The sequence below is a fragment of the Corella eumyota genome, chromosome 4, assembly GCF_963082875.1.
Source record: "Corella eumyota chromosome 4, kaCorEumy4.1, whole genome shotgun sequence".
Lineage (NCBI taxonomy): Eukaryota > Metazoa > Chordata > Ascidiacea > Phlebobranchia > Corellidae > Corella > Corella eumyota.
The window spans coordinates 15,231,312-15,351,381 of record NC_137493.1 but is presented as its reverse complement, the minus strand read 5'-3'; the positions used below and the strand labels follow the sequence as shown (position 1 = coordinate 15,351,381).

At 31.7% G+C, this 120,070-nt stretch overlaps 16 protein-coding genes across 18 annotated transcripts in view; 5 read left to right on the top strand and 11 right to left on the bottom strand.

Annotated features, from left to right (window-relative positions):
- Positions 1-9,143: 9,143 nt before the first annotated feature.
- On the bottom strand, positions 9,144-36,004 carry LOC145749648 (bridge-like lipid transfer protein family member 2). 2 transcript variants are annotated; one of them, XM_082565472.1, is made up of 46 exons: positions 35,908-36,004; positions 35,301-35,424; positions 34,998-35,047; positions 34,644-34,809; positions 34,145-34,339; positions 33,551-33,767; positions 32,631-32,852; positions 31,973-32,133; positions 31,519-31,625; positions 31,246-31,331; positions 30,682-30,871; positions 30,012-30,111; positions 29,856-29,917; positions 29,303-29,549; positions 28,762-28,941; positions 28,439-28,702; positions 27,369-27,799; positions 26,842-26,976; positions 26,310-26,480; positions 25,618-25,822; positions 25,087-25,282; positions 24,097-24,195; positions 22,491-22,664; positions 21,850-21,992; positions 21,336-21,451; positions 20,956-21,067; positions 20,416-20,581; positions 19,901-20,042; positions 19,124-19,283; positions 18,540-18,713; positions 18,022-18,172; positions 17,530-17,635; positions 17,070-17,224; positions 16,643-16,760; positions 15,446-15,575; positions 14,824-14,995; positions 14,201-14,341; positions 13,638-13,840; positions 12,925-13,152; positions 12,257-12,378; positions 11,711-11,909; positions 11,146-11,373; positions 10,851-11,083; positions 10,644-10,776; positions 10,105-10,245; positions 9,144-9,516 (listed from the first exon to the last, which is right to left on the bottom strand). In XM_082565472.1, the coding sequence occupies exons 1-46, from the start codon at positions 35,964-35,966 to the stop codon at positions 9,343-9,345; spliced, it is 7,488 nt and encodes a 2,495-aa protein (XP_082421598.1). In that variant the 5' UTR covers positions 35,967-36,004; the 3' UTR covers positions 9,144-9,342. The 2 variants fall into 2 exon arrangements, with proteins under 2 accessions (XP_082421598.1, XP_082421599.1); XM_082565473.1 differs by lacking the exon at positions 25,087-25,282 and adding an exon at positions 24,782-24,911.
- A 2,088-nt stretch (positions 36,005-38,092) lies between these two features.
- On the top strand, positions 38,093-46,518 carry LOC145749649 (uncharacterized). Its single transcript, XM_082565474.1, has 19 exons — positions 38,093-38,229; positions 38,636-38,773; positions 38,997-39,227; positions 39,628-39,828; positions 40,092-40,270; positions 40,564-40,680; positions 40,822-40,894; positions 41,064-41,213; positions 41,532-41,699; positions 41,955-42,030; positions 42,269-42,430; positions 42,692-42,809; positions 43,201-43,407; positions 43,754-43,993; positions 44,150-44,251; positions 44,628-44,737; positions 45,170-45,419; positions 45,711-45,811; positions 45,886-46,518. The coding sequence occupies exons 1-19, from the start codon at positions 38,133-38,135 to the stop codon at positions 46,007-46,009; spliced, it is 2,844 nt and encodes a 947-aa protein (XP_082421600.1). The 5' UTR covers positions 38,093-38,132; the 3' UTR covers positions 46,010-46,518.
- Positions 45,877-51,307, bottom strand: LOC145749652 (uncharacterized). The gene is made up of 11 exons (XM_082565477.1): positions 51,095-51,307; positions 50,552-50,673; positions 50,142-50,271; positions 49,532-49,587; positions 49,359-49,454; positions 48,732-48,899; positions 48,212-48,298; positions 47,932-48,012; positions 47,479-47,565; positions 47,329-47,397; positions 45,877-46,506 (listed from the first exon to the last, which is right to left on the bottom strand). Exons 1-11 carry the CDS (start codon positions 51,198-51,200, stop codon positions 46,330-46,332), a joined length of 1,179 nt encoding a protein of 392 aa, XP_082421603.1. The 5' UTR covers positions 51,201-51,307; the 3' UTR covers positions 45,877-46,329.
- A 347-nt stretch (positions 51,308-51,654) lies between these two features.
- Positions 51,655-55,736, bottom strand: LOC145750940 (adhesion G protein-coupled receptor E5-like). Its single transcript, XM_082567010.1, has 14 exons — positions 55,664-55,736; positions 55,385-55,467; positions 55,113-55,250; positions 54,788-54,897; positions 54,596-54,716; positions 53,915-54,175; positions 53,619-53,735; positions 53,349-53,480; positions 53,109-53,218; positions 52,798-53,002; positions 52,527-52,662; positions 52,158-52,312; positions 51,909-52,079; positions 51,655-51,759 (listed from the first exon to the last, which is right to left on the bottom strand). The coding sequence occupies exons 1-14, from the start codon at positions 55,734-55,736 to the stop codon at positions 51,655-51,657; spliced, it is 1,917 nt and encodes a 638-aa protein (XP_082423136.1).
- A 255-nt stretch (positions 55,737-55,991) lies between these two features.
- On the bottom strand, positions 55,992-58,209 carry LOC145750557 (uncharacterized). Its single transcript, XM_082566624.1, has 4 exons — positions 58,041-58,209; positions 57,393-57,515; positions 56,926-57,069; positions 55,992-56,443 (listed from the first exon to the last, which is right to left on the bottom strand). Exons 1-4 carry the CDS (start codon positions 58,071-58,073, stop codon positions 56,345-56,347), a joined length of 399 nt encoding a protein of 132 aa, XP_082422750.1. The 5' UTR covers positions 58,074-58,209; the 3' UTR covers positions 55,992-56,344.
- Positions 58,210-60,323: 2,114 nt separating this feature from the next.
- LOC145749844 (methionine aminopeptidase 1D, mitochondrial-like) lies at positions 60,324-62,252 on the top strand. Its single transcript, XM_082565715.1, has 5 exons — positions 60,324-60,345; positions 60,451-60,562; positions 60,710-60,845; positions 60,932-61,084; positions 61,498-62,252. Exons 3-5 carry the CDS (start codon positions 60,723-60,725, stop codon positions 62,146-62,148), a joined length of 927 nt encoding a protein of 308 aa, XP_082421841.1. The 5' UTR covers positions 60,324-60,345; positions 60,451-60,562; positions 60,710-60,722; the 3' UTR covers positions 62,149-62,252.
- Positions 62,167-63,521, bottom strand: LOC145749845 (pre-mRNA-splicing factor syf2-like). Its single transcript, XM_082565716.1, has 2 exons — positions 63,082-63,521; positions 62,167-62,845 (listed from the first exon to the last, which is right to left on the bottom strand). The coding sequence occupies exons 1-2, from the start codon at positions 63,434-63,436 to the stop codon at positions 62,487-62,489; spliced, it is 714 nt and encodes a 237-aa protein (XP_082421842.1). The 5' UTR covers positions 63,437-63,521; the 3' UTR covers positions 62,167-62,486.
- Positions 63,522-63,924: 403 nt separating this feature from the next.
- On the top strand, positions 63,925-65,487 carry LOC145751536 (serine/threonine-protein phosphatase 6 catalytic subunit). Its single transcript, XM_082567712.1, has one exon. The coding sequence runs from the start codon at positions 63,961-63,963 to the stop codon at positions 64,876-64,878; it is 918 nt and encodes a 305-aa protein (XP_082423838.1). The 5' UTR covers positions 63,925-63,960; the 3' UTR covers positions 64,879-65,487.
- Positions 65,488-65,914: 427 nt separating this feature from the next.
- On the bottom strand, positions 65,915-79,147 carry LOC145749583 (collagen alpha-5(VI) chain-like). 2 transcript variants are annotated; one of them, XM_082565384.1, is made up of 34 exons: positions 79,053-79,147; positions 78,587-78,669; positions 77,797-78,395; positions 77,473-77,626; positions 77,123-77,249; positions 76,728-76,846; positions 76,429-76,576; positions 75,830-76,063; positions 75,620-75,735; positions 75,251-75,488; positions 74,868-75,008; positions 74,720-74,787; positions 74,301-74,423; positions 74,062-74,148; positions 73,496-73,655; positions 73,163-73,331; positions 72,892-73,069; positions 72,576-72,707; positions 72,320-72,416; positions 71,618-71,760; positions 71,335-71,526; positions 70,875-70,980; positions 70,723-70,767; positions 70,220-70,355; positions 69,608-69,778; positions 69,150-69,363; positions 68,855-68,953; positions 68,119-68,502; positions 67,998-68,051; positions 67,518-67,670; positions 67,340-67,400; positions 67,012-67,203; positions 66,635-66,807; positions 65,915-66,346 (listed from the first exon to the last, which is right to left on the bottom strand). In XM_082565384.1, the coding sequence occupies exons 1-34, from the start codon at positions 79,138-79,140 to the stop codon at positions 66,218-66,220; spliced, it is 5,313 nt and encodes a 1,770-aa protein (XP_082421510.1). In that variant the 5' UTR covers positions 79,141-79,147; the 3' UTR covers positions 65,915-66,217. The 2 variants fall into 2 exon arrangements, with proteins under 2 accessions (XP_082421510.1, XP_082421511.1); XM_082565385.1 differs by lacking the exons at positions 65,915-66,346; positions 66,635-66,807 and having other exon boundaries at positions 67,130-67,219.
- A 2,005-nt stretch (positions 79,148-81,152) lies between these two features.
- LOC145751106 (uncharacterized) lies at positions 81,153-83,329 on the bottom strand. The gene is made up of 5 exons (XM_082567188.1): positions 83,212-83,329; positions 82,932-83,078; positions 82,627-82,671; positions 82,337-82,459; positions 81,153-81,800 (listed from the first exon to the last, which is right to left on the bottom strand). The coding sequence occupies exons 1-5, from the start codon at positions 83,237-83,239 to the stop codon at positions 81,733-81,735; spliced, it is 411 nt and encodes a 136-aa protein (XP_082423314.1). The 5' UTR covers positions 83,240-83,329; the 3' UTR covers positions 81,153-81,732.
- Positions 83,330-84,838: 1,509 nt separating this feature from the next.
- Positions 84,839-91,764, top strand: LOC145751377 (ornithine decarboxylase-like). The gene is made up of 13 exons (XM_082567507.1): positions 84,839-84,937; positions 85,113-85,272; positions 85,683-85,845; positions 85,971-86,147; positions 86,866-87,038; positions 87,645-87,779; positions 88,238-88,403; positions 88,792-88,969; positions 89,474-89,607; positions 90,011-90,137; positions 90,285-90,372; positions 90,564-90,639; positions 91,094-91,764. The coding sequence occupies exons 3-13, from the start codon at positions 85,744-85,746 to the stop codon at positions 91,178-91,180; spliced, it is 1,443 nt and encodes a 480-aa protein (XP_082423633.1). The 5' UTR covers positions 84,839-84,937; positions 85,113-85,272; positions 85,683-85,743; the 3' UTR covers positions 91,181-91,764.
- On the bottom strand, positions 91,434-95,151 carry LOC145751378 (chymotrypsinogen A-like). The gene is made up of 6 exons (XM_082567508.1): positions 94,928-95,151; positions 94,161-94,314; positions 93,276-93,394; positions 92,933-93,106; positions 92,508-92,650; positions 91,434-92,191 (listed from the first exon to the last, which is right to left on the bottom strand). Exons 1-6 carry the CDS (start codon positions 95,016-95,018, stop codon positions 91,871-91,873), a joined length of 1,002 nt encoding a protein of 333 aa, XP_082423634.1. The 5' UTR covers positions 95,019-95,151; the 3' UTR covers positions 91,434-91,870.
- A 2,282-nt stretch (positions 95,152-97,433) lies between these two features.
- Positions 97,434-106,921, top strand: LOC145749651 (casein kinase I-like). The gene is made up of 11 exons (XM_082565476.1): positions 97,434-97,494; positions 97,712-97,906; positions 98,256-98,337; positions 98,874-98,984; positions 99,994-100,142; positions 101,737-101,965; positions 103,087-103,257; positions 103,336-103,484; positions 104,175-104,259; positions 105,752-105,879; positions 106,617-106,921. Exons 3-11 carry the CDS (start codon positions 98,262-98,264, stop codon positions 106,695-106,697), a joined length of 1,179 nt encoding a protein of 392 aa, XP_082421602.1. The 5' UTR covers positions 97,434-97,494; positions 97,712-97,906; positions 98,256-98,261; the 3' UTR covers positions 106,698-106,921.
- Positions 106,922-107,246: 325 nt separating this feature from the next.
- Positions 107,247-111,713, bottom strand: LOC145749650 (uncharacterized). Its single transcript, XM_082565475.1, has 3 exons — positions 110,445-111,713; positions 109,819-109,926; positions 107,247-107,897 (listed from the first exon to the last, which is right to left on the bottom strand). The coding sequence occupies exons 1-3, from the start codon at positions 111,528-111,530 to the stop codon at positions 107,730-107,732; spliced, it is 1,362 nt and encodes a 453-aa protein (XP_082421601.1). The 5' UTR covers positions 111,531-111,713; the 3' UTR covers positions 107,247-107,729.
- Positions 111,714-115,902: 4,189 nt separating this feature from the next.
- LOC145750271 (dynein regulatory complex protein 9-like) lies at positions 115,903-119,526 on the bottom strand. Its single transcript, XM_082566263.1, has 10 exons — positions 119,351-119,526; positions 119,032-119,130; positions 118,553-118,659; positions 118,015-118,143; positions 117,708-117,831; positions 117,275-117,394; positions 117,116-117,190; positions 116,626-116,742; positions 116,179-116,295; positions 115,903-116,099 (listed from the first exon to the last, which is right to left on the bottom strand). The coding sequence occupies exons 1-10, from the start codon at positions 119,471-119,473 to the stop codon at positions 115,980-115,982; spliced, it is 1,131 nt and encodes a 376-aa protein (XP_082422389.1). The 5' UTR covers positions 119,474-119,526; the 3' UTR covers positions 115,903-115,979.
- Positions 119,527-119,912: 386 nt separating this feature from the next.
- The window catches only part of LOC145750938 (crystal protein-like), a 3,980-nt gene continuing 3,822 nt past the window's right edge, over positions 119,913-120,070 (bottom strand). Inside the window, exon 10 of the mRNA XM_082567009.1 lies at positions 119,913-120,070. This exon is cut by the window's right edge and continues 142 nt beyond it. Within this exon, the coding sequence (XP_082423135.1) occupies positions 119,913-120,070 (158 nt within the window).

The following is a 120,070-nucleotide window of genomic DNA, read 5'->3' as shown; positions in this document are numbered from 1 at the left end:
AAAAAAAAACATAAAATCACTGGTACTAATTAGAAACAGTGTAGTGCTCCTGTTTACTATACAATATCACATTTATGTTGTTTAATTAAATAAAAATTAACTTCATAAGGCAGAAATGTCAATATTTAAAAAAAATCCCTTAAAACCCGCAGATCTTTGTCGGAAAATTTCGGTTTGCTACTATGGCAAGCGATTTTCTAAGCTTGTTTAACACGACACAGTTTTTTTAGTAAAAATAACTTCAAGATAGTTTTAAAATTAAAATGGAAAGGCCTAAGTTAGTATCACATTTATCAGGCGATGTTACGACTGTTTACGAATTTGATGCAATAGTACCTGTACCTTCCAGCGCAAAGAAACCACAAAAAAAAGCAAAGGAATCCAAAGTTGGCAAAAGTAAGGCCTAAAATATAGCTAAATTAAAGTTTTACTTTCATCCATTAATGAATTACATTGACATTAGGTAAAGGAAAGTCAACCAAGGGTAAAAAACGTTCAGCAAAAAAGGGCCAAGCTTCAAGTTTCAATATAAAACCTATTATAATTGTACTTGCACTGTTAGCACTTGTGGCAGGCATAGTTGTTCTTATCATATTTTTAAGTAAGTATTTTAACCTTAGTTAGTATAATAGATTTGTAATGAAAGCTACCTATTATTACAACATAAAAATTACATTTGTTTTTAGCAAATAGGTCAAACGCGTGTAGTGGAGGCACCCCTTCTATTTATGAATCAGCCATCTGTGAAAGTTAGTATAAGTAATAAATTATTTTTGTTATTTAATTAAATATGCCAGGTATTTAAACACCCGTATTTTTTTAATAATTTGGCAAAAAATCTAGCCTATGGCTTGCTACCAAATCACAATTTAAGTTAACTGCTACACTAGCCTTTAAATTTTTTTTTGGTATATGTCTATACCCTCGATGTTGAAAGGTCGAATGCGCGACCTAAACATAGAAGTAACATCAGTTACTCGAGTTGCCTTTGGCAGTTTAGAATATTAAAAATTATAAATGCTCGTTAGTTAAGCTGCTAATTAAGTGCTGGCTCAGCAAAAGTTAATACCATTTATTGTGCCATGCTCAAGGACGCTACAGCATAAGAGCAGTGGAAATTGAACCTATGACCTAATGTGGTGAGAAAGTGTTCTTAGTACTCCACCACACTGTTGGTTAGTTAACTTTAATATCCCAAGGTAAGTCCCTTACTATGTTCTAAAGTTGACAATACATAACCTAAGCCTACAGCCCTACATACCAGTTGGCCTAGTCTTTTAAACTTAAAAATTACAAGAAGATATATACATTACTGTGTTTAACAGGGTCTGCAGATGGAAGGGAATGTACATTTGATGTGACAGTTTGCACAACTGGTTGTTTACTGGGATATGAAGAAGATGAATATGGTTGTATTAAAAGTTGTGATTGTGCTACAACAGGGAATTTTGAGGGTGATATCACACATACACCAATCAACTCAAACCCCATCACAACAGTAAGTCAGATTTTTTAAAAAAAGATTAGTAAAGACTGCAAATAACTTTTAAACCCAGTAGTAACATACATACTTTACTTAATGAGACCCCGGGTTTGATTTCGAACTCTCTAATGCTGTTGCGCCTTTGAACGACTTTGGTCTAAAGTCGACCATTTCACATCGAGGATAAATAAATATATATGCAAAAAAATACTAAACAGTGGATGTACTCAATGTACTCAAAATGTTGTTTTAGGCATATGAGAAAAGTGACCATGGTGATGGTGTGTATCGCTCAGCCTTACAACATCGAATATGGGATAACTACAGAGTTGATAACAGGACTAGAATCCCATATGTTTTATCCCCACTAACAGGCAACCAATATAATTTATGATTTTTTAAAAAAGTTAACCAGCAAAATTATTTATATATCTCTGATAATTGACTTTATCCTTTATGTGGAAAGGTCGAATGCACGACATAAACATAGAGTAACATTAATTACTCCGACCCAGTCTTGAGTTGCCTTTGGTAGTTTGGGATATTATAGATTATAATTGCCCGGTAATTATACTGCTGATTAAGTATTGGATTAGCAGGAGTTAATACCGGTTATAGCGCCTTACTCAAGGGTGCTACAGGATTAGAGCAGTAAAAATGGAACCCACGACCTCATGGATGGTGTAGCAATTGTTCTTACCATAACATTATATTAAAAGGTTGACTTAACAATTTAAGTTTAAGACCCAGAGTACAGTAACCCCGCCTTTTTGATTGGTTTTGGACGTATACTTGAGAGAATATACAGTTTTACAAATTAAAGTTTTGTTATAGAGCCCACTAACAGAGAGTCTGTATTAAACGAAGCAATGAGATCATTCAGTTTGTCAACTTGTGTAGATTTTTATCCAAGAACAACACAAGGCAACTTTTTGGATTTTTCTACTGATGGACACAACTGCAGGTTATATTAATTTTAATTCTATAAATTATAACCATTTAAGTTAACCTGTAGTGGTTAACCCTTTGACTTTACAACATAAGGTCCTAGGTTTGATGCCCACTGTTCCCATTTTTTAGTGCACTTGGGTAAGGCATTTTAAATGATATAACTCTTGCTAAGCCAAAACCAGTTGGCAGGTAAATTATTAGGCACTTATTATTAAATGATACTCCAAGCTGCCAAAGTTAACTCAAAACTGGGTCGGTGTAACTAATGTTGCTCTATGTTTAGGCTGAGAACACTACAGCCGACATCATGGTGTAGTGGTAAGAACACTTGCTACACCACCATGAGGTCGTGGGTTCAATTCCCACTACTCTCATGCTGTAGCACTCTTGAGTAAGGGGCTATAAACAGTATGAACTCCTGGTGAGCCAGCACTTTATCAGCAGCATAAATACTGGGCAATTATAATCTCTATAATATCCAAAACTGCCAAAGGCAACTCGAGACTGGGTTGGAAGAACTGATGTTAATCTATGTTTAGGTCGCGCATTCAACCTTACCACATCGAGAATAAAAATATAAACAAAAAAAATAAATAATACATTTAGATCAATTGTTGGCAGAATTGGTGGGCGGCAGAAAATTTACACTCGAAAAATTTGTGAATATTCTGGATTGTTCCAACACACGATGATGCACTCATTAGGTTTTTGGCATGAACAATCCAGACCAGATCGTGACGATTTTGTTTCAATTGAGTTTGATAACATTAATGAAGGTAAAGAATAAGTTTATTTAAAATATATTTGATATGTTGAATCCCAAATTATTTAAGAATTCAAATTTTTTTCATCTACAATAGGTTAACAGTGGGGATCAAACCTAAGACCCCATGTAGTAAAGATAAGTATATTAACCACTACACTATACCAGTGTTTTTAGGGCGTTTATTGTATAATATATATATAAAACAAGCAGCGTGGTGTAATGGTAAGAACACTTGCTACACCACATAGAAGGTCGTGGGTTCAATTCCCAGAACTCTCATGCTGTGGCGTCCTTGAGTAAGGCGCTATAAACGGTATAAACTCCTGCTGAGCCAGCACTTAATCAGCAGCTTAATTATCGGGCAATTATAATCTATAATATCCCAAACTGCCACAGGCAACTCGAGACTGGGTCGGAGTAACTGATGTTACCCTATGTTTAAGTCGCGCATTCGACTTTTCCACATCGAGGATAAAGATATATACAAAAAAAATTAAATATATAAACGTTATCCAAATTTCTGCAATAAATTTTTTTTTAGAAAATAAAATATATTTCTCAAAACGTGAATGGTTATTAGTTAATGAATCCAAATACGATCTCTACTCAATAATGCATTCTGATGGTTACTACTTCTCCTCTGGTTCAAGAGCAACAATTATGGACAAGAAAACGTCATCAGCATTTGTCTCTCAACGAACTTCTTTAAGCGACGGAGATATTTCAAAAATTAACAAACTTTATAATTGCAATTTAACATATACACCATCAGGTTAAATCAAGTATATTGATATTGATTAATTTTACTGGTAAAGGCTCTGAACACCTTCTAAGAGAGTTAGAGATTAAATTCGTTACATGAAAATGATTATTTGCTTGCTCTTGCCCTATAGGGTAGTAATTAAAACAATAGACAAGGATCTTGGTTCGATTTCCACTGATTTCATGCTGTAGCACCCTTAAGTAAGGTTGTATAAACTGCATAACCTCCTACTGAGCCAACACTTAATCAACAGTATAATTATCAGACAATCAAAATCGATAATATTTTAACTTTGTTAATATTCAATGTCCACATAAAAAACATTTTTTTAACTATTTAGAGCCCCAGCCTGGGGATAACTGGGGCCAATGGGGCGATTGGTTTTCATGTAGTTCGTCGTGCGGTAAAGGAAATAAAATCAGATTGAGAGAATGTTTAAACTTGGATGACACCATGAAAGTTTATCATGGAAGATGCGGAGAAGATTTTGTGGAACGGGAGGAGTGCATGACCCTCCCTTGCACCCAAGGGTTCTGGGGTCTCTGGTCCCCATGTTCGGTAACCTGTGGGGCTGGAGAAAGGCATAGGTGGGGTATTTTTTAAATGGGTTTAAATTTTTACCCCAATTTAAAAAAATTAATTTGTAAAATTTTGATTTTTTGCTAGAATGTCTTGCTGTTATCCTAATGAAGAATTTGAAAAAGAAATTTGTGCTCAACCCAGCTGTATAACCACAAGTATTTTAACTTTTAAAAACATAGTAAAAATTTTCCAGTAATAATTCCTATCTGGCTATTCATTTTATTGTATGTGATCAAATAGCCCAGTAGGACTAAGATTTGCTACCAAATCAGTGTCAGGTTGACTTTTTGTAGTTTGGAATAATATTGATCATAATTGCCCGATAATTGAGCTGCTAATTAAATGTTGGCTCAGCAAAATTTGTACCATTTATAGCACTTTACTAAAGAGCACTACAGCATGGGAGCAGTGGGGATTGAACCCATGACCTTGTAGTAGAACTTCAATTTTTTTTAGGTTGCCCAAGTTAAGATTTAAGTTATTTTACAATAAAAATTTAGATAAATAAACCCTATTTGATAACTTGAGCCACTATAAGCAGATGGAAATAGATGGTCATCATGGAATGAATGGGAAAGTTGTAGTCGAACGTGCGGAACAGGATTTCGAAAACGATCCCGGATCTGCACTGATTCAGAGTTTAACAGAATAAATGTTGGGGATTGTCCTTTAGTTATTCCAGCAGCATCTGACCAAAAACCATGTGCTACCCATACATGTAATATTACAAGTAGGTAGAAGTTTAAAAAATAAAAAAATAAACAATGTCTCAATGTCATTAGACTTTTTTTTTGTATCTTTATTCTCAATGTAGAAAGGTCAAATGCACGACCCAGACATAGAGTAACATCAGTTACTCCGACCCAGTCTTGAGTTGCCATATACAGTTCGGGATATCATAGATTATAATTGCCCAATATTTATGCTGCTGATAAAGTGCTGCCTCAACAGGAGTTCATACTGTTTATAGTGCCAAGGGTGCTACAGCATAAGAGCAGTGGGATTGAACCCACGACCTCATGGTGGTGTAGCAAATGTTCTTACCACTACACCATGCTGTCGGTTTAAGTCTATTTAAAGAAAGCAATTTTTATTTGTAATTTTAGTTTTGCTGTTTTTAATAATAAAAAATTTCTGTTTTTTTGAATTTTTTTTTTAGTTTCCTCGTGGAGTGATTGGCAGGAATGGAATTCATGTTCAGTAACTTGTGGTGGTGGTACCCAAATAAGGTGGGTTTAAAACTTCTTTAATATAACAGATACCACATTTATTTTAAAGTTAACTACGTTTTAGAATATTAAAAATATTACAACCTTAGACAACCTTAGAAGTACATAAGACAGGTATTATATACATACAAACCTAGATTAATAAAAGTTTTTTTTTAATTATTGCGGGTTCAAATGCTATAATCAAGTCACAAATAAAGGATTACGTTGTTTATATGATAAAGCTTTATTGTAAAGGGTAATATTAGTTTTAAATTGCAAAATTTTTATATCAAAAGTTAACAAAATATTGAAATAAATTGACAATATTTGTACAGGAATAGAATATGTAGTCCAAGTACAGGTTGTGCAGGGGAAAATTATGAGACAAAAACCTGCAATATAAATGAATGTCCACGATGTAAGTATCCAATATAACCTTTTCTTAATTTAAATTACAAATTAAGTAAAGAATATGTCTAGCAAAAAAAAATAATTTTTTTTGAATAATTTTTTTGAATAATTTTTTTTACCCACTTTTTACCACAAGTGGGTAAATGGTCAGAGTGGGGGGATTGGAGTTTGTGTTGCAACACCAACAAAACACAACGCTCACGGACATGTTACCAAAACAACAACCAGATCGATCGAAACTGTGAAGGAGACCAGGATAGTATTGATAACGTGGGAAGACAGTTGGAATACAAAGACTGTATAACACAGGTAAAACACATTGTTTAAAGCACTGTACATCACTGTATAAGGTCTTGGGTTTAATCCCCATTTTAGTTAAAGTTTTCAGTATGACATAGTCTCTTTTATTTTCCCAAAAAATTTATTAAATTTACAAAGATGATTATGTATTAATTCAATACAATCTTAACTTTTAGGAGTTATTTTAAAAAAAAATGCAAAGTTAGCTTCTTTATTTAACCCTTTTTTCCCTTCGTATTGGATTATTCTAAATTACATTTCCATTAAAAACTTTAATAAATAAAAAAATCCAAGGTTTCAACAAATTTCCATATTAAAGTTTTTACCAATCAACAGAGTTGTTCAACAACGACACCAGGATCAACAACAACCACGACAACGGAGAGACCGCCAGGTCTTTTGGAGTCCCGTGAAACCACTTTTATGCCTACCCCATTTTGTGTAGGGGGTGATAGGTTTATCCACAATCAGGCGGGGGTATTTGATGATGCTGTATGTTTAATGCTGGATGGAACTATGTAAGTGATAACACATTGGTCACTTCTATTTATTTAATGGAGTGGACGATTTATATAAGTATGCCCAATTTGTGGGCTTACAGAATAAAAAACTGCCCCCTATTTTTTGTATAAATTTATCCGCAATGTGGGAAGGTCAAATGCGCGACTTAAACTTAGAGTAACATCAGTTACTCCGACCCAATCTCGAGTTGCCTGTGACAGTTTGGAATATTATAGATTATAATTGCCCGGTAATTTTGCTGCTGATTAAGTGCTGGCTCAGCAGAAGTTTATACCGTTTATTGCGCCTTACTTAAGGGCGCTACAGCATGAGATCAGTGGGGATTGAACCCACAACCTCATGTGTGGTGTAGCAAGTGTTCTTACCACTACACCACACTGCCAGTTATATAATGGACCTATGTGGACAATATACATATTTATGCCCAATTTGTGGGCCCACAAAATAAAAAACTGCCATTTGTGGTGCATGGGTAAATTATTATGAGAAAATATTAGTTGAAAGTTGTGACCATACTATGACAATTGAAATCCGAACTGTAGAGCGGGCTATCGACTAGTTCTATTGAGACTTAGGACCTTATGTAGTGAACCCTAATGTTTTATATTACTAACCAGTACATAGGATTGTTAGGTAGGCCTGGCTTTGATAAAAAGGCTAACTTTTACACAGGCCAAAATTTTAGATATAACAAAATCCACTTAAATTCCAATGACAAAAAATGGTTTTGCTAATAATAACACATAACCGGCAGCTTGGTGTAGTGGTAAGAACACTTGCTACACCGCTATGAGGTCGTGGGTTTAATCCCTCTGCTCTTATGCTGTAGCGCCCTTGAGTAAGGCGCAATAAACGGTATGAACTCCTGCTGGGTCAGCACTTAATCAGCAGCATAATTATCGGGCAATTATAATCTATATAATATCCCAAACTGCCACATGCACCTAGAGACTGGGTCGGGGTAACTAATGTTACTTTATGGTCAGGTCACGCACACGACCATTCCACATTAAGAATAAAAATAAATATACAGAAAATACAGGGATAAAAATATGTATAAAAAATTTGCATTAAAATATCTGATTTAAGTTCAGTAAGGTTAGGTGATGCAGATGGTATAACAGAAGACCATCCAGAGATGGGAGGATCATCAAGTTTATGTGTTAACCTCCAACCGAGAAAGATTTTTATGGGTGATGTAAATGGAGATGGGTCTATGGACCTCATATGCCACCATAATGGGTAACTAAAAGGGCCTAACTTTTTTAAAAAGGGTTAAAAATATGAGTTCTCATTAGAAAAAGTGGAAAACCAATTTTACTTAGTTTAATGACATTAAATCCGGCAGCGCGGTGTAGTGGTAAGAACACTTGCTACATCACATGAGGTCGTGGGTTTAATCCCAACTGCTCTCATGCTAAAGCGCTCTTGAGTGAGGCGCTAGAAACAATATAAACTCCTGCTGAGCCAGAACTTTATCATCAGCATAAAAATTTGAGACTGGGTCTGGGTAACAAACTTGAGACTGGGTAACAGTTGTTACTCTATGTTTAGGGCACGCATTCGACTTTCCACACTAAGGATAATGATATATACAAAAAAAAATTTGTTATTTTATAACACATGTGTAAAAGAAATAATTCTAGCATGTTTTAAACCATAAATCTGTTTGTTTTTTTGTTTTTTTATTACTTTAGTTTTGACAATGAATTTTTTTGTGCAAAAAAAAACTAAATAAAATTTTTTTTTATGTTATTCAGGCAAATGTACTACCTATACAGTTCACCTACACAAGTATTTGCAGGGGATCCCCCAGTTGTGCTACACCCGAGAGCTTTCTTTTGTCCAGTGGAACAAGGTGAATTACTGATCGCCGATATAAGTCACGACAGAAAAGTGGATTTCATTTGCGTGACGGCCGGAGAGGCTAATCCCTTTATTATTAACGAACTTTAACCGAGTTTTACTGGCAATTTTTTGAGTAACTTTTGTGTAAATTATGTTTTTTGTAAACTAAATAATGACAAAAGTTTAGTTCTTCTTTAAGGATGTGTAATATAACAAAACATTGATAATCTTTTGAGTATGTATAATATAATTACAACCTAATCAAACATGGTTTAAATAATAAATATTCATCAAGTACTGCAATTATATAATCTCACAGAAATTGATACCAAAATGGCTAGAATTTTACAGATATTGCAAATTTAAAAATATGCACTTAGTTTTATATATAATAAAGTCTTCATTATAAGCATTAGGATTACCATTAACTTAATGTCTTGATAAAAATAATATAAACTGTAATCAAACGCGAAAAAAATTCAACCTTTTTAAAAAAATACAATTCCTATTTCTTTTTTCTGAATAAACTTTTTCTATGTCCATCTGCTTTAACAAATGATGTTCCAAACAAAAGTTTGGCCTTATCACTCTCTACTACAGCCGGTTGTTCTTCTGTACTTGTTAAAGTACTTGTTGAAAGGTAAGACCTGGCACCTAAATGCAGCTTTTCTTTGATTACCTGAAAATAATAAATAGAAACTATTAAGGAGAACCAATTATGATAAAGTTTTGAGAACACTTGGCTTCACTACATGAAATCTTAGGTTTGATTCTTACTGCTTCTATGGCATAGTGTCTTTGTAAAAGGCATTATAATTGGTATAAACTTCTAAAAAAACTAATTGGCAGAATAATTTTAAAGCACTTATACTTAACATCGTGGTGTAGTGGTAAGAACACTTCCTACACCACACATAAGGTTGTGGGTTCAATCCCCACTGAGCTCATGCTGTAGCACCCTTGAGTAAGGCGCTATAAACGATATAAACTCCTGCTGAGCCAGTACCTAATCAGCAGCATAATTACTGGGCAGTTATAATCTATATAATATCCAAAACTGCCACAGGCAACTCGAGACTGGGTCGGAGCAACTGTTGTTATTCTATGTTTAGGTCGCACATTCGATCTTTCCACATTAAGGATAAAAATATATATACAAGAAAACAATACTCTAAACTTCCAAAACCAACTTAAGGATAACAAATGTTACTTTGTATTTTGTCATTAAACATAACTGGTTTTAAAAATTTAAAGTACTAATAACTACCTGAGATAATAATTGTTTTTTGCAGTCTCGTTTTACAGCCATAGCTAAATCATGCCACGTCCACGTCATACTATGGTACTCCAACATAGGAATAGTTAAGTTAAAGTTGTGGACATCTTCTATATTCTTTTCCTTTTCACCCTGTTTAAATCAAGTTGTTATACAAATTTTACATTTATTTATTCTCGACAAGGAAAGGTCGACTTTACGAATGAACATAGAGTAATCTTAGTTACCTCGACCCAGTCTCGAGTTGCCTTTGGTAGTTTAAGAAATTGTTAATAACAACTGCCTGAAGCTGCGGATTAAGTGTTGGATTAGCAGTAGTTTATAGCGCCTTACTCAAGGGCTCTACAGCATGAGAGCATTGTGGATCAAACCCAGGACCTTGTGTAGTGAAGTCAAGTGTTCTGACCACTACACCACACTGCCGGTCAAATGTTATTCTATGTGTAGGCCCAAAATATCAGCCTTTTTGTATCAATAATAAAGATATATGAAAAAAACTTTATAAATAGAAAATATTCACTGTAAACTACCTTGTAACTAACACATAAGGGTACTTGTGTAACTTTTATGTACAAAAAAGTGTTGTTTTTTGCTGCTCTGGCTTTCATTTTATCAACATCATCAGCTACTTCAACTATTGCCTTCTCTTTTTTCGCAAATGACCTTTAAAAACAAAAAATTAATTTAAATTTCTAGAAGCAACTTTTTGGGTAAAAAATGGGGCTTTGGGGTGGAACCTGTTTTTTTTATGACTCCCACTCGAAGAAATAGAAGGAGATGGCGGAGGGTGTCGTGATAGGTCACCCATGGATGTTGTTAACCCCAACAGAGCGGCGTTTGACCCATCACGAAGGTCCCCGATGTCCATGTCATCTGTCACCACTCCTAATCCTTTGTCAGGAAAAAAAAACGTCATCAGGCGTTTAAAGAACTGGTATGTTAGTTGAATGGTAAGTGGGACGGCATTGACCTAAAAAAAAAAATATTTTACCAATTTTTAGTAAATTAAAAAAAATAAGAAAAATAATTTACCTCGACGTGGTCCTTTACAGATATTCCACCAACTGGGGGCCTGACGTTACAAATCACCCTTAACGTCAGAGATCTCCCCCCTTCCCCAGATACCCCGTGGTGTTTAAGGACCCCTATTTGATGATGGGGCTTAATGACATCACGATAAAGAGAATTGGGGAGTAAATTCAATAAACATAACCACCCAGCTTCGAAGCAATGTGAGACCCGGTCGTCACTTTTGTTTAACTAAAAAATATTTAATTAAATTAAAAATAAAATAAACTGGCTAAGTGATGTAAGTGTCAGAACACTTGGCTTCACTACATGAGGTCCTGGGTTTGATCCCCGTTGCTCTCATGCTGTAGCACCCTTAAGTAAGCCACTAACAATATGAACTTCTGCTAAGCCAACACTTAATCAACAGCTTAATTATAGGGCAATTATAATCTATATTATCCCAAACTGCCAAAGGCAACTTGAGACTGGGTCGTGGTAACTGATGTTACTCTATGTTTAGGTTGTGAAGTCGCTTTACCACATTGAGGATAAATAAATATAAAAAATAAATTTAATTTTATTTTACCTTTTCGTACAGGAAATCCTTCATTTCAAATTGTGCGATGTTGAGTTGTCCGTCAGCGTCCGTTAGATGCCACTTTACTTGTCCGAATGAGACCTCAGTAGCACGGACAACTCGGTCACCCTCGTCTTGAGTAAAATCTGGTTTAAGGTTAACAGAAGGATGCTTGGTTTTCTGTCTTAACACCATTTCTTTAAAACACCTAAAAATTGAGAGATAATTTTTTTTATTGATCTTTATCCTCGATGTAGGAAAGCAACTTTACAGCCTAAACATAGAGTAACATCAGTTACCCTGACGTAGTCTTGAGTTGCCTTTGCCAGTTTGGGATATTATAGATTTTAATTGCCCGATAATTAAGCTGCTGATTAGGTGCTGGCTTAGCAGGAGTTCATACCGTTTAAAGCACCTTTCTTAAGGACGCTACAGCATGAGAGCAGCGGGAATCGAACCGAAGACCTCGTGTAGTGGAGCCAACTGTTTTGACCACTACACCATGCTGTCAAGGTTTTAATATTTAAAATTTTTAAATAAAATTGACAATGTTACCTGATAATAATTCCAAGCTCTTCGCTTTCTTCGTTTAAAGTTTCTTTTTCAGCTGCCAGCGTATTTCGAAGATCAGTCGATTGTTCAACTAAATCATAATTTCCAGGATCTTGGTCCAAGGCCTGGTTATAAAGATAATTTAAATTCAATATCTGGCCAAATATTAAAATTGATCTAGTGAAATTATTGAAATAAAAATAACTAAGATTAACTATCTGAACCAGTCTTGAGTTATTTTTCCAAAAGTAATAGTCTGTAAAAATACTTATTTAGGAACACTATAGGATTATATCGAAAGGAATTGATCCCAATACCTTTGGCGCTGCTCAAACTACAGTGCCAAGCAAATAAGTGTAAAAAAAAATAAGCGTAATAAAAAAATATAACCGACAGCTTGGTGTAGTGGTAAGAACACTTGCTACACCACACATGAGGTCGTGGGTTTGCTGTAGCGCCCTTGAGTAAGGTGCTATAAACAATATGAACTCCTGCTGTGCCAGCACTTAATCAGCAGCATAATTATCGGGCAATTATAATCTATAATATCCAAAACTGCCACAGGCAATTAGAGACAGGGTCGGAGCAACTGTTGTTACACTATGTTTAAGTTGCGCATTCGACTTTCCCACATCGAGGATAAAGATATAAACCAAAAAAAAATAACCCACCCTATTAGTTCTATATAATTGTCGTTCAACTCGTCTCATGTTTGTCAGTCTGGTTCGAACTCGGTTCTGCATGTCCGCCAATGTGTCACGATGCATAGCAACATTATCAGCCGAGGTCAGACGTAAAGTGAACCGCATTCTGTCGACACGCTCCCAGTGTTCACGCATGACTGGTTCCACATAAAGAAGAAGGTTCTCTACAATGTCGATGATCATCGTGAATTGGTTCTGAAATTTAAAAAAAATTGTTTTGGTATTTTTATCCTTGGTGTAAAAAGGCCAACTTTACAACCTAATCGTGGGTTAAAATTGTTACCCCAACTTAGTATTAAATGAACTTTGACAGTTGGGAAAAATATTAAGTAAATTTGCCTAATAATTAATCTGCTAATTGTTTTTTTGGCTTCAAAAAATTTAATTCTGTTTATACTGCCTTACTCAAGGATGCTGACTTCAAAACATAAACATTCGGTAAAAATTTGATACCCCCACCCAGTCCCAAGTTGCCTTAAGTTTTAAATATTAATTTACCCTTTAAATTTCAATATCACGAATTTTTAGACTATTTAGAGCACATTTTTTAAAATGCTCTAACATGGGAACAGTGGGGATCAAACCGAAGACCACATAAAGCAAGTAAATTGAAGTGTTTTGACCACCATTTAGAGCCATTTCTTTGTTTAAAATTAACTAAAAAACCAAACATAACTTACAGCATTGGTGCATATTTCAAGATCGGGTTGTAACACTGTCAGGATATTAACTGGTCGTTCTTTCGTTAATAAATCATCTGAATGTCGTTCTTCTTCGGCATATTCCCCGTAATCAGTCTGCTCTGAGTCTACCAAAGCCTCGTAGCCGACATAAAACATATGGCAAGTACATCTAGACACAATTCTTTGCAGTTGGAATGACCCTAACAAAAAACAAAATTGACTTGTATTAAAATAAGTCTGCAAATAAAATTTCTAACAAGCTGGTCCGAAGTTCGATTCCCACTGATGCCACTTTCCAAAAAATGTTTTTTTTAGTTTCAAAATATTTTTATTCTAACAAAATTGAATTTTAAATACAAAAAAGATTAATATTTAAAAGTTTTATAGCGGTAGTCAGAGGGTTCAATTCCCACTGTTGGCACTTTAAAAAAAATGCTTTTTTAGCTCAAAAATATTTTTTGTTGAACAAAATAAAAATTTTAAATCCAAAAACTTTTAATTTAAATACTTAATACACTAATATAGGTTTTTAATTTGTATTTAAGCTCTAATTAACTTACCTGCTGATACCCCATCACCCACAACCCCACCTATAGCTTGACCCCCACCCATGAGGTCAGATATATCCAACATACCGGGGCTGGGACCACGTGGGGCAATGTCACTCACCGATAACCAGGGCACATCAGCTCCATCTTGCTCTAAATAAAAAAATAAAATATTTAAAAAAAATTCAACCCTTAACCGACTTATATTTGATAGAGCTTAGTGGAAAATATATAAATGTATGATTTTTTGTATAAATTTATCCTCGATGTGGAAAGGTCGACTTCACAACCCAAAAATGGAGTAACATTAGTTACCCCAACCCGGTCTCGAGTTGTCTGTGGCAGTTTGGGATATTATAGATTATAATTGCCCGATAATTATGCTGCTGATTAAGTGCTGAGTTAGCAGGAGTTAATACCGCTTATAAATCTGTCATTTGTGGTGCACAAGTAAGTTATCGCTCGCAAAAATCAGTTAAGAGTTGTATCCATATTACAATAATTAAAATGCTAAAGTAGGCCAAGCTATCAACTAATTTCTTACAAAAATTGTTATAATTTGGTGAAAACACATCTAACAAACAAAATAAATTTTAAAACTCCTTTTTAAATCTTGTATATCAAATTTAACTAACCAGATGAAGTAGCGTTTCTGTCAACTGAAGCAAAGACTTGAGTTCCAGATAAAGATCCCTGCCACGAAGATTTCGTCGTTAGTTGACCGTCCCTCCACATTATTTTGTGATCTCGGTTCAGAAAGTCGGCTTGGGACGCCGTCATAATAATATAACCTTGCGTTTTTGGGCCCTAAATATAAAACAGGCAAATATAAGCTTTAAACTTTCTTGATGTTAAAAAAAATTGAAAACCTAAATTTTTACAGATTTATTTATCTTTTACAACTTAATAACAAGGTTTACAATGAATGTAAGTAACTTGAATACAGATTGTCTGTTTATATAGTGCGCTTAAGAAAAAACTCTTGTAGAAAATTTTTAAATTCTTGTTGTTTCCAGTATAATTCAACTGGCAAGCATTTACAAACCCCAAAAAATTTGGTCTTAAGCCTAATAATTACTCTGTCAAATAACTCTTTTTTGACAAACTTAAGTTATAATTAGCGCCATAATAAAGTAAGCTATAATAACCAGACCTTTAGTACCAAACTCAAGTCCTTATTTGATATTGCTTAAAATGTTTAAAAAAACACTGTATCAAGTTGCCAGCTATTTAAATTGATGAACAATCTTTTTTAACCTTTAACATAGCTTGACAGTTGACGAACTTAATCTGCCAATTTTGGTTGATGACATCGTTCATCTTACAAGCTGAAACACCACTTAATTGTTGTTGTTCCGATGTTGGAACCTCGTTTTGAACGACAAATCTGAAAAAATTAAACAAATGTTTTAACTTGACCTTACAGTGTAAACCCTTTATTACTCTAAACTAGTCCTAGGGTAACTTTTAATACCCCCAATCAGTCTTAGCATCACTTTTATTACCCCGATCCAGTTTTAGGGTAACTTTTATTACCCAAACCAATTTTTAGGGTAAATTTGATTACCCCATTCAGCCTAAGTGTAACTTTTATTACCCCAACCCAGTTTTAAGGTAATTTTTATTACCCCGACCCAGTTTTAGGGCAACTTTTATTACCCCCATTAAGTCTTAGCGTCACATTTATTACCCGATCCAGTTTTAGGGTAACTTTTATTACCCAAACCAATTTTTAGGGTAAATTTGATTACCCCATTCAGCCTAAGTGTAACTTTTATTACCCCAACCCAGTTTTAAGGTAATTTTTATTACCCCGACCCAGTTTTAGGGCAACTTTTATTACCCCCATTAAGTCTTAGCGTCACTTTTATTACCCGATCCAGTTTTAGGGTAACTTTTATTACCCAAACCAAGTTTTAGGGTAAATTTGATTACCCCATTCAGCCTAAGTCTAACTTTTATTACCCCGACCCAGTTTTAGGGTAATTTTTATTACCCCGACCCAGTTTTAGGGCAACTTTTATTACCCCCATTAAGTCTTAGAGTAACTTTTATTCCCCTAACCCAGTTTAAGGGTAACTTTTATTACCCTGACCCATTTTTAGGGTAATTTTTATTACCCTAACCCAAGTTTAGGGTAACTTTATTACCCCGACCCATTTTAGGGTAACTTTTATTACCCTAATCCAAGTTTGGGGTAATTTTTATTACCCTAACCCAAGTTTAGGATAACTTTTATTAGCTTAACCCATTTTTAGGGTAATTTTTATTCCCCAAACCCAAGTTTAAGGTAACTTTTATTACACCTACCCATATTTAAGGTAATTTTATTACCCCGACCAGGCTAAGGATAACTTTTATTACCCCTACCCAGTGTCAACAAAAATTAAAATCCGAAGCACTTTCCTCTGCAGTAATTAGAATAAAAAAACTAATCCGAATGCTCTTTTTTACCTTTTTTCAGTTTCAGATAATAGTTTGTTGAGCATGTTCCTGGCATCCATAACCTTAGGTCCAAGACTTGATGTGGGAGTGGTTAGTTCATTTCGCTGTCCATCTGATCTGTGTTGCTCTACAACAAGTATAACATAATTGATTTTAAATAAAATAGGTACAAATATTTAAAAAAAAAAAAACTTAAATAACATAAATAGAACAAAATTAATGGTCAAAAAATATAACTTTATATACCCTTATTTAAAATAGTTTTAAGCGTTTCTTACATGCTTAATTTATATTTGTTTTACTAGTTCTTAAAACAAAAAAATGCCTCACAAAATTTAAAACATATATGTAATGTATATATATCATACAATATGCTCTATTATATACAGATTTACATAATACATATAAACTTAACAGCGTTAGTTAATGCTTGTACCTTCTTGAGAGCTGAGATGGAAGTTTTTGAGTACTTTAGTGCTTAGATTTCTTCTCAACACAGCAGCTTTATTATAACCCTCATATAATCCATATCCAATATCCCTGTTCTCTGTTGTCCACATTCCACGAAGGTCATGCACAACTAGGGTATGCCTGAAATATTAAAAATTAGTTTTATATTGTTTATTTTAGATGTAGGAAGGTTGACTTTATGACCTAAACATAGAGTAACATCTGTTACTTCGACCCAATCTCGAGTTGCCTTTGGCAGTTTGGGATATTATAGATTATAATTGCCCGATAATTATGCTGCTTATTAGGTGTTGGCTCAGCAGGAGTTCAAACCGTTTATAGCGCCTTACTTAAGGGCGCTACAGCATGAGAGCAGTGGGAATCGAACCGAGGACCTGATGTGGTGATGGTCAAGACATTTACTGATGTTATATTTAAAAGATTACCTTGTTTGAGGTTTCTTTTTTGGTGAATTAGTTTTCTTATTTCGAGATTTATAATTTGAATCATTTGGGTTGGTGGCTTGAGAGAACGAGATTTTCTTAGAAGAGCCTTTAATAGAAAAAATTAACAAAAAAGTGGGTAAAAATTTAACAATTTAAAAAAAAATCCAAAAAAAAAAAAATTACTCAGTATAACATTAACTTTTTTTCAAGTATATTTATTTATCCTCGATTTGGGAAGGTTGACTTCACGACCTAAACATAGAGTAACAACTGTTACCCCGACCCAGTCTTCAGTTGCCTGTGGCAGTTAGGGATATTATATAGATTATAATTGGCTAATCATTATAAGCTGCTGATTAAGTATTGGCTCAGCGGCAGTTCATACCGTTTATACAACTTTAATAGGCCTTTGAATATTTTTATCGAATGTCATTATTTTGTTATTTTAAAAAACTAATAAAATCAAATTTTTTTTTAATTTAATGAACTTACTTGATCTTTCAGTTTTCACTGGTGAAACAGCCACGTTATCTCTACAATAAGACATCCTTGATAAACTTAACAAGAAGTTACGATCAACACAAAATGATTGATGTGGTGATTGTGAAAGTTCTGATGACTCCCTGCTGTTCAGTAAAAAAATCTAAAAAAATAATTTTAAAAAATTACATCATTAAAAAATATAAAATAATTATCCTGACCCATTTGGCTAAAAAAAGGAATGTATTTTATATTTGTTTATCCTAGATGTAGTAAGGAACCTAAACATAGGGTGAAATCCGTTACCCTGACCCAGTCTTTGGTTGCCTTCGGCAGTTTGGAATATTATAAGTTATAATTTACTGGTATTTTCGAAGTTAATCTTCCCATATTGAGGATATATAAATGTAAAAAAAAATTAAGCTGCTGATTAAGTGTTATATTTTTATTATTAACAAAATCGTGTGTTTAAATGATATATTAATATATCATTTAAATACATAAAAAATACTGTAATATTCGATCTCTACCTTTGTATCTCTAAGCTGACAAGTTGTATTGGTCACAGACCAATCCCCCATGCTTCTTCTTATAAGATTTCCCTCATAAGGTATTATAGAAAGTCTGAAAGTTGCAGCCACGCCACCAGTTCCACAAACATATTCAATTCCAATTTGTTGGGCATAGGAAGACCAATACGAAACCTTAAATATAGAAACAAAAATTTTAATAAAGTACCTTAACAAGCAGATTCATTGTCAGGCAATTATAAATTGACTGGCAGCGTGGTGTAGTGGTCAGAACACTTGGCTTTACTACATTAGGTCCTGGGTTCGATCTCCACTACCCCCAAACTGTAGGCCCTTGAGTAAGAGGCTATAAACTGTATGAACTCCTGCTGAGCCAATACCTAATTAACAGCTTAATTATTAGGCAATTATAATCTATAATTTACCAAGATGCTAAAGGCAACTTGAATTTACCAAGATGCTAAAGGCAACTTCAAAATTTAATATATAAAATATTGGAGGGTTTACTAGAAATTGAACTAAAGACCTAATGTTAAAAATGGCGCATTTTTTAAATAAAATATTTAAAATTAACAAATTTTTACCTCAAGATTTGGAAAATGAAATGAAGTTTTCACATTTCTGTAATGTCTGCTAAGTTTAAGTTTGGGAGGCATACAATTATTAAATAACGTTCCTTTGCAGATTGGTCTGGCCACTGCATTTACTGCATAACCAAAGTTACTTAACCATCTCAATGTTGTACTGTAATACAAATATATAAGTAACAACGAAAATTTTTGCTATACCACATTTTTTAACTATATATATTTTTATTCTTGATGTGAAAAGGTCGACTTTAAAATCTGAACATAGAGTAACATCAGTTACTCCGACCCAGTCTCAAATTGCCTGTTGCAGTTAGGGATAATATATAGAGTAACATCAGTTACCCCAACCCAGTCTTGAGTTGCCTGTGGCAGTTTTGGATATTATAAATTATAATTGGCCTATAATTAAGCTGCTAATTAAGCGTTGGCTTAGCAAAAGTTTATATTGTTTATAGTGCCTAACTCTACAACAAGAGAGCAGTGGGGATTAAACCCAGGTCTATTTTATACAAAGCTATTAAGAAAAGCAAAAATATAATCAATAGTATATAAGGCTGGCAAAAAAACTTAAGGCTAGGTCGGGGTGACAAATTTTACTTTACAATGAGGCCATAAAGTTGACCTGCCCAAATCGAGGATAAAACACACTTTAAAAATAGTTTTATCAAAGTCAATGTTTAAATAAAACTATCACAAAGATAAACATAACAAAAAATAATCATTTTAATAAGGTTAATATTACAAAAAAATTTAAAATTGAGTTTAAATTACCTGTATAATAAAACTTTCGGCGTTTCAGAATTTTCTTTTTTTCCAGGTAAATTCTGTTCAGGAGTTCTCACATCGAGACTTATAGATAAATCTATATTTCTTGAGCGGAAATATTTGTAACTATCATGATCTTCACTGTCCCCTTAAATATAATTTTATAATTTCAAAAACTTTTTAAAAGTGCCTAATAGTAGAATATGCTTATGCTATTTTTTTGTAGTTATTTATCCTCGATGTGGGAAGACTGACTTTATTTGGCTTCACTACATAAGGTCCTGGGTTCGATCCCCTCTGCTCTCATGCTCTAGCGCCCTTGAGTAGGGTGCTATAAACGGTATAAACTCCTGCTAAGCCAGCACTTAATCAGCAGCATAATTATCGGGCAACTATAATCTATAATAACCTGAACTAAAAAAGGCAACTCAAGACTGGGACGGAGTAACTAATGTTACTCTATGTTTAAGTCGCGCATTTGACTTTCCCACATCGGGGATAAATTTAAAAAGAAATCTTACCTTCAACTTTATCTGGGGCACAGGGCACCACACTATGATGGTCATGAGGATTGGCATTACTTAAACAAACCCAATCAAAAATCCAATCCATTTTAAGGTTGGGTAAGTGCATGAAACATACATCATCATATTTTGAAGCATTGCGAATGTGGATATCTAAATCCCCCTGAAATTGAAATAATAATTTTAAAATGCTTAATTTTAAATTAATCTGTAAAAAATAAAAGTACAAAAATAAATTTATGGCAGTTTTAAATTCAATTCGTTTTCCCTTTTTATCCTTGATGTGTAAAGGGCAACCTCACAACATAAACATAAAGTAATATTTGTAACCCCCTCCCAGTCTTAAGTTGACTTCGGCAGTTTCGGATATTTTTAAATAAAATTTCCTGACAATAATTCTGTTAATTTGGTTTTGGCCCAGCAAAAGCACCTTTTTAAAGGGCACTATGGCATAGAAGCATGGAGAATTAAAACCAAGACCATAAGTAGTTAAGACGAATATTTAAACCATTACACCATAATGCCTATGATATTAACCTTATACATAAAACTTCCCGGTGTCCAATCCATGTAGAGATTCTTCCAATCCCATAACATATGTTCAGTTGTGTTGTAAGGATCAAGTGAGGCCAAGTGTAACATACTTACTCTAAAAAAATAAAAAATATAAAAAATTAACAAAAAAATCCAGTGGTGTGGTATACCAGTTATGGCATCAGATCACAGGCCGCAAGGGTTTGGGTTTAAACCCCACCAATGGCACATTATTTACTTTTGAGAAAAACAACCTTTGCGAATGAATAAAACCTAGGACTTCACGATAATACAAAACAATAAAAATAAACATGAAAAATTTAATTAAATAGACTATACAATAAAAATACAACAAAAATTTAAAAAACAATAAGGGTTTGAACCTGTCCATTGACATTGTCCATCTACCATGAAACAACAACCTTGATTTATCCCACCAAGGTAGAGGGAGGCTCGGGTCGACCGACATTTTTGTAAGGTAGTTTAACGCTAAATTCACCTAATAAAATATATTTGTTAATACTTGATTTAAAATTTTAACTTTTCAACAATAAATTTTTTTTTGGTAGCCAGAACACTTGGTTTAACTACATTACGTCCTGGGTTTGATCCCCCACTGCTATCATTACGTAGAGCCCTTAAGTTAGGCACCATAAGTTGTATAAATCCTGCTGAGCCAACACTTAATCAGCAGCTTAATTACGCGCAATTATTATTTATATCCCAAAACTGCCAAAGGCAACTCGAGACTGGGTCGGAGTATTTGGTGTTACTATATGTTTAAGTCGCGAAGTCGGCCTTCCAATATCAAAGATAAATAAAGATAAAAAAATACTTTAACGTAAATATAAATAAAAAGCATTGATATCAAAAAAGTCAAAATTTTAATATTTGAACCTGTGACCAGCCAGGATCCCAACACGGTCCCCAAGCCATCTTAAAATCATGAACCTCATTACTGAAATCATGGTAGAACTTTAAAGCCGGCATGTTTCTTAACACTTTAGCTGGACCCCACGGCGCAGGAAGGTGAACATATTCTATATATAAAAAATTAAATTAATATTTAGTTTGAAAATTTGATCCCCACTGCTCTCATGCTGTAACGCATTTGAGTAGGGACGATTTAAACAATATGAACTTCTGTTGAGCCAACATTTGATTGGCAGCATAATTATCGGGCAATTATAATCTTTAATATCCTAAACTGCCAAAGGCAACTTGAAACATTAAGTGAGGTCCTTGGTTCAATCCCCACTGCTCTTAAGCTGTAGCGCCCTTAAGTTCTGCACTATAAACAGTATGAACTCCTACAAAGCCAGCACTTAATTAGCAGTATAATTATCGGGCAATTATAATCTATAATATCCCAAACTGCTAAAGGCAACTCGAGATTGGGTAGGTGTAACTGATGTTATTCTATGTTCAGGTCGTTAAGTTGACCTTTTCACATTGAGGATAAATAAATATAAAACAAACAGAAAAATTGAATCAAAAATAGGAAAAACCATCAAATTATATTTAAAAATAAGTATTACCTGTTCTTTGAGCTGAGAGAGCTCCTTTTTGTTCAGCTCCACAAAATTTTCCATAAATTTTCCAATCTGTGAAATCCATGAGGCATTGTGGGTAATTCCTGATTCGAACTTGATGCTTGGCTGCTTTTAAGATAATATTTCGACACCATAACGTCACAAACTCTGGTTCTTCCTCTAAAAAAGGTTTATTATGAATTTTTTTTATTCACAGTAAAAAATTCAATTATAAAGATTAATTGATTATTTTAATTTCTAAGCATGTAGTTTATACTTAAAAATGGCAAAATAAATTTACCGGCAGCATGGTGTAGTGGTAAGAACACTTGCTACACCACACATGAGGTCGTGGGTTCAATCCCCACTGATCTCATGCTGTAGCGCCCTTGAGTAAGGCGCTATAATCGGTACGAACTCCTGCTAAGCCAGCACTTGATCAGCAGTATAATTATCGGGCAATTATAATCTATAATACCCCAAACTACCACAGGCAACTCGAGACTTGGGTCGGAGTAACTGATGTTACTCTATGTTTAAGTCGCGCATTCGACTTTCCCACATCGAGGATATATATATATAAAAAAAAAAAAAAAAAAAAAAAAAGACTGGGTTTATGTAATGTAATATCGCCCCTTTTTTTGTATAAAAACAAAAAAAAAAAAACACTGCTTCCAATGAATGGGTCATTAGAAGGTTTTTTTTTGTATATATCTTTATCCTCGATGTGGGAAAGTCAAATGCGCGACTTAAACATAGAGTAACATCAGTTACTCCGACCCAGTCTCGAGTTGCCTGTGGTAGTTTGGAATATTATAGATTATAATTGCCCGGTAATTATGCTGCTGATTACATTAAGTGCTGGCTCAGCAGGAGTTTATACCGTTTATAATGCCTTACTCAAGGGCACTACAGCATGAGAGCAGTGAGGATTGAACCCACGACCTCATGGTGGTGTAGCATGTGTTCTAACCACTACACCACACTGCCGGTACCTTGAGTAAGGCACTTTAAATCAGGAAAACCAAAAAAACAATCAGCAGATGAGTTATCAAGCAAAACTGCAGAGTTTAAATCAAGACAGTTTTTTCACATTGAGGATAATCAAATACAAAAATAATAAAGGTTATTTTATTGGGATAAAAGGTCACCAACTGACTGTGAAAATTAATAATTTTAAAAACATGAACTACAGTCAGATATTACAGTATTAAAATTAATAAGACCGGCAGCGTGGTGTGGCACCGGCAGCGTGGTGGTAAGAACACTTGCTACATTACCATGAGGTCGTGGGTTCAATCCCTACTACTCTCATGCTGTAGCGCCCTTGATTAAGGCACTATTATAAACGATATGAACTCCTGCTGAGCCAGCATTTAATCAGCAGCATAATTACCGGGCAATTATAGTCTATAATATCCCAAACTGCCACAAGCAACTCAAGACTGGGTCGGAGTAACTGATGTTACTCTATGTTTAGGTCGCACATTCGACCTTCCCACATCGAGGATAAATTTATACAAAAAAAATAATATAATTTCCATTATGTCTAAAAAATTGGAATTTTGTGCTTAAATATATCAAATTTTTAACATTTTTTTACACTGTTTACCTTCTCTTGTATTATTGAATGGAAAAGGTGAAACATGGTCAATTGCCCGAATTGTATTCATGGCATTTAATGTTCCGTGCATACTTTCATCAGCTAACACTGTAATAATAATATACAACTTTATAACAACAGTGTAATATAGTTACTTGTACTAATTTAAATAGGTAGTTTATTATATTTGACCTGCAGCGTGGTGTAGTGGTAAAAACACTTGCTACACCACCATGAGGTCATGGGTTCAATCCTCACTGCTGTCTTGCTGTAGCGCCCTTGAGTAAGGCACTATAAACGGTATGAACTCCTGCTGAGCCAGCACTTAATCAGCAGCATAATTATCGAGCAATTATAATCTATAATATCCCAATCTGCAACAGGCAACTTGAGATTGGGTCAGAGTAGCTAATGTAACTCTATGTTTAAGTCGCGCATTCAACTTTCCCACATCGAGGATAAAGATATATACAAAAAAAATCTTTGTTTATACTAGTAATTTTTATTATTCTTTTTAAATAAGTTTTTTAGTAAGTTTAGTGTTTTAAATTAGTGCAAATCAATCTAAGTCGTTGCAAAAATAATATTTTAAATATTATTGCATAGCCAGCCTTTAAATATAACAAAACTGCAAAAAAACAACACTTTTTTTGCAAAAAAAAAACAAAGTAGAACACAAATCCATGCTTCAAACCTGTCAGCTCAAAGTTAGACACAGCCCATGTTAATAAAACAGAGTTGATAGGTTTTGCATACATTTTCTTGGATCTCACAAGGTAGATGTGAATATTTGTGGTGGCCAGTTGACAATACAGTTCTTCTACCTTTTGGTGCAACAAAATCCCAACAAAAATATAAAAAAGCAATAAAATCATGCAGTAAAACTTCAAAAAAATGTGCTTAAAACTCAAAATTTCGAGTGCAGTTAATGGCATTCTGGTCAAATTTTTAAGAACAAACTTAAAAATCAGCTCATTCATGGGTGCAGTTTCACTTAACCTGTGAAGCTAAATTCATTTAGGGTCCAACAAAAGAGCTTGGGGCCCGTATTTTGCTGGTTGAGTTCCTGATTGGAACCATACTTATGAGGGGGCATGTTATACTCGGGGCAGGGTAAATTGTTGTGCAATTCGCGCGACCGATTTAAATATATTTTCGTGTTTTCGTTCTCAAGACGACAATATAACTCCTCTACCTTTAAAATTTGGTCTATTTACGTTAAATTATTCTTAAATTTACCCAAAAAAAATTATGCAATTAATTCAGAAACTATATTCTGGTAGCATGTTGTAGTGGAAGAAACAATCAGTTTAACTTCATGAGATGCATGGTTCGATTCCCGCTGCATCCTTGGCACCCTTGATAAGACACTATGAGCGGTATGAACTATTGCTGAGATAATGGCAACGTCAACTTAAGACTGGGCTAAAGTAGTAAAAGTTCGTATTGTTGAGCCATAAAGGCTGTGAAGTTCCTAAGTTTTCTCCACACTAAGAACGGTAAAAAAATTATTCAATTTTCTAAAATCACCTTTTTAGCTGGCAACATCTCACCCCTCTGTCTTCTTAACTCTGAGATCTTGGAATCAAGAACTCTTCGTCTTTTTTCGCTCTCCGTCCACTCATCTTGCATAAGGTCATGGTTGTCACGGAGACGACTCTCAAACGGCCAATCAGCTAGCTCGAAAGTGAATGTGGTGATCGAGATTAATAAATCTGGGGGAAGTTTTGGGCTTCTAAAATAAAGAAAAAATTAAAAAAACAACAATATTTCTTTTCACATATATATTTATCCTCGATGTGAAAAATCAATTTCACAGCGTAAGCATAAAGTAACTTTTGTTACACTGACCCAGTCTTAGAGTGACTCTTGTTTTAAATATTTTATTGATTATAACTGTCTGATAATTTAATTTGGTGATTGTTTTCTGGCCTAGTGGGAGTTTATACCGATGGTAGCAATTTACTAAAGAGTTCTACAACATGAAAGCAAATGGGATCAAACCGAGAACATAATGTACTGAAGCCAAGTGTTTTAACCATTACACCAGCTAACAATTATAATCAGATCAATCATACCCCAAAATCAAAGGCAAATCGAGACTGGGTCAGGGTTTCAAATGATATTCTATGTTTAGAGGGCTAAGTCAACATAACTTATTTAATAAAATACCAAAAATAATATAACATATTTAAAACTAACTTAACAATATTTCAACTAACCTAAATGGATGAGAACTTTTTCTATACAGTCCTTTCACCCATTTCCATGAATTAATTGCTTGATCAAAAGTCTCAGCAAAATCAAACTTGTAAGGAAAATAACATTGAACTGATTGAAATTTAAAAATCCAGGCTCGATTTGAAGATGTTATTAAATCGGAAAACGTTTTCCTAAATAAAAAAGAATAATTTTTTTTTTAGTTATTTATCCTCAATGTGGAAAGGTCAACTTTACGACATATACATAGAGTAAAATTAGTTACCACGACCCAGTCCCAAGCTCCCTTTGGCAGTTTACGATATTATAAAATATATTTCCCGGAAATTAAGCTGCTGACTAAGTGTTAGCTCAGCAGAAGGTTATACCGTTTAAAGCACCTTACTCAAGGGTGCTACAGCTTGAGAGCAGTGGGGATCAAACCCAGGACTTTATGCAGTAAAGCCAAGTGATATAACCACTACATAATACTGCTGGTTTAATTATATAAAAAAATATTGTTAAACAGTTATAAATATTCTTTTGTAAACTTACCTTGCTTTTTGACATTGTTCATTGACAACAGTTAACTCAACATCATTATTAGTAAAAGTAAATATATTATGACCATCCATATTCACTTTAAATTCATTCATATGTAGGTTGGTTGTATTACCAGATTGATCACATCTAATACAAGATTAAACTATGTATTATTGTAAGTAACATATTAAGGGGCAGCCATGCAATAACATTTAAAATGCAGTCTGAACGGTGGGCTATTATCAAATAGACAATAAAAATGTAAACAGTAATATTTAAATATATATAAAATGGGTACTTTTATATAGAATAAAATCTAAATATAATGAAGCCTAGTAGACGATGTATATATATATACTATATATAATGTATGTTCAATTTATAAGCCTACAAAAAATAAAACTGCCGTTTGTGGTGCACCGGTAAATTATAACCGGCAAATATTAGTTGAGAGTTGCAAACATTACAACAATTAAAATCCCGACTGTAAGCAGACTATTAACTATTGCTTAAAATTTATTAAGTTAACTTTTACTTACCTTAACGGCGTTGCATATAATTGCAGTGTATGATTATTACTAAGCCTGAACAGAATGGTACTGGCAGAAACATTAACATTTAACTCCACCATTTTATCCGGCAATCTTTTAACTCCATCTCCGTACATATTATTTTCAACACTTGGCTTAGCCTTACTGAAGCACATATGGTCACCATCGTTAGTAAAACTACTGTCCATTGGAGGTACTTTAGGTGTAGTAGGTGTAACACTGTTAGATTTTGATGGTAGAAAGGGTGATAGGATTTGGATAAAGTCCTTGATTTCGTAATGAACTAATGCATGTAAGGCAGGACTCCAGTTTAATTTGACTTCAGTTTCATGAGTAAGTGAAATACTGATCTGATGGTTTACTGAACCGGATTGACTTTCATCTGGGTCAAACATTAAATACTTCTTCGCATAACTAACCTAAAACAAAAATTAAAAAAAAAATTTTAATAACTTAACATTATATATTCTTAGTATTTATTCTTAATGTGGGAAGACTGACTTCATGGCGTAGACATAGAGTAACAACAGTTACCCCAACCCAGTCTCAAGTTGCTTTTGGCAGTTTCGAATATAATAGATTAGCATTGCCCGATTTTTAAGCTGCTAATTAAGTATTAGCTCAGCAGTTTAAACCGTTTATAGCACCTTACTTAAGGGCACTACAGCATGAGAGCAACAGGGATCAAACCCAGAACCTTATGTTGTAAAACCAAGTGTTCTAATCCTACTTCACTCTGTTAACAACCATATAAAACAATGCAGCGTGGTGTAGTGGTTAGAACACTTGCTACACCACCATAAGGTTGTGGGTTTAATCCCCACTGCTCTTATGTTGTAGCGCCGTTGTGTAAGGCGCTATAAACAGTATAAACTCCTGCTGAGCCAGCACCTAATCAGCAGTATAATTATTGGGCAATTATGATCTATAATATCCCAAACTGTCACAGGCAACTCGAGACTGGGTCTGTGTAACTAATGTTACTCTATGTTTAGGTTACGCGTTCGACTTTCCCACATCAAGAAATTAAAATAAACTTTTTTTTAACAAAATATTACCTCTAGAACATCAAATGCAAGATAGTTGGGTTTAATAAACGCTGACTCGACACATCTGTATTGCGACTCTTCAATCTGTTTTTCTCTCATGCTTGCCGACACATTTGCGGTCTCAACCCTTCCTCCACTTAGTGTGGCTTCATATGACGCAAATGCAGAGAAATAGGGGTTGTGAACAGTTGTGACTGCTACTCCGACTACAGATAGGTTACAACTCCTCCCCGTTTCGCCGTCAGAAGAGCTACTACCGTTGTTTAGCTCAAGCTAAATTTAAAAAAAATTAATTTAAAAATTTAAAAATAAAAAATATTAATTTCACTTACTTTTACGTTGTCTATTCTTGACACAAAACAGTCAGCATTTCTGGTCTCGTCTGAGGATAAAATAAAAGCGTTGATTTTTGAGACTTCAACTTCAACACACGACACTCTATATTTGCATTTTGGTTTCTTTGCAATTTTTCGTTCAGGTTTTCTTACAATTCTACCTTCTGGTGTAGACATCTAAAAAAGAAATTGTTTTGTTATTTTTATCATTGCCTCTTTACACTATAAATAATATTGTTAATTTTTTATAGTCAGTGCAAAAAAAATTAATCATTCAAACACTTGTCTTCACTACATGAGGTCCTGGGTTTGATCCCCACTACTCTTATGCTATAGCGCTCTTAAGTAATGCGCTATAAAAGGTATGAACTCCTGCTGAACCGACACTTAATCTGCCGCTTAATTATCAAGCAATTATAAACAATAATATCCCAAACTGCCAAAGAATTAGGGTAACTGATGTTACTTTATATTTAGGTCGTGAAGTCAGCTCTACATATCAAGGATAAAAAAATGAATTTAAAAAATATAAACATACCTGGCGATTAAGTACTTTAGTTTGAATAACTTCATTTTTTTCCGACTGAATGACATGTAGAAAACTGGCAATAGCTATTCCTGTACATTTAGATATTTCAATCTGAACCCCACTTAATTTTGCATCAATTAAAAGAGTAATTTTTTGTGGTTTAGTTGTCGGTATTACGATGGGTTCAAAACTGGCTGAGCCATGAAGTCCAAGATTTTCTAAGTTGAGTGCCTGGCCCCACTGATGACAATTTGGTCTAAAACATAAAAAAAAGGTATTTAAAATATTTCAAAAATAATGTTATGTTCTAAACATACAGTAACAATTGTTACCCCAACCCAGTCTTAAGTTAACCCTGGCAGTTTGGAATATCTTTAAATATAATTGCCCCATAATTAATCTGTTGCTTAGTTTTTAGCTCAGCAGGAGGTTAAACCATTTATATTGCCTTACTCTGCCTTACTCAAGTGCGCAACAGCATGAAAGCAGTGGTGAATGAACCCATGACCTCACATAGTAAAGCCAAGTTTTCTATTAACTTTACCGAGAAATTTTATATTACCTGCATGATATATCACTTCTTGGAAATACCTGAGCATTTATCGGGCTACATTCTTGCGCAACCTGAAAACAAAAACAAAAAAAATAAAATTTTAAACAAATTTGATAACGTTTACATCAAAACCTTTGAATTTTTACTTTAACCTTACTAACATACCAGACAGCAAAGTTTATCCAGTTTAGCCATGTAATTAAAATCTCTTGAATGGGGGCTCTGATCAATACTACCAGTGAACGAATCCAACGAAATTGTGAAACTAAAAAAAAAATGAATTGGTGAGCTACATTTAACAAAATTAGTGAAGTAAAATTAAATTATTGAAAAGTTAAGTAACTTTTGCCAAGCAAAAAAAACAAAAAGCAGCTTAATTATCTTACAATATGATTAATACTATTCAAAACTGCCGTAGTCAACCGGAGACTGGGTCTGGGTCTGGGTCTGGGTAACAAATGTTAATTTTAGGCTGCAAAGTCAGCCCTTTTACATTAAACAGGCAGCGTGGTGTAGTGGTACGAACACTTGCTACAACACCATGAGGTCATGGGTTTAATCCCCACTGCTCTCATGTTGTAGCGCCCTTAAGTAAGGTGCTATAAATGGTATGAACTCCCACTGAGCCAGCACTTAATCAGCAGCATAATCATCGCGCAATTATAATCTATAATATTCCAAACTGCTAAAGGCGACTCGAGACTGGGTCGGAGTAACTAATGATACTCTATGTTTAAGTCGCGTATTCGACCTTCCCACGTCGAGGATAAAGATATATACAAAAGAAAAAGATAAATAAATATAACAATATCTTATGAGATATTTTAACAAATACCTTGGTGGGTTGGGGCATGGGGCTTCAATCTCTATAACAGGAATAAATATAGCATCAATACTTGCATCATATATTGTAAACTCTAACACTAAACTTATACCGGTCTTACAGAATAAATCAAACAAACTTTCCTCCATTACTTCTGTGGTATTAAGGTCAGGGTTAGAGTTAAAGACAGCATGTTCAGTACCTGTATATTAATCATAAATGTTTAGTTCATATAGAAGTCTATGTTTTTACTTTAAATGATGTAAGTATTTTCAGGTATACATTAAAATGCCATTGTCATGCTGTTTGAGGCATTGAATATCACCTTTAAAACCTTATAGTGCTAAGTTTAATTCCCACTGCTGGCAAATTATAGTTTTATTTAAAAATTTATTTAAAAACAATTTTAGCATGTAAAACAACTAATTATTTAGTTAATAAACTTAACAGTTTAAGTCTGTGTTTGGTTAAATAAATAGTCAGTTAAAGTATAAAAAGTTTTTGAAAAAATAAACAAGATAAATAAATTGAATTATAGATATTTAAATTTTAATTTCAACTGGTACTAATATTAACCTCTTAATAAATCAGGGTGATGAATGTTAATTGAATCAGGAGCACTAAGAGCTCTACTTCTTGGTGATTCTAACTTTCTTGTATCACTAAAAGGAGATTAAAATAAAAAATTAACCTAATAACAGAACCTGAAAACTTTAATGTTTAAAAAAAAAAATTTCTGTAAAAAAACTTTTAAGAGTATATAAATATTTTGGGATTTTTTCAAAAATAGATGTTACTTATATTGTTTGGTTTTACTTTAAGATTTTATTAATATTAAAGTATTTTTACCCTCTATTTTCCTGAATATTATGAGGTGAGGTGACCCTTAACGCTTCCTTTAATCTTGCTCCATCTTTCAACTTATTAAATATTATACTCCAAAACTGGACTGATTCCTACAACAAAAACAACAAAAATTTTGTATAAAATAAAACAGAATTTAAATTATATTTATCATAATAAAGGCAGAGTGATGTAGTAGTCAAAACACTTGCTTTACTACATAAGGTTCTGGGCTCGATTCCCACTGCGCTCACGCTGTTAGAGCCCTTGAGTAAGGCAAGATAAACTCCTGCTGAGCCAACACTTAATCAGCAGCCTAATTAACAAGCAATTAAAATCTATAATATCCCAAACTGCCAAAGTTAACTCGAGACTGGGTCAGGGTAACTGATGTTACTCTATGTTTAGGTCGTAAAGTCGACCTTTCCACATCGAGGGTAAATAAATATGAAAAAATTACGTTGTGGATGTAGTCAGCATGCCATGATGTTAGATCACAGGACAAAGATAAAACTCCATTTGAAGTTAACTTTAATTCTACCACAGTCTTGCCCATGTCTGCTACTTTATGTTTGTAATAATCAGTCATTGTGACATCGTCAACTTGTATTCTCGTGTAACCTAAAAATGAAAAAATAAATATTTCAAAAATAAAAATATTTGGCGAATTAAAAGTGATACTTGGTCAAGAATTAAGAGTAAAAAATGATTTAAAAATTTTAAAATGATGGTTTTTTTATTTAAAAAACTAAAATTGTGGATGATATTCAAAACCGGCAGCGTGGTGTAGTGGTAAGAACACTTGCTAAACCACACATGAGGTCATGGGTTCAATCCCCATTGATTTCATGCTGTAGCACCCTTGGGTAAAGCGCTATAAACGGTATAAACTCCTGCTGAGCCAGCACTTAATCAGCAGCAGAATTAACGGGCAATTATAATCGCTAATATACCAAACTGACACAGGCAACTCAAGACTGGGTCGGAGTAACTGATTTTACTCTATGTTTAATTCGCGCATTCGACTTTTCTACATCGAGGATAAACATATATACAAAAAAAAACTATCTTTAAGAAAACTCAATTAAACAAACATTTTTACATAAAATTTCACTTACCACTGGGAACACCAGCTTCAAAATCTTCCAACGAAATGGGCACCGTATTAAAATTATCCTTAACTTGTTTAACTGAGATTGTTCGACAGCACACATGAGCGCCTCTAGTGGTCTGTCCCATTGTCTCGTCACCAAAAAATGCCAGACCAAACGAAGATATTAAGATAGTGGTGGAATCAGGAAGGTAGCGAACCACTTTGTCAACCAACATTTCTACCATTTCTAAATAAATAAGAAACAGTCATGGATAACGCAGGACATTGTGTTTTAGGTAATGCTATTATCACCCTTATTTTTTGTATGCATTTATTCTTGATATGAAAAGGCAGACTTTACAGCCTAAACATAGAGCCCCATTCATTTTTTTTGTATATATCTTTATCCTTGATGTGCGAAAGTTAGATGCGCGACTTAAACATAGAGTAACATCATTTACTCCACCCCAGTCTCGAGTTGCCTGTGGCAGTTTGGGATATTATAGATTATAATTGCCTGATAATTATACTGCTGATTAAGTGCTGGCTCAGCAGGAGTTCATACCGTTTATAGCCCCTTACTTAAGGGCGCTACAGCATGAGATCAGTGGGGATTGAACCCACAACCTCGTGTGTGGTGTAACAAGTGTTCTTACCACTACACCACGCTGTCGGTCATTACCTCCTACCAACCTCAAATTGACTTTGGTAGTTTGAATATTATTGATTATAATTTTTGATAATTAACCTGCTAATTGGTTTTTGGCTCTGCAGAAGTTCAAACCATTTATTGTGCCATACTTTAGGGTTCTACAGTTTAAAAACAGTAGGGATTGAACCCATGACCTTATGTAGTGAAGCAAAGTGTTTTAACCACTACACCATGCCTTTGGTTAATCATTATTGATGCTCTGGTAATGTTAAATACTATTAATAATACAGAACCTATAGTTTTAGTCTGTTGATTTGGTTTGGTGCTATTTGCATTAAATTTTGGAATCAAAATGCCAGGAATTAAAGCTCCTTCATGCAGTTCTATGTTGAAAACATTTAGGTTGGATTTTATTGATGTCACCAGGAATTGTGAGCTAGTTCTTGTAGCTGTTATTATCACTTCGAGGGAAGTAGAGAACTCAGCAATACAAGAAGTGACTTCAGCAACCTAGATTAATATAAAAATAATATTAAAAAAAATATCTAGAAAATTTAGGTACAAAAATATAAAATAGATTTTGATATATTTATATCCAATTTATGGGCCTAGAAAATAAATAAAACTGCTGTTCTGGTGTGGGGATAAATTATTACAAGCAAATATTAGTTGAGGGTTGCAACATGTTACTACAAATAATATCCCGACCGTGGGTGTGTTATCGACTAGCAAGGTTTAAAATAACATCCCAAAAAATTAACAAAACGAAGAAACTCCCAAAATTTCCCCCCCAAAAAATTCCAATTAGTAAAAAGTTTGTGTTTTAACAAATAGCTAATTGTTATACTATTTTAATGGTTAAATAATGATCATAATTTTAATATTACTTCTGTTGGACTTTTCAGTATTTTTCCGTTAGCACTTTCCACAGATAGACTCCCAACCAAACAGTTATCCGAATTATTTGATTTATTTGCAGGTGAGCCGAGATGGATTCCACAAATGTTTATGTGAACAAGAGAATTAGGAACCAGGGCATTTAAGAGCATGAAGTTTAGGACATCAACACGAACAAATGCATACTAAAAAAATATAAGTTGGATCAAAACAGTTTTAAGTATTTATTTATCGTCGATATGAAAAGGTCAACTTCACAGCCTAAATATAGAGTAACATCAGTTACCCCGACCCAGTCTTGAGTTACCTTCGGGATAGTATAAATTATATTTGCTAATAATTAAGTTGCTGCTTAAGTGTTGGCTTAGCAGGAATTCATACTGTTTATAGCACTTTACTCAAGGGCGCTACAGCATGGGAGCAGTAAGGATCAAACCCAGTACCTCATATAGTGAAGGTTTGACAGTATTTTTAAGTTTTAAAATTTACCTTAAAAAATCGCTGTAAAAACCGCTCAACAAAAACTCTTTTTTTGTCCCATGACAAAGTTCTTTTATGGGTTCTTTTTTCTTGTGAATGTTTTGAATGGAGTTTTTCTTTCGGTTTCATTTCCGCTCTAACTCTAACTTCACCAACATGTAGGTACACTCTGTGACTACAAGTTATATATTTTTTAATTAATAATAACATAAAAATTTTAATAAAAACATTAAAACAAAAAAAACATTTTTAAAAAATTTTTTTTGAGCCAAAATTTTATGAAAATTTATTTTTAATAAAAAACCAATAAACATAATGTTAGGCATTTTTATTTTTATAGGCTTACAATTTAATAATGCTTACCTGACATCTTTCTTTTTAAATTTTAACTGAAGAGATATCTTGTCAATTTCCTTAACACAATATAATATTTTAATTTCCCTTATTAAATTTTTTTTTATTTGTATATATTTTTATCCTCGATGTGGGAAAGTCGAATGTGCGACTTAAACATACAGTAACATCAGTTACTACGACCCAGTGTTGAGTTGCCTGTGGCAGTTTGGAATATTATAGTTTATAATTACACGATAATTATGCTGCTGATTAAGTGCTGGCCCCGGTCAATTTAAATTTAATAAGATTTTATATTCTGCTTTAACTTACTATAGTTTGTAGTTGATTAACCCGAATTACGATTTCATGAACCGATAAAAATCGAACAGATTTAAATGTAATATCAACATGGAATTTTCGTTTTACAAAACTTGCAATTTGCCAAACTATAAACCTAAAAAGAAAGCAAAGTCTGAGTAACATAGAAGTTTTTTAGGGTAACTTACATACCCATAAACCAGTTTTAAAATATATTATAGTTTTGCATATAATTATAACCGGCAGCGTGGTGTAGTGGTAAAAATGCTTGCTACACCACACATGAGATTGTAGGTTTAATCCCCACTGCTCTCATGCTGTAGCGCCCTTGAGTAATGTGCTATAAACGATATGAACTCCTACTGAGCCAGTACCTATTCAGCAGCATAATTATTGGGCAATTATAATGTATAATATCCCAAACTGCCATAGGCAACTCAAGACTGGGTCGGAGTAACTGATGTTACTCTATGTTTAAGTCGCACATTCGACTTTTCCACATCAAGGATAAATTCACATACAAAAAAAATAATTAATTTAATGATATTGTATAACACTTAAACTGCTAACTAGTTTATATATATTATTATAAGCGATTTTAACATTGTTAAAATCTTACCTTATCAATAACCAAAGAGCAACTAGAATCCCAATCAGATAAATTAACGACCACAACATTTTTATTTAAGTTAATAACATTGTTAACCGTAACGTCTGTAAATGTATAAAATATTGTACATCAAAACGCTAAAAATGTTTTGAAATCATTTTTTATCATGGCAACACTGGTCATAGTGAAATTAAAAATGAACAATTTAAAAAACAAACAAGTAAAAATGAAAATAAATGGCCGGAAGGTGTGAAAATGTAATGTAAAACTTACAGTTTTCAATTTTGTGTACCTGTATTTTTAAACTTGTATATATTTGATTTTTTGTGGTATGATTTAGAAAATTTAAACTGAGCACCACAAATAGCATTTTTATTTTATTAAGGTAATCAAATAAATATACAATGTGTAAAAAAAACTGGCAGCGTGGTGTAGTGGTAAGAACACTTGCTACAACACTATGAGGTCGTGGGTTTAATCCCCACTGCTCTTATGCTGTAGCGCTCTTGAGTAAGGCGCTATAAATGGTATAAACTTCTGCTGAGCCAGCACTTAATCAGCAACATAATTATCGGCAATCATAATCTATAATATCCCAAACTGCCACAGGTAACTTGAGATTGGGTCGGAGTAACTGATGTTACCCAATGTTAAGGTTGCGCATTCAACCTTTCCATATTGAGGATAAAGATATATACAAAAAAAGATAAAATCTAGTTTGGCATTTATTTGCGTTTTAGTTAGGCATTTATTTGCGTTTTTTAATTATAACAGTTAAATAGGTAACGCTATCATTTAAAGTAAGGTTTATTGTTTATATTTTGTTTTTTAAGTAAAATAGCCATTAGTCAATATACGACAATTGTTTTAACTATTTTTCCTGTTTTTATGTTTAAGACTTTTTTAAGTCACCGCCTTTTTGTCAATATTTATAAAATTGTCGTCAAATTATAAAATATTAAATAAAAAATAAAATTTGCTTTTACAGCGTGTTTTTACATATTATCTTAACATATTTTATTAAATTTAAAGGAAATAAATTAAAGATTTACCGTTAAATATTATTTTTAAATTTCACGTGATTTTAATATTTGTAAACAAAACGAACCTTAAACGTAAAGAACGTAACCATATTGTGATCAAACATAAATGCCATGTAATAAAATAAAAACCATTACGTTTTTATAATTTAAAAAATAAAAAATAAAAACTATAAATTTGTAAAAACTTTCACATATCCATAAATAATTCATTGTTTTTTTTAGTATAATAGTTAACATAATTTAGAGGGCTTTAAAGAAAATATAAAAGTTATCATATTTAGCATTAGCATATTTATATATTTTTTTGTATATATCTTTATCCTCGATGTGGAAAAGTCGAATGCGCGACTTAAACATAGAGTAACATCAGTTACTCCGACCCAGTCTCGAGTTGCCTATGGGAGTTTGGGATCTTATAAAGATTATAATTGCCCAATAATTATGCTGCTGATTAAGTGCTGGCTCAGCAGGAGTTCGTACCGTTTATAGCGCCTTACTCAAGGGCGCTACAGCATAAGCTCAATGGGGATTGAACCCACGACCTCATGAGTGGTGTTGCGAGTGTTCTTACCACTACAATACGCTGCCGTCAAAACCATATACAAAAAAACTTTATGCCCAGCTTTAAAGTTCGTTAAAAAAGTCACAAAACATTTTAAACGAGCAAATAAACTTTTTGTGATTCACTAAAAGTTGACTGTATCAGAACAAGGCGGAAACTGCCTCACACTTTCCCTTACGTCGTGATTGATAGTAATATCACAACTTAAGTTTAATATCAAAACACAATTTTGAACTTTTAACTGATAAATACATAATAATCTGTACTTGCACATAAACAGGTTACTTTCCGACTAGCTTCCTTTTTTTATATTTTCTTTCCTTTTGTATATTCTTTTTTTGAAATTGTAAATAGCTACCATGAGCTTACTAAATTGTAAATTATAAAGCTTCCGCGAGATGGCGATAGAGTGCGTTGGTGCTACACAGGAAGTCTTTACTTCCTTTCAATCATTTCAAACTAGCTGCTTGTTGCGTCATTTTAAACACTATGACGTTTTATTTATTTTCAATTGGTGGATGCGATCCATCGTAGGCTACAGACTGCTATACGTCAATGCGTGGGCACGCTGTATAAGGACTAGAGAAACTAACACAATCTAGCTGATAATTTGTAGAATTAAGCCTAAAATGAAAAACCTTTTATATACCTTAGTTTTAATTGCAATATTACTTAATTGTATTCAAGAACTAGTGTCTCAACGATGCGATAAAGTATACGTTTCAAGTAAGTTTTAACGGTTACTTTTTATGCCTAATAAAGCGAGTTAGATTAAAAACGGTGAAAATTAGTTCAAAGTTGTACATGTTTTAAAGTGCTTATTTTTTTATTTATTTATCTTTGATGTGAAGGGGTCGACTTCACGTCCTAAACATAAAATAACATCAGTTACTGCAGACCCAGTCTCGAGTTGCCTGTGGCAATTTGGGGATATTATAGATTATAATTTTCCGATAATTAAGCGGCTAATTAAGTGTTGGCTCAGCAGGACTTTATACTTTTTATAGCGCGTTACTTAGGGCGCTTCAGCATGAGAGCTGTAGGAATCTAAGCCAGAACCTCATATAGTAAAGCCAAGTGTTCGGACCACTACAACAAGCTGCCGGTTAAGATATTTGTTATGTTATTGTAGAAAACAAAGCTTGCGAAATTCACCTGGACATAGACACTCTTCCATCTTGTGTTAGCGGAGCAACAAATGATAGAGAAAGTTGTGAAAAATTAGATTGTTGCTGGAACGCCCAAGCCGTTCAGTGCTATCAAAAACCGCGTAAGTATAAGGAAAAGCGCGTTACATAGTGGTATGAAACTAATGTATAAACAAATAGATACAGTCAATCTTTTTATATTTATACCTATTGTAAGTAAAACAGCTAAGAGAAACAATCACTCTAAATAAAAAACAATTAACAATTTAAAAAAATGTCACAAAATCTAAGAAAATGAATGCACTGTTTTTGTGAAATCTAGAAATTTCCTTATATTTTTTTTAGAACGATGTTACGTTGATTTGCGCTCTGAGAAATGTCCTCGTAAACCTGGCTCAAATACAAACGGCATCTATTCGGGTTTCTCAGTTAACGGAAGTTTTTGCCATGTTAGCACCCTTATTATTTTAGATCCGAAAGAGGCAAGGTTGCTTGGTTATATTCACGATGTCGGATTTCCTATTACCAATGGATGTCGTGGCACTTGGACGTATAAAGTTAAACGCGGCACAAAAGGTACTGTAAACTAGTAGTGATTTGGTGTGGTCTTGACTTTTTATTATACCGCGACATTTGCCTATACGTAAGGTCTAGTCCGGTAGTGTGGTATACCGGTTATGGCATGGGACTACTAGCCGAAAGGTTTCGGGTTTGAGCAGCTCTAATGCCACACTATTCGCCCTTAAGCCAGGCAATTACGGTAACTTAAAACACCATCACATCCTTTCCCAAAAAATATTAAAACCTATTACCCTTAAGTAATATAAAATAAATATATATATACATACATATGTAAGTAAGGCTTAAAAACAACATACATATTCGTGCTGAGACTATATAAAATTTGCTGAATAAATATAGCTGTAAACGCCTCTTTAAAACCAAAATAATTTAACATTTTTCTTTTTTAATTTAGATAACTGCTCGGTACGCATTGTTGATACAGATAATTCGTACACCAGACATTTTGTAAATCAAACCTTACCCGAAGGGAAATTAAGAAATGGAATTTGTGTGATTGAAATTAAAGGACGAATTTACCCGTTCCCCTACTACCCATCTTCTACTAAAACCCAATGTTCGTGTCATGTAGACGCTTGGTTACAAGACAAAAACGGTAAAGAAATCTCCTTTTTATTTGGCAATGAATCTGTATAAAGAAAAACCATGCCTACGTTCTAAAACACTTGCTAAATACAAAAACGGACATTCCAAAACCCATAAGGCGCATATATGCTATAGAGCAATGAGATACTACTACTGTTTTTGACTATCGCATTCAGTGAAAATTGGGTACTTAATGCTGTAATGTCAAAGGCCTTTATATGATCACATTCTCTAATTATCTAAATAGTTTCTTTTTGTTTTCGTTTAAAACAGAGGAGTTAGCTGTGTCTTCGCAAATCAAAGCCTACGTCGAAAGAAACGAAAACAACTCGAGTTGTACGCAAGTGCTTGGCAATATGGTAAAACGGTCCTGGTTTGAAAAAGTAGCCCCCATCAATCGAGTGGAAGTTGATGTGGTACTGAAAGCCCTTACACATTTAACTAACACTGAGGTAAACAACAAATTTAAACTTTATCTGTATATATATATTTAAGAAAGTACAATGTTACTTTGGGCTAACTTAAATCAAGGATGTAACACACTAACGGTGAGGCAAAGTTCTAACAAGTTTAAAATGTTTGATAATTTTATCTATTCTCAATGTTGAAAGGCTAACTTTGCAGCCTAGACATGGCTTACCTTTGGATTTAATTCCTTTGATACTGGCAAAAAACAAGCCTTTAGTAAAATCAAAAATAGCAACTTTTTATTAAAAAAAATAATTATTTAATTGTATTGTTATAGGTTATTGATGACGTTACAATAGGCGACGCTAAAGTGCTTCTACACAACACCAAGAAAGTAGCGAATTATCAGTTTTACGAAGGAATTCAAACTGACTCAGCCGAAAACTTGATTGAGGTAGTAAACTAAAACAAAAACGCCCTTAAAATATCTTCAGCATATAGCATAATAATACAAATTTTAGGCTTATGTATCGTATAAGTCATAGCCTAATACAATAGGCCTGTATAGAAACTGATGTAAAATATTGTCTTATAGAAAACCGTCACTGGGGTTAACAACTTAATAACAAGAGTTCCTTATTTAGAAAGTGACAGCGCTATATACACTGGTAAATATAATCCTGTATACTTTAAATACTAAAACAATCAAAAGGAAGTTACAGTAACTGTAGATCTATATAGTCTACATTGTTTGTTTTTATGTGAGTTAGATAGGTACTTTTATTCTCTTTTTATTTCCTATTTCATTTTGAACTACTTAATATTATGCATGTTAAGATGCACCTGGCGAAATAACCACAACTAAAATTGAGGCTACCACACAAGCTATGAAAAGCGAGGCTGACAACGATTTAAAGTTAAATTTATTCGAAACCTTGGAAGCAGTTTTGGGAACAGTGGCGTCGCATGTGCAGCCTGAAAATAAAAGTAAGCTACTTATTTTTACTACTACGTTTTACTTATATTTATGCTTTGGCTTAGAAAGTTAATTTTTTAGGAATAGGTAACCTTACATAAGAGAAAAGTAGAGCTTTATGTGGGGTTTGATAGGCTATTTTTGTTAACGACAAGCTTAGTTGCAAAATGTAAGTCGTTGATGCATTTTAGAACCCTAGAACTCGAGGACTTAAACAAAAAAACTGGCATCTCACCAGGCTGTGTTAACAAAAGAACCAAATCCTTTAACTATATTGTAACTACACAAGGAAATGAGTAATAGTAATAACATTGTATTTTGCTTGATAGCCGTTGCCCTGCAAGCTTTAGAGAGCCGGGTAGATGTTAAAGTCGTTGTAGCAAACGCTGAAAACATTGAACAATTTATGAACGATTCAGACTTTAATTTAAACCATGAAACGCAGCACAATGATGAAGTACAAATCGAATTCTTTTCAGAGCAACAAAATGCATTTGGTAAGTATAGCTATAAATATTTTGTCTAAAAATAATAAAGAGATGTTTATACATTTCGCTTCCTTATAAGAATACAACAAAGAATACGTGCAATAGTTCAGCATTGTTGCCTAAAAAAAACTCGCCATTGAATTGTAATTTTAAATACCAGTTGTTTTTATGACTCATTTTATATCGAAATTTAGTTGAATATTTGGCAACTTAAATCCTTTTTTATAATTCTATAATTGATGCTGCTTTGTTTATCAAATTTAGATCAAAAATATGAAAAATTTTCGGCTATTTCAATTTTTTACGACTATCCAACTACTGGCAATATTTCAGATGAAAGGTAAACTAAACCAAAACGAGCTCTAGCTTTAACATAACGTTTTCCTATTACTTTTAAATATTTTTTTTTGTTTTTGTTGAAAAAGACTAATAAAGCGATGTATTTTAAAATATCCGTAAACGCCGAATTTAAGGGCGAAAAGTGTAACTTTAGTGAGGTTTAAACCCTAAACCCTTTGTCCTATAAAGCGTTGCTAAAAACAAAAATACTTTACTCAGTATATATTTTACATTAACAGAGTTGTTAGTGATTATCTATCTGTAAATGTTCGTGGATTTACCGAAATAGACACAGAAAAAATTTCAGTTCCAGTACAATTTTCGCTTATGCGACATAACAATATACAAATTGAAGGATATGAACCAACATGTGTGTTTTTAAATACAAATTCATCTTTCAAGTAAGTTAAAAATACAGTCAATAAATATTAATACAGTTTTATTCTAATTAGGTAGTTAGTACCGCTAGCCTTTAAAATTTGCCTGTATGATGTAAAGATATTGTTAACTTACTCAATGACTTACTAACTAATATAAATTTCCAAAACTAGTGAACTTTAAATTTCTTTTTCGACTTATAAAAATATTTTGGCGTAGGCAATCTAATACGTAGGTGTAACTATATAACCATTAAACTTATATTAAAAAAAGTTGTCTTTTAGCGACACTTGGAATGAATATGGATGTACCACATTAAGCAACATCACTGATAATGTGACCACGTGTTTTTGCAACCACACAACTCATTTCGCAGTTCTAATGAAGTTTACAGGCTCAACGGTAAATATATTTAAACATACATTAAAATTAGTATTAATAATATGCATGCAAGCTTGCAGAATTGCAGTAGGCTGCTGAACAGTAAAAATAGCAGTAGAGGCCGCTGAACTTAAAAATAGCAGTACGCTGCTAAACAGTAAAAATAGCAGTAGAGGCTGCTGAACAGTAAAAATAGCAGTAGAGGCTGCTGAACAGTAAAAATAGCAGTACGCTGCTAAACAGATAAAATCACGATATTAATATATGTCAAACTGTTACAAATACTATAACTATGTCTTTTTTCTAAAAATATATAAAAAATCTGTTTAAAAGTATTTGCGTTCCAATAATGTGCCAATTGCCAAAAAAACTGTTAAGGCAAATAAATCTAATTTAAGCGACCATTTTTTAGGTATCGGAAGTTCACGAACAAGCTTTGGAATTGATTTCCATCATACTTGGTTCACTTTCAGTAGCAGCTTTGATTGTAACTCTTTTGGTCTTCGTGGCTTACCGACGAACACTTTTAAAAGATAGAATGATTATCCATTTTAATTTGGTTGTCGCCTTGCTAGGTGGCATCATCTCACTTTTGCTTTCAACTTTGTTAAATAGCAAGGTAAAATATCAACATTTTTGGATTGTTTTACATCATTTATTCTTGATAAGGGATGTTCGATTTAACAACCTTAAGTTGGGTAATATTTCACTAAATAAGTTCATGGGTTGTCGGTTCGACCCCCACTGCTCTCGTGTTATAAACGGTATAATCTCCTGCTAAGCCAACACTTTATTAGCAGCTAAAATATCTAGCAAATATAATCCATAATATCGTAAACCGTCAAAGGCAACTCAAAACTGGGTCGGGGTAACTGATGTTACTTTATGTTTAGGTCGTGATGTCGACCTTCCCACATCAAGCAAGAAATAAATATTAAAAAATTGTTTTTTTTGTGTTCAATTAGGTACCATCCACTACTTGTTTTGTTGGCGCTCTAGCAAGCCATTTCTTTTTCCTTGCCACATTTTTCTGGTACCTGGTCGAAGGAGCTTATTTGTTCTATAAAGTCGTGTTGGTATTCCAGAAAAAATGGGTGGAATGCCTGCCAAAATACGCGCCAATATTTGCGTGGATATCGCCTCTGGTAATTGTTATTCTAGCCTACATTACTTCGCGCCAATTCACTCCTACCAAAAATGATGATGTAAGTTGTTTAATACAGTTCAACTGTGGTATAATGATCTAACAATAGCTTATTGATTATGTAACAGTTAATTGTATCTGTATATAGAAATTCATTCTATATGCAAAAAAATGCAATTTTGCAATTAAGAAATTCTTATTCATGTTATATTTTTAGGGTTCGTATAACGATAGTTACTATAGTCCACAAACTTGTTTTCTTACCGAGGATAATGGAATGATTTGGGCGTTTTTGGGGCCAGCTTTGGTGATCATTTTTGTAAGTTAAAATTGCTTTAAACACTTTCAACTTGAACAAAATTATTTTGGCAAAGTTAAAATATTAGTTTTACCAAAACAATATTAGAAAAATCCCTAGTTGTGGTGCGCAATATTTCGGCTTGCGACTCTAGTACGACCAGCGATTATTTTTAAAGTTATAACTGCCAAATATGCCATAATAAAGATACACTATTACATTAATGTGGTTTAATTAAATAGGTATTTACTAAATAAGGCAAAAATGAATGCATTTTCGAAAAATAACTTAAAAATCCATGGTTGTGGTGTTTGGCTTGCTACCTTATTACGACTAGCGATTGTTTATGGTAACCTGGCGAAAAGGGTAAAATTTTTATTTATAAAATTGTTTCTAGGTAAATTTTTTGATTCTTCTTCGTGTTTTTGTCATTATTTATCGTTCTTCGTCATCATCCACGAGATTCGCAAATTCTAGAGATTCGGTTCGAATATCGAGCTCACTAAGGTAAACACTTGTGTAATCTATGTGACAAAAACTTTTGAATTTTTAACTTTTCTGTATTAATCTACCTAATTCGCAACAAGGATGTTTTAGTAGTAGAATTTAAGAACCTGTTTGGAGTAGAATTTAGGACTAAAACCCGAGTTAAATTTTTGTTTTCTATATATCTTTATCCTCGATGTAGGAAAGTCAAATGCGCGACTTAAACATGGAGTAACATCAGTTACTCCGACCCAGCCTCAAGTTGCCTGTGTCAGTTTGGGATATTATAAATTATAATTGCCAGATAACTATACTGCTGATTAAGTATTGGCTCAGTAGGAGTTCATACCGTTTATAGCGCTTTACTCTAAGGTGCTACAGCATGATATGTTACATATAGGTAACTTTCTGAATGACATAGAGGCTTAACATTTGTTTTCTCTTAATTTACAGAAGGGGCGCAAGAGGGGCTCTTATTCTTATGCCTATATTAGGCTTGCCCTGGGTAATAGGCCTTCTTTACAACTTGAACAACGACAACAGTCCGGCTGGTACAATTATAGGCACAGCTGGGGCATACCTACATGTAGTTTTAACCTCGATCCAGGGGATTTTAATATTTTTGTTTTATTGTGCGTACAATGCTGATGTGAGAGGGGCATATGCTTTGGCAGCTAAAAGACGAAAATCAATGGAAAATATTGTAATTTTTGACGTATTTAAATGTCTAAAATTTGCCTAATAACCATGTGTAGTAACTATAAAATGAGTGTTTTACATTCTTGTATTATTGTTTATTGTATGGGTTTAATTTAAAGGCCACTGTCAAGCCTAATTATCGGGCAATTATAATCTATAATATCCCAAATTGTCAAAGGCAACTCTAGAATGGGTCGGGGTAACAAATGTTACTCTATGTTTAAGTCGCGCATTCGACCTTCCCACATCAAGAATAAAGATATATACAAATAAATGACTGCTTTCTGTATTTTAGAATTCCTACTCTAACAATCAGCGAAAAAAAAGCACTTTTCCTCTCCTATTTTCAAGAAGTAATTCCGTAGCCTCTCAGCTCAACCAAGTAATACAACCAAGGTATTAAACAAATATCTCTTTAAAAAAATACCATATTTTTGAACAACGTTAATTTTAAACTTCATGTTTTACAGTCCTAACGTCGTGCGTCGCAACCAAAGTATGAACTACTACGGCTCCCAACAAACTGTTATTACGAAATACGGGAGATCTTCGTCTATGGAGGGTCTTCAAAAAGACACGATAACAGCAAAATAGATAACTTGTAATATTGTCATTTCCAGTTAGTGTCACTATTGAACTGATCTGTTTAAGTATGTTAAGTGGTTTGAAGGTAGATAGCCTGATGATATGCCAGAAAAATTCACGATAAAATGTAATGGAAGATTTTTAAAATAACGGTTTTAAAAATAATTTTGGAGCATAAAAAAAATAACAATTTTACTAAAATTTTTAGAATTTTTACAACCATTTAAAAATCAGCATTTTTTTAGTATAGGCTATATCGCCTATTTAAGCATAAAAAAATAACAAAAACTTATAAAGTATGGCTGTATTCTGTACACCCATATGTAAATTTAACTGTTTGAATCAGCATAGACCACATTTTTACTCGAAACGTTGTTAGTCCGTTGTTGTTGTTGTTCCTGCATAGCAGGTATTTCAAATAAAGCGTTATCTTCGTTCGAAATTCGAACGATTCGTTGTTGTTGGTCGGTTGTGTTTAGTTGATTGGTTTGTATAATTTGTTGAACCTTATTTAAGATGTAATATATTAAATCGTTACTTGTACTTTAATTTTGTTATACTACAGAGTAGTTAGTTGAAATTGTAATTTCATAGGGTATTATTAGTATATATATATCTTTATCCTCGATGTGGGAAACCTAAACATAGAGTAACAACTGTTACTCCGAACCAGTCTCGAGTTGCCTGTGGCAGTTTGGGATATTATATATTATAATTGCCCGGTAATTATGCTGATGATTAAGTGCTGGCTCAACAGGAGTTTATACCGTTTATAATGCCTTACTCAAGAGCACTACAGCATGAGATCAGTAGGGATTGAACCGACGACCTTATAGTGGTGTAGCAATTGTTCTTAATCACTACATGACGCTGCCGGTTATTAGTATAGCCTAGTTTTACTTTTAATAGCTTAAAAAATATTGAAACAATAATGGTAATACGATACTTTCAATCCATCTATAACAGAAGTTTAACAACATGATATTGGGCAGTATAGAACCTCTATTTAAAAACTATATAAACAGTAAAATTAAAGATATATATTTAAACAACCGATGACATGATGTAGTGAATAGAACTTGGCTTTACTACAAGAGGTCTTTGGTTCGATCCCCACTGTTTTAACTTTAAACGAAAGGCTATAAACAGTTTTTCTACATAAGCCAAGCCAGTAATCAATTGGGAATTTAGTTATTGGGCAATTGTAATCAATAATATATAAAACTGTTTAGGGTAACTAACGTTACTTTATGTAAGGCCATAAAGTCAGCCCAAACTGATATTGCTGAGTTTTGTTTTAAAATTAAAAACTTAGAAACTGGGCTTACTGTGTTTGTGGTTTGAGAGGTTGAAGGAACTTTAATCAACTGAAGTTGGCCATCTGGGCCTAATTGTATCTATTTAAATCAAGTATTATAAACAAAATGTGTCATATTTTTAGAGTACAAAATTGTTTTAAATTTTTAACGAAATCTTACCGAGTGTATTTCACTACTGTTTATTCCTCCATTTGAAATCAATCGCTGAATGATATTTTGACTTGTCTCCGTGTTTTGCTGTCCTTGCTAAATATCAATTTAACAAAAAATAAAAATACCTGCAGCGTGGTGTAGTGGTAAGAACACTTGCTACACCACACATGAGTTGCTACACCAACACTTGCTACACCACCCACTGCTCTCATGCTGTTGCGCCCTTGAGTAAGGCCTTATATACAAACTCCTGCTGAGCCAGCACTTAATCAGCAGTATAATTATCGGGCAATTATAATTTATAATATCCCAAACTGCCACAGGCAACTCGAGACTGAGTCGGGGTAACAAATGTTACTCTATGTTTAAGTTGAGCATTCAACCTTCCCACATCGAGGATAAAGATATATACACAAAAAAAAAAACTTAACATAAAATAATTAAAATTTTGATAACTACCTCTTGCTGGTTCACAATTGTACCAGTTTGCAAAGCATTTCCTAAAACAATTGTGTTATCCAAATTTTGCTGTTGCCTTTCCTATTTTAAAGGATCAAATTTTAATATAAGTTTCAGTATTTAAAACAATTCAACAAACTATATCAAGAACTTAAAAAAATAAATATTATGGTTTTAAATATAGCCCAGTTTTTAAATTTTTACACATTGTTTAAAGGTATATTATAACAATGGCCCTTTCCTTTTTTAGATTAATAGTAACTAGATTTTTTTAAGTTACCTGGGTTTGTTGTTGATCTGGTGAGGTTTGTAAAACTGTTTGCCCATCAGAATTCACTATTTGCCCATTTGAATTAATCTGAACCATCTGATAAAAAAACTTAATTTTAACAAAAAAGGCAATTACGTCAATAATATTATTTCTATACTTGGTCAAAATACTACTTAACAATGTAAGGTATGTTTTTTTTTTTTTATATATCTTTATCCTCGATGTGGAAAGGTCGAATGCGCAACATAAACATATAGTAACATAAGTTACTCCGACCCAGTCCCGAGTTGCCTGTGGCAGTTTATAATATTATAAAGATTATAATTGCTCGGTTTTTATGCTACTGATTAAGTGTTAGCACAGCATGAGTTTATACCATTTATAGTGCCTTACTCAAAGGCGCTAAAGCATGAGAGCAATGGGGATTAAACCCATGACCTCAAGGTGGTGTAGCGAGTGTTCTTACCACTACACCACGCTACCGGTTAAAACCTAAACCTGTACTGTGAACTTAAATTCCATTTTTTACCTGACCACCTGGTTGGGCCAATACAATTTGTCCTTGTTGTAAAGAACCAGTTATATTAGGTGCCACATTAGAACTCAATATAGTTGTCTGGTTGTTTTGTTGAGCAGTAGAGGTAGCTGGGACTGTGTAGAAATATTGAACTGGGTCGCTGGTCCTACCTACTTCATCCTCAAATTTTAAAAGATTTTGATGCAGATTTAAAATTTTATATATATTTATATTTTTTTGTATATATCTTTATCCTCGATGTGGGAAAGTCGAATGCACGACTAAAACATAGAGTCACATCAGTTACCACAATCCAGTCTCGGGTTGCCTGTGGCAGTTTAGAATATTATAGATTATAATTGCCCGATAATTATTCTGCTGATTAAGTGCTGGCTCAGCAGGAGTTCGTACCGTTTATAGCGCCTTACTTAAGGGCGCTACAGAATGAGATCAGTGGGGATTGAACCTACAACTTCATGTGTGGTGTAGTAAGTGTTCTTACCACTACACCACGCTGCCATATACTAGAATATATTTAGTGGTTTTAAAAATGCTATTACAAAACAGTTTATTGTTTAATATAAACTTTTCTATAAAAAATAACTTTACATTTTAAATTTCAATAATAGAAATTATTACCGGTCTTCTGGCAGGTTTAAGATCTTCTCTTGGCACAATATCGATTAGAAAGTCAAACTGGTCAAACTTGGTTATTGCAGTTGCTATATCATTTCTCTAAAAAATTAAATTAACAGTATTACATGTCACTATCACTTATATGTAGGTATACATAATCAATTTCTAAATTTTACTTGTAAAGTTCTTCTTTTGTTTTCTTCTGTGTGTATCCAAGCCCGAAGACTTATTTCTAAACAGAATAAAAAGAATATTTTTTAGTAAACTCTAATAAATATATGGTAAAAGTAAAAGCTTAAATTCAATTATCTTGTTGACAATTCTTTATGTGAAGTTTTACATTACTTACAACTGTTATGATAAAAATATGACTATTTAATATATAATAATGACACATAATTTGATAAACTAAAGTTAATTATATAGATCGACAGCGTGGTGTAGTGGTAAAAACACTTGCTACACCACACATAAGTCGTGGGTTAAACCCCACTGCTCTCATGCTGTAGTGACCTTAAGTAAGGCACTATAAACGGTATGAACTTTTGCTGAGCCAGCACTTAATCAGCAGCATAATTATTAGGCCATTATATTCTATATAATATCCCAAACTGCCACAGGCAACTCGAGACTGGGTTGGAGAACTGATGTTACCCTATGTTTAGGTTGCGCATTCAACCTTCCCACATCGAAGATAAAAATATACAAAAATATATATATATATGCATTAACTACGAAAAGGTTAACAATGTTTGCAATTTTTTTTCAAAAATAAAAATTAATAACCTGTTATAAACATTTGAGCGGCTTTTGCAAATAACAAAGGAGCTTCAGCTGAAATCATTTTAACTTCATCGTCCATTTTCATGATCTTTTTAATCCGGGCAAGTGGCAAATCCTGGACTTTAAAATCATTCTAAAAAATGATAAACCAAATAAAATAAATGGTGCATTGATACGGGTGGTCGTAACTAAGTTTTTATTAAAAACAAAAGGTACAGGGTTCAAATCTTACTGCTGTCATTGCTGCTATGTTATAGAGTTAATAAATAAAATAGGCTATTTACAAACCCAACAAATATACAGCTTGATAAACAGATATAAAACCCAAACAAAAAAACACATTAGCTTTGTTAACTTTAGCTTTATAGTATTGTAAATGAGGATATCTCTGGTAAAAATTAAACTTGTTTTACCAGTTCAACATTGTGTATCATTACAGTTTGTTTTTGCCAAAAATCATGCAACATAACTTGAGCTTCACTGTTTGCTTGTGCTGCTGGCTGGTTACTTTGTGTTGATATAACTTGAGGCATAGCTGTTTAAAATAAACATATAATTTTATCATTTATTTATCTTTGATGTGGAATGATCGATTTTATGACCTTAACATAGAGAAGCAACTGTCACTCTAAGTCTTGAGTTGCCTTTGACAGTTTGGAATATTATAGATTATAATTGTCCAATATTTAAGCTGCTGATTAAGTGACGACTCAGCAGGAGTTCATACCATTTATAGCACCTTACTCATGGGTGCTACAGCATAAAAGCAGTGGGAATCGAACCCAACTCCTTGTGTAGTAAAGCCAAGTGCTCTGACTACTACAGCTGCCTGTTTTATATGCATATAAACAACAACGATTTTAAATAGCACATAGTTTGAGCTATTTAAGACATTTGCTATTACACCAATGTTACTTAGAACATTTCTGCTATTTAAAATTCGACAAGAAACGTACCTGTAACAGTTGTACCTTGTTGGGAAACGTTTTGAACATTTGCGTTGGAAAGCATATTGCTAGTGACCACAATACTTGGCATACTGCTTTGTCCAGGTAAAGACATGGTTTTAAATAAGTAATTTAAGTTCTTATTAATTTAAATACGGTAAATTTAGTCCTTATTCATTCAAAATAAACGTTTTATAATATTATTTGCTACCACAACACGATATTTGCAAAACCTGTTCATCACAATAATAAAATAGGTACTTTATTAATAGAGGTAAACACTTTGAAATTAGATTTATTGATTTTATCCTCGATAATTCAAATCAGCAAAACTAGTAATTTAAATGCTTTAATCAAAGTATTAGGGTTTTGTTTGTGTTTAATAACAGAAGTTTAAAACAATAATACGCTACTGAGCTTAATGGCCTTATTCATTTTTTTACTTACATATTTCTTTATTTATTTATTGTAAAAACCTTTATAAATTTCTTCTAAAAATTCACAACTTAATAGATTATACTTTAAAACAAAATAAAAAACAAATATTATGATTTTTCTAATAAAGTTTTCTACAAGGTATTTGTAGTGGTTTCAGATTGAGGGCCAAAAGAAGAAAGCCATTTGAATACAATTTTTCGTTGTCTAAAGCAATTCAGATAAAATAAAACAAATCCCTAAAAAGTAATAAAAATGTTGTTAAAGAAAAATTAATACCCAATATTTTATTAAATTTAATATGCATTAAAAATTATAATAATATTAGGTATTGCATTTTTGCAACTAACATTAGTCTAAATCCAATAAAAACATAAAATAGTAATACCTGAAGTGATACAAAAATGGTAAACATAGAACTCATTATTCTTTGATAAACCAGGTCAGGTGATATAAGCAACAAATAAGCAAAAATCCAACTCAATCCCATAGTAATACCAATCAAAACTGCCATACCTAACTGCTGCCAGCAATCCTTTTTCTCTGACAACGAGTTGATCTAAAAAATAAATTTCAGTTCAATATTTAGCCTATTAAAATCCACATGAATTCAATATACATATTTAAAAAAACTTACTTCAGAAAATCTAACTGATAAAGACCTAAGAACTGAAATAAATAGAATGATGTTGAATATAAGCATTAGGCCAATAGGTAAGAGCACTCCTAGCTCAAGAGAATACCCATGTAGCCAGCACATTCTTGGCGACCTATAATGTGAGACTGGGAAATCTGTATAAAAAGAACCAAAATTCAAGATTTATATATTAAAAAACTTAGCCAAGAAAAATTTTAAAATATGTGCTTGTATGACCCTCTAAAACTAAAAAATTGACTACTTACAGAACTGTGACAGTAGAAACAGCATAGGCTAGTTTTTTAATTTTAAAATTATTTAACTGGGCCTAAAATCTTACTTCCAATCAATAATAAAAATATATTTTACCTTCAATATCAAATATTGGTTGTGTTTTATCCAAGTAAAACAGGGTTAACCCAACATTAAGAATAACAACCACAAATGGACTAAAATATCCAGTAATCACCATTTTTGTAATAGATAATCTGCTGCCACCAAAAATCTGTACAATATAATTTTTTTATTAAGATGTTAACAGTAAATAGGCTATATCTTATTTTATCATAAAAATATCATGTATAACTATTAGTTGCTAGTATATTATGCTGATTTGATAAAAAAATAAACAAATGTTAACCCTTGACAAGTCTTCAAACATTTTGTATGAATTCATTGTTATCCAAGCCCAGGAACAAAGAAGTTCATACTGAATTAAAGCTGCAATATAGTTACAGACAGGATAGTTAACTGCACCAATTCCAAATGTTGTTAATAGATAAAGAACAATTAAGTTACCACAGATATTAGCATTCACAAAAGTTATTTTACGCCTCCGTAATTCTCTAAAAAAATGTTAATGTTTTTTTGATGAAATGATTGAGATAATTATTACATAAAAACTATTAGATGTGTAAAACAAAAATTTAGATTAGAACATCAAATGCTTACGGCACAACTAATATATTAAACAGAGTCAACATGAGCAATATCAGAGTAATTGCCATCCCAACGTAACTAATCACAGTAAGAGAAACATTTGTAAGGACCTCATCTGTGCTCTAAAAATTATTTACAAATTAGGAGTAAATAAAAAATATAGACGTAAAATTACTATAAGCCTTTGTAGAAGCCTAGATTATTATATAAACCTATATTAATCCTTAAAACAAAGCATAATAAAAACATTACGATAAGCAGTGCAAAAGTTCCAAATGCATAGCACTGACAAGTTGGCATGGATCGATTTTTTACTAACTCACAAGTGGATATTGACCAATGTCCTTGTGCCCAACTACCACAATGTACATTGGATATAACTCGCTAAAAATAAAAGAAATTTTAGAAATAAAATTGGGAAAAAGAAAAATCCCAATTATTATTTTACATTTTTAAACAGAAGAGTTTTAAAAATTATTTTAAATCATTCTATTTTTTATGTTTTCCTTTTTAGTTGCTTACCTTTAGTGGGTTATCAGGTGGGTGAGTTTCTTTTAATATTTTTGAATTATTAAAAACAAGAGTGATTGGGGTTGAAAAGTTATCTCTTGTCATTGGTATTGCATTAATTGACAAAATCTTAGTAAAAAAAATTTGGATTTTAAAATTCCTTTTTAGGTCTAAAAATAACTAGGTAAAAGATATTATTAGGAACTAATTTATATATTTTAAATTATTTGATCAATTAAACATAACTTGCTAGATTAATTAATCTAACTATGATGGTAAAATTTTCTTGAAACATTTATAACATTTACCTGGCTTGGATTATACATTGATGGAAATAATTTATCGTTGTCAAACAGCAAAAACTTGACAGCTAGCTCAGTAGCATTTTGCTGGGATGACACATTTTCTTGTAAATTAAGATTGTCTAAAATAGTGCCTGGAACTGTTACAGAAAGAGGTGAACTCATTGCTGATGAAACATTAAAATTGGAATCAGAGAAAAGCTGACCAGTGTAATGTAAATCAGCATAAGATTGGTTGTCTGTTTGTTTGAATGTTGGGGAAATTTCCTGCAAAATTAAACTAACTTAATTAAGATTTTTTATTAGATTGATAATATTTTAAGTTTTTAACATTTTTTTGTATATATCTTTATCCTTGATGTGGGAAAGTCGAATGCGCGACTTAAACATAAAGAAACTTACTCCGACCCAGTCTTGAGTTGCCTGTAGCAGTTTGGAATGTTATATAGATTATAATTGCCCGGTAATTATGCTGCTGATTAAGTGCTGGCTCAGCAGGAGTTCATACCGTTTATAGCGCCTGACTCAAGGGTGCTACAGCATGAGATCAGTGGGGATTGAACCCACGACTTTATGTGTGGTGTAGCAAGTGTTCCTACCACTACACCACGCTGCCGGTAAACATATTTTCTTCGGATGAAAAAGTGTTTTCTTTTTTAAGATTTTTGTTTTTATTAATTTTGTTACCTGTAGCAAAAAGTTGGTTAAAGAAATTTGGTTCATTAAAAAATCATCATAAGCTCCTGAGAAAGCGACTAAATCTAACGCCCCTCTAAGGTCCTGTGTTACGTTAGGGTTTTCCTCAAAACTACGTTTACAACAGATTGTTAAGAATACTAAGAATCAATTCTGTAATCTAATATATTTTTAGTTGCTTACCTAGGCATTGATTCACTTGCATTAATAAGATTGTTAATTCCATAGAACACATTCATTAAAGTTATATCAGAAGAAATTATAGGAGGTTTAATGTCAGCACTTCGACCAAACTAAAAATAAAAAAATATAAATGAAAATTACTTAAAAAAAACTCTTAATAACAGAAACTACAATATAGGCCTAATAAATTTATATAATGTATTATTTTTTTGATGTGGAAAGATTAACCTAACAGAAATATATTCTGTTATACTAACACGGTATTGCCCTTGGTAGTTTTGCATATTGCTGCAATTAAATGTTATATTAGTTTGTGTTTTATTACCTCGTCTGTAAAAGGTAAATCTCTTGCAACTGCATAGAGCGCTGAAGTGGCTTCTGAAAGCTCAGTTGGGCTTTGGATTGCTTTGGTAACCAATCCTAGTTGATTTATGCTGATTGATGTTCTTGTTAGAGATTTTACCTAAGGCCATTTAAGAAAATAAAATACTTGCTATTAAGCCAGTTTATACAACATAACTAATAAAAAGTAATGTTATATTTGGTTAAGCTTTAATACAAAAAAATTAAATAAAATGATTTTACTTCTGTAAATACTTGCTTAGAGTCTTTCAAACAAGATAATGTGGTGAATTTTGATGCAAAGTCAATATTACAATATCTAGAAGCCAAAGGTCTACCTGGATTACAACATATTCAAAACTAAGATTGTAAAATCTTGGTGTGTAATGTTAGTATATCATTTATATTAAACTTTAAAGTGATAAAAAAATAAAAAAAATTTTGGCAAATTTGTACATCAAGTTGAGATACCGTTTGGGCATTTGTTATCGCTGTATGTAAGGCTTCCTTTATAGCCAGCAGGGAACGAAATACTTGTATTTGTTTGTGGGTCATCCCAAACTAAAGCTGGACATTGTCCACTAAGCAATGCATCATAACCTTTCATAAAACAAATGTTATTAAACACTAATTTTTTTAACTGGTATGAATAATTTTTTTGTTACTTATATTTAATATAGTTTGGATTAAAACAAACCTGCTACTGCAAAATTCAAGACCACCAAAATTTTTAAAGCTTTTATTAACAACATTACTTATATTTAAAGAAAGTCAATAAATTCTATTTAACTTTAATGCAAACTTATTACTCGACTGCTTTTTAGTTTATTTTATTGTATTTGCTTTACAAAATCATGTCACATATAACAAATTTAAAAGCAGGGTGTAAATAGAAACAATTTAACAAATAGAAAATAAATAGAAAAGATTAATTACTATGTTTCCTGTATAGGTCTTTTTATTATTATGCAATTAATTTTTCAATGATTAATAACCTATTGTTACTTTTAATTAGAAAAAAAAGTTAAAAATCAAGAATTTTGGTGTTAATGACAAAAAAATAGGGTAAATTTACACACAAGTTATTAGATAAATGGCAGTACACATAAAAATAAAACATTGGTTGTGTGGAATAATAAACTCAATAATTTTCAAATATCCTATGACCTTTTAGACTTTGCTTATTTGCATTTATATTATTTGTAATATTAGTTTTTATTCTCTTGAATTTTTTAATTTCTCTGTTAAAGCTTCAGCAACGTTGGATTGTCCAATAAGAGTATTAATTGCATGATTTGCTGATTCTGTAGAATTCTAAAACAAACAATTAAGTTTTATTTTATTTTCCACAAAAGGTTATACATTATATAAAATTTTTACCAATGTTTTTTTATATGAATACAAATATATAATGGCTCAGTGGTTTGGGCACAACAAAATAAGGTCCTTAGTTCTAATCGTAATGCTTTCATGCCATAGCACCCTTGACTATTATGCTTTACATGTATATATATATATATACGTTGCATCAACCTCAAAAAAAAATTGGTTAAATTTAGGGGTGCCAAAAAATAGAAAAAATCTTTGTGGAAAAAGCATTTTAAAGTGCTCAAATTTGGTTTAACTTAAGTCCAAATATTCTTAAATTTAATATTCGTAGACCATGTTAGTCTTTAACCAACAAAAGTACAAGTATTGCGTGATATAAAGTTGTTATTTTTTTAAGGTGTCAACTATAAAACAAAAGTTGGCAACATTTCAAGCATTTATAATCAAAAAAATTAAAGATTACTTACCACAGAAGCGGTTTGTTTATCAGTCAAAGTTTGTAAGGTTTGAACAGTGGATAAAATTTGTTCTTGAAATGCTGTTGCCATTTCTTTCTGCAGTTGAGCTAACTCGAGTGCTTCTTTTCTTATTTCAGCGAAATCTCCCTTCACCTGAAAGCAAAAAGATTTTATTTAAAAAGAAGAAAAAATAAATTAATTTGCTATGTAAGAAGCCCGACCACTTAAATTTAATGTTGCATTTATTACCCTGACCCAGTTTAAAGTGGACTTGCTGATTAGGTTTGGCTTAGCTGAAGTTTTTATTTAAAGCACCTTACTCAAGGGCGCTACAGCATAATAGCAGCGGGGATTAAAACCACGACTTCGCACTTAACTAAGCATTCTAGCCACTACACCACGCCACCTATATAGTTCCACAATAAAATAGAAATTAACTACCAAAAATTCAAACAATTTAGATGAAAATGTCTTGCCTCTTTTAATTTTTTTGTTAAGTTGACCTTTTCATCTTCTTGTATTTCATTGTTTTGTAGTCTGTCATTAAAACCATCCAATCTTTCATTCATTTTTCTGATACTTTCTTCAGTTTTAACATACTACAGAAAACACAAGTTAATTTACGGTATTATTTGTTGTAACCTTTTTCTTAATGTGAGAAGGAAATTTGTAAAAGGATTTAAATACTGATTTTTTGTGGATTTTTTTTTGTATATATCTCCATCCTCGATGTGGGAAAGTCGAATGCATGACTTAAACATAGAGTAACATCAGTTACTCCGACCCAGTCTCGAGTTGCCTGTGGCAGTTTGGGATATTATAGATTATAATTGCCCAATAATTATGCTGCTGATTAAGTGCTGGCTCAGCAGGAGTTCATACCGTTTATAGCCCCTTACTCAAGAGCGCTACACCATGAGATCAGTAGGGATTGAACCCACGGCCTCATGTGTGGTGTAGCAAGTGTTCTTACCACTACACCGAGCTGCCTAGCAAGTGATTTAAAATATACAATAAAAATAGCTAAGGGCCATACAAAAAAGTAGGTTGTTTAAATAGATTATTGTTTAGTTTATGTTTAATAACTTCAGTTTTTAAAAAAAGTTCTTTATTTTAAATTTTACCTTGGTATCAATGTTGTCGACCACCTTCTCCATTTCAAATAAAATTTCTTCTTTTCAAATTAAATTAAATGTAGTACTAAAATAACTAATTTTTAATATTTCTAAAAAAATGAAAATTGTTGCTAGGCTATCACAATCTCAAACAACAGAGAACAACTAGGCACAATTAAAGTTCACAAATAATAATAAAGAAATTATAAAAAATCAAACATTTATTTGTATTCGGTTTTTTCAGTTCCGTCTGTCAGAAGCTTATAGCGTTGAGCCTCCTTAAACTGTTCACTTTTGACTGTTTTTAAAACTCTTGTATAGTCGCAAAAAAGAGAACCGCCGACAGTTACTGGTAAAAACACAACGGCCATCGTAACAATCGCTTTCCGAGGAATCCCTCTCATAGTAAAGTCCAACAATGAAAATGCAAAGCCAGTGCCTATCCCATACATTAAAGGGACTCTTGCACAGTCGTTTTCTAGCAATTTGTACATATCATCAAAAACACCCATATCTAAAAGTTTGTTTGTATATCTTTAGTTTTTTTTTTTTGTATATATCTTTATCCTCGATGTGGGAAAGTCGAATGCGCGACTTAAACATAGAGTAACATCAGTCACTCCGACCCAATCTCGAGTTGCCTGTGGCAGTTTGGGATATTATAGATTATAATTGCCCGATAATTATGCTGCTGATCAAGTGCTGGCTCAGCAGAAGTTTATACCGTTTATAGCGCATTACTCAAGGGCGCTACAGCATGAAAGCAGTGGGGATTCAACCCACGACCTTATGAGTGGTGTAGCAAGTGTTCTTACCACTACACCACGCTGCCGGTATCTTTTTTCTAACAAATGAAAAATAACAGACAAACAGACCTAAAAAAAACACAGTTTTACAAATGAGTCATTTTTTTTAAACTTCATATCTTTTAACAGTTGCACTGCAAAAAAAAGAATTTATTAACCAAAACTTAAAATTTACTTCCCTAAACAGTACATTAATAATTGTATAATTTAAGTAATTATTAAACTAATATTACAAGTTTAATATAATTTAAAATGACAAAAACATAAACAAATTAAATATTACCTTTGTTAGTTTACTCTTTTCTTAAATATTTTTATTTATTACCGTCTTTGTTATATATTTACTTGAATATAAATATTACAATCAGTCCTTTATCTTCCACTTTTACAGCTTGTATTTTTCTCGATTTTCTTTGCCGGGCTTAGGAAAATCCCGATCCGGTAGTGGGCGACAGAGGTCAACATAACTTTAAGAATTTTTTTTATATTTAAATAAACCTTTTTAAGATTTGTAAAGTTTAAAGGTAGTAATACCATATGAATACTAATTTTAAAGGAATTTAATAACAGGTGTTCGTATTTTTTGTAAAGAAATTATAAAAAGTGCATAAATATTTAATGTCAACCTAGGGTAAGTCCCGTTATTTTAAGACTACGTGACTTTTATTTGTTGTTTACAAAATAGTTTGAATAAAACAATCTTTTTGAATTGTTATAACATAAAATATTAATTGTTTATTTATTGTTTTTGTAAGAATTGAAAATGCTATTAATAAGGTTTTATAGTACATGCCTTAAACAATCCTATTTAACGTTTGGAACTCGTATAAGACATAGTAAAATAACAAACCAAACTCGATATTTGAGTGATCAAATAAAGACAACTACAAACAGCAGTTTGGAGCCCCAAGTTAAAAGGTTAAATTTATTTTTCAAAATATTTTTTATTACTAAAAACTAATGACAAGTTTAACATATAAGTGAAATTTAATTAATTGGAACACTTGCTACACCACACATGAGGTCATGGGTTTAATCCCCACTGCTCTCATGCTGAAGCACCTTTAGGTAATGCTAAAAACAGTATGAACTCCTGCTGAGCCAGCATTTATTCAGGACAATAATTACCGGGCAATTATAATCTATATAAAATCACAAACTGCTAAAGGCAACTCGAGACTGGGTCAGGTTAACAGTTGTTACTCTATGTCTAGGTCGCGCATTCGACCTTCACACATGAAGGATTAAGAAATATACAAAAAAAAAATTAGTATGGCATATAAATCACTTAATGCACAAACTGTATTTCCCCTTTAAGCTTTTTAAAATTTAATATTATTACTAATTTGTATATTTAGAATTAAACAAGAGCCTCCACCTCCAAAGCGATCTAAATTGCTGCAATTTTTCATTAGACGTTTTAACATTGTATTTTTGGTTGGTTTTGGAAGCTTGATTTTGATTTGGTACCAAATTCAACTTTCACCAGAACTCCACGATCAGGATAGGTAAAAGTTTGTATTATTATTATTGCCTCGGTTGAACAAAAAACAACACTTTTTGAAGTTCCTTTACATTTTTGAATCTTAATTTTGACTTTAATTAATTTTAAGGAGAAATCACGGTGTAACTGTCACAGAACTTAGTGAGCGTTTTGGGAGAGTTTCAAAAAAGGTAGCAACGCGAGCTAGCAATACTATTTCAAATAAAATATCAGAATTAAAGGTAATTAACAACATTAAATTATTTAATCTAATTGCTGTTTTAACTGAATATTCAAAAATTTTTTGCCTTAATAAAAATTTTTTTTTAAAATAATTGCTAATCCATTGGACAACAGTTAAAAAAATTGCCGCTGTATTTATGTTACAGGGCAAAGATAATAATGAGAATTAATTCGTCATTATCCTCTGTGTGGAATGCTCTAAAACAGATAACAAAATCAAAAAATATTAATCATAAAATAGTGACCCCTGAATTAGTGACCAGTACATTATCAGTACCAAAGGTATGAAAATGTAAAATTTATATTAAATATTGTTAAAAATTTTCTTTTATGAAGATAGATTATAAGAAATTATTTTTCTTTTATAGACAATACAAGCTCCTGACTATCGACCTCATATACTTCAAAATTTAAGGCAAAATAATGAAATTGATATTAAAACACAACAAGATATTGAAAGTATGAGAAATTCTTGTCAGCTTGCCAGAGATATTCTTCAATTTGCTAAAACTTTAATAGAGGTACCTCTAAACTTTATAAATTTTTTTTTATATATCTTTATCCTTGTTGTGGGAAGGTCGAATGCGCGACCTTAACATAGTGTAACATCAGTTACTCCGACCCAGTCTCCAGTTGCCTGTGGCAGTTTGGGATATAATTATACTTCTGATTAATTGCTGGCTCAGCCGGAGTTCATACCGCTTATAGCGCCCCTACTCAAGGGTACAGCATGAAAGCAGTGGGGATTGAACCGACGACCTCATATGTGGTGTAGCAAGTGTTCTTACCACTACACCACGCTGCCGGTTATAGATGTGAAGAGTAATGAAAAGAATAATTGGTAATTTTTAGTGAAAGGTTTACAAAAGTTAAGAATATTGATATCCAATAAGTTATAGTTTTAAAGATTAATAAAATTAAATCAATTTTAAAGCCTGGAGTTACAACAGATTACATTGACCAAAAAATCCACAATGAAATTATCAAAAATGGTGCCTACCCTTCACCATTACACTACAAAGGTTTTCCCAAATCAGTTTGTACGTCGATTAATAATGTGGTCTGCCACGGAATACCTGATACTAGAAAATTAGAAGATGGCGATATAATTAACATCGATGTGTCTGTGTTTGTGCATGGTTTCCATGGTGATACATCGGACACTTTTCCAGTCGGTAAAATCGATGATAAAGCAAAAAAATTAATTGAAGTAACCCAAGGATCATTGGACTTAGCTATAAAAATATGTAAACCTGGCGCAAGAGTTGATGACATTGGTAGCACCATTGAAAAACATGTTGTACCCCATGGTTACAGTGTTTGTCAATCTTTTGTGGGCCATGGTATTGGAAGATATTTTCATGGGCCACCTTATGTCAGACATTACCGACAGCTATTTCCAGATAAACAGCCTATGTTGCCTGGTATGGTCTTTACCATTGAGCCTATTATAATGGAAGGGTCTCATGTAGTTAAAACTTTGTCTGATGGTTGGACTATTGTTTCGAAGGACAACATGCGATCTGCCCAATCCGAACATACCATTTTAATTACTGATAGTAGTCATGAAATTTTGACTTTGTAAAATAAAACTAAATTTCAGTGTTTATTTGCTCATTTATTACTTAATAAATTTAATGTTTCATTAAGTTTTGGTTAAAAATTCTTTTTAAATGGCCATCGAGTAAAAATACTGTACAACAAATATATATAACTCAATTTTAAGAGTAATTTCATAATAAGTGAGATAACAGTTATCCAACATCATATACAACACTTCACTTAAAATATTATTAGTGGGTTTAACTTTAACCAAATATATTTACAACTATATATGGCTAGGCCATAGTGAAAGTGCTTTAAAGCAAGCAATGTCACCTGACCCTAGGTATTAACAAATTAAAATACTTGGAAATAGTTTCTTTACACTGCTGTTCCCCGTTCCAAGTTCTGCTTGATCTCTGCCGTGTATTTTCCGTAGAAATGTTCCAACCTTCGGTTTTGTTTCGCATTATTCTCGTTAATGTAATCGATATCCTTTTCATCGTCATGGGTGCGTCTTCGACTGTATGGCTTCTTTTTCTTCTTTCTCTCAAGAAGATCGTTTACCATGTTATCTATGTTCTTTTTGGTATCATTCACTTGGCCTGGTAGCAAAGTGTTAAGACCAGCGTAAAACGCACTTTCTCCCATCTCTTCTTTTTTTCGATTGTACTCTTCCATGTCGGGGTTAATGTTTTTGGCAAGTTTTCGGTACAGCCGAGATCCTGCCTCATCAAAAGCTGAAAGAAAGTAATTTATATTTAAAAAACATGTAATGGACAAATAAATAAAGACTTTATAATGATATCCCAAACTGCCTATGATATCCCAAACTGCCACAGGCAACTCGAGACTGGGTCAAGTAACTGATGTAACTCTATGTTTAAGTCGTGCATTCGACTTTTCTACATCGAGGATAAAGATATATACAAAAATAAAAAAAAACAGAAAATGTATAATATTTTAATAATCATACTTGAAAAACCGGGGTCTGGGTCATGTTTTCTTTTCTTGTTTGCTTCTCTTGTTTCTGCCTCAACAGCACTCATTCCCATCAATTTTTCTCGGTCGTAATCCTTACCACTTGCATCACATTCCTTGCGTTGTGCAATCTCGTTCAGTTTGTACTCGGCACGCATTTGTCGGTTCTCCCAATTTCCGGGAAGTTTACTTTTCCTGTCTTCTTCCACGACTTCGGCCCTGTTAAGTCGGCGCGATTCTTGTCTACGTGATTTTAACTCTTTTAACCTCGCTAATCTGTCCAGAGGTTTACTTGTGCCGGGTGTTTCTTTCGTTGATTCTTCTTTTTTGCTAGCAGCATCGTTTTCCATAATTAAATTTTTGATTTTTAAGAGATTTACACTACAAAAGTTATTTCTGTTTACTTGTTACTTTTGTACGTTAGTTTATTTTCTATGACGCGCTTACGAAATGGGGATTTCCCTTTTACAGGGTGCGTAAACAAATTTCGGGTTCATTAGGATTCGGACTTAAAGGAATTAGTGTCAAATTCATGCACACTTACGTAGGTTTAAAACTGTTTTTGTCAGTTTGTTTTTAAAATAAATTAGTTAGTAATTTTGAAATTTAAATTTAAATCAATAATTTGCAAATTTTGCTTACAACAGGGAGACCAGGCGGCCCGGTAGTGTTCGGAAATCGTTGTATTTTATTTGCAGGTTAAGGGTCAATAAGTGCAATCTTAATAACTTCAGTTTGTATATTAAATTTTATATTAAATTTATTTAAAACGCACTTAGTTTTATGCCATTCAAAATATTTTAATAATTCAGTAATGGTATTTCTTTACAGAGTTAAAGTAAAGACTAAGCTACTGTGTATATAATTCTAAAATATGGTTGCTATTGATTTGGACCGTATGGTTGAGATTGCAAAAACTTGCAAATATTTACCAGAATACGACCTTAAAAGATTGTGCGATCATGTTTGTGACCTTCTACTTGAAGAATCAAATGTACAACCTGTTTCTACACCTGTCACAATCTGTGGTGACATTCATGGGCAGTTCTATGACTTGCTAGAACTGTTTAAGAATGGGGGTGAAATACCGGATACGAATTATGTCTTTATGGGAGATTTTGTGGATCGTGGATATTACAGTTTGGAGACACTCACATACTTGCTTGTACTTAAAGCCAAGTGGTCGAATAGGATTACATTGCTAAGAGGAAATCACGAAAGCAGACAAATCACACAGGTTTATGGTTTCTACGATGAGTGCCAGACTAAATATGGTAACGCAAATGCTTGGAGATACTGCACCAAAGTGTTTGATCTGTTGACCATTGCTGCTATCATTGATTCCACGATTCTTTGTGTCCATGGTGGGCTATCCCCTGACGTCAAAACTCTTGACCAAATCCGTACGATCGACAGACAACAAGAGATACCGCACAAAGGGGCGTTCTGTGATCTTGTCTGGTCTGACCCTGAAGATGTTGATACATGGGCAATATCACCCCGTGGTGCTGGTTGGTTATTTGGCGGTAAGGTCACCAATGAGTTTGTGCACCTTAATGGTCTATCTTTAATATGCCGAGCGCACCAGTTGGTCCATGAAGGTTACAAGTATATGTTTGACGAAAAATTGGTAACAGTTTGGTCTGCACCAAATTATTGTTACCGGTGTGGCAATATTGCTGCTATACTTATGGTTAATTCGAAAAATGAAAGAGAACCGAAATTGTTTCACGCTGTTCCCGATAATCAGCGCGTTATACCAGAGAGGAACACAACCCCTTATTTCCTATAAACATTTTGTGGACTTTCAAAACTTTTAACACACTGTGTCAAGGCATTAAACAAGTTTCTTACAGTTTTATTTTTTTACCTTAGTTTCCAATGTTCATGTCAGTTTTAATTTTAAATCAAAAATCAGAGCTTCAAACAAAAAACTAACAACTAACATCGAAAATTCATTTTTTTAAAATTTTTGTAGCATATTTAACATTTGCCATGTTGTTTTTTATATTGTGATGCTTATATTTAAATGTAATATAATGTAGGTGGCTTATTGCAATCACATCAATAATAGTAAACAACAATTGGCCAGCTATATTATGTGCTTATATAATTTCTTAGCCACATTAAATGTAATATTTTCATACTCACACATTGACTGTTTAGGGTTTCTTCATTTTATTATTTTTTAATGTTATTTATTCTAGAAGATAGGTTTTACTACTACAAATTAAAGCTAGTTTTTTTTTAGTGTTAAACCTATAACGCTATGGAAATGTATTATATGATTTACATTTTTTTTTAAGTTTTTTACTGAGTTAATTCTTATAGTTTATTAATTTTTTAATAGTATATGACATTAAGTTTAAAATTGTTTGTTATGTAAATGCTAAAATTACACTATTATATTTGGTTAACCTAATTTTTAAAATGAATTTGCAATAAAACTTATTTAAAAATTTTAAAACTCATTGTGAAGTTTAGAAGTTGCCATATTTGTTTAATCAATCCTGCAAAGCATTTTCTGTTTATAATAAATATAAAAACAATTATGTACATAGCTTTTAAAAAATGATTAAAACGTGTTTTACTTTTCAAGGTTAATATTTGCATATGGAATTATAATTTAGAGCTAATTTTTAATGGATTTTTAAAATCTTTTTGCCTGAAACACTGAGCTTCCCTAGCATCTAAAGAATAGCCCAGGTTAGTAAAAGTAGGTATTTTACAACACCTTTTTGCCTGAAACACTGATCTTCTTTAGCATCTAAAGAATAACCCAGGTTAGTGAAAGTAGGTATTTTACACCACATTTGTTTCTTGTATATTATTTATTACGATTATCAGGTATTTTAATATGACACACAAATTAACACGAAAAGCATTTTCTTAATGGTAAGAAACTTGAACGACACGAAAGCATTGGAACTTATGCTGATATAGTAAAAATGCTGAATAAGCGACACAATCATTACACTGCATAAATGAGTTAATTCTTTAGCCACAGAAATTTTGAAATAGTCTAATGTACAAGGCAAGTAAAAGTTTTTAAGGGTAACTTACCAGAACTGATAGTATAACAGTAACCCAACTGTGGCATTTAAAGAAACAAAGCCCACTAAGATTGCTTGTTAACCCTTATCATTATAACTTCTTCGGTTATCTGAATAGCTATTGGCGTGGCCATTTTTCTGCATTACCTCCATTACTGTTCTTCGGCATGAATTTGCGTGGCATTGACCATGCATACCCTGTATACCCTGGAATTAACAATAGTGTTAAAGTCAGCCTACATATGTCAAAAATAATTGAAGTGTATTTGTTCTAAAGGCACTGGACTATGTACTTATGTTGACTATAAGAGTACATTTGACATCCTACCAAAAAACATAAGTTTTTTTAAATTTTATGACGTACTAATATTCAAACTCTTCTAGTTAAGTTGATACTAATGAAAAAATTTAATACCCTGGTATTTAAAATATCACATAATCAAGAAAACTGTTAATAATATGACAACTCACTTAGACAATAATCAAGTATATTACCTGTAGCCCCGGTCGACCCATGTCACCTTTTCTTCCTTGTGGTCCAGTGGCTCCAGTCATTCCATCTCTACCCATTATAGATTGACCAGGTGGTCCCCTTAATCCTGGGTTACCTGTATCACCCTTAATTGATAACCCCTTAGCCCCCTTATCACCAGCTAGACCCATAAAACCTGAGAAAATATATTTTTATTGGTCTATTCTTAATACTTCTAAATTTGAACTATAAGAATTATGGTATTTAAAATATGGGCTGTGAAAGTCTTATTTTATTTACAAGTTAGTAAAATTATAAAAAAAAGCTAGGATAATAATGTGTATTTAAAACCCAATAAAGTTTTTTGTTACAGTTATAGGGTATAGGCCTTGTACACTACCTTGTGGGCCTCTAACACCTGCAACACCCTGTACCCCTCTTAGGCCCCTCTCTCCAGGTTGACCCATGGGTCCTCTTGCACCAGTATCACCTGTGTATCCTCTTTCACCCTGGGGTCCTGGGGGTCCACGCTCAGCAAACCGTGACTGTCCATTTTGTTCGATCATACTGACAACCAAACGAGGGATCTCAGCTAAAAATAATTTAGACTGGTTTTGTATTTTATGAAAAAAAAGTAATTTAATTATTTTGTCACATGACATTATATGTTAATTGTTGATGTAGAACTATGACTTAAAAACTGGTATATTGTTTTGACGATGGCTTACTTGTCATCATTTCAATTACAATCTCTCTTGCAATTTGACGCACTCTTTGTTCCGAAACGCCCTAAAAAAAGTATTCTGTAAATAAATAGGGCATAACCCTTGAATTCATATTAAGTTAATAAAATTGGGTTTACAAATACATTTTTTTAATACTAAATAAATTTATAAAAGTTCTTACCCTTGTTATTCCTTTTATTCTTCCATTCACCATGATTGCATTTGACCCGGACCCCTTTTCTCCCTTCTCGCCTTTAGCTCCCGAACTACCTCCTCCTTCCCCTGTTCCAGAGGGTCCTGGAGGACCAGGTGGTCCTTGCTTTCCAACCTTTCCCTACAGAGATATTTGTAAAGTCAATTTCTCTTTTAAAAAATATCAAAAATTATTTTTGTACAAAATTTAAATGTAGAAATATTTTTTTTTTTGAATTTTACTCAAAATTATTTTTACTTTTTGTATTTTTATTACTTTGGGGTTAAGGCCAGTTTAAAGTTGCCTGTATCAAAATAATGCAATATTAAGGCAACATAGCTTGTTGGGACTTGCTGAAAATGAATCTTTTTATTGTTACAAATCTGTTTTTATACAAAATTATACTTGATCAGGTAAGTTGCAGTTATGTATTCTAACTGAGGTTATGTATAATATAACTTAACTTACATTTTCACCCTTTTCCCCGGGAAAGCCCGGAATTCCCATGTACCCACTTTCACCCTAAACAAAAACAAGTCAGTTAAATTTTTAAATTAACAACACAAATATTTTATTGTTAAGTTTTAACCTTGGGTCCTATTGCGCCCGGTATTCCAGGTTGACCTTTCTGTCCTTGGAAACCAGGGGGACCGATGGGACCAACAGGTCCGGGTGGCCCGGGTATTCCCATAATGGGTTCACATGCACAAGGTTCTAATTGAAATGTTGTTGTAGTTGTCGGTTCTGTTGTTGTAGTCGTTGTTGTTGTTGGTTCTGTTGTTGTAGTCGTTGTTGCAGGGGCTGTTGTTGTAGTTGTCATTGGTTCTGTTGTTGTCGTTGCTGGCTCTGTTGTAGGCGTGGGTTCTGTTTGTGGAAATGTAAAATTTCTAATTTCAGCAGGACCCCCACCTCCAGGTAATTTTTGAGGAGTTGTGGAAAAAGTAGGAGGGTTTGTCACTGTCTGTTCAACACACTAAAAACAAAAAAGGTTTGAAACCTTTTTTACGCTACACCACACATGAGGTCGTGAGTTCAATCCCCACCGCTCTTATGCTGTAACGCCCTTGAGTAAGCCGCTATAAACGGTATGAACTCAGCAACATAATTATTGGGCAATTATAATCTATTATATCCCAAACTGCCACAGGCAACTCGAGACTGGGTCGGAGTAACTAATGTTACTCTATGTTTAAGTCACACATTGACCTTCCCACAACGAGGATAAAGATATATACAACAAAAAAGGAAAAAAAAAACTGTTGTCAAAAATCTCTAAATTAAACAGAAAACTAAATAGTTGCATAAAATTAAAATTCGTAAGTTACCATTTCTGATTTTTCAAATTTCTTTAACTCACAGCATTTTTCTGGTTTTGTAGATTCCTCATTATTGTGACACTTAATTGCCAGATCTTGAAGTGTATACTGCAATCAAGTTAATTAAATCAATTGTAATGGCAAAGACTCCCAAAAACACAATACTTAATTTTGTATTACACCAAAAATGTATCCTTTGTCCTTATGTTTAACATAAAAACAGTTATAAACCCTGAAATATGCTTAAAAATAGTCATTGATTTCCTCAAAATTTCCCTTATGGCCTTTAATAGGGTCATCTTACCATTGTTTGTGGTTTTCCAACATTTTGACCTACAAGGGCATTTCCATTTCTAGTGAACTCAATGTTGTTTTGAGTACGGTAGTTTCCGACAATTTTGCAATCTAGACTAACCACAATATTATTTGACCCGACAATAACCTCCAATTTGTGCCATTTTTTGTTGAAAAGAGGTTTGATTTGAGAGTTGTCTACTGTCAATGTTTCACTACCAATTCTAAAATTAAAAAAAAAACATAAATTTAAACTAATTTCTTATAGGCTATCTAATTACCCTTTAAGCCTGGTTTTAATAATGTTAAAGTAATAAAATGATGTTCTTTACTGAAAAAAAGTGTACAGAAAAATAAAGGATATTTTAATTCTAAATTCATGTATAAAAATAATTTAAGCTGTACTTTAAAATCACAATATTAAAAATGTTTTCTTATTTTAGTTAGACTGTAAGTTTGTGCCTTTACCTTATTTGTAAAACCTTTTGTTTGGCATCAACTAAAATTTGAAATTCAGTTTCTTTATTTTCATTTTCAAGCTTAATCAGGTTTAGAATGCTGTTGTCTGATGTTGCTTTCATTTTCTTCATAAGTGAAACTATTGTAAATTGAGATGGCAAACGACCAGGAAAAATGTCTCTAAAAATTTTTAAGTTAATTTTAGTACAAGTAAAGAAGGGTAAAACAATTTTTTTTGTATTTATCTTTATCCTCGATGTGGAAAAGTCGAATACGCAACTTAAACATAGAGTAAAATCTGTTACTCTGACCAAGTCTCGAGTTACTTGTTGCAGTTTGGGATATTATAAATTATAATTGCCCGATTATAATTCTTCTGATTAAGTGCTGGCTTAGCAGGAGTTCATAACATTTATAGCGCCTTACTCAAGGGCTCTACAGCATGAAAGCAGTGGGGATTGATCCCAAGACCTCATGTGTGAAAGAGCAAGTGTTCTAACCACTACACCACGCTGCCGGTTAAATAACTATATACAGCTTAAAACAAAGATTCTGATGTTTAATTTTAGAACAAATAATAACCTAATATCTTAAATAACTCTTGGTTTTTACTTGTCTTACCTTTTATTTTCAATTAAGTTACTTTGGCTTCCCTTTATTCTATAAGCTGGGGTTGCCCACCCAAATATTCCCTTTACTTCTTTCACTCCCTTCACCTGATCTGATGCTAAATCAAATTCTTTGATCAAATCAAATCCTGCAATAAAAATAAATCATTAACCAAAATAAATATTATTTCTTAAATAGTGATACTTATACCTTGACAGTCATCATAAGGTTATCATTTTTAAACCGGCAGTGTGGTGTAGTGAAAAGAACACTTGCTACACCTCACATGAGGTCGTGGGTTCAATCCCCACTGCTTTCATGCTGTAGCGCCCTTGAGTAAGGCACTATAAACGGGATTAACTACTGCTGAGCCAGCACTTAATCAGCAGCATATTATCGTGCAGTTATAGTCTCTATAATATTTTAAACTGCCAAAAAGCAACTCGAGACTGGGTCGGAGTAACTGATGTATGTTTAGGTGGATGTATGTTTAGGTTTTAGTTAGAAATACTAACCCTTGTATATTTCTTCATTTCTTACTAAATATGGACACTGTGACTCTACAAAAATTTTAAAATAAGTCATTATTCTTTTTTCTTAAATTTTCTGTGTTGTAGACTTTAACAGTTGCAACATTTTTTTAGGCATTTCTTAAGTCAAATCTTACTTTCACATATCTGTTCTGTTAACTTTGATGATAACAACTTTATGTTTGAAGATTGTTGATAGGTTTTATCTGGGACTTCAAGAACTTCTACACCGGAACCACGAGCCTAAAAACAATTATATTTTGATAAAAAAAACTGTACTTAATCTTTAAAATACAGTATTTATGCATAGTAGTTTAGATATTAAGCAAAGCTCATGGCTGTAGGTTCAATTCTACTTGTTTTTAATTCTAAATTAAGATAACGGCAGCGTGGTGTAGTGGTAAGAACACTTGCTACACCACACATGGGTTCGTGGGTTCAATCCCCACAGACCTCATGCTGTAGCGCCACAGGCATATCCCAAAACTGCCACATGCAACTCGAGACTGGGTCGGAGTAACTGATGTTACTCTATGTTTAAGTCGCGCATTCGACTTTCCCACATCGAGGATAAAAATATATATAAAAAAGAAATACCTCTAATAAGGTTTGAGTAACATCACTGTAATGTGGTGATGATTGGTTTGTAAGTAGCACCAACACTTTCTGCACATTATTTCTTCTGGGTAGCATTGTCTGAAACAAGTTGTTTGAATACATATTTTCTTCATTTTTAAAAGAAATATCTGGAACCACTGTTGCGTTAATAGGAATTACTTCTTCGTTTACCTGCACAAAAAAATTACAGAATATTTTTCGGTTAACTATTTTTACTTAACTTTATTCAATAGAACAAAAACTTTTTTTAATAGTTAGTTACATTTGATGTTGAAGTAGTTTTTAGAGTAAATTGAGCCTCGGAGCCGAATCTGTTTTTTAATTCGGAATAAAGGGCTGATATGTTAATATTTTCAGTATAATCGTCAGTAAAGATTCCAATATCTATTGCTTGATCTCGACATTCTATAACACAATTAATAAGAACATGTTTTGGTAAAGAGTGACATGTTTTTGGTAAAGAATGACATAATTAAAATATTATCTGTTTGTTAGGGCTTCTAAAAATTTTTTTTTTCTAATAAAAGAGATTTCAATGTTACATCGGCAGCGTGGTGTAGTAGTAAGAACACTTGCTACACCACACATTAGGTCGTGGGTTCAATCCCCACTGCTCTCATGCTGTAGCGCCCTTGAGTAAGGCCCCGTAAACGGTATGAACTCCTGCTGAGCGAGCACTTAATCAGCAGTATAATTATCAGGCTATGATAATCTATAATATCCCAAACTGCCACAGGCATCTCAAGACTGGGTCGGAGTAACTGATGTTACTCTATGTTTAGGTCGCGCATTTGACCTTCCCACATCGAGGATAAAAATATATACAAAAAAAACATTTTGATTTTTAAACAGCTTATACTAACCTTACTACACTTTTTACTATAATTCACTTTTTACCATTTATTAACAGACTAAGTTCAACTTTAAACCATAAAATAAACTAGCAGAAAATGAATAATTTTACCTGCTACCAATTTTTTACATATGGCTTTTGAGATGTCTTCTCTTATTCCTAACAAGTCAGGGTAATGTTTTACAGAAACACCAGGAAATGATGATATCTGAAAAAAGGTGTTAGGTATATAAAACTTTCACCACAAAGAAAAAGTTTAATTTTGTATGCTGGAATAGTTGTATACATAATTTAAGCTTACTAAAAGAAACTGTTTTAAAACTTAAAAATTTTAAGACGCCATTATTAATATTTTAAGGAAAATTACCTGTTGGATTTGTGAGTTATTTACATAATCACCGACACCAACTGCGAACACAATTGCTCCGGAATCAGCCAACTGCTCCACAGCTATCTCCACTTCATCATTTGAACTCGATGATGTCAAGACAAAAACAAGCTAAAAGTCAAAAAAAGGATAACTTTTTACTTAAAAAATATGACATTTATCAGCTCAAATATTAAGTAAATTTTGGGGACAACATAAAAGCAGTAAAGCTATAACTAAAAGCCCACATGGTGCTGGCCAGTGTTTAACTAATGCTACAAATCCTTTCTGTAAATATTAAGACTTAATTTCTTACTTTGGGTGTATTTGGTCTTGCCCCAAAACTTTGATTGTTTAAATGGATCTGAGCTTGTGATAATGCAGCACCTAGCTTAGATTCAGTTTCATCATTTATACTTCCATCTGGTCTTGCTTTATCGATTGCGCTTAACAATTGTTCAAAATCTTGGTATTTTGATAAGGAAAACTCTGTCCTAAAATATAAAAGTAAAAATAAATTATTCGTCTTTTTTTAATTAAAATGTTGCAAAAAATTGTATATTTCTACCAAAACAACTAGAATTTACTTTGTTCCATTGTGAAACTCTATAATGGCTATTCGAGTTCCATCCGGTGAAATGGGAAAGGACTTTATGATTTGTTTAAAAAACGTTTTTGCATTTGTAAAGTGGTTGGGTCGTAATCCTATTTTTGCATCGACTATGATTACAATATCAACAACCAGTGAAGGACAAACTAAAAAAAATATCAACTGCTATAGCATAAATCGTCATCAAAACATTAATATTTTTTAAACACTTTATTCATAATTACTTTGTTTTTAAATTAAATCATTTTCTGCCCGTGTTCTTCATTATTAAATTTTAAGGTATTTAAAATTTAAAAATTAATTAACGAACCTATTTGATCGGTTTTGCTTCCTTCCAAACACACTTTTCCCACCAAGTCTTTTCTTAGACTGTTCAGTGCATTAAAATCATCAACCTTATAACTGTATTTTTCATCTGGGTCTGAAGCTATTTCTTTGATTTGTTGAATATCAACTTCACCCACTCCAATCTTTGTTAAAAAATGTAAATTTAATATTAGAAGTTGGTAGGCAAATGTATTTCTTTATGGGTAATGTGCTGATTAAGTATTGGCTCAGCAGGAGTTTATACTGTTTATAGCACCTTACTCAAGAGCGCTACACATAAGATCAGTGGGGATTAAACCCACCACCTCATGTGTGGTGTAGCAAAGGTTCTTACCACTACACCACGCTGCCAATTAGTACGTGTCTTTAAAGCTAGGTTTAATTTTTACTTTTAAACTAAATAAAACTTATTAAATTTTAAACATTTTTTACATAAGTAAAATTTGATCTATAAAGTTATCACAAGTTTAAGGATATATAATATTAACTTAAAACAGTTTTTGTAGGATTTTACAAACTAGTTATAACATTCAAACATAATTAACATACCGCATAGGTACTGATAAAGTCATGCATTAAAGTTGCAGCGTCTGTTACATTATCTTGTGATTCGCCATCAGTCATCACTATAAGAACCTGTATGAGATTAAATAAAAATAATTTTTTAATTTAAAATTAAGGAATAGATAGCCTACCTTAATTAAAAATATTTGATGTTCGATGTTATTGAAATGTTTGTAAGTAGTATTAATAAAAATAAATGTTTTTAATTAAATTTTTGATCTGACCTTTTCAACTTCTGGTCTACTTCCAGCCTCCAAGGTAAAACTATTTTTTCGAGTAAAATTCATTGCTTTACCAGTCAATGTTTTTCCTTCCATGTATTTAATCTCATTTATACCATCAATAACCTTTAAAAAATATATTAAATTAAGGTGGGTTCTAAATTAACAATTTAACTTCTAATCAAATAACAGCTCTTTATACAACTATGATGAAAAGGCCAAATATATTGGGGGGTATTTAATAACCCCTACCTCAATTTATATTTGGGCCCCACTGAAACTTCGATTTATAGCGAATTAAAACTTAGTAACTGGTTTTTATACTAATATTATCAAAAGGCTAAAATAAAATATAAGGTGGATAAAAATTTGCTTTTTAATAGAAATTAATTTGATGTAAAAATTAGATATATTGATCTAACCTCATTTTTTGTTTCGTATTCCCCCAAAGTAAATTCAGTTCTGGGGGATTGACTGTATTGGTTCACCCCTAAAAATATTTTTTGAACAAAAATTAATACTAAGTTGTACAAGTCTATAAAACTAATAACCATACGATGGCTAACTTACCGATTCGTGTAAGGTAAGATTGAATATCGAACGTAGAACTTAACGATTTAACCCATTCCTTTACTTTGGCAAAGTTTTCGTCATTTATACTCGATGAGCCGTCCAAAAGAAATTCAACATCCATTTTAACATGCTCGCAATCTATAAATAAACGTGTTTTTATTAACTAAGTGTTAAATATCTGTTAAGGAAATATCCATAGCCGGTTTTACTGAAACAAGCGTTGAAAAAGATTATATGCGATTGCATTATAAATGTCTGTGTAGTTGCAAAGCGCAAAGATTCGTTAAAATTGGTTAATTACTTATATAGTAAATAGTAAACCAACCTAAACCTACTATAAAACCAAATTAATGGGCAGTAAAATCACATTTTAAAACTACCTGATTTTACTGCATCGCCAAGTTTCGAAGTAATCTTTAAAGTATATTTCTCCAAATCAACAAGTCCATTCGGTATTTGTATTTCAAAAGTTTGATCGTACGCAATTTTATTAAGCTCGGTAAGTGAAGTACCATTACCAAGGCCAACAACAACCACTACTTTGTCTTCTTGTCGAAGTTTGTTTGCTATCTCGGTAACGTTGTCGGCCGAGTTAGAATCGGTGACAAGTAATATTACCTGAAACAAGAACGGTATGTAAAAGGTAAAAAGAAAACTGTAAAAATCGGGCTCTAAAATCGTGTCTTATGTTTTATTGGTTATAAAATGTGGTTCATTAAACATCAGATATTTTATATTAGTTTTTAGACCTGCGTGGCTACTTCTCGTTGGTTTAAATACTGATAGTTTTCAAGGGCCATTCCAATATTTGCTTCACCTTGGCGCACTAACGTGTTAATGCTGTCAATGTTTTTAAGTAAAACATCTAGAAAATAAGAAAACAAATTGGTATGGCAAAATCGCATAATTTGGGTTTTTATTTTTGACAATATATCATATTATTTAGTTGATAAATTTACCCTTATTTGCACCGGACATAACAATTTCGTTATACACCGTATCGCCAGCAAATGTGGACACTCCGATTTTTGTGTAGTGAGGTCCAATGTAAAACGCATCGACGACAGTCTTCAGCCATTTTTTTAATATTGAGGTCATTATTGCAGCCTCAAAGATCGCATCGTTTTCGTCGGTTGTAGATTGGGTCGAAGTATGAATCATAAACTGTAGGTCCAATACAGACGTTGGGCTTTCTTAAAACAATTGTAACATTGACGTCATTTTGGTACATGGTGCATTTGTTCTTTATTGATATTGTGCGGTCGAATACAGACGACCGCAAAACGTTTTGATGTATTACACGTTATTGGATGTAACAACAGTTCAAATATTTGATTAGTACACTTTACATGTGTTATTTGGTAAATAAATTGCCTGTGCCAATTTGTATAAATTTGCTTGCCAAAATAGTACAAGTTTAGTGAAAAATCAAAATTTTTAGCCTAGGACGACCGAAATAATTCACTTGGGACCATTTTTTTTATCTTTATAGCGTGTTAAAGTTATACAAATTATTAAAACAAATTGGTTATATTTAAAAACATGTTCTAAATCTTACGTGGGTAGAGTAGGTGACTTATTTGCCGCATCAGAATTTTTTCAGTCGTGTAAAGTTCGTCGTAATTTGAGATAACTGTGAGATGCTGGGACGGAGGCCTTGATGCAATTTCGCTTAGCTGGGAGAAAGAAATATCGCCTACACCAACCTAAAATAGTTGTCAAAAATCATTTTTTTTATTTTTAAAGAAAATTTTAAAATTTTCTCCCAACTAGAAAATATATTACTTGTGAAATAATCGTGCTACCAACTTAACCCACTAAACCACAAAATGTAAAAATGAAAACTTTGATGCTTACTGAAAACACTTTGACACCGGAAAATCGTAAGTTTTCCATTTCTCTTTCCAATTCCTCCGAATTATTTGAAACCCTATTTGTGAGGTATATAAGGATCTGCTGAACCGTGTCACGTGCTCCTGTTTATGGGGGAAGTGCGGTTACTACTTAAGTGTTAATAGTGTGGAAAAGTGTAACTAAAACTTGGTATTATTGGCGCCCATGATTTGTGTGTATTACGAATATGTTAAACAATACACTTTTAACCTTTTGTTTAAACTAGGTTTATATTTTTAAGTACATTTTTACCCAAATAAACTAAAATAAATAGGCTTTACATATTTGCAAATATAAAGTACTAAAGTGACTCTTTAAATATTAAGGATACAAAATCACATTCCTCGTATTACAATTACCTTGTTTAAAAGAGAAAGAATGTCGCAGAATGTGGTTTATGGATTCGTGAGCATGTTCAGAGTATCTTTCATTAATGGTTATATTGGCTTGTTGTATTGACAAGTAGTCTATGATGTCATCAGACGTCTGAACAAAATCAATTTATGTTTATATATTTTTAGCTGCAAAAATGTAGTGTGAAACGTTGTTAAATTTATCTATTTTTATGGTGACTATTTTTTAGAATATTACCTCAAAAAATAACATATTCAATAGACCGCTTGTCTATTTTTTAGGCTATGAAGCGTTAAAGGGTTTATTTAACGTTTTAACCATTTACAAATAGAGTGATGTTTGTTACAACTAATACCTCAAACGTGTTTAGTTCAATCCGATGCTTAACTGAACTCCCAGCAGACGAATGAAAACCTATTCTAGTTTGATCCACCCCCACATCAAAGTTTTTCACCAGGCTTTGAACCCAGTCCATAGTTTGTTCTTGTTCAAGAAGTGTGGTATTAACACTAATAAAAATGTTATTAAACAGTTGTTTGCAATAAAAACGTTCATTAATCATTTCATTTAAAATATATATGATGAAATGAATTATTAATGGCAAATGAACTGAGGATAAATATTATTTTGACGTCATAAGTAATCTAATTCAAATCAAACAAGGCGGGAAAATGTTTACCTGTCTATTAAAAACATAAGATCAACATAAGCTGTAGCACAAGATTTGGTTTTAGCAGCTAGACAGATACGGTTAGCTATGTCATCATCTTTAATCAGAAGGTTTGCGGTACTAGTCCATTTCTCCGGGGACTTTATGTATTTACTGTTCGTAAAGTTTACCCCATTTCGGCCTACGCCTATTCCTATAATAGTAACGTCAGAATTCTTTTGGTCAAAACACGAAAGTTTGTCTGGTATTTCGTCGTTGGACTGCCCACCTGATATAGCCACAATTACCTTAGGTGCCCTTGTACTAGATGGCCCTTTACCAGACAGACTAAACACGTCATCACACGTAAACGACAGCGCTTTTCCCAAATGCCTTGAACCGCGAACCGGCTGGGCTTGTTTTAAAATGTCAATAATTTCGGATTTGTTTGTCCGTTTTTCAGTTAACGGAGCATTTGGCGTTGTCATTTTTAGGATGTTATCCATAGCGTTACCGTTTACCGCTTCTAAGTCGTTTAAAGCCATGGCCTCGTCGCCGTACATAACAACAGCAGGCCGCATATTAGTAGCTGTTACGTCATAAGCTTCTATTATGTTCCTGACGAATGTCTGAAACCAATAAACAAAATGTTATGTCAAGTTTTGCAACTCTGCAAGAAATTTTACAAGTATTTGTAATTGTTGATAATAGAATATTGGTATTTAAAGGGCAAATTAAGGCCAGACAACGCAATCAAACCATGACATACAACCAAATTTGTAATTCAAGTTTCAGACACTAATTGATATCCGAAATGTACCTTGGAATTACGTAACAACGACGATGAAACATCGTCTGAAGAATCAATTAAAAATGCCACGTCAAGTTGCGATGTCTTACAACCTGCAACAGACAAAACATTTTAAGACTTTGCCTTTTAAGCTAATATTTAAATATCCGGTTAAAGTTTTTTTTACTCGACCAGTTAAGTTGGCATAAAAACCTATTGTACTTGCTTAGGCAATTATAAAAAAGCCTATATTTAAGGTTATTTATAACGATTTCGGTATAAAGAACTGGATACCTTATTATAGGATTATGGTTTTACCCCGGCCTATTTAAGCTATATTACGTAACATAGTTTATATTTACCATAACAAAAACCTAACTGTTAAAAAATCATCAAAACCTTATAAAAGTGTTTTTGGTTTGGAATAGTAAGAGTATACTGGTTCACTGGAGATAAGTAAACGGTTAAGTTTATTGAAATAATCATGTAAGCTTACCTGGTGGCAGAGACTTTTTCTTTCCTGTTACTCCATTAAAATATAAAATTACAAGAAAAACAAACGTTAATCTTGTGTTTAACACCATCTTAGCAATACCTACAAGTTTAATGTAATACTTAAACAAGGTTTGTCAAACAACGTACCGCAGCACACGGGTGTGCCGGTATGGCGGTCGAAGGTTGCCGCAAAATCTTCGATGTCATAATTATTTAAATACCGTTTGAGCCACAAACCTTTGTCTGATACACTATTCTGTAAACTTTGTATTATAGAAATATCTTTTATAATAATGTTATTGCTTAAAATACCGTTTTTAGAAAATCATTTTTACCTTATTTTTGTTTTTAAAAACTATTTAAAACCACTGACTTCAATTTTATATTTTCTACCCAATTTTAAAAAATAAATCTCTGGGTAACTAGGGTTTAAAATCTTTAATTTCGGAGACTATTGTGGTTAAAAAATGTAGCTCGTAAGGCGGGCACTTTAGTAGTTATTACAAGATGTGGTTAATTTTCCTTTGTTAATTTTGAGTAGTACTAACATAGTAAATAATATAATGTTTATTTAATCTGTCCCATTTAGCCCGTAAAAATTTTGTCACTGCGGGAAAATATTATTCTAAATTCGATCGTTTATGACCTTATGATAATCGATTTTTTAAACAATATTTCAGAAAAAAACATTTATTGAGGTATTATCTAAAAATTATATGCCTAATTAGTTATCTTAACAGCATCAATCATCAACAGTTCTTTAAACTCGTTTTATACATCATTTTTTGCCAAGTTATTCTACTCTTATCTTATGTCTTTCAATAATAATAAACAAAATGCCAAGACCTAGGAGACCAAATTTTACTGCCTATAAATCTTTAAACATAATCTCATTTTTTATCAATCATTACTAGATAAGCTTTCATTAATTTAATAATTGTAAACTTATAGGCGAAACCAGATTCGAAACCGCAATATTTGTTAATTTTGAAAAATTAAACCAACACCTAGTGTAAACAAGGATTGGATTGTAAATTATAAAGCAGCTTTTGCTTAAAATCTGTTTTTTTTTCAACTCTATCTAAAAAACTCTATTACCAGCGTTTATTTGTGCTTCTTGATTGAACTATGAACGCATCGCCAGTTAATTTCTACTTCTTTAACAAAACTCACAAAAAATGGTAAGTTAAACTTTCGTAAGTCTTGTCAAACTAAATCAATTTCTTCGCGCTGTTCATACTAAGCGTATCGTGTGCTATATGGTTATATTGCTTGTTCAAATTGAGGTTTTATTTACACAGTCTCTGAGCAAAGTAAGCTGTTGTTTGCCGTAGCCTCGCTGGAACTGACTTCAAATAATATAAAACCCAACTGAAAGATTGATATCTTAGTGTATTGTTACCGGCTTCAAACTTCGATTTTAGTAGCGCGTATTTAGTTGTTTAGTAATTTTTAAATCCCAGCCCTTAAACTTTTTGTGTTTACATTACTTTAAAAAAAGTTATAGCTTTGAGATTTAAGCTCAATGCACACGGAAGTATTTTTTTTCTTTTTAGGTTTTGTTTTTTTCCTTCTTAATAATTCTTTTAGGTTTAAAATTTAATAGGTTTTGGTGAAGGTGAATTCAGACAATATAAATATCCACAAGGAAACCATGATTTATGTGGTGTGTAAGTATTAATATGTGGGTAAATTAGGCTATAAAAGTTTACGATCAAGCTCATAGCACACCCCTATAAGTTTCAAAATAAACCCATAAAACTACACACTACATGTTTGTGGTTTGGATAACTTTTAACAATAGCAAAGGTTAAATGCTTTGCCAATGTAGACAAATATTTAACCTACAATTTAAAATAAATTTTTCTTGGAAGTTTTAAAATTCCATAAATCTGGTTAACATACGAGACTTTTAACCACTTTAAACTAGACTTTGTTGATGGATAGGCACCACAATCTAAAACGGGATTTAATAGACACTATCTGTTTACAAAGTAGGCGGAAAGATGATCCAAAAATAAACAAAGCTTTTTTTGTCTCGTTTCGATACGTTTTCATAAAAAAATTTGATTATTTTTATTCCCCATTACAACATGCATAACACCAGTAATTTGGTTTATTTGACATAAAGAAATAAATAATAGAAGAAAGTAATTGTTTTAATACAAACCAAATTAGAGGGAAATTAAAGATGGAGTATAGGTATTAATGCCCAAGCTAAATAAAAACAAAAAATACCCTAAATTGCGATAAGTTTTTCTTATAAAAAGCATAAAATTTGGGGGACATTAAAAATCCAACCCTATCTATAAATGACTTAAACTAATAAGATAATTGTGCCACACTGTTGCTATACCTCTTGCTTACATTTAACTTGGTTATAAATACCAAATCAATAAAAGAATAAAGGTTTACAAACAAGGAAAGTAGAATATATATTGCACTATAATAAATAAATAAACTTTATAATAAAAATCATCAATTCAAAAAAATTTAAATAAAATAGAAGTCACAGTATAAAAAATCAAACAAAAAATTAAAAACTGAATTTTATAGAATTTTTTTTTAATCCTAAAGGTTACCCACAATATTGTTTATTTACTACTTGTTGCATAACATCACAGTAGTAGCCTGTAGTCTATTTAAAAATAAATTTATAAAGTTATGATTGCATCAGTTTGTTACGTCATCCTTCTTGCGTGTCTCATAATTTCATTATAGCTAGGCAATTCTTCCCCATTGACATTATCTGTCATAATAATATTTATTTTAATAGTTATAAATATAACACTTCTAGTATACCTACTTTGCTAAATACTGATAGGTAAAGACCAGGAGCAGCGTGGTGGGGGGGTAAGAACACTTGCTACACCAGACATGAGGTCGTGGGTTCAATCCCCACTGATCTCATGCTGTAGCGCCCTCGAGTAAGGCACTATAAACGGTGCGAACTCCTGCTAAGCCAGCACTTAATCAGCAGCATAATTATGGGGCAATTCTAATCTATAATATTCTAAACTGCCACAGGCAACTCAAGACTGGGTCGGAGTAACTGATGTTACTCTATGTTTAAGTCGCGCATTCGACTTTCCCACATCGAGGATAAAGATATATACAAAAAAAAGAGGTTTTGGGTTCAAGTCCCACCAATGCTACGGTATTTGCGTTTTTTCTTAGCTTGAACACAACAGAATTTCACAGTTTTTCTAATATTTAATAACTTGCTACCATAATAAGACACTGAAAAAATATAAATTTTTAAATAAACATAAATTGCTTTTTTACCAAATACATTTGGGGGCGGATCATTTTCAAATGGGGCGCTAGGTGTAACCCCGGGTTGGGTTACCGTGAAAATGGGGGCGTCGAAACCGCTCCAGGGTAATGAAGATGACTGGGATGATCTTCCTAGAGGGAAATAATTAAAGATTGTTATACGGATAATTTTGCTATCTGCAACCACCAAAAAAATGTAAAATAAATTTTGTTAAAGGGTTTAATAATTTCTTTCAAACACATTAAATTTAAATTTTACTTTACATTACTGAGCATATATTAGTTAAATTGCTTTTTACTTATTGTATTTCTAGCTCCACCTTGCGCCGAACCATTGGGACCTTCTGTCGTAAAGTAAAAATAATTTTTAAATACAATTTTGTAATAAAGTATCGCATAGGTTTATCCAATCCACTACCTATGCATTATTAACCTTACACACTACTTATAAAATTCAAAATCTTATTTATGAATAAATTTATTATGTGAAAAGATAGATATTGCAGCTTTAATCATATAATCTTTTTAAGTCCCCAAATTCCTTTTTAAGTCCCCAACTTTTAAACAAATACTGCAAAATAAAACTGTTCTAAGTTTAACTTACCTCCTATTGTGGGAGCACTGTCTTGCCATCGGCGATTTTCTGCAATTTGTCTAAGCTCTTTCTCGCAACATTTTTTCCACGTCATGTAAGAAATTAAACATATAAGAAGTAAAACGGATATAGCCAACAAAAGAAATATTAGGATATCTGAAATGTTTTCTTCAGTTTATTATTTTACAATAGTAAATATCCGGTTTTTATAACATTAACTTTGCAAAATATTTTATTTACATTAATGACAAATTTTAAAAGCATTTAATTGTTGTGATTAATTAGTTACCTTTTTCGACCTCGGTGAGGCCTGTCATTACAACTCTATTTCGTTTGTGCTTTTTACTATTTTAATATACAGTTAATTAATTACTTTTTTCGAATTAAAAACTAACTTATTTCCTGCTATATTTGTTATAATATTAAATAATGCACAATAAAAGTAACATAAAGATCTACTAGCTATTATAGGAACTTTTTTAAATTTAACTTTTCGACAAAACAAAAAAACGAATTACTTATCAGGGCTCAGATAGCTGGTAAGTGTTTTGAAGCACACTTATTTTTTCTTATATTTATTTAACTTACGCCTACAGCTTACACCTACACATACTAAACAACAGCTTAAGCCTACACAGACTAAACAAAACGCTCAAGCTATATATTTCTATATTCGAGTAACATTTCCTTAGTTTTTACAGTGTAGGAACTTTTTGTATTCACTATTTAGCTGACTTGACAAACTGGTTTAGGCTATTTAGCTGTGAGCGTGTTAATGTCATCGCTATACAATAACAATAGACTCAAACTGTTTCGCCATCAATGTTAAATCAATCCGGTATCGATAGGAAGTATTTGCTTGTGATAAATTAGCAATATTTTAATTATTTTCTGTACGCAACTGAATTAACCTACGTAGGCGATATGTTATGACATACTACTATCATTGTACTATCCTACCTTTGTTACATGTAAATGGTGACTCATATTTCGTCTAAATATAAATGTTTATGATAAGTGTACCTTAATCCAATCAACAGAAACTATTAATTCTTTTGTGTTGCAATGCCGGGTTGGGTTATATATTTAAACCTATTTACTTAACAAAATATTTAATTTTAACCATAATATTTGCAATTGTTTTGTTGTAATAACAGTGTTGCAAAAATATAACATTTAAGAACACAAAAATAGAACACTTATAAAAATTATAAAAATTGTTTTAAACATCTTAGATACCTTTTTTTGCAAAAACATATTAAAGGTGTGTAGCAGCATGTTTTTTACAGCCTTTTTTTTCAAACAAAAGTAACACTTTTATATTTATATTTTTATTATTTCAAAACACTTAATTTTTTACCTCTACCCTGTTCCTACTAGCCCCGAAGTTTATGTAAATAAACGATTACTTTAAATAAATTTACATTGAATCAAACTAGTTTATGTATAGTAATTGTGTTTATAAATTTGAAATTTACTAATTGGTATTGATTATATGTTAAAATATCAAATAAATTTAAATACTTCAGTAATAAAGTAAATAGTATAAAAAATATTAACCCAAAAAAATTATTTGGGAATTGTTTGGCAACCTTTCTTTCTGACTTCGGACTTTCCAATTTTTTACGCAATCTCGTGTTGTAAGTCGGGCAGGTCGTTAGCCTTTAAAAAGTATTTTTGTTTTCCACGCTGCCGGCGTGATGGTAAACAGGAAATTTGCTATGTAACCCAAATCAAGTTAAAATAAGTAAGCGTTGTTAGGTTGTAATAGTTAGTCGAACAGCTAGTAAATTGTAAGTTTAAAGAAGAGAATTTACAATTTTACGAAAAAAAATAAACTGTTTTTGTTTTACTATTCCTTCAACATACTGACTGTCTGACAAGATATCTAATACATTTTTTTGTTTTTTTATTAGAAATGAAAACTTAATTTTAACTCATCTGGTTACAAAGAAACAACCAAAATTCCGTCGTTAAAAAAGATCGATTCTCAGCCAGCTTTCAATAAATCCTACGTAAGTTTATTATTTAAAAATGAGTTAATTTAAATAAAGTTTTTTATGTTATATTTACTTATTGTAATTTTTATGTATTATTTGTGTGACTAAAATTTTTATATTTTACATGTAAGTTGCATGTTTTTTACAAAAATTTATATATATATAAAACCTCTTTTTTTGATTTTTCTAGTACCCCATTGCTACAAAGTACGTTTCAAAACAAGAAGGTCTGACCCTCTACCAAGAACAGCTCGACTTTAACTTTGCCCCACCTTGGAACCCTAGCTAGCAGAATACAAACTTAAAGTTCTTGTTTTAATTTATTTTTTTAATTTCTTCAATTCCCCATAGTAAGTATTAGCAGCAAAAATATTTATTTAAATTAATACCAAATCAAATAAATCAAACCCTAACTATATAACTTTATCATAAGAGTTAAAACAATAAAAGTGTGTTTTTCATTGACCGGCAGCGTGGTATAAAAGTCAGAACACTTTCTACACCATATAAGACCCTGGGTTCGATCCCCAGTGCTCTCATGCTGTAGCGCCCTTGAGTAGGGCACTATAAAAGGTATTAACTTCTGCTGAGCAAGAACTCAATCAGCAGCGTAATTATCAGACAATTATGTTCTATATTATTCCAAACTGCCACAGGCAACTCGAGACTGTGTCGGGGTAACTGTTGTTACTCTATGTTGATATATACAAAGAAATGTTCAAAAAGTTTTCCAGTAATCTAATTTTTTTTATTTATTCAGTTTGCAAACATTAACTGTTGGACTTTGATTTTACTTCGTAACAAAAATAAGATCCAACGAAATGAAGCCAGTTTACAATGTCGAAAAACTAACTTGTGATGATGTTAAGGTTATGACTTACATTGATGAAGAAGAAATAATCAGGCAGAAAATTGAAAATGAAGTAGGCCATTAAAAATTTAAATAATTTCCTATAAAAATCAGGTTATTTTGGATCAAATTGGTATGTTTTCACTTTGGGCAAAAAAAAATCTGACTTTATTCGAAATATTTTTTTGTGTGATCAAGGCCTTTGGAGATGATCCATTCTACATCTGCAATGTGGATGACATTATCGGCAAACACATGAGGTGGTTAAAGGAGTTTCCCCGCATCAAACCTCATTATGCGATAAAATGCAACCCCAACCCAGTCATGTTAAGACTCTTGGCTGCTATAGGAACTGGATTTGATTGTGCTAGCAAGGTGATTGAAATTTTATATTCGAAACTTTAGATAAGTTTAATTTAACTATTTTTTAGAGATAAATAAAGACAAAAACACAATAACCATCAAAAAAAAAATTAATTAATAAAAATATATCCATTTTTTTTAACATTTTAAAGGCCCAAGTATATATATTACATAAAGTCAATGTTCTATATAGCTCTATTTATTTCTGGGTAATATACCAAGTGTATTAAATGTATTACTTAGTAATTGGTACTAGGAAATCAAAATATTGGTTGTGGTAGTCAAAATATCCTAATAAAAATTGATAACAGTTAGCTAGACCATGTTGAACTAACCGCATTCTATGTAAAAAACAATTCACACATTCATATCTTAATTTAAACCTGATGACAAGACGTGATATTTAAAAACTTTAAATCCTTTTGTGATTATTATTTAAATACTATTAGGAATTGCTAAGTCTTAAAAAAAATCAATTTTTCACAAGAATATTATTGGTAATGACAGTCCATCAATATTGATTTTTTTTAATAACAGTTTTTAAAAACAATTGTTATATATATATTTACCTAAAAAGCTTTATTGTGTTTTTATAGCTAAAATACTCACCAAAAAAAACTCTAAAGTTATATTTTTATGTTAACATTTTTTTTTCTGTTATATATATATAACTAATTTTTTATTTAATAAAAATTTATTTTTTTTAAATTTATTTTTTTGTTTCTGACAGCCTGAAATCCTTCAAATGCTAAACCTTGGTGTGGCGCCAGATAGAATAATTTACGCCAACCCATGCAAACAAGCCTCTCATATCAGATATGCTCGAGATAACAATGTTAACTTGATTGTATTCGATAATGAAGAAGAACTGATAAAGATGAAGAAATATTACCCCAGTGCTAGGTAAAAACTTCTTTCAAAAATTTTTTAATATGATGTAGTTAAATAAAACTTCCGTTTGTGGTGGGCGGTAAATATCGCAGACAAATATTTGTTGTGGGTTGTGTCCATATTCTGTCAATTAATATTTTCTGTCAAATTTTCTTTCCATTTTTTGTCAAATTGTTGACTTTAGGGCAGGGTTTTGACTAGTACATTTTAATAAAATATACCATTGCATTTATAGGTTTAATTATTATTATTATTATAACTCTTTCTTAAGTGTGAAAAATGTTTGTTATCTATAGTACATGCCAACAGCTGGAATCTAACCCAGGCCTCTGTTCTTAAGTTCTATATTTAGTTTTGTAAATACCGGAAGTATAAACAGCAATTATAATTCCACCCTACACCAATATACAGTTAAAAAAACAACGCTATTGTATTAAAGCTTTTTTTAGCGTTTTTTTTATTAAAATATTTATAACTGATCCAATATTATAATGGAATGCTTATTTATGTGATGTAATGCTTTCAATAATGACAGTATCTCTATTATTCATGTGAATTTTAACTGACTTGTAATGCCAAATGACACTAATGACAGTAAAATCTTTTGTTATTATTTAGATTGGTGCTACGAATACAAACTGATGATTCTGCATCTGTGTGTCAGTTTAGTTTGAAGTACGGTGCTCACATTGATTCGAGTCCAAAACTTATTCAAACTGCTTTTAAAATGGGACTAAACGTAGTGGGAATTAGGTAAAAGTTTATACTGTGAAAGGGCTACCTAAAAAGATTAAATTTTATGATATTATAACCCATATAGTTAACTTAACTATAAAAACTATAAAATAACAACTAGTTGCATTGCCACTATCGAATTTTAAATTTGTTGTTAACTGAACCGGCAGCATGGTGTGGTGGTCAGAACATTAGTTTTAACTACATGAGGTCTTGGGTTAAATTCACACTGTTCTCATGCTGTAGCGCCCTTGAGTAAGGCGCTATAACATAATGAACTCCCGTTAACACTTAATCAGCAGCTTAATTATCGGGCAGTTGTAATCTATATATATAATATTTTAAACTACTACCAAAAGGAACTCAAGACTGGGTCGGGGTAACTGATGTTACTCTATGTTTAGGTCGTGAAGTCGACCTTTTCACATCGAGGATAAAGAAATGTAAAAAAAATTGAAAATTATTTATTTTTATAGTTTTCATGTTGGGAGTGGTTGCCAAGATGTAAATGCTTTTGTCAAAGCTCTGGAAAATGCTCGGTCATTATTTGATTATGCTGAGTCGATCGGTGTTGAGTTTAATTTACTCGATATCGGAGGTGGATTTCCTGGCACCGAAGATGTTAGTCTAAAGTTTGAAAAGGTATATTTCTACGTTTTAAATTTGACATTTATTTTAAAGAAAGGTGTACTTCTAAAAGCACTAAAATACTAAAAATTCTTTTTAGACATATATGTAAATATATAGATATGTATGTCTAATTTAGCGGTCTTTAAAATAAAAAAAAATGCTGTTTTTTGTGCTCAGGTAAATTATAATGTCCACATATTAGTTGTGACCATATTACAACAATTAAATAGCAGCTCAAAGGGCAGGCAATTAACTAGAAATATAAATAAGAGACCATTTTATACACTTATTAAATTGCTTTTTTTGTTTTAACTTTAGGTTTAACTTATAAGAATTAATTTTGCTATATATAACTTTAAATTTTTTTTTTGAAAATATTTAAAAAACAATATTTTTTTAGATTACTTCTGTGGTGAACGAGCACCTTGATCTCTTGTTTCCACTCGAGCAATATCCTCAAGTTGAAATCATAGCTGAACCAGGTCGTTTTTACGCAGCCTCTGCTTTTACTCTTACCACCAATGTGATTGCTAAGAGAGAAATAGCTAGAGACACTATACAGACTCAAACAGATAAGGGTAGGTTAATTTAAAAGTTTCTTAAAGTGTGATTTTTATGTAAATTGGTAGCCGTTGAACAAAAACGCTATAGCGATGAGAAATAATTTTTTTTTAATTTTTAATGTTTATGTGAATTACTTTTTTTTTAACTATCAAAAGCACAATAGTTTTTTTTTGTATATATCTTTATCCTCGATGTGGGAAAGTCGATTGCGCGACTTAAACATAGAGTAACATTAGTTACTCCGACCCAGTTTTGAGTTGCCTGTGTCAGTTTGGGATATTATAGATTATAATTGCCCGATAATTAAGCTGCTGATTAAGTGCTGGCTCAGCAGGAGTTTATACCGTTTATAGGCCTTACTCAAGGACGCTACAGCATGAGATCAGTGGGGATTGAACCCACGACCTCATGTGTGGTGCAGCAAGTGTTCTTACCACTACACCACACTGTCGGTTAAGTGAAATTAGAATAAATACTTGCTTTATTTTCATATTCAAATTCTAAATTATGATGTTTAGTGAGCATTTTGAATACTGTAGCAGCTACAAAGAATGACGAACCAGCATATATGTATTATATTAATGATGGTTTGTACGGTTCTTTTAACTGCTTGTTTTATGACCATGCTCATGTGTCCCCTACATTAATACATGTAAGTAAAATCTATGCTAAATTACAAAAATAATTTGTTTTGCTTGATTACCATGGTTCATTTATTTTATTTTTGGGCAACATAATACCAAAAATTAATTGATTTTGTAATCACGATATAAACACATTAGTATAACTACACATAACAAACTAATGTTTATGTTTATAGTAAAATGTCAGTTATCATATTTTGTAAACAATAATTAGAAAATTTTAAAGTAGATTTTATTTTGTTTTTTATTTAAATATAACTTCAAAAAAATTAATCTGTTTGTTAATTAAATTATTGGATATTACAAAACTAGCAGACATAATTTAAACTATGTGCACTAAAATCTGCATAAAATTATGCTTTTTTCAATTTTTGTCACTTCATAAAAAAACTAAATTTAATTTTTTTTTAGGATAAGCATAGAGATGATGCGGTATTCTCATCCAGCATCTGGGGACCCACTTGCGACGGTTTGGATCGAATTCTGGAGCATGTAATGTTGCCTCAACTCCAGCAGCAAGACTGGATCATATGGAAGGGTAAAAACCTTAATTTTCCCAAAATTATTTTAAAAAAAAATGATTTTTTTATATAAATTTATGCAATTTTAAATATCTTAAGACAATAAAAAAAAATGTTGTTTTAATTTTTTTTTTAATTTTATTTAAAAAACCAAAATGTTTCAGACATGGGTGCCTATACTGTAGCAGCAGGGTCAGCATTTAATGGTTTTAAGACCACTCGAATCTTATACTTTGTTACAGAGGAGTATTTGTAAGTAGATCTTATATACACCTTCAATATACACCTTCATTATTACTCATTTTTAATTTGAAATTAATTCTATAATATATATTGTTGTAGACTTAAAGAAAAAAATTATTTTAATTTTTAAAAGTTTTTTTTTTATTTAAACTAATTTTTTTTACGACCAATTGATTATGGCATCATAATTTACTTTACAGGGATCATCTTAGGACACTATCTGGTGCTGCTGAGATCCAAAACATCAATTTTCTGGGATGCGAAAAATACATAAAAGTAATATTTAATTTTTTTTATCATTACTATTGCTGTCATGTAATTAAAAAAAAACTGTTTATTTTGAAAACAAAATAGGAGCGGTAATCAAACTTTGAACCTCAGATGTGATATGTTTATTGTCTGGACCCTCGGGCCAATATTTTGGTTTAACCAAATATACATCATTAGTTCACAAAGAAAATGGGCATAAATATATTATGTATTTTACTGGTACTAAATGTGGTAAACTTATTTTACTTTGATTTAAAAGATCGGGGCTTTGGTTCAATTCCCACCGCAAGCATAGTTTTATATATATTTTCAATGAAATTAGACAAAAAACATAACCAACAAACACTGGTCTTTTAATACAATTAAAAGCTTTCAAAGCAAGTTTCCTTTCAAAGCTTTCAAAGCAATTTAAATGGTAATAATTAGAATTTGATTTAAATTCAATTTAATTTTTGTACAGGGTGGTTTTGATGGTTCTTCTGAATTTGAGGTCAACAAAAAAACGATTCTAAATGGGCATCGTCAAGCTATCCCAGTTAAAGTTTAAATTAACTTAACACCATAACTTTTAACCATCACTTTTATATATACCTAACACAAGTTTATAGAATGTAACAAATTTAAAAAAATATCATCTTTCTGCTGTCAAAGGTTTAATTTTCTGCCTGAATAAGTAAATAATTTTTTGCCAACCAGTTTATGATTGCTAATAGGGGGAATAATTTTAGTGTAGCCTGTATTTTGCTAGTGTGTGTTTTGCGTTTTAAATTTCACGGTTTCTTAGTTTGGTTGTCACAAAATTGAAATAAAAAACTGTATTTATAAAATATCGCACAAGCACAAAAATATCCAAAAATTAAAAGCTCGTAGCAGAATTTTGGTAAGCGTATGTAAGGATTTTGCTCTAGGGTACATTTTATAAAAGATTACGAGAAAATTTTGGCCAAAAATTCCGACTAAAGTCCCGCTAAGTAAAGGTCGTTATTGTGTTACGCTGTTAAGGTGTTTGTGCTGTTGGAAAAATCATTTATAATCCTTGTCAGAGTTGATCTCTCTGTTTATTTTTAAAGGTGTCGATTAAAAATTTAATCGAGTAGTTCTTGGAAATTAATAAACAACCAAGTCTTTGTATTTTCTCGATACAGTAAATATAAAACAGGCCTAAAATAACTTATAAAAATGTAGCTTAAACTGCCACCACGTGGCTGCAAGTTTGCTAAACTCGTAGTAGGTTAGTTTAATAATCTCCATCTTCAAGTGTCCTATTACCGCCATTTTCTGTACCACTACTGCCATTTTCGGTCGGGTATTCGTTAAGTGCATTACTTTTTTCCGTTATTTGTGGCCTACAACTAAACAAAGGTGGCCTACGTTGATTTCTTATCACACTTCGTATCCAGTCTAAATGAGGGAATATTGCGGTAAATATCGAAGGCATTCCGTTGTTTTGTGGCGAATCGCAGTTACTGGCTGTGTTTGATATAGTCCCGGCCAAGTAGTACCCTTCACAAGCATCCGAATTGATATTGGGGCATACGATTGGCCCTCCCATATCGCCCTGCAAGCAAAGATAAATTGTGTTAGTGCTAAAATTACGACGGCAAAGTATTTGGTTTGTTACATTTTATTATTTGGTTGTAATTATTTTGGTCGTTTTAGTAGTCCTTAATTCCGTTTTAAAGATTAATAATAAGCCAATATATTAGGTGAATAAAATTCAAAACTAACTACGACAACTCAAGGCTGAGTCATTGTAATTAATGTTATTCTATATTTAGGCTGTAAAGTCGGCTTGTAAAGTTAGCTTAAAGTATGCTCTCGTCTAGGCTTTAAAATCAAAGAAAAGTTTTATTTAAGACAAACATTTTCTAAACCTTGCACGTCGATCGTCCTGGCGCACCATAGGAACACATTTTGTCTTCAGATAAAAGATTACCGTAAACTTGCTGGCATTTTAGTTTGGAGAGAAACGGAAATTCCACTTCGTTTAGAACGCCAAGAGACGCTCTTCGATTGGCTGCAATCACAATATAGGTTTAAGGATCGTGTATTAAAGGCTGCATCTTAAAAATTGTCCGAAAATATTATTTATATATATTCCACAGTTTTAGTGCGTGGTAGCCTAGTGTAATTTGCAACTTTTAAGCCGGTCTTAAGTTGCTTTGCCAATTTAGGATATTCTTTACGTTAATATGTGATTATTAACCTGTTGAATGGTTTATAACTATGAAAGTAGAAAGTGTTGCATAATTATGAACTAAGTATAGGCCTAACTACATATAGTGCTTTTTATACGTACGTCCTACACCATAGCCTGTTGCAATACAATTCGTAATATCGCCATCATGGACAAGATTGTCCCAGTCTTGATGTGGTGTTGTAGGTAAACATGCCGCACTGACTGTCGAAGGAAAACCAAATTTTCTGTGAGGTTTGATTCGAATTAAGGCAACGTCAGCGTCGCTGTTGGTTACTAAAACAAGGGTTGTCAGTTTATTTTGTATTGTATTTATATTTCTCTTTATCCTCGATGCGAGTCAGTGCCCCAAAAAAGATATATTACAACAGTATTTTGGTATATAATATAAATCTACATTATATTTGGACAATATGTGAATATATGTTTTCACAGTGTTTTTTACCTTGTCCGTCGAAGCAGGGATGGGGAATAATGTTGGAAACTCCATAATTAAGTCTTCCTTCTTCGTATTCTGCCGTAAAATTCCACAAACCCAAAATAACTTGAATTTGGTAAAAGCCCCTTCATATAAATCATACTTAAAAACGTTAAACAGTGTTGGGAAAATGTGTATTTATAGTTAAGAACATTAAAATCTTGTGGTTTTTAAATGTTAAACTTGTTTTTGTTTGTTTGTTATGTATAGTCTAGTAAGAATGTAATAAAATGTCGACCATTTTTATTTTCTATATTTCCTAAAGTATAACGTCATTTTGAAAAATGTCTACGTAGTAATGAATCGAAATTACACAGCCTAAACCCGTTTTAATTAGTGATTGTATAGGTTATTGTAAGAAGCAGTTTAGAAAACATTACTTGGTTAGATCTTGTCTAATCTTTTCTAGGAATTTGTTAAAACGTCGCGTTTTATGAGTTCTAATCTTGACAAAATATGCGAGCAAACGGGATTATGCTGAGAATTTAAAAGGTGTGCTTATGTTCAAAAATGCTTTTACATAAAAGGCTGTCATATTTGGTGGGCAAACTCAATTTCAGTATTTTGTAAACGTGCTCGTTTTCGATTGCGTTAAACGCTTTGAAATATATACCTATAATGCTTTGGGCATGCAATTTTTGATGCTACTAAATATAGCATGCCTTATATTTATTTAAGATTATATCATACGATTTGTATATATATATTTGATTTTGATGATCTAAATTTGAATCTAGATATGTCGGCCTATAACGATTATTATCAAACTAAAAAAAAGATAAAGTTTTTACATAATATTTCCAAAAAACTATTCGCCAGAATTGAATAAAAATGGTGTATAAAATTTCTTACATTGGGCAATACGCAGAAGTTAGTAAAAAGTTTGATGATATCAGAGTAGCTCCACAGCTAAACACTGATTGGATATTTCGTTTTCTTCCAATAACCATCGCCTGCCAAGGCCATCTTCCTTTCCTTGTAACAGCTCCTCCGACAATTTTGAAATCTGAAGAAAAATATATAAAATTAATTTTTAATATTTAGAAATTTTTAATATCTTAGCTTAGTTTAAAAAAATTATTGCCAATTTAATACAATCAATTTATTGTAAGGATATTATTTTTTTATTACTTTTTAATACTCAATATGAGTTGGCATATTTAAAACTAATCCAGCTCACCAACGTAATAAGACACACATTGGTTAAAAATGAGTCATAATGTGAAAACAAAATTGCGAATTAAAGGTAAATAACATTGATATGGATAAATATAGATTATTTGACCGACTTTTCAAGATTACTTCTGTTTACTAAGTGTCATAGATTGACAATTTAATTAATTTATAAGCAGATTATAAAATATATTAAGAGTAAGTCTATATAATTACAGTAAACTAACGCCGATTTTCGGATTTATATCTATCATTTTTAATTGGACACTTTAAAAAAATTAGGTTTTAAATTACTAAAGCCACAATTCAGCAAAAATTTTTAAATTAATTATAGATGAATTTATCAACGTTTTAAAAAATAAAGTTTTAATTTTTAATGATACCTTATGGAAATTATAAATAGAATTTTAAAAATATATTTTGATTTAATTTAGCAAAAAACTTACATTTATTCTGTCCAAAAGTAGTATAAACAAGCGACAGGGCCACAAATAATAAAAATATTTTTCCAGTCTTTTCTATTCCGTATGCTTTCATTTTTGATCAATAAACTTTAATTCTTAAAACGTTTTTGGCAACTCTTTTAAATTCGGTTGTGGTGTAAATCTGATAGATCGTCTCTATTTTTCATCCTAAATTTATAAGTCAGAGCAGTGTGTATATATAGGAATATACCTACAAACAAAATATGAAAAAGTTTTAAGATACCAAAATAGAAACAAGCTAATTGCACGACGAGTACACAAAAACGCCTTTTTTCCTAATGTTTTTAAATGTTTTCTAAGTTAACTTCTTTTTTATAGTCAAGTTTAAACTTTATGTGTTGCTTTAGTCACTTCAAGGCTAAAACATTTTTTTATTTGAGCCTAAATTTCTGATTTTTTATATACAAACTCCACCCAGACATTGACATTTAGTTCTTGACAAGGCAAAACATAGTTAGTTACAATGTTTATATACAAAAATACCGAAAAAATCTTGACCTGTTTGCACTTTCACATTTCAATTTAATTAAAAATCGCCATATTTAATTACTAAAAAAATATTCAAAAAAGCATTAAAATTAAATTAACTATTTTTTTTCTATTTCTGTTTGAAATTATAAAATCAAATTATAAAATCATTTATAAAATCAAATTATAAAATCAATTATAGTATTGCCTTTTAAAAAACTAGACATTACATATTATGCTCTTTATTTTAAGTTCTTTTTACTGCTTTTTTCTAGTTCTTCAACGTTGTTTTTTGGGACTTAATTTATCGTTAATTCCCTTAAAACCTCAAAAAAAATATTTTCTCAACAAGATTTTTAGATTTTTATCTCTTACTCATACCCGAAAGATTTTGCAAGCTAAAAATATTTATCTTAGTCTTGGTAATCTTTATAATCAACCCGTTTTAATCGAACCCAATCTGTAATATTCTGTTAAAATTAGTTTTTTGACAAGTTCTGATATAATTGTGTCGATAATTACAGTTGTTTTTTTACTGTAACGACATTTTTATTGCGTAATCATGTTTATTAAAATATTATAGACATGATTTTTTTTCGAAAAATATCAAACTGTTTATTTTCTTACAAAATTTGACTGAACAAAATTGAGCCCTGATGCGTTTTTGGGGTAAAATATTAGTAAAGCAATTTCCAGTTCGAGGTATTAAATCATTATTTGATACAATGCTATTCTTATCTTACCTGAAAATTACATTTATAAAAAAAAACTTGGCATTTAGGCTGACTGTGCGGTACAAACAATGCTGTAAACAAAAACAAACTAAACTTTTCCTGGAATTACACGATGTTAAGGTTATGATAAAATATGCTGATTTTAGTCTGATAACCTTATTGTTTGTTCGATTAGAAATATAACACAAAATCACCTACGATTAAGGGTGTATATCGTGATATAGCGTGAACACACCGCATAAGAGCATTTTACCAAAGAACGTGTCCAATTTATACAGCTCGAGCGAGCGGGATGCTAAAAAACAAGGCGCTATTAATACGATTATGTCAATTTTAAAAGTAATTTTGACAAGAGACACGCTTCTATGTAGGACTGCAGTTTAATCCAGCTTAAAACGTAGGCTGGGTTCAAGGAAAAAACTGCCCGCGCACTTACAACAAGGTCGGATTACGATAAATTAAGGCCGCATGGACGATTACATGCGCTTATGAAATACTTGTCGACACATTGAAGATGACGTCACTCATGTTTAAAATGTAAGGCACCACCAGTTCAGTAGTATACGTCATGACTATAATTATAGCTTGGACATAAGCCCGGGTTTTGCATTAGAATATTAAATAGGTCCTTGATAAAATTTTGCTATTAAACCACTTTAATTAAACTTGTTATAATTACTTTAGTACTTGAAATATAATTGCAAAAATTAATGTCAAATATAAGAGTCTTTTTAATGAAAATTTTAAAAGAAAAAAAACGCATTTTTACAAAATTAATTTTATTAGAGTATTAATTTTTGAATACATATGTATTGCGCTATTTTTTGATGAAGAATCATCATTAGTTTTTGAAACTATTTTAATTGTTTAAGATTTGTCTTAAAGGTTACCCAGTTCTGACATCTAATGGCCAAGACATTACATAAGTAGATTTATTTTCTTAAAACCTAATATTTTATTAATAAAAATATGCAATGCTTCATATTTAAAAACATGTAAGTAATAACAAATATCTCAATCTTAATTTTTAGTCCGATTTTAAAATGTCATCTTTTAGGAAATATTGTATTTTTAAATTGTTTGTTTATTGTGATAATAATAAAGGTAATGTACTAAAAAACGAGGTAACATTTTATTTAAATTATTCATTAGTTATCTTTTTAAATCAATATGAGGCAAGTGTTGATAATCAGTAAACTTAATATGACTTTTTATAATTATAAGTTGTCTATGTGCTGTTTCATGTTTATTTGTTCAGTTACGAGCTTTGTTTCTCGCTAGGTAACTTGCTTTGTTGCTGTGTGCCGTTGATCAACGTCAGTTCAGGTAAGTGGGCTTCAAACCTAATCAATCATTCTATTAGGTAGTTTTTCGTGTATTTCTCAGTACTGTTACAATGTAAATATCTATTAATTTACTGGTTTTACTAAATAGATGTTTAAACTTAAGGCAGACAGGTGTTTAATTAATATTTAACAGTTTAAAAATATTTGATTTTTAATTTTGCGGTTTTGCGATTTTTTCAACTAATTGTTATTTACAGGTTTTTAGACTTTGAGTAAGGGTTTCAAGTGAACAAATTGTCAGATTTTTTAATACATTTAAGAAAAATAAGAACCCGACAACGTATTCGTCTATTTTTATTTGTTCTTTTTGCTGCTTTTAATTGAAATTGGCAGACGGACCAAAAACCATTTTAAAATACAAGAGAATAAAAATTTTACCTAATCTATAAAAGGTAATTTAAAATTTTGATTAAGTTATGGAATTTTTAAAATTACTGAAAGACCAGGTCTTTATTTATTAATTTCTATGAGTTTTATAATTAGGCTAAGTTTATCTATTAGCAAACATAATTCATTAAGAATATTTTGAATATAGTTTTTAAATGTTGTAAAGTCAATTAAAAAAATTGTTTTGTGTATACTATATTCTGAAGTCAATTATAAAATATTGATATCTTTGTTATTCTCAAGGCATTTATTGATTAAATGATTTATCTGAAAAAATTTTAAAAATGTTATTTGGGATTTTATTTTTTGGTTATTGGTTATAATTATTGACATTTTTGTTTTGTTACTTTACAGTTAACCATGGAGTTAAGGGTAGGAAATAAATACAGGCTGGGGCGAAAGATTGGAAGTGGTTCGTTTGGAGATATTTACTTGGGTATGTAACTATATTTATTTGCATTATATGACAATTTTCTGTTTAAACTATTGGTAAACCTACATTACCTTAACATATCTTTAACTTAATTGTATCTGGAAGCGTGGTGTAGTGGTAAGAACACTTTCTGCACCACACATGAGGTTGTGGCTTCAATCCCCACTGATCTAAAGGTGTAACACCCTTGAGTAAGGCGCTATAAACGGTATGAACTCCTGCTGAGCCAATACTTGATCAGCAGCATAATTACCGGGCAATTATAATCTATAATATCCCAAACTGCTGAAGGCAACTCGAGACTGGGTCGGAGTAACTGATGTTACTCTATGTTTAAGATCGCGCATTCGACTTTCCCACATCGAGGATAAAGATAAAAAAAAAAATTCTTAATATGTACAAAATCAAATGGATAATGAATAAATTAGATGAAATACTGTGTTTAGTTAGAACATATTTTTATATATCGTTTACCTCAAGTCATTATATGTGAATGCAAAGTTAATAAATGTTTAAACTTATCTCAATTTCTCACACAGGGACAAGCATAGCGACTGGAGAAGAAGTAGCAATCAAACTGGAATGTGTGAAAACAAAACATCCACAACTTCATATCGAGAGCAAGTTTTATAAGATGATGCATGGAGGAGGTAAGACAATTGTGTTTTAATTAGTAGCATAATGTGGTTGTTGTAACATTCTTTTTGGGTTTATTCATTGCTTCATTGTTAGAACACTTGGCTTTACTATGCGAGTTCCTAGGTTTGATCTCCTTTGCTTTTATGCTGTAACGGCCTTGAGTAAGGTGCTTTAAACGATCTAAACTCTTGCTAAGTTTAAAATCAATTGACATCAGATATAAAATAATACAAAAAAATCTTTTTAAAAAAGTGGTTAATTAAAAATCTAGTTGTATTTAATCCGACTTTAAGGAAAAATTATGTTTTAGAAGAGTTTTTGAGTTGAGTTTTTATTGTGTAGCTTATTTATAGGCTGTTGTATAAAACTGTTGTTACAAATGGGGCGTCACATTTTTTACTATGTTAAAAACCTTTGTTTTTATGACATAACGTTGTTTTTTATAAATTATGACATATATATAATTATCAAAAAAAATAAATGTGCTCAGTCTATTTTAATTATGTTTGACGTCAATCTTTATTTAATTGTTGAATTTTTTTTAATAACAAAAAGAGTCTGCAGCAATTAACATAAAAAATAGATTGATATCTTATTATTTTCAGTTTTTATTTAAAAAAAATTGCAATCCTGTTGTTTTTTTCCAATAACAAATATTAAGTATGTAATTCAAAAATCAATTTAAATTTAGTTTTTTTCCCGAAATTTGATTTTTCAAAACATCTAAAAGTTTTTTAACATTTTTAATTATTTGTGCTTGAAAAATGGTAACATCTGTTTTTTCAATTATTTAATTTTAGCTATTACACTAAACTTGCTAATTAAATATCATATTTAAAAATTCTTAAAATTAAAATAGGTATATATATGTATATGTTATGTTAATGGCAATGATTTGTTTTATAATAGGCTTTATTGTATACTAATAACACTACATTTTAGCAAAAAAAACGTGCCGTTTTAAAGTTGTATGTTATTAAACAAAATTTGGCAACAAACTCAAAATATTTTGGTTTTTAGTTGGAATTCCTTGTGTTAAGTGGTGTGGAGCAGAAGGCGATTATAACGTGCTAGTGATGGAACTACTTGGTCCAAGTTTGGAAGATCTGTTCAACTTTTGTTCACGCAAATTTAGTCTCAAAACAGTCCTTCTTTTGGCTGATCAGCTGGTAGGTTGTTGTGAAAATTTTCTATATTTGTTTTGAGATTTTCGTTGTGTAGGTCTGAGATGTATTTAAAGATATACTCTGTGTTGATTTAAGATGGATAAAGAGATAAATCCATGTTTAATAATTCTGTATTTTTCAATACATGATTACTTGTCTATTGGAATTATTTTAAAATAGTTTGTGCCACGAATTTTAAACAAAATTTGTAGACGTCTTTATATTGATATTTAATACTGGTTTGCTTTGAAAAATTTAAAGATTTTAAAAACAATTATAATTTATGTTTTTTTTTATTAAATTACTAAAATACCAATATTTTTTTTAATCGTTTAAAGTTTACACCTAAGAAATTTACATTCTATCAAGTTATCAGATAAGTTATAAAAATAGAAATCACATTAAGATTACCATGATAAAAAAGTAAAATATTTTAATGGATTTTGATTATTATTCGAAATCATTTTCTTAGTATTTAATTGACACAGATGATTTTACAAATTTTCGAGGTAGCGAATTCCGATTTTGATTCGATTACAATGAAATGTTGACTTTTACAATAAGACCATTGTGTTGTAACAATTGTCTGAACATTGACATGATAATAATACAATGAATGAATAACATAGGTTTTATATAAAGGTACGCCATATACAAATTGAAGTCAGGCCAGTTTTTTTTGTTTTTTTAACTCATATTAATGTAATAAAACTAATACTACTTCGAAATTTAAAGTTTTTTGTTGCTATTTTTAGTCATAATCCTTTTTAGTATATTTTAGGGGACTGTAAAATTAGTAAATGAGATATTAAAATTTTTTTATTACGCTTTTTATTGTTTATTATAATACTACTAATACTTTTAACTATAAAATAAAAAGACCTATTTTTTTGTTAAAATATATTGGTATAATAATTTTGTATGTTAATTGGTAGGTTATCGATAATCAATAGTTAAAAATTTCAATATTTTTGGATATAGTTTTAAATTGTAAATTTGTAAATTTTCTGAAAAAAATGACTTTGTTGAAATTTGTACAAATTGCTGCTTTTTTAAATGCCTTGAAATGCCACAGGGCAATAACGCAACAAAACATTTTAAAATAGTTTTGTAAGTGCCAGTAATTATATAATAAAAATGTCAAAGATACAGCACCTTTATGCATTGGACTTTTGTAAATTTTTTTGTTTAATTAAATTAAAATTTATGGCATCTTTTAATTATGTTTTTTAATTATATGGGTCTTAGGATTTTTTGGTATTGATTAACACACTAGATTAACCTTTAGTCTGAATTTTAATTTTGTGGTTTCTGGTTTTGAAATTTTTTGTCATAGAAAACTTTTATCCTAAAGATTTAATTTTTGTCTATTCAGAATGGGTTTAAATAATTTATTTTAACTAATGATTGGTAGCTTGGGTCAATAAGTATTCTAATGTGAATTTGAAAAGTTAAAAATATATTAAAGAGTGTTTGTAGAATTTTTAGTTTTTGTATTTTTTTTTTTTTAGTAAAATTTTTGGTTTTGTATTTTTAAATAATTTTCAAAAATTTTTTTATAAAATAATTAATTTTTTTTATTTTTAATTAACTTTAGATCAGCAGAATCGAGTACATTCACAGCAAGAACTTTATCCACCGAGACATAAAGCCCGACAACTTTCTCATGGGCCTTGGCAAAAAAGGCAATCTCGTTTATATTATCGACTTTGGCCTTGCCAAGAAATATAGAGATGCTCGAACACACCAGCATATTCCGTACAGGGAGAATAAAAACTTGACGGGAACAGCAAGATATGCTTCTATTAATACACATCTTGGAATAGGTTTGTTATGATTTTGAAGCTACTTATATAGAGGTTGTTGTTATTTAATTGTTGTAAATACTCAAGTGTGGAATCGTTAGTTAAATAGACTTGGACTTTAAAGAACTGTTTGATCTTAACTTTTGTCTCTTTTAATTTTGATTTATTTTTAGAATTAAATTTAAATTGGACTTGGCAAAAATAATGAAAAAAATGTTTAATAGGAAAAATATAATAATATATATATATTCTTATATATTTAAAACATCATTTATAAATATAGGTTTTTTTGTAATTTAATTTTCCCCAACTAATTTAAAACATTATTACCATAAGACTTTTGTATTTTTGCCGAATAAATTTAATTGAATTAGAGCTTATAAAGACTAAATTAATTATTTATATTAATCTATTTGAGCTCTGCCTTATGTATGTTATTTAAATTAAATATTTTAAATCTATTAACTAAATAATTAAAGTCAAAAAAAAAATATTAATATATCAGTAAAAAAATCGGATTTTTTTTCATTTTGAGTATAACTTTGTTATATTTAAATTAAATGTTTTGTATAAACTTCATTAAATATTATGAATCATTTAATATGAATACATCTTATTTGTTATTTTTAAACTTTAAAGGAAACTTTAATATTTGGTTTCCTTCATGACAAAAAACTATCTTTTTATAGTGTTAGAGGCTTATCTCAACTTTTTTGTGACTTTGTAAAAAAACTAACGTTTATTTAAAGGGTTTATGAGGCCATAAAACACCTTTTAAACTGCACCAAATATCGGTGTATTGCAGTTTTATTGCTATTTAAGTATTGTAAATTAAATTTGTTTGGTAAAGGCTAACTTAAAGTTGGCCAAATATATTTTTATTTGGGGTTTTTGTTATTTTGGGATGGCGATTTAATTTAGTACAATTTTATTTTATTTAATTCAGCATTTTCCTTTTCTTTTTTTAACTATTACGTACTTAATTTTTTTTTTAAATAGTTTTTAAAGTTTTAACAAAAAAGAAGTTTTCAAAAAAGAAAACTACTTACCTAAGAATTCGAATTTAAATTAATTTTTTAAATATAACATTTTTTAACATTTATAACATTTTTTTTAACGATTATTTATTTTTATTTTTTTAGAACAAAGTCGAAGAGATGATTTAGAGTCTCTGGGTTATATTCTTATGTATTTTAATGTCGGAACTTTACCGTGGCAGGGATTAAAAGCCGCAACAAAACGACAAAAATACGAAAGAATCAGCGAGAAAAAGATGTCAACACCAATAGAGCTGCTATGTAAAGGCTACCCTTGTAAGGACTTTAATTTTAAATGGCAAATTTTTGTTTTTTTTTCTATTTTTTTTCAATTTTAATTTTTTTTGAACTTAGCTGAGTTTGCGACGTATTTGAATTATTGTCGATCTCTGAGGTTCGACGACAAACCTGATTACTCCTACCTTCGACAGCTTTTCCGTAATTTATTTCATCGGCAAGGTTTCACCTACGACTACGTCTTTGACTGGAATATGCTAAAATTTGTAAGTCTCACATTAAATAAAATACATTTAAATTAGTAAAGTATACGGACAATATATATGTTATATATATGTTATATACCGGCAGCGTGGTGTAGTGGTAAGAACACTTGGTACACCACACATGAGGTCGTAGGTTCAATCCCCACCGATCTCATGCTGTAGCGCCCTTGAGTAAAGCGCTATAAACAGTATAAACTCCTGCTGAGCCAGCACTTAATCAGCAGTATAATTATCAGGCAATTATAATCTATAATATTCCAAACTGCCACAGGCAACTGGAGACTGGGTCGGAGTAACAGTTGTTACTTTATGTTTAAGTCTCGCATTTGACTTTCCCACATCGAGGATAAAGATATATACAAAAAAAAATGTTCATGTCTAATTAAAAGGCCTGTAAAAAAATTGCAGTTTGTTGTATTAGGGCACATAAATATGGGCAAATATTAAATAAAAAATGCGATTGTATGTACTTGGTAAATAATAATAATAATAATAATAATAATAATAGTTTTACTTTAAAAGCTGAGTTTTTTTTTTTAATTTTTTTAATTTCTTATGATGACATCCATCTAAAGTTTCAAATAAGCAAAACTAACATAGGACCAGACTTGTGTTAAAAAAATTTAAAGACTTGAACTGTGAAAAGTTACTAATATAAAAATAAATAAAATAATAAAATTATTTTTAAAGGGAAGTCGAAGTAACAACGAAGAGACCGAGAGAAAGTCGACAACATCTCAAGGAATTTCTGGTGCAAGACAATCGAACGACAGAAGTGAGTAAAATCCATTTTTATTCTGTTACCAAAATATTTACCTTAAAAATTATTCTTGAAATTTAGAACCTATTCTATTTGCAAGAGTAAGTAACAGCAGTAGATGCCAGAAAGCAAAATCAAAAGTCACAGCCTGGTTAGAGACCTATAACGTTCACATACCAGCTGGAAAATCTAGCCCAAAAATTGATGTAGATCTTTATACATTGGTAAATTAAGAAAATTAGCAATTATTATAGATAGCAGTTCTGCTATATAGATTAAAGGGGTTAATGTATTAGATGTAAATCATGTTTTAAATAAAGATGTTAATCTTTTAGCTTAACAAGTTAAAAAATTCCAATAAAGTTATTTTTAGGTAGATACTATTTAATATTTATATTAAAACATGAGTATCGAAACTCAAAACGTCAGATATTTTTTTAAATAAAGATATTACATCGACGCAAAAATAAAACCCATCATTATAAAAACATAAATGTCTATTATTACAAAAATACAATTAACAGCATTAGGAAATAACTACGTAGTCAGAAGTATTTATGTATTTACAATCTAAATAGATCAGGTATGTTATTGTTCAGTCAGTAATTAAAATAACAAAAGGTTTAGTTGAGTTTGTTAGTAAGGAAACAGAAATAGTTGATGTTTTTTTAGAGATCACGTGAAAAAAGAAGTCTAGTGACGCCAGTGACTAGCTACTCACGTAAGTAATAGATAAATAGTTTCTAAAAATACCTGAAACAATAACAAAATGTGTACGCCCCCTTGAACAAAACAAAAAAAAAATGTGCTTTAATAGAAAAAAATAAATATTAAGTAACAAAAAAAAAAATTTTTTTTTAATTTTTGAAAAATCAGCCTAGCTGTAGTTTTACAGTATTTTTAACAGTTTTTGAGTAAAAAAACTTTTTTAAAAAGATGGCAGATTTCAGGATAGTTTAAAAGTCTGTTGGCAAGACCCTGTCCAAGTAAAAGAGGGAATTAACAGAACGAAATGCTCACAGCTGGTTATTAAAAAAAGCCCCCTTCCTTCTACTTGCTTTAAATTTCATTTTCCGAATGAACAAGACCAGCTAGCGGTTATTACAATGCCGCCCAAAAATCTGCCAAAATCAAAGACCTATTCTACCACTAAAAAGTCTTTGTCTCAATGCCTCCCAGGAAGTCAGGAGTTAAAGTTAAGTGATCAGGTTTATCAGATAAATAAGTTCATGCACAGTCAGGGTAAAAGAAATGTGAACAACCCAACTTGTGAGTTTCAAATGAAGCAACATTTTTCACACAAGCAAGTCGATAATAATGGAGATCACTTTAAAATAATCGGCAGGAGCAGAAAAAAAGGTTTAAAAATCAGTTGACACATTTAGAAACAGTAAATAGTTGCTATTGTAGAGTTTAACCTTTGTTTTTTTCTATATAAAATGGTTAAAATTTTATTTAAAAGTTAACATTAAACACTTTTTGTAAATTATGATAATTTTTTTTCTAGATATGACGTCAGCTGCCCCTCCCAGACCTCTCTCCAGAGCCGAGAGAGAAAGAAGAGTAAGTGCAAGATTACACCGAGGTTCAGCTGCTAACACATCTCACGACTTCACAGCCTCCCGTGCCAACCCAGTAAGTTGAAAGTAATATCTTGATTTGTCCTCAATCAGTAGTCCAGATTAAAAAAAATAGTTTGAACATTTTTTTGTATATATCTTTATCCTCGATGTGGGAAGGTCGAATGTCAACCTAAACATAGAGTAACATCAGTTACTCTGACCCAGTCTCAAGTTGCCCTTAGCAGTTTTGGATATTGAATATAATTGCTCGGCAATTAACCTACTGATTGAGTGCTGGCTCAGCAGAAGTTCCTACTAATTTTACCGCCTTGCTCAAGTGTGCTATAGCATGAGAGCAGTTAGGATTGAAAGTGTTCTTAACATAAATCTAAAGGCTAAAAAGTTGTTCCATGTTTCACCTAAAGAAAACGTATAGTGGTTAAAACACTTGGCTTTACTACATGGGGCCCTGAAGTCGATCCCCACTGCTTACACGCTATAGTGCCCTTAAGTAAAGCACCATAAACAGCCAAGACTTTCGCGAAGCCAAAATTCGGTCAGCAAATTAATTTTCGTGTTACTGTATTTAACAATATTCAAAACTATTAAAGTCAACTCAAATCTGGGGGTAACAAATGTTATTCTCACATTAAAATTAAGGAAACTGTGATTTGTATTTAAAGTTTTAAAAATAATTATGGTGCCCTAGTTAATGACGCAAAAAAGTGACTCTTAAATAGGCTTCTTTCTTCTCACAGTATTATTAAGTAAATGAAGACCTAAATTTTAAATTTTTTGTATGAATTTTAGGATGTTGGTTATACCACATCAGGCCAACGAGAAAACTCCTCCCCAGCTGACCGTTCCAACGTTCCCCGACCCAAGAAATGATCCTTTTCTAATTTTTGTACATTTTTTTTAGTTTTATGTTCTGTATATTATTCCCCTGTTGTTTGTTATCAGTATATAACAACTATCGAGTGTAACTTCTTGAAATCACACTGTGCCCAATGCGTGCCGTAGTAAGAACTGGTTGGCAAGTTTTTTATTCTAATTCTTCGCTGTATGAGGCCGGGCGGTCGTTTAGGTTGTTACAATAAATATTTTATTCACTTTTATCGAAAATTTGTAGTTTTTCGGCAAGTAGTTTTTTCATTTTACTACCTAGTTTAAAAAGATAATTTAGACTACTTAGTTTTTGATAGGTTTTAAGTTCAATTCTACCAATAGCAGCTTCTTCAATTCTACCAATAGCAGTTTAATTCTACCAATATATTTTTTTGAGCTATTTAGCTAGTGGGTTTTATGTTTACAAAAATTTCTTAGCTATAGTGTCCCTTTTCTGCAGAACGTTAGCTTTTTTACTCTTTAGTATCGTTACCCCTTTGCAAATGATGATTTTTCAAGATTTAACAATTAAAAATCTTGATTTTTTCTGATGCAAAACAAAAGTTGCAAAGTACATAAATACAGTTCGGTTTAATAATAATAAATAAAGCAATAATCAGTAAGAAAAAATGCACGATTTGGGCAAAAATAAAACGAGTTAAACGCAGCGTTGACGATATTAACAAAATTTTAACAAATCTACTTCAATTTGGAATGCATTTTTAAATGGTTGACTCTATAAACGTCATTCAAATTCATTAAAAAGTGGTAAGTACATAAATATAAATAACAAAATTGCATTTTGGATAGCTTTTTAAAGCTAAAGGTAGCTGCTATTTATATATAACGTTTGGCTTTTCAAATACAAAAAAGTTGACAGTGGGACTCAATTTACAGCATTTGGTTTTGTTCTTTATGTAGACAAACAGTCCCTGTAGTTCAATGGATAGGTCAGCTACACAGTGAGACACGTAAGAAAATAGCGCGTACAAAATCTGGAAGAGGTGTTCAAAAAATAATTATTACAAATTGTTTTCAGTCCTCGTTTTTTCGTATTGCCGTGTTGTTGCCAGAGTCAAGTGGTTTGTTCTTGCATTTAGGTTCGTGTTCTTCTAACAAGTTACCCAGGTCTCGTTTGTGGGCTTGCAGTCGCTTTACGTTCTCGCGCAGGACCTCTTGATCTCTTTCCAATTGCTCAGTTTCCTAAAAATCACAAATATTTGGAATGTTAAAAAAACAAAATGTTTAAACAATGTTCTGTAGTTGTCAAATGAAAAGATGCTAGCCCCCATTTTATAGCACATTCTCAGTGCCATTTACTCTATTTAATAGCCCATGAAAACACAGGCGCTATTTTAAAATACAAGCGCTATTTTCTGAATGTTGTAGTGTTTTTAGTTTGCTTTTAACGGTATTTATTAACCCCGCAGTGCCAAAAAAATCGGCATTAATAACCTTAATTTATTTACAAAGGGACCGCTAGAGAATATGCCTCTGTATGGGAGAATATCTTACAATTATAATGTTAAGTCGGCATTTTATTATTTATAACGATGACATGATATTAATAATATCCAAAAATAGAAAATGAGGTCTAAATTGGGCGACAGTTATTAAAAAAAAACATTGAACTTAAGAGAAAAGCTACAAATTGAAATTAAGTTGTATTTAATTTTGATTTACAACGTGAAGATAATATCGTGTTAGGGCGGTTTACTTTTGCGGTTTAGTTATCCTAATAATATAACGATAAAAAAATTCCCTTTCGGTTCGTGCCTTTATAAATAAACAACTTCATTGTTTTGTGATATTGTCTATGTATACATTCATTTTTGCTGACCACATTTTTGATTGTATATTGCTGAAAGGCTTTCAGTTAATATTGTATTTAAATTTTAAACGGAAGCGTTTTAGCTTTATTGACAATCGGACTGCCCATTTTTTTTTTTTTTGGTTTTTCGCGCATTGATAAAAGTAAATAATAAATACGATATACAATTAATATTACAACAATGCGACGGGAAAAAATGACAAAATCAATTTAATGATTTAAAACATGCCAAAAGTAATAATGTTTATACAAAGATTTTTTAGTACATTATGGCATGGTCACCAAACCCATTAAATTTTGTATCAATTGTAAACTATATTGGTCGAAAATTATTCAAAACTGATAACAGAAACTAACTTTGTAAATTGTATTAAGTTTTTGTTTCTATATTATACACTTAACATACACATAAGATTGTTTTAAATTAGATATTAACTGCGCGGTTTTTGAGGCCGAACATTTTTAAGAAAATTATAACATATCTTGACGGGGAAAAAAATTTTTTAAAACCTTTTTTCGAAGAAAAAATCAGGCTTACCTTAAGTTATATTATTATGTTTTATAAACGTAATAGAGTATGTGAAATATTTAAAATGTAATCCAACGTAGGCGTTAGTTTATGAATACACCAACGCATATAAAGATTAACGCTTTAACAAACAGTTTATTTTTTTAAGCTTAATATAACAAACGTATATGTAACCATACAACATTATTGAATTAATGACCAACTTGTAATAATATTTGATAAATGACGAAGAATTAAAATATAAAGCGTTTTTATATTTTTCAAAAATCCTAATCCGTTTTTCATTTGTTTTTATGTAAATGAACGCGCCCGCCACGAAGTTTGGTTAAGGGAAGCCAGTGACGTACTTTCGATCGTAATTTGTTTTCGTTCAACAAGGGACTTACCGACGGAAGGTCTAAAACCAGGTATATAGTCTTACGTTACGAGAACATTATTTTCAGAGGCCCTGTCTCGATTTTGTCGCTGTTAAAACGTTGTCGCATTACTTTCCAGTGACTCAAGTATCAGTGCACAGGCCAATACGGAAACCTATCGCACCGTTTCAAGCATTATTACACCACTATCAATAAATCGTATCGTTTCAATTGCGGGTGCCTTATCTTATTAAGTTTAATTAGCTTAATTTGATTTTTTAAGGTGTTTGTTGGTTTGGTAAACAAGCATTCCGAATTAAGGCTAGGTTGTGGTAAATAAAATATTACAAGTTTTGGCGGTTATGTTTTTGAGGATAAATTTTAAAAAAAATATTTAGTTTTTGTTACTTTTTCCAGTCTTTCCAGTAACTCCCTCCGTCTGTTGCGACACTTGGCAGCCGCCACTCGATTTCGTTCCCGTTTTACGCGCATGCGCTCTCGTTCGTCGTCCGATAGCTGAAACAAAAAAACCATCGTGTTAATCGATTTAAACCTACATGCAATCAAGATACAAATAGAACAATCAATGCTTAAAAAGGCCTCGATGTTATTGTGTTATTGTAATAGAAGGCCTGTAGTTTGGCAGTCAGGAAGCTATGACTCATACAACGAACGTTGGGAGAAGTGGGTTTCTTTGTTAAGTCAACTTTCGTGTATACTTTATGCTTTAGAGCGTTGTTAATTCCCTACTTGGCGGCCATAGTGTTGTGTAATAGAACACTTGCTTATTAAAACGTGCTCGTCTATTATTTTATCACATCCTTAATACGTGTTAAAACTTTATACAGTGCTTTGTTGTTAAAAACGCAATATCTTTGAAAAACAGGATATTAGTGTGACCGTAGGTGTCTTAAACGTAATTTCCAAACGCGTTTTCTTTATTTTTTTTTAAGTGACCAATAACAGTTTTCCTAAAAAATTCCCTACTTTAAAGAAAATTTAATATTTTTAAAGTTTTTGAAATTTTTACTCACGTCATCTAGGGCGACGGGGGGCGGCTTCATGTAGTACTGTTCATGACTAACTTTACGTTGTCCTGCCTCTGTTTGTTTATTCCACATAAACGGCGGCTCGCCCTCTTGTTTTACGGAGTAGTCCAACTTTTGCTGGGTAGGATAGACTGGGTAAGGGCCTGCTGTGAAACCGTGAGATCGATAATCTAAGCTACGATAATCCATTTCATGATGCTGTATATGCGACTGCTGGTCGTGTAAAGCTGCGTAGTGGTCGTAAACGCTTATAGGCTCTACCTGTCTCATTTTGTCGCGGCAATTCATCATGGGCTGAAATAACTGAGGTTCCCTGTCCTGGTGAGGTTGTTCGTACGGATTTGCAGACTGTAGTGCAACTGGAAAACACATTTTCGACGTACCTCCTTCGCTGTACAGTCCGCTCGCTAGGCTGCCGCGTATATCTCGCTCAGACGCAAAGGTAGCCGTGGCCTCGGTCGTATTCATTTCCTCTCTCCTATCGCGAACGAATGGGTCTCTCTCGAACGCTTTATTTTTTCTAAACTTATCCGAGTGGCTCGATATTTGATTGATCTCCCTTCCCTTCAGGTTAGTAGCCGCTTCTTGCTGACTCTGCTGACGCGTATTCCTTATTATAGCTGGCCGACTGTGAGTCAGCGCAGCCATTGCTGGTGCTGCACTGCTGCTGTTGTTACCGTTTCCACATAGCACGTTTGCCTTATTAAAGCCAATATCCGCCCCGCATTGCTGCTGAGTGCTAACAGGGCGTTGGTGTTTGCTATTAATTGGTTCTTGGTACATTGCGCTCTGCTGGCTCCAATTGCCTGGCATTAGGTTAACTGGATCAAAATCACTTTCTGCCGAGTAACTGCAGCCTGCAACATCGCCAGTGTAGCCTTGCTGGCTGTAGTTTTTAGCGCTTCCAAGATTGTAGTCGTAATTGTGCTGCTTTCTGTTATATTCTTGCTCGTATATTGTGCTGTTATCGCACCCTTGGAACGCGCAGTTGTCCAAGAACATGGCGTTGCTGTTATTTTGTTCGTTATTTTGACCGCTTCTCGAATCATAGTTTATTTGAAATGAACTCATGACCCGATGTGACCCGCATTGACCTTGTATATTGTTCTGTCACAACTTCTGTCCACATGTTCATTTGCAGAAAAACTTTTTTATATTTAATTTCCCCCTTTCAGGCTTTTTTTCGACGTTTATTTATTCCACAGTGAGCACACAACTTTTTAAATTACATTTCAATAGCTTTTACCCATTTAATCTTAAATCTAAACCAATGAATAGGTTAATTACTGCTTGTATATTGTATAGAATATTTTATGTATTTAAAATACGTATTTAACAATAAGTTTTTGCCTATAGTATTTTTTTGCTAAGCACAAATTCAATTAATTTGTAAAGACTCTAAAATGATTATTTTCGTTAAAAATAAAACAATATAGACAAATATTACGAAACTCATTGCTACTTAATGAATGTTACATCATTACAAATATAAAATCTGCCTTAAAAAGAACTTTAAAAAAAAGCCAACCCGATTTTTAAGCGAGTTTTAACAAGAATTTTTTTTTACATTACTTTTTCAAAGCCCTTACCAAAAGTTTAACGCAGCAAAATAAAATAAAAATTGTTATAAAAAGCGAAGGAATTATTTTGTGTGGTTTATATTTAAATATATTTCTTAAATTAAACATAGTAAGAATTCTGAATCAATGTTTTTCCAATTCTTTTGGTTAAAAGCCAGCTCAGCGAATTGAGTCATTTTATATATTAGGTAAAATACTCCTGGTTTTCATGCTTTTTATGGTTAACCGCAAATAAACTATGATAAAACAACTACCACATTTCTTAAACAAAGCATTTTAATTTATATTATATTAAAATTAGATGTAGAATTTTGGATTAATTAAAAAAAAATTAGTAAGGATTCTATTAATAAAGTATTTTTTAAATTATGATTCGCTTGAAATAATAACTTAAATTTTAAACTATTCCTATAAAATAACTTTTTTTTCACCTAATAGTGTATATTATTTACTACTCCATTAATTTAATAATTTTTAAAAAGAATTTTTAAATACCGGGATAAATTAACTAGTATCTTATTTTATTAAAATGGTTACAGCCTAAGCTTAAAATTATAATTGGTGAATTAAATAAAAAAAGGTTACTTAAAAAAACTTTGTTAAAATTTAAAACTTAGTTAATTCTTAAAATTTTTTAAAACAAATAGATTAAATGTTTAATAAAATTGTTTTGAATATTAATAGCATTTCAATTTTTTTTTCAAATTGTTTAATTTGACAAAAAGCTGCTTTAAATATAGTTAAATATAAAACTTTTCAGGGTAAATCAATTTTATAATTCATTTTCTATAAAATATAATTAATTATTAACATTTACCAATAGTATTTAAGTAAATTTATGGTTCAATTTGAATTTAAATATCTGACAAATTAAAATTAATTATAAATTTCCTTTACCCTGAGAAATTTTATATTCAAGAATTATAAATTGTTTACTTAAATTAAAAACTTGGTTCAAATATAATATAAAATAATTAAAAAAATTGACTAAAAAAACAATTTTTGGAATTGTTTTAGGAAAAAATAAAATAAATTAAAAAATAGAGGAAAAAGAATTTTTTTTAACAGTATGAACCTAATAATGAATAGTTATCAAACAAATAAAACATATAAACTAAAAAATAATTGGTAATATAATTTTTAAGGGATATATTTTTTCCTAAACATAATTAACATCCTATAAATATTATAACAGCAGTTAAAACAAAATCTTAATAGTAATAATTTACAGAAATCCCCTTTTAAATACCATTTGATAATTAATACCTATACACAAAGCAAGTTATTGTCATTTTCCAAGTGTAGTATTTAATATTACTATCATCAAAATAATCACAAATTTGTGACTAATAATTTTGCACAAGCATCTATTATCATGGATCTTAAGATACCAAGTGATTATTAATTATGATTCACTTGATCCCATATGAACCTGATTGTTTGGCATTGTCAAGTTGCATATGAATCACTTTGTTTTAATTATAAGCAAAGAAAATGATAAATTTTTGGTAAACAAATTTTAAATTAGAATTTTGGTTTTTACTAGACTGTTTTTGGTATCATTCAGTAGCTTATTGAGCGTAGAATAATCGTTTTTAAAGCGTTTTTTAATTTAAAAAAGATCATTTATAATACGACGCCATTTTGAAGGAAACTAATTAAAAATTTAATTACAATCTATTTTTAAATACCTATTAAATGTAAAATATAACCGGTTAAATATAAATTATTTTACCAAACAAAACTGCTTAATTTTTAAGCGACTGGTTTTCTTAACAAATTTACTAACAACTTACTTACTTTTACAATTAAGATGACAACGAAAATCAATAACTTGTTACTTTGTAGTATATCAGAATTCTGTTAATATTAAACCAAACTAATTCTTAGAATACAGTTAGGCTATGTTACATCATCAGAATTTTACACATGACATCATCAGGTTAAGTTTAAAATAAGAATTACTAACTATTTTCTTTCCTAAGGGCATCACTTCGACATCCAATTTCCCGTTTTCCATGATAACCTTAACTGACAAGCGTTTACAATTGATTTAAAATGTATATATACAAGCTTAAAACGTGGCTAAAAATTTTAGAAAAACATTATTCCTAGTATTATTTCACTGTTCTTGTAAAGCCACATGTACGAATAAAAGCCACAACGATGAATCAAAGGCGATCAAACAACAGACTGTACAGCGATGATATCATCACAGCTTATTTGTCGCGTTTGAGTATATGAAACAATATAGAAACTAGTGTAAATACAAACCTAAAAATTTGGCAGCAAATTTAAGGCGGTTTCAGATGTGATTTTTTAGGAAGTAGGAATGGACAGTTACGTCATCTATGCCGCGGCCGAGGTCGCCTGCCGTCCCCGTTGAAAAGCGCGGGAATGAAAAGGCCTTGTGACGTCATAGACTAACCATGAATCATCATCTAGGAAACCGAATAGCATCCTTTTTATTTGCAGAAAAAAAAAACTATTTTTAATCGCTGCCCGGAGAAAAGTGACAGAATTTCTTGCGATAATTAAACTGTCAGTGGGTCGCGCAAATATTTACCAGAACGAATAGGAACCGCCATTTTGAAAGATCTGGCCGTCGTCTGTATTAGACACAAAATGGCTGCGAAGTTACAAAAATTAAGGAAAAAAGTTACCGCATTTTTAAAAGTCAGTTAGCATAAAAAATGGCGGAATTTTAATATAAAATATTTATTTTTTAGACTTGGATACCTGTATAGCTTTAAAGTTATCACTAAAACTAAACTTTTTCTGAAATCTAAGAACCACGTGCTTATAGATTATACCACTTGAAATTTCCGAATTTTAAGCTTTCGAAATTTACACATTGCTCTTATTCTAAATATAAACCTGTTTAATTATAGCTTTTGGGTTTTAAACGACATTCTACAAAACTTTAAAGTCATTCAGATCACCACAGGTTAACTAGTAGCGAGTTAATATATTCAAAACCAAAAAACCCATGACTATTTTAACTAACTTTTTTAGAAAATTTGAAAATGTAAATATAAACTGATTTAAAATTCATTCTTGTCTGATTTCTAGCTATTTATACATATAATGCGGTTAGTTAACTCTTTAACCCTGACCTAATCAAAGCATCTTTATTATTTATATTTTCTGCTATTAAGATTTTTCTAACTTATGTAATGTTATTATATTTGTCATGCATATTACATTAAACTACACCAATCCTAATTGAACCAATCCGTATCTAAACATCGTCTATGTCTAAGGAGAATTGCTAATTAAGATATGTCCTATTATTCCAAACACGCGCCCGGCCTTAAACTAAGCAATGATCCGTGAAAATACATATTGAAACTTTATCGCTCAATTATCAAGATTGTAAGTCGGGGTCCCTTATCATAGGACCACTGGCACTTATTCTAATTGCTTTAATATTTACCCTTCCTCCATTTAACGATTTTTTGAATCACGAACTGTATTGAACCGTATAGGTAAGTATTGTACATATGCAATAGATGTTTAAAATAGTTTAGTCGGTGAAGCACATAGTATGGAAGGCTGTAACCAAATATGGTTGTTTGAAATAGGCGTAAAAATGTGGACATTACTTTTTTGGGTTCCGGGTTCGATTCTAGGTCGAGGGACTTTCCGAAATTTTTTTAAATTCGCGACGTCGATATATTTCTTTACAAAAGGTACAATTGCGGTTTTGGCTAACTATTAATTTTGTGATTTTTGATTTATTTTAATACCAGGTTATTTTTGGAGCGTATAAAACTAAATTGAGCGTTAAGTTGAAATTGCTTGTTTTCAATTTTGTAATTTTACTAAAAAAAACATTTCTTATTAAAAATATTTTGTACAACAGTTTTTTTTATTGTTTTTTAAAATTTACAGACAGATAAATTGACAAATATAAAATAAAATTTTAGTTTGTTTTTTGTTACTTCTTCTTTTTCCCCTTTTTTCCTTTCTTTCCCTTCTTTCCTTTTCCCGCCTTTTTCTTTTTACTGAAAGGTCCGACTTGTTTGATCACCATTGTCCCTCTCCACCATGCTTGCAACTAGAAAAATAAATGTGTGTTTAAAATTTGAGTTCTAATTAACAACATATCTTGGTATAAGTGATTAAAAGCGACTTACTCTGATGGCCGACTTCAACTCCATTTCTTCTTTTTCTCTCTTTCTTCTTTCCTTTTCTTTCTCTATCCTATCTTCCACCACGACTCTCTCGTATTCCGAGTATTTACGAGTTAGCTCCTTAAAAAATATCAAAAAATATTTAGTTTTTTTGCGTATAAATAATACAAGCAGTATTGTTAAGGATTGTAGGCGTGTCTATAGTAGTTAAAACGAAGACGCTAAAGAGTTAGTGCTTTCTACAATTTTTAACAAAAAAGAAAAAAAATCTACGAGCCGAAATGTTTCGGGTTTGAGCCGCACCAATGCCACACTTTTTGCCACTGGACCCAGCGTGTACGAATAGCTTAAAACACGTCCCAACAGCGCACCCATTACAGTAAAAAATATAAAAAAAACATCACCTTGAGGTAATACGCAAAAAAAATAACTAAGAAGAATATAACTTACTTGTAAACGCTCCAAGTCGTTAGCTTTTGAGGTTTTTAAAACACTAAGTTCGTGTTGTTTTGCGTCCGTGTCTTTGTCGTATTTCTCCATCCAGTGTTCAACTTTGTCTTCAAGAATCTAAACATCAAAATACTTTTAAAGTTTGGTTATATATTAATTTTTAAAGAAGGCCGACTCCGCGGTTCAACTGTATTTAAATTTGGTTCCCCTGACCCAGTCTTTAGTTGACTTTGGCAGATACTAATTATATTTGCCCGATAATTAATCTATCGATGGGTTTTAGGCTTAGCAGGAGTTATCACCGTTTCAAACGCAATACGTAAAGTTCCTAAAGCATGAAAGCAGTTGGGATCGAACCAAGAGCTTCGTGTATTTAAACCATGTGTTCTAACCATTTTACAATGCTTTTAAAAAGGTTTTATAACCAGTAACTTAAGGCGACTGCTACATAAGTTAGAGCTTCACATTTTAATTAACGTCGTTTACTTACCTTTTGGTGCGTTTTAAGATAGTTATCTACTTCAACATGCGTCCTGACTTCTTCGTCTATTTGGTTTTTCAATGCCTGAAAGTACAAAAAGGCTTGATAAGGATTAAATTAAAAAAGATTTAAAATAGGAATTAGTTTTAAAAATTCATTTTTTTTTACCTCAATTTCATCTTTATTTCCCTGTTCCGAGATTTGACATTTTCTCTGGTTTTGATGAACTTGGTTTTCAGCATTTTTCTTCACATATTTTCCCTCCATATTGCTCTTTGCTTTCATTTCCTACAATGCAGACTAGTTTAAAGATAAAATGGTGTTTAAAAACAAATATGGTGTATTTAGGTCGGATATTGGTCTTTTTTGTTATAAAATTGGTGTCTTAAGATTATAAAATGTTTTTATGTGTGTATAGTTGGTGCTTAAAAATGGTGTTGTATGGTTATAAAAATGGTGTTTTATGGTAATAAAGATGGTGCTTTAAAATTATAACATTGGTTACTAATGGCAAATATAATGGTATTTTATTGATATAAAATTGGTTTTTAATAGTTATAATATTGTTGTTTTATGGGGTAAAAAATGGTGTATTTAGTACTTGTAGTTGATCTTTTAAGTGGGCAATCATTTCATTTCTTTGTTGGATTTCGAGTTCTTTTTCTTTTTCGATATCTTGGAGTTGCCGCTGCAAGAGTTTAATCTTTTTTCTACCCCTTTCTTCCCTTTAAAGTAATTAAAATAACATAAAAATAAAGTAATGCTAATTTCAAGTTTGTGTAGGCCTTTGATTGTTAAACTAAAATTTAATATAGATAGATTGTTTTAAAGCATTTGAAAGCTATTACAGTTTAATTTTAATGTACAATTTTTTTAATGTTGTGAATGGTTAGTAGCAGTTAAATTACTTGATGATTGTGTTCTGTAATCCTGTTTTAGTTTGTTTTTCTATCTTAATAGCTTCAAGAAGACTGTAGTAAGTGTGGTTAGATGGTAGTTCCTTAAAAACTTTAAGCAAAATATCTTCACAAAATTGTCTGTAAAAAAGCATATTGTTTATAATAAATTTGGTATTTTTTTTATATATCCTTTTTCTAATTAAAAATCTTGAACTACATAACTTAAGTTTTATATAGTTATGCTTAACATATTTTTTAAATTGATTTATCCTCGATGTAGGAAGGTTGACTTTACAACCTAAACATAGAGCAATAACAGCAACCCAGTCTTAAGTTGCAATATGGCAGTTTAAGATATTATAGATTATAATTGCCGGAAAATTAAGCTGCTGACTAAGAGTTCATACCATTTAAAGTGCCTTACTAAAGGGTGCTACTGCATAAGAATAAAGCAGTGGGAATCGAACCCAGAACCTTATTTCAACCTTTCAAAGCAGATAAATATTTTATTACTAGTTTAATGTATTATTTTTAAATAAGTATTAACCTGTCCTCTTGTACTTTGTACAAGTTGTCCTTAGTTAAAGGACTTTGTCTCATTGACTGATCAACATATCTGTTACTCGAAGATAATGTGTTCACCAAACCTTGTATCTAAATATAATTAAAATTGTTTTCGATAAATGAATAACAATAAGTGCTTGATTCAAAACATAAAATATATTAACCACTGCTTAGTAGTAATTTAAATTAAACCTTAAAATGGTCAATCCTGACTGCAGAATTCATGGATCTTGCTGGATATAACCATCATAAATTATCCAAAAATTTAGTGTATTTGATTGAAATTAGGAGGTTATAACCAATTAGTATGTTTAACGTTGCGTAAATTTTTCTAGAAATTCTTGAGCATGAATATGTGGCATAAAATATTTAAGTTCTGCAGTAAAGACCACAACAATATTAAACAATTTAAAAATGTGCTATCGTTGTATGGTATTATTAGTTAAAAGTAAGATAACTTACAGCATCATTTTCCTTTTGTCCGCCCGCCAACATTTTATCCAACTTTGATTCAACCTCAAGTTGTTGGTTTAAGATTGATCCGATATCACCTTTAACTAACTTTAATGTAAAATATATAGATTTTAGCTTTATTTAATTTGGTAATACATTTTTTTGATTTTTAGTAGTTTTTTATTGATTTTTGGTAGACAGTAAGTTTGTCGGCCTATGTGGTCGTTTTAAAGTTGTATTTATGCAATGAAATGGTAGTAAGAAAATAAGATACAGATTTACAATAATGCACATGTTTTTTTTTAAATATACTTTCTAAAAATCTTACTTGTTGTGGATCTGCTTGACTTTGAAAAGTTACTGGGTTGATTTTACCCAAGATTGAAAGTTGGTCGATCGTATCCTCGAATACTGCGTTAAAATTTACCGCAGCAGAATGAGAAATCGCCATTCTTGCGTTTTGCTAGTCAGTTATTTTGTATTTTGTGGATTTTAATAACAACAATGCAAATATAGCGCAGGGCGTTGTTGTTATGGCAACTTTTGCAGTGTTTCCAGATAAAAATTTAAAATCTTTTCAAGCTTTTTTATATTTATGATCTTTATGGATGTGTTTTTTTTTTCTTCAAATTTTAGTATTTTTACAAGTACATAGAAATTTTGATTTTGCTTTTAAAAAAGAGTGTTTTTCGCATAATATTTTATACAGAGGTTAACTAGTTTACACAAGTTTATTTTAAAAGGAGTTAATTTATTTATTTTGCGTAAAACAAAACAAAAAAGTACATTTTGCGGTCATTTTGTAATTATTAATCAATTGGCTAAAATAAAATTTATCTTAACTTAAAAAACAAGCAACAGAATTAAAAAAACAACCATTAAAGAATAAGTTAATGGACGATGTTAATTTTTCGGGCTTTCAATGCTTTATCTCTTTTGGCCAAAAAATCGTTTAATTCCCCTTCCATAGTTGAGCCTATCTCAATCTTAATGTCGTCTTTTAAATAAAGATCTAATGTGTCAAGAAAATCGCAATATTCTTGCCTAA

Coding starts and splice junctions, on each gene's coding strand:
- LOC145749651 (XM_082565476.1), top strand. CDS start 98,262: ATGGAGTTAAGGGTAGGAAATAAATACAGGCTGGGGCGAAAGATTGGA. Junction 98,338..98,873: donor GTTTGGAGATATTTACTTGG/GTATGTAACTAT, acceptor TTTCTCACACAG/GGACAAGCATAGCGACTGGA. Junction 100,143..101,736: donor TTCTTTTGGCTGATCAGCTG/GTAGGTTGTTGT, acceptor AATTAACTTTAG/ATCAGCAGAATCGAGTACAT.
- LOC145749583 (XM_082565384.1), bottom strand. CDS start 79,140: ATGGTGTTAAACACAAGATTAACGTTTGTTTTTCTTGTAATTTTATAT. Junction 75,009..75,250: donor TGGCGATGCAGTAAAATCAG/GTAGTTTTAAAA, acceptor GTTTATTTATAG/ATTGCGAGCATGTTAAAATG. Junction 70,356..70,722: donor AAATGAAGAAATATACAAGG/GTTAGTATTTCT, acceptor TTTTTATTGCAG/GATTTGATTTGATCAAAGAA.
- LOC145749649 (XM_082565474.1), top strand. CDS start 38,133: ATGAAAAACCTTTTATATACCTTAGTTTTAATTGCAATATTACTTAAT. Junction 42,031..42,268: donor GGCAATATTTCAGATGAAAG/GTAAACTAAACC, acceptor TTACATTAACAG/AGTTGTTAGTGATTATCTAT. Junction 45,812..45,885: donor AACCAAGTAATACAACCAAG/GTATTAAACAAA, acceptor CATGTTTTACAG/TCCTAACGTCGTGCGTCGCA.
- LOC145749844 (XM_082565715.1), top strand. CDS start 60,723: ATGAGAATTAATTCGTCATTATCCTCTGTGTGGAATGCTCTAAAACAG. Junction 60,846..60,931: donor GTACATTATCAGTACCAAAG/GTATGAAAATGT, acceptor TTTCTTTTATAG/ACAATACAAGCTCCTGACTA. Junction 61,085..61,497: donor TTGCTAAAACTTTAATAGAG/GTACCTCTAAAC, acceptor TCAATTTTAAAG/CCTGGAGTTACAACAGATTA.
- LOC145749650 (XM_082565475.1), bottom strand. CDS start 111,530: ATGAGTTCATTTCAAATAAACTATGATTCGAGAAGCGGTCAAAATAAC. Junction 109,927..110,444: donor CCCCCGTCGCCCTAGATGAC/GTGAGTAAAAAT, acceptor TTTTTGTTTCAG/CTATCGGACGACGAACGAGA. Junction 107,898..109,818: donor TACTGGAAAGACTGGAAAAA/GTAACAAAAACT, acceptor TGTGATTTTTAG/GAAACTGAGCAATTGGAAAG.
- LOC145750271 (XM_082566263.1), bottom strand. CDS start 119,473: ATGGCGATTTCTCATTCTGCTGCGGTAAATTTTAACGCAGTATTCGAG. Junction 119,131..119,350: donor GTCAAGCAGATCCACAACAA/GTAAGATTTTTA, acceptor TTTACATTAAAG/TTAGTTAAAGGTGATATCGG. Junction 117,832..118,014: donor TTACAGAACACAATCATCAA/GTAATTTAACTG, acceptor ATTACTTTAAAG/GGAAGAAAGGGGTAGAAAAA.
- LOC145751106 (XM_082567188.1), bottom strand. CDS start 83,239: ATGACAGGCCTCACCGAGGTCGAAAAAG. Junction 83,079..83,211: donor CCTCACCGAGGTCGAAAAAG/GTAACTAATTAA, acceptor AAAACATTTCAG/ATATCCTAATATTTCTTTTG. Junction 82,672..82,931: donor CAGTGCTCCCACAATAGGAG/GTAAGTTAAACT, acceptor ACTTTACGACAG/AAGGTCCCAATGGTTCGGCG.
- LOC145749845 (XM_082565716.1), bottom strand. CDS start 63,436: ATGGAAAACGATGCTGCTAGCAAAAAAGAAGAATCAACGAAAGAAACA. Junction 62,846..63,081: donor CCCAGACCCCGGTTTTTCAA/GTATGATTATTA, acceptor ACTTTCTTTCAG/CTTTTGATGAGGCAGGATCT.
- LOC145751377 (XM_082567507.1), top strand. CDS start 85,744: ATGAAGCCAGTTTACAATGTCGAAAAACTAACTTGTGATGATGTTAAG. Junction 87,780..88,237: donor CTAAACGTAGTGGGAATTAG/GTAAAAGTTTAT, acceptor TTATTTTTATAG/TTTTCATGTTGGGAGTGGTT. Junction 90,138..90,284: donor AGACTGGATCATATGGAAGG/GTAAAAACCTTA, acceptor AAAATGTTTCAG/ACATGGGTGCCTATACTGTA.
- LOC145750557 (XM_082566624.1), bottom strand. CDS start 58,073: ATGGAGAAGGTGGTCGACAACATTGATACCAAG. Junction 57,070..57,392: donor TAACAAAAAAATTAAAAGAG/GCAAGACATTTT, acceptor TTTTGCTTTCAG/GTGAAGGGAGATTTCGCTGA. Junction 56,444..56,925: donor ATAAACAAACCGCTTCTGTG/GTAAGTAATCTT, acceptor TGTTTGTTTTAG/AATTCTACAGAATCAGCAAA.
- LOC145749648 (XM_082565472.1), bottom strand. CDS start 35,966: ATGTTGTGGTCGTTAATTTATCTGATTGGGATTCTAGTTGCTCTTTGG. Junction 30,872..31,245: donor TCACCCTGATTTATTAAGAG/GTTAATATTAGT, acceptor ATTAATATACAG/GTACTGAACATGCTGTCTTT. Junction 17,225..17,529: donor AAAAAGAAACCTCAAACAAG/GTAATCTTTTAA, acceptor TTAATATTTCAG/GCATACCCTAGTTGTGCATG.
- LOC145750940 (XM_082567010.1), bottom strand. CDS start 55,736: ATGAAAGGTTATGATGCATTGCTTAGTGGACAATGTCCAGCTTTAGTT. Junction 54,717..54,787: donor GCAAGTGAATCAATGCCTAG/GTAAGCAACTAA, acceptor TTGTAAACGTAG/TTTTGAGGAAAACCCTAACG. Junction 53,003..53,108: donor TTTAATATATTAGTTGTGCC/GTAAGCATTTGA, acceptor ACATTTTTTTAG/AGAATTACGGAGGCGTAAAA.
- LOC145751378 (XM_082567508.1), bottom strand. CDS start 95,018: ATGAAAGCATACGGAATAGAAAAGACTGGAAAAATATTTTTATTATTT. Junction 94,315..94,927: donor TACTTTTGGACAGAATAAAT/GTAAGTTTTTTG, acceptor ATTTTTCTTCAG/ATTTCAAAATTGTCGGAGGA. Junction 93,107..93,275: donor TCCCTGCTTCGACGGACAAG/GTAAAAAACACT, acceptor CCCTTGTTTTAG/TAACCAACAGCGACGCTGAC.
- LOC145751536 (XM_082567712.1), top strand. CDS start 63,961: ATGGTTGCTATTGATTTGGACCGTATGGTTGAGATTGCAAAAACTTGC.
- LOC145749652 (XM_082565477.1), bottom strand. CDS start 51,200: ATGTCTTTACCTGGACAAAGCAGTATGCCAAGTATTGTGGTCACTAGC. Junction 47,398..47,478: donor ACAGTAGTGAAATACACTCG/GTAAGATTTCGT, acceptor TGATTTAAATAG/ATACAATTAGGCCCAGATGG. Junction 46,507..47,328: donor CCTCTCAAACCACAAACACA/GTAAGCCCAGTT, acceptor ATCTTAAATAAG/GTTCAACAAATTATACAAAC.